This window comes from Pelobates fuscus, chromosome 9, assembly GCF_036172605.1.
Source record: "Pelobates fuscus isolate aPelFus1 chromosome 9, aPelFus1.pri, whole genome shotgun sequence".
NCBI classification, from domain to species: Eukaryota; Metazoa; Chordata; class Amphibia; order Anura; family Pelobatidae; genus Pelobates; species Pelobates fuscus.
The window spans coordinates 137,792,619-137,936,797 of record NC_086325.1 but is presented as its reverse complement, the minus strand read 5'-3'; the positions used below and the strand labels follow the sequence as shown (position 1 = coordinate 137,936,797).

Below are 144,179 nucleotides of genomic sequence, written 5' to 3'. Positions count from 1 at the left end.
AGGAATTGTGACTAGCCTAAGGCACACCTGTGCAATAATCATGCTATCTAATCAGCATCTTGATATGCCACACCTGTGAGGTGGATGGATTATCTCGGCTAAGGAGAAGTGCTCACTAACACAGATTTGTGAACAATATTTGAGGGAAATAGGCCTTTTGTGTATATAGAAAAAGTCTTAGATCTTTGAGTTTAACTCCTGAAAAATGGGGGAAAAAACAAAAGTGTTGTGTTTATAATTTTGTTCAGTGTATTTGTGTTCTGTGAAGACTCATGAGCACAACAGTACCCCCTATATACATGTTTTATGAGGTTTTGGAAAGTTACAGGATCAAATATATTATATCAAATACAAACACCTTGAGAAAGACCCGAACGGGTCGAAACGTCGGCTATTTTTTAATGCTATACCTATTGGAATAAACTACCCCTTTTTTCATCTACCAAGTCCTTGGAGTGCATCTCTTTATTTCTGTTTATATATATATATATATATATATATATATATATATATATATATATAATCTTATCCTTAGTGTGTATTTACATACATTTTTTGTTTTAAATTCTTTATTTTTCCGTGCATAGATGCGTAACAGGCATGTGAACGGTGCCCCAAAGGCATTCCATTCGCTTAAATCAGATACAATGATAACAGTGGGGTATTGTAATGACTTATGCACATTGTTTTTTATAAAGTGATAAGAAGTAGCGATATAACAATAGCATAAATAAAACATGCGTGTGTCAGGTGTAGTGGGCGAAACATTGCTGCGTCTGCGAGATTTGTTAGGAACCTTGGTATTCTTAACTTGTATTTGTGGGCATTTGCAGGACACGTATGTAAGGTTATCTTGCATATTAGCTTATGGGCGCAGCTAAATGTAGGACTATGCGGTATTACAAAGGACGTCCATGGGCGTATAATGTTTCAAGGCACATCCGTATGACATCTAGGCGTGTGCCTGTCTGTTGTGTATGGGTTTGTTGTACTTGTTCGCTGCCTCTTTGCTCGCTCCCCCGCGGCTACCCAAGGCTGGGGGGGGAGGGGGGGGAGAGGGAAGGAGCTCTGAGCGTGTTGAGCTGCGCATGATAGATGTAGTGGGATAGGGGAGTTACCGGTATGGTGCTTGCAATCTAGAGCTATTGTGTGCCTCAATAAAACAATACTAAAACAATAAGAAATTTAACTGGTGAGAAACAATCCTGATAAACATTGAGTCATGGTGCCACGAAGTTGCGGCTGAGTGTTATATAGTCCCGACCGGTGCTGTCTGCAACCTGAGGGTCTCCGGAGGCTTCTCAGCTGCCTGTCGCCTCGGAGGGGGGCTGCCTGGATCGTCGAAGATTTTGGCTCGTTCTGGGTCCCATCTGTGTTGCTGGCTTGTGTTCTCTTGAAGAACGTCTTGGGGTATTCCTAAAGTGTGTAGCAGGTCTCTTGCACCTTGTAGCGAGTGCACCATATGTTTGTCGTCTCCCTTCAGGACTATGAGTGTCCGATCGAGGCGCCATCTATATTTTATATCTTGTTGTCTGAGGAGGGCAGTGAAGGGCTTTAGCGACCCTCTCCATGCCAGTGTACCGCCTGTTAAATCCGCAAAGAATGTTAAGGAGTGTCCTTCGAACGTGACTTGAGCTCTGTTCCTAATTGCTGCCTGGATTGCGGCCTTGTCCTTGCGTTGGTGGAAGCGGACTATAAGGTCGCGGGTTGCAGTGGCTGGGGCTCCAGCCGGTTTCGGGACACTGAATAAGATTTCAATGTGGGTGGCTTTGGCCTGTTTCGGTGTAAGTAATTCCGTTAGGAGTCTGCGTACATAATGTGGCAGCTCTTCTGCTGGTATATCTTCTGGCAGCCCCCTTATCTTTATGTTGGCCGCTCTGCGCTCTTCTTCTGCGGCGGCGAACCGTCGGTCATATTCTGCGTTTTTGTGCTGTAAGTATTTGATCTCCGCCTGCATATCGGTGATGTGCGCTTCTCGCGCCGCTGAGGCGTCCTCCAGGGTTCCCAGCCTTCCCGTTATTCCCTGAAGCTCCGTGCGGAGGGCCATCTTGGGCCCTGTTGCTTCATGGGCCTGTCTCCACATGGCCCCGATATCTTGGTTCTGTCTCGGCTGGTCGGGCTTTACTTTTTTTGATTTTCGCCCCATATCGGTTCCGCTGCTTCTCACCGGCACCTGTGGTGATTTGGAGGGGGTGTATAGGTCTCTGGCAGTCTAAATTATGCTTATATCGCTGGAGCTTCAGCGCCATGCGACTTCTCCGCTTCGTGGTTAGGCTCCGCCTCCCTTACATACATTTTTTTTACTTTGTTTTATTTTAAACTAATTCTAACTTGGGCAATCTGCCTGACAACCCAGGCAGTCCTTCTGCAGGCAGTATTGTAAACTGCTGATCCGGTCATATGATCGTGACTGCATTGCAATCACGTGAGACGGATGGGTTTGATTTGCCGTATGGGGACTGCCTGGGTTGTCAGGCTGTCCCACCGATTGTGACGGATGGTAACTATCCGGGTCATGGTGAGGTGCTCATCGTTACGGTGTGCTGTGCCGTCCTAATGGCTTTAAAGCTCTGCTTTTGCATGACGGCATAGCATGCCCTAACGACGTTATTTGGTTAATGAGTTTACAGGTTAAGTAGGATTTAGAACATTTTGTTTCCAATTTCTGTATGTTTTTAGACTAAAGAAGACATGTTCTTTTGAGACTATGAAAAATCTATAGCACAGGGGTGTTACTAGGTTCCAGAACACTAGGAGCTTGAGCTGAAAGATAACATCCGTCACCCCCATGGCCTTACATTCACAGCAAAATCAAAAATAGCGAGGGTCATGGGAATTTATTAGATTTATCCAAATAATTTACAGTAATCCAGACACACTATGGAAAGTCTACAGATAGCAGGAAGGTGGTTAACATTTTCACTAAAGAAAATGTTATATAATCTTGCAGTATACACTTTATTTGCCACATCCTACCAAGCCTGTGCTTCTCTTTGCTCCTGGACCTCCTTCACATTATCACATGATCCGCAGCACGTTGTAGGCTAGCTATTGGCTATAATACAGAGCTAGGATGTTAATCTGGGTTTGATGTTCCCACAGATGTTCTACAGGCTTAGACTCTACATTTCAAGTGTTTTTGTTGTTTTTTTTCCCCCTTTTTCCATCGGATGTAAAAAGTTCAAATGAGCCACTTCTCAGCTGCACCCATCACAAAGTCTGAAGGGATCTGGGGCTAAGGAGTACTACATACTGGGCTCTAGCCCCTAAAGGCCACCACTAGTGACAATTATGCTATAACACATCATTTGCATCAGCAAGTAGTAGAGGTGTGCAAAAAAATGGCGGACATATATTATTGATGATCAAACAGAGCATCCATGTTCCACTCAGTGTAAGTTAAGTGTAAACTGATGCAACGGAGAGAAGATTGGGGGAAAAAAATTCAAAATAGGCCTTACATGCTTGTTAGTCCACCCACTGTAAAGCGCTACGGAATTTGTTGGTGCTATGTAAAAAATAATAATAATGTTGAGAGGTTGGTTATCTCGCAGGGGGCATGAGATTGTTGGTTGTTGTGGTGGAGATTGGTGTTGAAGTCAATAAGAGATAAAAAAAAATCGTGAGACATAAAATTGCTAAATAAGAGCAACACAGTGCATCTTGCGTGTCAACAGCCCTCTTCATTGTAGATCAAAAACAACATTTTACAAACCATACATAGAGCAGCATTTAAAGTCCCACCCTAGTATAACACACCAGCCATATTATTCAGTAGATCAACTTCCGAGAATGTAATTGCTTTACTTTCCATTTACGCTACTGTTAAAAGGATCCAAATAACCTGTTGTCTGCCCATATTTGACTTGGCTTTTTTAAAGATACCTAATGTACGTCATATATGTGGAAGGAAATATTGAAGTCAAGATGGTGAATAGAGTGTTCCTTTAAAGCCTTTTCGAAAACAAAGCAATCTGTTCATCTCCCTTAGGATTTTTCTTACACTTTCATTTAGCGCATCGTGCAATTAGATCTCAATGGGGATTTAAACAAGTGGTAACATTACAGATAAAGAATATAATGCAAGGGCCTGGGTTTAAAACATATTTAAAAACAAAACAAAAAACATTTTATGTCAAAAGGCTTTGCTTATTTATTACAATTAAAAGCTAAGTGAAGGTTTTTGTTTTTGTTTTTGCTTTGTTTTTTTTTATACAAGAATCTAAAAAAAGAATTTGACTGAGTATTAAATCATAAATATATGTATATATATATATATATATATATATATGTTTTTTTTTATTTTTTAACTGCTCCACCACAATGACAATAATTACCAGTCTCAATAGCTTTTAATTTTCATGATGTTATCCCAAGAGAACAAAGCAATTTTTATAACGCTAGAGTGTTCCTGTGGACATTTAGATTATCGAGTTTCCACTTTTTAAAAATGTTTTATATTTTTTTATTTTTTACAGTTTAACATAGCTTTAATTCAACACCATACTGGTTTTAGTGCTACAGCCCCTTTTCTTCTGAGACCCATGTTGGGCAATAGCTGCACTATGCCAACTGGCCACTACCCATAGAGAAGCACTGAATCTAGTGCTTCTCAGAGAAGCATTCACAACATATGCTGATGCCAATAACTGAAAATTCTCAACAGGAATTGCCTTTAGTGGCTTTCTGAGTGAAGGTCTGATTGACAACCACTAGAGCAATTATTAGTGTCATGTGTAAACACTGACGTTTCACCCAAATGGCAGCGCTTACATTTGTCAGACTGCAGTGACAGATTCCTTGCACTAAAACCACTACATTAAGTCATAGTTGTTTTGGTGCTTACAACGTCCCCTTGGAACCAACAGGTAGCTCTCTAGCTTTTGCTAATTTCGAGAACTCAAATATGAGTTAATATTGCACATACAAGCCTTCTATGGAACTCCCTATTTTTTATAGATTGTCTGCTCTATAAGATTTTTCTTAACTCTCACTTAAATTTCAAACAGGGGCCACTGAATGTAACGAGAGCAAGGAAAACTCTACCGTTAAAAAAATATATCTATTTGTTTTTTAAACACTACTGTTCCTTTAATCTTAGCCATCATAGCCTACACTGTGTGCAAAGCGTTAAATAGTATAGCCAAATATGGATATATATTATCTCTAAGCACGCTTACTCATCACAAGGCGTATCATCATCATTACACCAGATCAGACCTTTGGGACCCAGAAGAGTATTTTTGTGCCGTCCCATTTTTCCATACATTTTGTTCACTTATTTATGCTTTTGGCCTATACCTCTGGGTAATTTTGTTGTTTGTTGTCCCTTTAGGCCAATTTAATTTAAACCATGTTTAAACCATATTCATTTGTCTGCTTTTTCTCTCCTCTCTTTCTATTATCACCTAAGAATTGTGATAATTTTATTTACATACACGCTGGTAACTTAACTGGGCCTTGACCAGGGTCCCATGGTGGCTGCTCCCCTTACTAGGGTACAGACAGTACATCATGATTGTGGGCTTCATCAAAATAGTGTTATGCAAAAAAGTTACATAAGTACACTGAACTTGACTGATAGAAAAGGAGAAGGATTCAGATTCCACATTTCCCTAAGCAAGTTATTGTTTTGGGACCCCCTTCACTATTTACATAGGGAGGGCCTAACCAATTCATGGTTCCAAGAACCCTGGCCCCTAGGCAACTGCCTACGGTCACCTTATGTCTATCCTGTTTATGAGTACCCAATTAAGATTTACTTCAAGTATGAATTAAAAGATTAATTTAGAATAAAAAGTAAATCTTCTATTAATTATTTTTATAAACAAAATTACAAAAACATACAAAATGAAGTCCTGCGCTCAAACTCCTGGGATGCAGCAACAGTTATAGCACTGATTCCCAAACTATGTGCTGCGCAAAATGGTTCCCCAGTACTATGATTTTAGCATCAGAAACATTTCTGCTGAGTCAGGCGCCACAGCTCTTTAAGACCTCAACCGGGCCCCTGTAGTATCGGCAGGCTGGTAGGAAGTGACAGCTTGTCACTTCCTCCCAGCTTCGTGAAGGGAGATAGGGAGGGATTGGAGGCAGCCGCAGCATGAGGGGAGATGGACATGAAGAGCTGCTTCAGAACCCTCACTCCCACCAGCCAGCAGCAGGACCAGGCCTCTAATCAAGCCGCCCTCCTGGACACACAAGGTAAGCTTTGTCAGATTGTGTATGTGTGTATCAGGGTGTGCATCTGTGTGTGTGTGTGTGTGTATATATATATATATATATATATATATATATACATACATATGTCAGTGTGCTTCTGTGTGTACGTGTCAGTGGATGTGCATCTGTGTTTGTGCATCAGTGTGTGTGTGTTTTTGTGTCAGTGTGTGTATCTGAGTCATGGTGTGTGCATGTGCCCGTGTTTATGTGTGTGGTTTTTATGTCAGTGTGTGCGTCTGTGTCAATGTTTGTGTGTTAGGGTGTGTGCATCTGTATGTCAGAGTGTGTGTGTGTGTGTATATGTTGGTGAATGCATGTTTTAAGGTGTGTGTGTGTATGTGTCTGTGTGTATCTATGTGTGTGTGAATGTGTCGGTGTATATATGTATTTGTGTGTTAATTTGCCTGTATATCTGTTTAAGTATGTATGTGTAGGTGCATTCATTCAAGCAGTCACACACCAGCACGACATACAAACACCCTCCTGCAATCTAACACAAAAATTACATACAAACACACCCCTGCATTCAAACTCCTAAAGGATATACAAACACACCGCTTCACTCAAACACAAATATTTCACACAAAAGTACATCCGCATTTAAAAGTGAACATTGCATTCAAACACACCCCTGCAATCAAACGCAAACATTAAATATAAACAAAAAACTACACGGGTTAGGCGCACACTGAGATAACAAAATAGAAGGTAGCAGTAAACCAGCAAGTATTCCCAATCCTTGCTAATGATAACCAGAAAGTACAAAAGAAAAATATGGTAAACCGCACAAAAATATTAACAATTAACAAAAGATTAACAAAATTGTGTGCAATAAAATAGTAATATATACATACACTGGAGAAAGTCCAATATTATGGTGGTATATATGACCCTCAAAAAAATAAAAACAGGAAAAAATAATAGTGTAATAAGTCACATAAATATTAAAACATATCTGCAAATAAAAACCCAATAAAAGATTAACTCACACTTTTTAGAGCTACTAAGAGCTCTGCCATATATCGCATGGATGATATAATCGTCGTCTTAGGATATGTGGATAGTTTCTGTAGTTGGTGTCCAGTTCTCAGCAACCGTATATAGGAAAAAACTGAATTCTTAGTAGCTCTAAAAAGTGGGAGTTAGTCTTTTATTGGGTTTTATATACACATATGTTTTAATATTTATGTGACTTATTGCACTATTACTTTTTCCTGTTCTTATTTTTTTGAGGGTCATATATACCACCATAATATTGGACTTATATTGGACTTTCTCCAGTGTATGTATATATTACTATTTTTTTTTTTTATAAATTCTTTATTTTGAAAGATTTTTTTGTTTTGTTTAGGGGTAAGGGGTACAGAAAATAAGCGGGGGGTAAACATTTGGTAAACATGAAAAAGGAACATATATTGCTTGCACATAAAGTTATTTCAGTATTTCGAATATTTCGACAGTTGCAATATTCTTGTGATTATGGATCTCAGCGTTGTGATACATATCATTATTCTATTCTTGCGTGATACATCCTGGTCTAGTGGTTTGGGTAGGGTACAGAAGATTAAAGGGTTGGGGGTAGGATGCCCTGTCCTATCATAGGTGTGCAGTTGTGGGGTACCTTTTTTGCACATTGTGCTTTCGTGATCTTTCTGTTGTACCCTTTGTGTTTGCGTACTTCAGTGGTCAGGTCGTCCCGCTGGGTTTCGGGCTCCTCTGGGATGAGAGGGGTCGGGGTGGGAGATATCCTGAATTGTCAGCTTGTAGTGTCTGTCTCTGTTTCTTGTGCTCTTCCGTTCTAAGCGAGTTATTGTCCGTTATATGTCATCGGTATGGGTGTGGTTTGTGGGTCGTTTCGGCGTCATTTGTGGTGCGGTGTGGTGTGCGTTGTGGGTGCTGTATTGCTTTGTTAATCGTTAGTGTGAGTGTGTGTTTGCTGCGTATTGCTATTGTTTGGTCATGTGTGTCCTTTGTTTTTGTTCGCCATTGGTGCCGGCGTGTATCGTAGCTTGGTTGGTAGGAGAGTGTGGTTTGTGTAGGGGTGTTCTAGCGGTCTACTGACTCGGGGGGAGGGGGGCTGAGTGGGTTATGGGTGTGGGATATGTGTGGTTGACGCGTACTTGGGATGTGATCCCGTGTGGGTGCTCACTGGTGGTCTAGGCTGTTGGTGGGTATTCATAGAACCATGGGTCCCAAATTTTATTGAAATGTGTGGTCGTGTCGTGAACCAGTGCGGACAATTCGTCCATTTTGATTGTGTCCTTAATTTTCCTTTTTACTGTGTCTAGCGTGGGTGTGTCTGGGCTTCCCCATTTCTCAGCGATGGCTCTCCTGGTTGCTAGTGCAATTTTGGCAATCAATTTGTTTTGGGATCTTGGTGTATTGGCCATGGGTTTGGATAGTAGCCATATCCATGGGTCGTGTGGTATGTTAGTGTGGAGGATCTGTGATACCATGGTTTCTATTTGGTTCCATAGTTGTGTTGTGTGTGTGCATTCCCACCACATGTGTATGTAAGTGCCTCTGTGTCCACAGCCTTTCCAGCATAGGTCATTGTCCGACCTGCCCATCTGTTTGAGTTTTAGTGGGGTGACGTACCATCTCAGTAGTGTCTTGTATGCTTGTTCCTTGTGGTTCACACATATGGATATGGATGCCGTGGCTTCCCATATGTCGGTCCAGTCTGTTGGATCCTCGGCTGGACCTATGTCCCTCTCCCAAGCCGACACATATGTAAGTGCTCCGTGTTTAACGTTTTGAATTAAATGGGTGTATAGCTTTGAGATCTGTCCTTTGTGTGTAGGGGTTTGTATGCATTGTTTTTCGAAGGGCGTAAGAGTTTTTGTGCCGGCCTGTTTTATTGTCGGAGTTTCGAGGAAGCTCCTAAGCTGTAGGTGGCGGAACATGTCGAAGGTGCGGTATGGTGTAGTTTGTGGGAGGTCCGCGAATGGTATTGGTTGTTGGTTTCTATAGAAGTGGTGTAGTCGTGTGAGGTCGTTTTCTTCGAATCGGGCGAAGTCTTTTGGTGTCATGCCGGGTGGGAAGTGTGTGTTGCGGAGAATTGGTGTCAGGGGTGAGGGTTGTGTTGTCAAGCCACTTTTTTGGGTTACTTTGTCCCAGATGTTGATAGTGTTGATGATTGCGGGGGATGTTCGGGGTAGGGGAGGTCTTGCTGTTCTGGGGAGCCATATGTATAATGATGGGAAGTCCCTGCCAAAGATATCGTGCTCTAGGTCTACCCATCTTTTGGTTCCGCAAGGGGCGTGCCAGTTTTGTGCTTGTGTTAGCTGAGCTGCCTGGTAGTAGTGGGTGAGGTGTGGGAGGCCTAAACCCCCTGCTTTGTTGGGAACGTATAGGGTTTGTCTTTTGATCCTGGTGCGTCTGTTGGCCCATATGAATTTGTCGATTGTAGATTGTAGTTGCTTGATGTCAGTGTTTTTAATTGGGATTGGAAGAGTTTGGAATAAGTATAAGAGCCTGGGTAAGACATTCATCTTAACCGATGTCAGTCTTCCCAGCCATGATATTGGCATGTTTTGCCATTTCTCTACATCTTGTTTGATTTTTTGGATCGTGGGTGTGTAGTTTAGGTCATAGCTGCGAGAGAGGTCTGCTGGGATGGCTATACCTAAGTACTTGATATGTGTGGGTGCGAGGTCAAAGGGGTAGATTCGGTGTATAGCCGTTTTTGTGGGGGCGTCTATGTGTATGGCTAGGACTTCAGTCTTGTCGATGTTCAGTTTATATCCGGATATGTTGGCGTAGGTTTCCAGGGCTTGAAGGAGTGGTGGGAGGGAAGTTATTGGTTCTGTTATTGTGATGAGTAGATCATCTGCATATGCTGCAGTTTTGTATTCTTCTCCGCGGATTTTTAGGCCTTGTATGTTTTCGTTTGTTCTGAGTGTTTGCAGGAGCGGCTCCAAGGAGAGCGCAAAGAGGAGAGGGGACAGCGGGCATCCCTGGCGTGTGCCATTGTGTATCGTGAAGGAGGGGGGATTTGTTAGGGGTAATAGGAGGTGGGCTTGTGGGGTGGCGTATAGTACCTGTAGGGCGGTAATGAATGTTGGGGGGAATCCAAATTTGGTTAGAGTGGCGAATAAGAAGGGCCATAATAGTCTGTCAAAGGCCTTTTCTGCGTCTAGAGATAGGAAAAGGGTCGGTGTGTGTCTGGTTTGTGCCGTCCATATGAGGTCGTATGTCCGTCTTGTGTTGTCGCTGGCCTGTCGCGTCGGTATAAAGCCTACTTGGTCTGGGTGTATCAATTTGGGTATGAGGGGGTTTAGGCGGTCGGCAAGGATTTTGGTGAACAGTTTTAAGTCTACGTTGAGGAGGGAGATCGGTCGGTAGTGTCCTGGTTCTAAGTGTGATTTGTTGGGTTTTGGAAGGAGGCATACGTTGGCTTGTAGCATGTCTTTTGGTAGTGGGTCGCCTTGTAAGATGGTGTTGTATAGGTTGCAAAGGTGTGGGATCAGGGTGGGGGCGTATGTTTTGTAATAGAGCCCTGTGAACCCGTCCGGGCCTGGGCTTTTGTTGGGTTTCAGGGCTTTTATCGCCCCTGCGAGTTCTATTGTTGTTATGGGGTTGGCCAGTGTTTGTGCTGCTTCTCCATTGAGGGAGGGTAACGCTACTTGGTTGAGATATGTTTCTGTTAGTGTTTTAATAGGTGTTGGGTTATGGCGTGCTCCTGGTGTGTGATCGTACAAAGCCTCATAGTATTTTAGGAAGACGCTAGCAATTTCTTCTGGGGCTTCTGTGATTGCTCCATCAGGGGTGCGTATTTTGTGTATCTGTTTGTTTTCGGTTCTTTGTTTGAGTTTTCGTGCGAGTAATGTATCGGCTTTGTTGGCTTTGTCATAAAAGAGTTGCTTTGTCCATAGTAAGGCTTTTGTTGAGTCTTTTGCCATATATGTTTTTATGTCAGTTTGACATTTTTTAATCTGTTCGGTTAGCTCTTGTGTTGGGTCTGCTTTGTGCTTTGCTTCAAGGGTTCGGAGAGTTGTGAGTGTTTTTTCTAGGTGTGCTACCTTTTGTTTTTTATGTATTGTTGCTTGGTTTATTAGGACTCCCCTGATCACTGCCTTGTGGGCAGCCCATAGGGTCCCTTCTGAGGTGTCCGCGGATTTGTTCAGTTGGAAGTATTCTGTGAGGGCCCTGTCTACTTCTTGTCTGATTTGTGGGTTATGAAGCAAGTGGGGGTTCAGTCTCCAAGACCATGGTCGGACTGTGCAAGGTAGGTTAATTGTGAGTGTTATTTCTGCGTGGTCGGACCACGTAATTGGGCCTATGGATGTGGAGTGAACCATTGGTGCCAGTGCTGGGGAGATGAGAAAAAGGTCGATGCGGGAGTATGAGTGGTGTGGGTGCGAGAAGAAGGTGTAATCTAAAGATGTTGGGTGTTGAGATCTCCATGCGTCTAGGAGGTGGGTGCGCGAGATGAATGAGGAGAGCAGTTTGTCTGTTTTGGCCGTCGGCGGTCCATGTTGAGTGTGCGTGCGAGTGCGGAGTCTGTCGACTGAGGGTGAAGGGGATGCATTGAAATCTCCGCCAAGTATGGAGTGGTGGGAGGGAAACAGAGCTAGGTGTGCTTGTAGCGTGTGCCAGAAAGTGCTGGAGGGTGTGTTTGGGGCATACAAGGAAGTGAAGGCGTATGAGTGTGTGCCTATTTTGCCCGTGACTGTGAGGTATCGGCCTTGTGGGTCTGCTATTGTGCGCTGGATGACGAGTGGGCACGATTTTCGGATAATGATGGCTACTCCGTTGTGCTTGCCGTGAGAGGAGCTGGCGAAATGGTTGATTCGGTAGTGTCGGCTCAGGAGAGGGAATTGCTTAGCTTCAGTGTAGTGTGTCTCTTGAAGGAGGAGTACGTCCGCCTTAGATCTGTTTGCCCATCTCATTAGTTGGTGTCGTTTGGTCGGATTGTTTAGTCCTTTACAATTTATCGATAGGCAGGTCAGAGTGGCCGGCATGCTGGGTGTGGCTGTGTTGTGTCTTGTGTGTGGTGTTTCGTTTATGTAGTGCGTGTTAGGGGGGGAGAGCGGGGTGGTTGGTTAGCGGGGAGGGGTGGGGATTCGGGGTAATGGGTCGGGTGGCGGTGCAGGGGGGGGTTTGTGGGATGTCCCAGGTGGATCTGGGTATAGGGGAGTGGGTTGGGTCCTGGTCTTACTGGTTGGTTGCCAGGCGTCTTTTGGGCGGCTGGGTTTGCTTATTTGGTTGTTTATAGTTTGTAAGCAATGTGAGGTTTTGGTGTTCTTGTTTATGCTTTGTGGTCAGGTGAGCTAGGAGTTATACGTTTGGTTGGGGTTTTGAGGGTGGAGGTGGGTCGGTGCTTCGCCTCTCCCTCTCTGTCCCCGGGTTTTCTGTTCTAGTTCCGAGGGTGCATCTCGGGTAGGGTGGTTTGAGTAAGAGTTTCAATTGTGCTGGTTGGTTTGACTCGCGTCGTGCGAGTGAGAGTGTGTTAGAGGGTCTGTTTTCAGGTTATTGTGTTGGAGGGTGGTGATGTATGAGAGCCAGTTTCGTGATGTGAGGTCATGAGGGCGTTGTTAATCGCCATGGTCTGCGTGGTTCTTGTCTTGGTTATGTGTGTGAGTGGTTCCTAGGTCGTATGTGCTTGTCGTGATTTCTTTGGTGGGTGATGCAGGTGTCGGTGTCGGTCATGTGTCATTGTTGTGCCTGTGGTAAGTGTGTTTTTCTGCTAACCTGTTCGCGTATTGAAATCGGTGGGTTCAAGGTTGGTGTCTGGTTTCTCGTTGGTGGGCAGTCGCTTGTGTCTGTCCAGGTTAGGCGTTCTGTCTGTCCGTCATGTTCCAGGTATCGAGGATAGTTTTTGCTGAAAGACAAAGGCGCGTGCGAAGGCACTGCAGTCGGTGTTAGTTGTTTGTCTCTGGTCGTGTACTTGATTGGGTAAGGTGTAGTGTCAGGGGAGTTGTGTCTGGGGTCTGGTGGGCCTTTTAATAGGTTATGGTACCTTTTGGGCTGCAGGAGCTGCATGTATACCTCAGGGGGTGTCTGCTCTCTGTGAGGCTTGTAAGCTTGATGGGGCGGTCTCGTGTGCTCAGGGTCTCTCGAGGGAGTTAATTTTAGAGTGTCAGGTTGTGATTGGCTCACATAGCCCTAGGGGGTGGTGGTTGTCGCCCTTCCCTCTTCGCCTTATATTGCTCTAAGGTAAGTCGTATGGTTGTGGGGCATAGGGGGGGTCGTTGTCGTGATGTCGTCGTGCGGGGGTGTTTCTAGTGAGGTTAGGGAGCCTCTTCTGTCAGGCAATGGGATACATTCTGATAAATACATATACACATGCAGAGAGGCGCTATGTAACATTGGTGACTAAGTATAGTTTGGATATCAGTGAGGCGCTATAGTTTGTCACACAACTGCACTTAAAAGTAAATGACGGTTCAAAACACCCCTAACGATATAATACAAAGAAGAGGGGTAAGGTGTGCGGTTCTGGTAAAAAATAGAAATAAGCATATAAGTAGTACCTTGGGGTGGGACACATTCTGCATTAATCAAACCTCTTTTTGTGAAATAGTGTTCCTCCCCTGGGGTTTGTTACTAAAATGTTACCGCTAGTTTTTTCTTGCTTTCCCCCCCGGTTAAATCTGTGGGCGCTACGCCCTTTCCTTCTGTAAGGGTGTCACCGGTAAGGCCTTAGTTGTTGTTCTGCCTTACTTTTGGCCCAGTTTCGAAGTTGTACATATTAAATATGCCCCCTGCGTGTCTGCCTTTCAGTGTGGGTTCCAGGTATCGAACCTTGCCTTCCCCCCTGGGTGCTCTTTAGCTCATTCGGTCCGGCCTGGTCTGAGAACGAGGCACTGTGAGACCTCTGGGTCTTTGTGGCGTTTCCCAACCCTTCCCTCTCCCCATCTCTCCCCCCACCCCCCCCCCTGCCGAGTAGGGTCGGAGGATGAGGAGTGGGGACATCCACAAGTGGGGCATAAAAAGGGCAGCATCTCGCTGGTGATGTGGTGAGGGGAGAGAGACTGCGCGCTGGTGTGTCGCGTCTCTAGATACACTTAAGTGGGTTGGGCAGATATTGAGCTAGGGTGATGGGTCTTGGGGAGGCCAAGAAGGCCTTCTACTTTGCCTTGTGGCCTGTCGTGCCCCGGTGTGGTCGTTTTGTGTGGTTGGGAGGCAATTATGTAGCTCCCCGACCCGGTTGGGGTACGGGGTGTGTGGGGTATGTATGTTGTCCCTCGCACTCGTGCGACATTACACTGCGTGCAGAATTATTAGGCAAATTAGTATTTTGACCACATCATCCTCTTTATGCATGTTGTCTTACTCCAAGCTGTATAGGCTCGAAAGCCTACTACCAATTAAGCATATTAGGTGATGTGCATCTCTGTAATGAGAAGGGGTGTGGTCTAATGACATCAACACCCTATATCAGGTGTGCATAATTATTAGGCAACCTCCTTTCCTTTGGCAAAATGGGTCAAAAGAAGGACTTGACAGGCTCAGAAAAGTAAAAATAGTGAGATATCTTGCAGAGGGATGCAGCACTCTTAAAATTGCAAAGCTTATGAAGCGTGATCATCGAACAATCAAGCGTTTCATTCAAAATAGTCAACAGGGTCGCAAGAAGCGTGTGGAGAAACCAAGGCGCAAAATAACTGCCCATGAACTGAGAAAAGTCAAGCGTGCAGCTGCCAAGATGCCACTTGCCACCAGTTTGGCCATATTTCAGAGCTGCAACATCACTGGAGTGCCCAAAAGCACAAGGTGTGCAATACTCAGAGACATGGCCAAGGTAAGAAAGGCTGAAAGACGACCACCACTGAACAAGACACACAAGCTGAAACGTCAAGACTGGGCCAAGAAATATCTCAAGACTGATTTTTATAAGGTTTTATGGACTGATGAAATGAGAGTGAGTCTTGATGGGCCAGATGGATGGATTGGTAAAGGGCAGAGAGCTCCAGTCCGACTCAGACGCCAGCAAGGTGGAGGTGGAGTACTGGTTTGGGCTGGTATCATCAAAGATGAGCTTATGGGGCCTTTTCGGGTTGAGGATGGAGTCAAGCTCAACTCCCAGTTTCTGGAAGACACCTTCTTCAAGCAGTGGTACAGGAAGAAGTCTGCATCCTTCAAGAAAAACATGATTTTCATGCAGGACAATGCTCCATCACACGCATCCAAGTACTCCACAGCGTGGCTGGCAAGAAAGGGTATAAAAGAAGAAAATCTAATGACATGGCCTCCTTGTTCACCTGATCTGAACCCCATTGAGAACCTGTGGGCCATCATCAAATGTGAGATTTACAAGGAAGGAAAACAGTACACCTCTCTGAACAGTGTCTGCGAGGCTGTGGTTGCTGCTGCACGCAATGTTGATGGTGAACAGATCAAAACACTGACAGAATCCATGGATGGCAGGCTTTTGAGTGTCCTTGCAAAGAAAGGTGGCTATATTGGTCACTGATTTGTTTTTGTTATGTTTTTGAATGTCAGAAATGTATATTTGTGAATGTTGAGATGTTATATTGGTTTCACTGGTAAAAATAAATAATTGAAATGGGTATATATTTGTTTTTTGTTAAGTTGCCTAATAATTATGCACAGTAATAGTCACCTGCACACACAGATATCCCCCTAAAATAGCTATAACTAAAAACAAACTAAAAACTACTTCCAAAAATATTCAGCTTTGATATTAATTAGTTTTTTGGGTTCATTGAGAACATGGTTGTTGTTCAATAATAAAATTAATCCTCAAAAATACAACTTGCCTAATAATTCTGCACTCCCTGTATTATAGGCTTGGGACTGAGGCCTGCGAGGTCTAGACCTAATGAGGGGCAGTTATAGTGCTCTGGGGTGTCATGGCATGGCAAATAAATATAACATTGTAATAAACTTGCATATCAAACAGAAACGTTAATCTTAACTAGGGTGTAACAGTTCGTAGTGCATACTACCGGAGGAACAGTGTCCTTGGACCACGTTCACGGAGTGGAACTTTCCGCTCTTTGTGGGTCCGCCGATGTGGTTCTGGCAGCTGTTCATGGTACCGTTCAAGTGTCTGTCTGGGTTTGCTCCTGGGGGACCGATGGTGTTTTCCTCTTGGTCTGCATGCGGCTTGTGTTGGAGCGGGGTCCTTCTTTACGGCTGTTGTCTCCTGGAGTGGCACGGTTGGAGTCGGCCGGTGGATACCGCAAGGGGATTCCCAGATGCGCTGCAAAATCCTGCATGTCGGTGACTTGATGGAGGGTGAAGGTTTGGTCTCCCTTTTTAGCTGTCAGCTTGAAAGGGTGCCCCCACATATAGCGCCACCCGGATTCAATTAGCGCGGTGGTGAGGGGTTTTAGTTCTCGGCGTTTCCTCAGTGTCGTAGGCGCCAGATCTTGATAGAAATGAAGCTGTTGCCCTTGATATAGAGGCGGGCGGTTTCTGGCTGCGTTCATTAGCTTTTCTTTAATTGGGAAGTGAAGGAGTTTCACGATGATATCCCTGGGGATATTGGGGTTGAATGTCGGCGGCCTCAGCGCTCGGTGTGCTCTTTCTATGTATATGTCGTGTTCTGGGGTGTCAGGCAGGAGGGAGTGGAATACTGCTGTAATGGTTGGCAGTATGGCGTCCGGTAAGACGGTTTCCGGTAGGCCCCGTATGCGTATGTTTTGCCTGCGGGATCTATTATTTAAGTCCTCTAGGCCATCCTCCAGAAAACGTACCCTGTCCGACAGATTCTCCAGTTCTCTGCCGTGGGTGGTTGTTTGTATTTGGGTTTCTTTTATGAGGCGTTCAGTAGTGCCTGTGCGAGAGGTCAGCGCCTCTATGTCTTCTTTGAGGCCTGATATTTGTTTTTCGAGTGCTGCCGTTGTGTAGGCCTTGATGTCGGCCGATGTTTCTCTGAGCATTCTTCGGAGATCATCTTTAGTAAGAGGTGATGTGTCTGTAGATTCCCTGTCACTCTCTTCAGAGTCCGAGCCTGTGTCTGCCTGGCTCTGGGCCCAAGATGGCTGCTTGTCTTCTTTGGCGCGGAACATCGTGGCCACTGACGGTGTGGATTCTTTTCTTTTTTTCGTTCCCCCCATCTGAATGTGTGGTGATGGGGTTGCTGTAGGTCTGCGTTAAGTTTTGGGGGTGAGATGCACCTTTGTGGAGGCTGATGGATGCGGATTGTATGCCCGGGGTAAGAGAGCTAGGAGAGCACACGTCTTACTCCATGGAAGGTTAGGCTCCGCCCCTCTATATATTACTATTTTATTGCACGAACGTTTGGAATTGTTAATCTTTTGTCGCGGTTTACCGTGTTTTTCTTTATTACATAAAAACACACCCTTGTATTAAAACACATAAAACTATATACAAACACCCTTTCAAACACCAACACTATACATTACACTATAGCGCCTGTACGTTGTACAGGCAATTCATCTTGCTGCTTTCAGCCAAAAGGTAAAATCTCTAATGAGACAGAAATAGGTATTTTTCTAAAACCCTACATATTTATTAACCCTTATTAGAGTTAATACAATTTATTTTTTAATTCTCAAAGTGATTTTCACAGAGTGATTTACTCTATGTATAGAAATAAGGGAACACACCCGTGGCTTGTTGTGACATACATCTGGTGAAATGTTAACATAATTTAAACAAACATTTAGGTATTGTGACAGATCCATCTGTACAGACTAGTATTGCTGGTTCGTCTGTTTGCCCTTATTTCGTTGGATTTCCTGTCCGTATGCCCCTGTTCTGTGGTTCCGGAATACCTATTGAAACTACCGAACAGACGGCCACCCAGGATAAGAGTGTGCTGCTGGTTAACCTCTTGGCCCCAATTAGAACGTTGTGGTTAACCGCAGACACCTCTCCATTTCTTCCGTATGGGTGGTCGTCGTTCGTATGCCGACCACGAGGCGGCTGCCATTTTGGGACACGAGGAAGATCAGCGGTGTTTGGTGTCGATCCTATTGAACTAAAAGCGGACACTTTATCTACCGAACACCGCTAGAAGCTGCCGCCCGCCTTCTATTTCGTCGAGGCATACGAACACCGGTCAGTTCAGGAGTTTTGTAACGTACGTGTGGACTTCACCCAGATAGCCGTCCCATGGAGTCAATCGTATACCGAAGGACTTGTGAGAGACTTTGACTCCATGGCGATTGAACTGTGTACATTGGATCTGAGCGCTATTCGGTAGAAATATGCCCTCAGATCCAGGCTATCTGGGGTACGTTATACGAACCATATTTATTCGGTATTTCCTCATTTATGTATTTTTTTTTTTTATTCTTTATTTTGGTTGTGCACAGAATGAACAAAGCAGCCGGCGTGTGCCACAACAGCGACGTCCGGTAGAATAGGTGAACATTAGTATAGCATGTTATGGCATTTGATATACAGGCACATTTTTATAATAGTTAGAGGATCTCTAGAACAGTAGTTTAGGTTCACGTTTGGATTTTAGTACAGTAGCATATGTGGTTGGTGTGGAATACATAGACATGAATGAGTATGTGAGTGCTTGACATAAAACATGCTGGTGTAACTTGTGCGTGTACATTTAACAATTAACAAACAAGTAGGCTGTGCGACTATTTAGTAGCAATCTATCTAAATTGCTGCCTAGTGGGTGCTGTACATGCTAGTTACTAAGATACAAGAAGAAACAGGCTAGCACATTTTGCTTAGTAATAAAGAGAGTGAACCGGTACATCTAACCATAGGAAAAGATAATGCACATTTGTATGTTGTATGTAAGCTTGCACATGAGAGCAATGCAGAGGGGATACTTTTCTGTGTTCCTCTCACTAGTGCCAGGGAATCGGCAGTAGCCAGTGTAATCTGCAAAGAAAATGACTAGAAGAAGCACAGAGTCCTTTTAGTGAGAGTCTGCGTGAGGTAATGATCCCTGCGTCTCGGACAGGGTCGCAGGCCGTGGGCCTCTGTGTGGATCAGTCTGTTTATTTTCACCCGATGCCTTGTCTAGTGGCTTTGCTGGCGTAGTGGGGTATGTGCCCCATCGAGGTTCTCTTACCGGTGGGCCGCGGAAGGACGGTGCGCCGTTTTCGCCCACCTGCCAACAGCCTTGTTGCGTCTTGGTCAGCGTCGCAGGAGCCTTTGTGAGTATTGTGATTTCCCAAGTGTGGGTCAGCGCCATGTTGATCGAGGGTTGCAGGGACTGCCGGGTGGTAGGCCTGTCGGACCCGCTGGCGGGTCCTAGTCTGGTGCTGCTTCCCCGTTTGCCTTAGGGGTTGCCGTTGTTTCTGTGCTCTGGGAGCTCGTGGCTGGGCCCCATAGTGTCGGCGCCGGGTCACAGGGCAGATCCACTGGGCCACCGCTCTCACTGCTTGACCGTGGGTGAATCCCTGATGACATAGCAGAGTCCAAAAGCTCCCAAGAGCCTCCAGGGACCCTGATATTGGTTTGGTGTGTGTGGTGTAACGGATCACCTGGCACCCCGACTGAGTACCTCCGTTAATGGATGCTCCTAGTGCTTCCTGAGGGCTCCAAGCACTCTGGCAGACACCATAATCACCGAATCCAAGAAACCTTTAAATTCTCCCAAGCGTATGAATGCTGTAGACCATTGAATAGGAACCATACGAATAGGCTTGTACCCCTAGCAGTCAACTGGAACAGCATACAATAAATCCTTCCCCCAATAATGAGACGACACATCACTTTGAGGTTAAAACAGGAACTCTGGACTGGCTCATCCAGCCTGGCTTTTATTTCCAACTCACACATACAGGCCACACCCAGGGGGAGGCATAAAAGAACCAATGACATAGATGTTACCTCCCACACATCCCCTCCCCTTAGTGTGACACATAATCCCATTATGCATACAGTGTAAAATATACTTTTACACAACTTTCATAACTTTAAAACCATACATCACATTCACATAAAAATACATATCCACAATCAATCCATTCAGGGGAACAACATATTAAAAAATGGCATGAATCCGACCAGGGGTTCAAAAGTTACTAAAAGTATCTTTTGTTCCTTTCTAGCTGGCAGAAAAACATCCCCACAATGCACCCTGGTTTCCTCCCTTCTGCCCTGGAGTTAATTGGAGAAGTAATCCAATTACCCAGGACTAAAGGCAGACTCCATTAACCACATGGTTGCAAAACAACATAAAACACTTTAAAATACATAAAGTCACATTTACACATAACACACAGACATTTCACCTATCCCCAGATAGCTGGGATCTGCACGCACAAAACTACCGAATAGCGCGCAGATCCTACTCACACAGTACAATTGCCATGGAGCTAAAGTCTTTCCCATAGTCTTTCATTATATGAATAGGCTCCATGGTATGGCTATCTGGGGTATCACATTCCCATAAAGTCTGGTCCATAGTCCAAAGGCAAGAGGCGGGCAATCAGCCCCCTCCAAGGACACGTGGCGAGGTCGGTTTCGCCACACTTCTCCCCTTTACCCCCCAGACTAACAGGGTATCTGACCTCCTGCCGGTCAGTGCCCTGGTTAGTCCAGCAACCCACCCATGAAGCACAAACAGCAGTACCTCCCACCCACAATAACTGGTTACTACACCTGGGTAGAGGAGAACTTTGTCCAGGTCCAGGTGCCTCACCACGGCTGTGTGGGGGACTGGTAGTCTGCCTTGGTGGGTTGCTGAGTGGGCAGAGACCAGCGGTACTCTGCCCTGGTGCCAGCGCTACCACTGAAGTAGCCTGATTGGAGCCTGGTTGTGGGAGGGGGAGACCGACCGTCTCCCCTCTGGGTACACAGCTCTGCTGCTGGAGACAGACTGTCTCCCCTTTGGCTAAACAGCCCTGTCGTGGGGGGGCAGGACCGACCGTCCCTACCCCCTGTGCTGGAAGTGCAGAGACCACTGTCCCATCTGCACAGGTGTGGGGCTTACAGTCTCCCCCTGGTACATTAAGCTGCCGCTGGGGAGAGGTGGTAACCAGCTCCTCTCCCATTAGAACACTCTGCCGCTGGGGAATGGAGACTGGGCTCTCTATTCCCTGTACATTAATGATCCGCTGCTGGGGAGAGGTGGTAACAATATCCTCTCCCATACATACTTCCCGTCTCTGTGGAGGGAGACCGACTGTCTCTCCTCCCAGCACAGAGTCCTGCTGAGGGGGAAAGGGGGCTGGGCTCTCCATTCCCTGCTGGATACTCTGCCGCTGGGGAATGGAGACTGGGCTCCCAATTCCCAACAAATCACACTGCCGCTGGGGAGGGAGGACGGCCCCTTCAGCTCCCTGTAACTTGGGCGCAGAGACCACGGTCCCATCTGCGCTGGTGTGGGGCTTACTGTCTCCCCTTGGTGTGCTAAGCTGCCGCTGGGGAGAGGGGGTAACAAACTCCTCTCCCTTACACACTTTCAGCCGCTGGGGAGCAGGGCTGACCCTCTGTACTCCCTGTAGGCAGGGCGCAGAGACCACGGTCCCATCTGCGCTGGTGGGGGGCTTACTTTCTCCCCTTGGTGAGCTGTGCTGCCGCTGGGGAGAGGGAATAACAAACTCCTCTCCCTTACACACCTTCAACCGCTGGGGAGAGGGGATAACAGGGGGGATAACAGACTGCCGCTGAGGAGCAAGAACGGCACCTTCAGCTCCCTGTAACGCACACTGCCGCTGGGGATCTGGGCCGACTGCCCAGCATCCCTGTAGGGCCGGTAGAGAGACCGCAGTCCCATCTCCACCTGCCATCTGTGGGTCTTCCCAGGACCAATCCGTGAGGCCCCTCAACATTTGTGAGTAAGGGCCACCTGCTTCCCCACCTGGCAACTCTGGCTGCTGCTGGGGATCTGGGCCGGCTGCCCAGCATCCCGGTGGAGAGACCTTGGTCCCATCTCTACCTGCCTGTTGTGGTTCCTCACAGGACCAGTCTATGAGGACCCCCACTTCGGGTTCCTCCCGCCGCCTCAGGGAAAGACGGCTAACCTCCTCGGATGCAGCCTCTACTCGGCTGCTGTAACGCTCCTGCTGCTGAGCATACTTCCTCTCTTTCGCCAACCGGAATTCTCGGTCCAGCCTTGTGTTTCGCTTGGCCATGACCTGGTTCCAGATCACTCGGCGTGTCTCCATGGGTATATCATCCCCATACTCGGCCACTCGCTGCCTCACCTCGGCCAGCCAATCATCTCCAGAGCCAGAACCTTCCATACTAGTCTGCTCCCAGGGGCGCTGCACGAGTGCTAGCGTTGCCCTCAATTTGTAAATCCAAACAGTGTCTCTGAGCTGCTTTACCTCGCACTAGGACGCCATCCCACCGCTTGCCACCAATGTAACGGATCGCCTGGCACCCCGACTGAGTACCTCCGTTAATGGATGCTCCTAGTGCTTCCTGAGGGCTCCAAGCACTCTGGCAGACACCATAATCACCGAATCCAAGAAACCTTTAAATTCTCCCAAGCGTATGAATGCTGTAGACCATTGAATAGGAACCATACGAATAGGCTTGTACCCCTAGCAGTCAACTGGAACAGCATACAATAAATCCTTCCCCCAATAATGAGACGACACATCACTTTGAGGTTAAAACAGGAACTCTGGACTGGCTCATCCAGCCTGGCTTTTATTTCCAACTCACACATACAGGCCACACCCAGGGGGAGGCATAAAAGAACCAATGACATAGATGTTACCTCCCACACATCCCCTCCCCTTAGTGTGACACATAATCCCATTATGCATACAGTGTAAAATATACTTTTACACAACTTTCATAACTTTAAAACCATACATCACATTCACATAAAAATACATATCCACAATCAATCCATTCAGGGGAACAACATATTAAAAAATGGCATGAATCCGACCAGGGGTTCAAAAGTTACTAAAAGTATCTTTTGTTCCTTTCTAGCTGGCAGAAAAACATCCCCACAATGCACCCTGGTTTCCTCCCTTCTGCCCTGGAGTTAATTGGAGAAGTAATCCAATTACCCAGGACTAAAGGCAGACTCCATTAACCACATGGTTGCAAAACAACATAAAACACTTTAAAATACATAAAGTCACATTTACACATAACACACAGACATTTCACCTATCCCCAGATAGCTGGGATCTGCACGCACAAAACTACCGAATAGCGCGCAGATCCTACTCACACAGTACAATTGCCATGGAGCTAAAGTCTTTCCCATAGTCTTTCATTATATGAATAGGCTCCATGGTATGGCTATCTGGGGTATCACATTCCCATAAAGTCTGGTCCATAGTCCAAAGGCAAGAGGCGGGCAATCAGCCCCCTCCAAGGACACGTGGCGAGGTCGGTTTCGCCACATGTGGCTCTTGGATCGGGTTGCCGCTGAACCTCCATCGTGGTCGGGCCTCGGCGGTGCGGATTCCCCGCGGGCAGCGAGGCTGGTAAGCTTGTCCTCAGCTGCTGTGTGCTTTTCTCATTTCACGAGTTGGCTACTGTTGAGAGTTGTCGGGATAACCCCCACCGGGGGGGAGAGGTTGCTGATTGATCCTCCCGGGTAAGTGCTCGGTAGCAGGCTAAGGGATCGGCCGCCTCCCTCTTATGCACTGCAACTAGGCCTCTTGTAGGCCGCAGGCCTTCGTCCGGGTTTAACCACCGATCACGGTTGGAAGCCCCACTGGTATAGGATCTAGGGGTGTTTCCCGCTATTGCGGTGTCGAGGGCTGTAAGTGTCGGGTCTTTGGGTTGCTTTTGTCGCTTATTTAGAAGCCCTATTGTGCGGAGCTCTCAGTGTGTGCGACCTCTCCGTGCGGCTGTCAGGCTCTGCCCCCCCTCATTTATGTATTTTAATGTATTTTTCCTATTGTATTTAAAATGGCGATTTGCCTCTATCCTTGGAGATAATTAGGTTTCTTCCCAATTATCTCCTGGATAGAGAAGAAGGATTCATGGGTAAGATGGGGAGGGCTTACACTGAAGCCACTGCAATTGGCTACTGTCCAATATGTGTTACAGTCTTCCACAAGGTCCCCTAGGGGAGTGTCCACCTTGTGGGAGACCTGCATAAATACCAGGCAGGTAGCCCCCATTAAACACATTCCTGTTTGACCCTCAAGACGGAGCTTGGTCTCGTTTGTGGGGGGAATTATTACTGGGACAGCGCTTTCGTTATTTCTAGTTGTGAAAGGAGTTCGGCTGATTTCATGGTCGGGAGTTGCCGCGTTCACGTATCCTCTGTTTGGTAGTTTGACGGTCGGCTGTACAGAACCTGCATTTCTGGAAGAAGGGGGATTATCGACTAAATAGCGGCTTCATCTATCTGGCGGTGAGTGTCGTAACAGGTATGTGACCCTCAGACATCATCAGCTGGTGGGTATCCTCCAATGGTTATGGCCTATTTAAGAGTCATCTCTAATCCCTGCGTCAGCTTGAGGGGGAATTTTAACATCAGGTTTTTTAAGCTATAACCAGTGGAGTCCGGCCAGTGTTTATGTTTGGGGAAAATGTACTTGCAGTAGTTTAGAAACACTAAGATTCTTTGATTCTTCTTCTATCGATAAGGATTGTAAGCCAAGAAAATAATGGGAAAAAAGAGAGTCTCTTTATTCTGGCAATGGGCTTCATTTCTGCAGAGCCCCTCCCTCCTCATTGGTAGCCATTTGGAGAAGCTTTCTTGAGCGCATCTAGGCGTGTTAAAAAAAATGGGGCTGGGGGGCGGGGCCTGACCGCTAAGCCGAGAGGTCGCAGAAAAGAGGTGCTCCAGTTCCTACGGGCGGATCTCCGGTGCTACGAGCCCACCCGGTACCTCAATCACCTCAAACACACGCTTAACGAATCCGCGACACCAAGAGCTACCTGGGGATACCAGACATGTGGCACAATAAACGGGATCCACAAAAATGCTCCTCGAGGCCTACCAGCATGATCGGCGCGGGGGAGACGGCCGCTCCCCTGCCGCCTACAATGGCTTTAACCCTGACAGAGGGCCCTCGTTCCCCCCCCTATGGACCGGTGGGGGTCATCCCGGTCCCAGGTGGGCCCCCCTGGAGGCTGGGGCAGCAGCAGCACCAACAGAGACAAGCCGACTCCAATATGGCGGAGAACACAAGCTGGCTACTCGAGACCACACAGGAGACAGACGTCCTGGTGAGGCTAGAGGCCACATTTGCAGCATTCTGGGAGAAACTATATGACCGACTGGGTACTACACACGCTCTGGTCACGAAATCGCCTAAGACACCACCTCAACGCTCCTGTCCGACCGGCTCACCCACCAAGATTAAGCGCACCAAAACATGGCGCCGAAAACGTCGCCCTCTCCCGTCGGCAGGGACACACAAGCGGAGACAATCACCAGCGGCTACTACCCCGCACAAGACAAAACAACCCTCACCCGCTCATGCAATCAAAGTGCAGCGACTTATGGGAACCGGCAAGAACCTAATCCCCTACCCGAGGGATGCATACAAGCAAGTACAGGGTACAGAGGGGCAACTGGGGAGACTCCCACCGGAGCGGAGCTCGGACTTCGCTGCCATAATGACATCTTGCACCTCATGGAGAAGCTGGCTGCAACATATTGCCGAGTGGATCCACGCTACCCAGTGGCAGGCCGCAAGATCTGGCGTGGGTTAGGTACCTAGGGTGGACTGGCTGCATATGCCCTGCGTCAGTTTTACACTTTCCCAGGACGCCTGTTGCCTCTACCTGCATGGCTGTCATGCCCAACCCCTGATTGCCGAGGACTACTCTTACTTCAGATGAGCACAGTTTTCACTGATTTATTTTGTGCTGCACATATCGATATTTACATATGTCTGTCTCATTCATGCAGTGTTGCTCTAAGGGCAATGCCAGAAAGTAGGTTACTTACTGACTCCAATGCCCAGTATCTTATTTGCCAAGAGAGTTTATTGCTTTTATCCTACCAGTAGGTTAGGCAACTTAGCTCTGCTAAATGTGATCACCCTCATGACCTGCACCAGTCTAGCATGATTTATAATAATTAGCTTAGTTGAGCCTTACTGATTTCACACATACTGCATAATTGTCTAGTTGCATGCTTATTCTAAACCAATGCTGCCCCCTAAATATGCTAAATTAATAATATTCTGAGACAAGCGACACTTAGAAAAGATGTGGTAACCGTTATAACTGATCTCCCGTACAGGTATACGTAGCTAATCCCTGCGCTATGCTTTTTAGCCGCAGTTTTACACTCCCCTAATGTCCACAGGTGAATAAGCCTACAAAAGTCAGGGTCAGTTCATGCAACAGATTTTTGTTTTCGTTTTAATTTCAGTATAGCCTTAACGTTTAACTCATAGCGATGCAGTAACTGATTGCAGACATTCAGCATGTTACTAACACGTTTGTTTACTTAACTATGCATCATGTAGTCCTCTCAACATACCTGTCTAGGTCTATGCGCACAGCGAACTCCCTATTACTGTTGATGCTTTGCCTAGCTTAAAACTAAACCATTTAATTGTATATCCAGCGTAAAGTTTGAACGTGAATAACCTCAATATACTTATCTAAAAAAAAAGGTGCACGGATTTATGTTAACCCCAATGTTAAAATGTTGATACTCAGCGTGCGGAATGCTGTTGGGGCACCACACGCCTGCTGTTATGGTCTTTATATGCACTGCAAAAATAAAGAATTAAAAAAAAAAAAAAAATGGGGCTGGTTTGAAATCTGCCCTGTTTCAGCAGCTTTTGCTCATTCCTAGTATCCTTTAAAATGGAATTTACGCTAAGCTGTCCAAGAGGGGGGGCGTGCTATTTCTCTCTATTCATGGGCCATCATTGGCTGATATCACCATTGACTAACACGGGGGTGTTAGTCAATGAAGACCAGGAAAAGGCAGGAATTTTAAAAAACTATTTCTCCTCTGTATATATTAAGGAAGAACCCATGGCAATAGATGTGCAAATGATTGCTACTAAAAACTTGCAGAATAATTGTAATTGGTTAACTCAAGACCAGGTGCTGCAGCAACTAAAGAAAGTTAACATAAACAAAGCTCCAGGGCCTGACGGTATCCATCCACGTGTACTTAAGGAGAAATAAGGGAACCTCTGTTTTTAATCTTTCAAGATTCTTTTCTTTCAGGAAGTGTTCCGGAGGATTGGAGGAAGGCAGATGCGGTTCCTATATTCAAAAAGTGTTCAAAATCCTTGCCTGGAAATTATAGACCTGTGAGCTTAACTTCTGTGGCTGGTAAAATATTTGAAAGGTTATTAAGGGATAATATTCAAGAATTCCTTGAGAAGAACATGGTTATCAGCAAAAATCAGCACGGTTTTATGAAGCACAGGTCGTGTCAAACTAACTTGATTGCATTCTACGAAGAAGTAAGTAGAAGTATAGATTAGGGTGTTGCAGTGGATGTGATCTATTTTGATTTTGCCAAGGCATTTGATACAGTTCCACACAGAAGATTAGTGTTCAAACTCAAGGAAATCGGTCTAGATGAAAATGTTTGTTCTTGGGTAGAACATTGGCTTAAAAACAGAGTACAAAGAGTTGTCGTTAATGGTAAATTTTCAAGCTGGACAGAGGTGGCAAGTGGTGTCCCTCAGGGGTCTGTTCTGGGACCCCTTCTATTTAACATGTTTATAAATGATCTTGAAGACAGCATTGAAAGTCATGTTTCAGTGTTTGCAGATGACACAAAACTTTGTAAAATAATACAATGTGAGCAAGATATTATTTTGCTGCAGACTGATTTAGATAGACTGGAGGACTGGGCACTCAAATGCCAGATGAAATTTAATTTTGAAAAATGCAAAGTTATGCACTTCGGCGTAAAGAATACACAAGCAACGTATACCCTTAATGGAAGCGAATTAGGGATAACACCACACGAAAAGGACTTGGGAATTGTTATAGACAACAAACTATGCAACAATGTGCAATGTCAATCAGCAGTGGCCAAGGCCAGTAGAGTATTGTCATGCATGAAAAAGGGCATTCATTCTCGGGACGAGAATATCATTTTGCCTCTTTATAAATCACTGGTAAGACCACATATTGAATATGCTGTGCAATTTTGGGCACCTGTTCTAAAGAAGGATATTATGGCACTAGAAAAATTGCAGAGGCGGGCTACAAAATTAATAAAAGGAATGGAACATATCAGCTATGAAGAAAGGTTAACAAATTTAAACAAATTTAAACTTATTTAGTTTAGAAAAACGTCGCCTGAGAGGGGATATGATAACATTATACAAATATATTCGAGGCCAATACAAACCATTGTGTGGAAATCTATTCACAAACCGGATTTTACATAGGACACGAGGTAATGCGTTTAGACTAGAAGAAAGAAGATTTCGTCTAAGGCAAAGGAAAGTTTTGTTTTTTTTTTTACTGTAAGAACAATCAGGATGTATAATTCTCTGCCTGAAGAAGTGGTTTTATCAGAGTCCATACAGATGTTCAAACCGCTACTAAATGCATACTTGCAAAAACAGAATATTCAAGGATATAATCTTTCAATGTAGGGTAATAACTGCTTGATCCAAGGATAAATCTGACTACCATTCTGGGGTCAAGAAGGAATTTTTTTCCTAGCTTGTTGCAATATTGGAAGTGCTTCAAACTGGGTTTTTTTGCCTTCTTTTGGATCAACAGCAAAAAACATGTGAGGAAGGCTAAACTTGATGAACGCAAGTCTCTTTTCAGCTATGTAACTATGTAACCAGGGGGTAGGGTTACAGTACCCACAGGAGAGAGAAGCATGATGATTCTCTTTCTATTCATGAGCCCTCATTGGCTGATAACACCAGGGGGTGGGGTTACAGTACCCACAGGAGAAACAAAGCGGTTTTCCTGCACTATAGTGCCCTGAGGGCCCCCCACCCTCAGGGTCTCCCTCCCGTTAAAACCCCTGTGGCGAAACCGACCTCGCCACGTGTCCTTGGAGGGGGCTGCTTGCCCGCCTCTTGCCTTTGGACTTTATGTGAATGTGTTAACCCAGATAGCTATACCATGGAGCCTATTCATATAATGAAAGACTATGGGAAAGACTTTAGCTCCATGGCAATTGTACTGTGTGAATAGGATCTGCGCGCTATTCGGTAGTTTTGTGCGCTCAGATCCCAGCTATCGGGGGATATGTGAAATGTCTGTGTGTTATGGGTAAAAAGTAACTTTCTGTATTTTAAAGTGTTTTATGTCTTTCTGTAACCATGTGGTTAATGGAGTCTGCTTCTAGCCCTGGATAATTGGATTACTTCCCCCCATTGTCTCCAGGATAGAGGCCTCTGTAAAACCTGTGTGAGCCAGATTTAGCCATGCTGACAGGGGTTTTAAAAGATACTTTAGTAACTTTTGAACCCCTGGTCTGATCCATGCCATTTTTTAATATGTTGTTCCCCTGAATGGATTGATTATGTAATTGTGTGTGAATGTGGTGTATGGTTTTAAAGTTATGAAAGTTGTGTAAAAAGTATATTTTAAACTGTATGCATAATGGGATTATGTGTCACACTAAGGGGAGGGGATGTGTGGGTTGCACCCATGTTACTATTGGTTATTTTATGCCTCCCCCTGGGTGTGGCCTGTATGTGTGAGATGGAAATAAAAGCTAGGCTGGATGAGCCAGTCCAGAGTTCCTGTTTAACCCTCAAAGTGAAGTGTCGTCTCATTATTGGGGGAGGATTTATTGCATGCTGTTCCAGTTTGACTGCTAGGAGTGCAAACCTATTCGTATGGTTCCTATTCAACTGTCTACAGCATTCAGAGGCTTGAGAGGATTCATATGCTTCTCTGATTCGGTGATTGTGGTGTTGGCTAGAGTGCTTGGAGGCCTCAGGAAGCGCTAGGAGCATCCATTAACGGAGGTACCCAGTCGGGGTGCCAGGCGATCCGTTACAACCCCTTCAGCAGCTTACCTTATTCCAGCGCCGTGCTCTCACGGCACTGGTGACCTCTCCTCCCCATCCAACGTCCGCAAGTGCCGGGCGCGCATTCAAAGAGTCTATAGAAAAGCATTTCTCAATGCTTTACTATGGACGCTCTGCGCGATGGATGCGAAATTCGCATCCAGCGTCGCAGATGTGCCTCTAGTGGCTGTCCGGAAGACAGACACTAAAGGCTGGATTAACCCTGCAATGTAAACATAGCAGTTTATCTGAAACTGCTATGTTTGCATCTGAAGGGTTAAAACCTGAGGGACCTGGCACCCAGACCACTTCATTGAGCTGAAGTGGTCTGGGTGACTATAGTGTCCCTTTAATCCTAAGCTCCCACACTAAAGCCACACTTAACCATCACTCTGATATACTAATTGCATCCAATCTCCATTCAATGTCATTTTACTCCTCCAATTTCATCACACCCTCATATTATACAATCACACCCTCATATTACACAATCTTGTCTTTTGCCGTGTTATGTCATCTTGTCCGTTCACCACATTCCTGTGTTACATGCCATCTTATTCCCCCTTCACTATCTACCACCACCACTCTGTACCCTCATACCATCTTTTGTCCCCTCTTCTCTATGTGGTCACCATGTAAATTATAAATAAGTAGAAAATAGGATAAGCTCTAAAAGGTAATTAAATGTAGAATTGTAAGCAGGCAGCAAACACTGGTAGTAAAAGATACTCTTACTCCCTTACTGATTAATATAGAGCAATATAATACAAAATATATGTACAACTTGCGCCAAAATAAAAAGACCAATAGAATATCAGATGCTTGGAGTATTTTTTACTGGTTAAATCATCCAGGCAGGTATATGTAATAAAGAAGAAAGATAACTAGTAATGGTGCAGAGTATCTAGTACCAAGTGCAGAACAAACAACAAAGAGGTATATGATTGTCACAGTTCTCACTGCGACATCCAGACGGCCAGACGAGGTCGCCCCAGAAGTGCCCGATGAGGGAATTGAACCTGGGTACTTTGCAATCCTGGACCTGCTTTTTTGCCTTTGAGCCACTATACAGGTCTGGTAATTGCCTGAAGTATAATCTTGCCTTGTATCCAGCACTGGGGGCTGGACGTTATTCTGTGGCTGCTCCAACATTCTCAGCACACCTGTGGCTGATCACCAATTAGCCAGGTATAAGACACTGCCTCTCCCTGAGGGCAGTGTCAGTTCATTGACTCTGGTTCTGTATTGCTGTTTGTGTTCCAGTGTGCTCCTGTTGATTCCTGACCTTGGCTTGTTATTTCGTTGTACCCTGACTTCTGGCATCCTCTGACCTCGGCTCTCTACTCGTTTATCCTGATTTCTGGCACTCACTGACTTCTGGCTTACCCACGACTATTCTCCTGGTTTATCCATTTCTGTACTGTGACTTGGAGCATTAACCTGCACAGCCTCCGTGCACAGACTCACAGGCCAGGTGAGTTCTTACCTGACCACCTTGGCCTGTGTTTAATTGCAAGGGTGAGCATATATCTGCGCCACAGACTCCCAACCAAGGTAAGCTGCTACAATGATGTAGCATTCACATTTAGTAGAGCTATAAAACCAGCTCTGAGTATAACAGAGTGCAGCGGCACAATCCCCACTGATAGATTTGTTGTTCTAGGAGTCAGTCACTTGGGTGGTACAATCCCCACCAGGGGTATAATGTAGAGTAGCTCCTCCAAACGGTAGTTCTTCCAAGGATTCAGGTAGCAGGTAGGCACTGGTGGTATAGATGTGCCAGGAACAGTATAAGATATAAAAAATAAAAAAAAAATAAAGTGAAATGCATACAAATATAATAGTCAGACAAATAAATTAGGTAAATGCCAAATATCTTTAGTGCTTATAATAACTAGTATAAAATAACATAACTCGTTTAATCTACTAAGGACTTTCTCAAGTGTAAAAATCAGTATAAATCTGTTGTATTCATAGCTGGTTTTATAGCTCTATTAAATGTGAGTGCTTCATCATAGAACTCTTTGTTGTTTGTTCTGCACTTGGTACTAGATACTCTGCACCAGTGGCATACACACAAACCATGGGGCCCCGGTGCGAAAATAACTTGTGGGCCCCCCTACACACACACAGACAGACAGACAGACAGACAGATACAGACAGGCACACACTACAGACAGATACACAGACACACACAAGACACATACATAAAAAAACAGACAGGCACACATAGACACAGACATGCACACATACAGGCAGACACACACATACAAACAGACACGCACACACACACATACAAAGACATACGTACAAACAGGCAGACACACACACACACACAATGTTTAAGTCACCCTCCTGTTTCTTACCTTTTAGGTGCAGGAGGGTGACTGAGGTCCAGTGGTGGCTCGGGTGTGTCTATGTGTGCCTGAGAGGTCCGCGTAGAATGCTAGCTGTCTGCCTTCGAACACGAATGGGGACTGTGTCCTGGTCGCTTGGAGGACCGCTGCTCTGTCCCGTGGTTCAGGAAGCGCACCAGGAGGTCTCTCGGTGCTGGGGCTTTAGGTGGACGTGGGAGGCGGAACATCCCTCCCAGCATTGCCTGCTTGGCCTGTTTGGCAGGTAGCAGAGAAGCCAGCAGGCATCGCATGAAGTGCGGTACCTCTGCCTCCGGGATATCCTCTCCGAGACCCCTGATTTTAATGTTCAGGCTTCTCCTCTGATCTTCAAGGTCAGCAAATCGTTTGTCTGTTGTGTGGGACAGTTGTTGCAGGTCCTGCACGGCTTTAGTTAGCTGTGTTGTTTCTCGTGTGTTACGGCGGGTGTCTGCTTCCAATGTGGTTAGGCGACCTGTCAGACCTTGCAGATCTCCGCGTATCTGGGCCATGTCCGCCTGTATGGTGAGTTGCAGCCCTTCCAGCAATTCTTTCATCACCGCGGTGGTCACGGGTGAGTTGTCCACTCGCGGGCTTGCTTGGGCTGGAGCTGTTAAGGTGGGTGGGCAGTGTAGGTCGGGCCCGCTTGTGAGATCGTCGGACATTTCGGAGTAGTCATCGGCGTAGTCGGCCATGTTGGGGCCTGTGTTGCTGCCGCCATAAGTCGCCAATAGTTCCGCTTAGCCGGGGCTTGTCAGGCTTGGGCTTAGTTTTACGGCCCATCTTTTCGCCCCTATTTAGGGGTGTCGGTTGGTGCCCTTTATACAGGTTTTGTGCCGTGTTAGAGGGTCTACTGCTATGGCTTGGTCCGGAGCTCCGGTAACATGCTGCCATTCAGGTTCGTGGCTTGGCTCCGCCCCTCAAAAACATTTTTTAATGGTCTATCACTTACTTGAGTCCCATGTGCGTCTATGCGCCAGTCCTCCCTTCAGATATAGTGAAAGAAGTTAAATATATCAATTGCATCCCAATTTGGACAAAATGCATTAGTAAGAGCATCACTAAAAGACGAGCAGGACTGATGTCACTAATGTCAAAGAAGAACCTTCTTCATTAACGATGTATAAGAGAGGGCAGGTTCGAGGGCACCTTAGGGTTCCAGGTGAGTGCCATAATGATGAAAACCATTTGATTACTTACCATGTGGTGCCAGGGAGCTCTGGCACCATAACCACCACAGCTCAATGTAGTGATCAATAAAATCTTATAATACTAGGGTGGCAGCTTGCATGCTAGGTATGTGATGGCACACAGAAAAGCAGAGAATTTGGAGACAGACAGATCGTCACACAACCACATCTGAGCACAGAGGGATGAAGGCATTAAAAAAAAAATTACATTAAAAAAAAAACAAAAAAAAACGTAAAAATTGATAGAAATCGCAAGGATCTCCACATTAAATCAATCCTATAACCAACAAATCGAACATTCTGTCTCTGTCTAGTTTGTATGTCTGTGGGACCGCCTGTCAGTCTTTTTTTTTTTTTTTTTCTTCTTCTTATCTCTGTCTCTTTCTGGATCTGTATTTTTGGCCTTTTAAATTAGATATTATATAGATATGCACCTTGGACTCCACGCTCAAAGTTTCAATTTTAACAATGTAGTACTTGCTCTGGTGCTGTAATCCTCAGCCCGAAAACCGTGAAAGAAAATAAAAATTAGTGTGATGACATATCTCAAGCTCAGGTGAAGGACAGGTTAGAAACCATAGGTGCATAGCATTCTAGGTTTAAAAAAAGACTAAAGTCCATCAAGCTCAACCTTGAAACCCATTATTTTGTGCCATTGATCCAAAAGAAGGCAAAACCCCAATTGTAGCCATTTCCAATTATACCAGAAACGGGGGAAATATCATTGACTCCACAATGGCAACCATATTTCTCTTTGGATCAACAACCTGTTCACATACAGTTGTAATCATAACTATTTCAACCCCCATTGATAACCAGGTTTATTGTCCAAATATACAGACTTTCAGCTGTTTGCAATTAACAAATCAAACAAACGCAATTGAAATAGCTCAATGCTTTAAGTGGTTTCCCCAAATTCAACTAAAAATGCAACTTAAAATGACTTCTCCAGTTTCAAAATGATTCAACCCTTTCATGACAAACACATTTAGAACTTAGTTGAGCACCCTTTTGCTGTTATGACCTGTTGCAAACGAGATGCCTAGCCAGACACCAGCTGTGGCAGATTTTCTGAGGAATCTTCGACCATTGCTGATGAACAACGGCCTCCAGTTCAGTAATATTCTTTGGTTTGCATGCTGCAACCGCCTTCTTCACATCCCACCAGAGATTTTTTATGGGGTTCAAGCTAGGTGACTGTGGTGGCCACTGTAGAGTTTTCTAGGACTTCTTCTGCAACCAAGCCTTGGTGGAATTTGACGTATGCTTGGAATCATTGTCTTGTTGAAAGGTCCAGTGATGCCCAAGCTTTAGCTTCCTCAAAGACAGCATGACGTTTTCTTATAAGATTCTTGATGAGTGCCGAACTGTGAGGGAGCGATTACTAAGGACTGCATCCGCCAGTGGTGCCAGATGTTTAGACAGGGGCTGTGGAGGGCACAATTGCAGTGCTTGCTATAAGTGCTATTTCAGTAGATATACCTCTGGTTCCAGCACAGAGGCTTCTCAATGAGAAGCCCCTGATTGGAGTATTCCCCAGCACAGACTGAAAGGAAGGAGGGGGAGGGCTTACAAAGGTTGCAGGCAGGAGGACTGCAGCTTCTGCAAGCTGTGTCTTTTATATACCCCAAAACATACTGTAAAAAACATGCATGTTTTCTTTGGGGTATAATTACTAAATTGGTCAAAATAAATCTGTGTGAATAGAGCTGCTGCTTATGCTGATAGCTGATGTTCCCTTAAGATACATGTAATGTGGTTTTTAGCTATTTTAGGACCAAGCTTCTTAAACGTTTTTATTTTTAGAAAGGATATTTTTTCTTTGATTGGTTGAGAGGTCCAGTGCAGCTAAAATCACATTGATATCGACTACTACGGCATCTTTCAACCAGTGAGAGACAGCTATTCCAGTCTAGTCGAGTCCAATCTAGAGCAGGGGTAGGCAACCTTTGTAACTCCAGATGCTGTAGACTACATCTCCCTTGATGCTTTGCCAGCATTATGGCTCCAAGCATTATGGGAGATGTAGTCCACAACATCTAGAGAGCTGAAGGTGGCCTACCCCAGGTCTAGAGTTTTAGCGTTTGTTTCACTGTCCAGGGCTATTTTGCTTATGACCCATTTCTAGGCAAAGATCCCATGAAGCTTGTGTCACTAAACAAGTTTACACCGTGGTTGGGTTTTCCCAGTCTATCGCCATACATATTAAATACTACTGTTTATGGGCAGTCCTGGTTGACTGCTCTGAAGGGCTACCATATGGTCCACGCTGGTCCTAATCCCAGACCCCAGACTATCTTTTCTTGTCCCTCTCTGGTTTCCACACTTGCTAATTTTGGCAAGTTTATGTATGTGGTTTCAGAACACCTTATTACACTTTTTAGTCACAAAGTAAAAACATACTATGCAGAACTATTAGTATTCTGAGCAAAACTACAAACTTGTTCAAACTGGATTATAACATTACTCACGTCTTTCCAAATTCTAACATGAGCATATGGAAATATTCAAGAATTTTTTACAGCACTAAGAAGTGAGTCCTTCCTATTATTCCCTCAAAAAAAATGTCAAATTGCCAAGAAAAAAAGTGTTTTGGAAAACATTAGCACAAAACTGATGACTTGGTAAAATCACCTTTTGCTCACCTTGGTTTTTGGTTTTTATCTTGTCATGGCCACAGGCATAACCCCACCTAAATTTAATACGCTTGTTTAATGCTATTATACATGTGCAGCAAGGATCATAATGTGTTAACCTAAACCCATTAGACTGTTAAATCAAAATGACAATTTTTTTTGTCATAGTTTAGGGAAATATTCACTAATCTCCACATATTAGCGAATGGAAATCCTAATAGCACAATCTAGGCACACATAGTGGATTTCGAGAAAATTTGCAACTCAGATATAATCAAAGCTAGCCTGTTTTAGCCTAAGTTTTACCATTTGGATTTCAGTTTTTCAAAGTTTGGACATTAGTAAAATAATATATAAACCCTTTAATGTGAAAAAGCTTTGGTTACAAAATGCCAAACTTTTTTGTGAAAAATGTATGATTTTTTCATTCAGTCAGACAAGCTTTGAAAACACTGTCCAGTAGTTTGTGTCGAATTCACACATTCTCATTTGACTAATCATTTTAAGAAATCAAGGCAATCAATTCCACGAAATGGTGGAAAGCATTTTCAAACCCTATCAAATAGAATTCAGAATTCATAAGTGGTCTGGAAAAAACAGGTGATCTGACAGTCCTAGACAAAACAACACATTTTCCATTAAATCATAGAAGTAACAGTAGAGGGTGCCCAGGTCTGCCATATTTATCTGGACAACTAACACTTAAATATATTGAGTGGCAACATGAAGTATTCAAATACTGCAGGAGGAGAGACACTAAGTAATTACAGTCAAAGGAAAAAGAAAGTGCACACTCTTTAAATTCTATGATTTTACATATCAGGACATAATAACAATCATCTGCTTCTTAGCACGCCTTAAGATTAGGTAAATACAACCTCAGATGACCAACAACCAGCGCTGTATTTGCCGCTAGACAAACAAGGCATTTGCCTTGGGCGGTACTTTCAAGGGGGCGGCAAAAAAAGTTGCCCGCAAATGCCTTGTTAGCCTCTTCTGCTCAGCTCCATTGCGCGACCAGCAATGATGCCTGGAGCCTGAATATGATGTCACATTCCGGCATCACTCTGCGGTGCAAGGTGGAGCTGAGCAGGCAGTGGTGTATCCTGGTTTTGTGCTGCCCTAGGCAGGACAAAACTCAGGCGCCACCCCCACCCAACCTTTCCCCCTGCCCCGCATTCTAAATATACACACACACACACATTTACTGACAGATACGCATACACTAGCTAACAGAAACACAAACACACTAACAGACACACACACACACTAACAGACACTCACCCACCCACATTAACACATTTTTTTAAATTTATTTAAACACCCCCCCCCCCCAGCCTCCTTACCTTTGGGAATGCTGGGGGGGGTCTCTTCCTCCCTGGTGGTCCAGTGGCTGCTGGGCAAGCGGCACTGCCTGGCGGGCGGGCGGCTGGCGAGGGAGCACTTCCTCTGAGCTGTCTGCTCAGCTCCCTCGCGCGCCTCAGAGTGAGTCTGGGAGCCGGAATATGACGTCATATTCCGGCTCCCAGCCTCACTCTGCGGCGCGCGAGGGAGCTGAGCAGATAGCTCAAAGGAAGTGCTCCCTCGCCGGCTGCCCACCAGCGCCGCCTGACCGCCCAGCAGCCCGCCGGCAGCCCAGCATGTCTGTTAGCCGCAAGGCTAACAAGACATTTGCCTTGGGCATTTGGGGGCGGCTTTTTTTGCCGCCCCCTGGAAAATGCCGCCCAAGGCAAATGCCTTGTTTGCCTCGCGGCTAATACGCCCCTGTGAGCAGGGAGAGCTCACAAATCAGCACTCCCTCGCCGCCTGCCTGGAACTCAGCTAGCCACCTGCCTGCACACCTGCTTCCCTCCCTGCCCAAGCAGCAGCCCCACTGGTAAAAAAAAGCTACCCAGCTCTCCCAAAGGCAGGGAGGCTGGGTGCATTTAAATTAAAATTAAAAAATAAATCTGAGTGTTGGGGGGGAAATGTGAGTGTGTGTGTCTGTCAGTGCATGTCTGTGTGTGTGTCTGTATGTGAGTCTGTGTGTGTAAATCTGTGAATGTGTGTATGTATGTCAGGTATTGCAGCAATAAAATAAAACAATACCTTGGTTGTCAGGATATTTATATCGGCAGACATTTTGTGCTAAAATACAAATTAAAAGTGTATATTGTCAGAGTCACTCAGAACAGAGCAGACTCCATTTTGCTATCTTCAGGCTAACAAAGATACATGATTTCTATCCTTTCTGTAACTAACCACTGAGCCTGAGCTAAGGAATGCATTATATAAACAAGTCAAGTGATAAGCAATGAAGCAGGGGGATGGAATGCTCTGTTTAAAATTATTTTTATTCTATTAACATTTAAACAGACATTAGTGACAGAGAAGATTAAGTAATTAATTTTACTTTCTAAATTTTACAAGGTCCCATTGTAAGTAAGGGGTGAAATTGAGTTTACAACTGTCAATTTTAGAAATTACGATCAAAGTCATTGCCACAAAGACTGAGGCAAACGCTTTGAACTGACAGCAAATCTAAGTTATGGTAGTCATATTAGATAAGCCAAATGACGTAAAAATCGTCATCAGGAAAAGTTAACTCTTTCGTGGATAGGAAGGTTTAGTGAGGCGAGACTACCCTCTATGGACCAAATACCTAAATTACAATCTGCAGGTTACCATACCTTCAGTTTCCTATTGGCCTTATCAACTAATGACGTACAGAGAGTCTGGCCCTTTAAAAGTTATGACAAAGAGAAGAGAGAAGTTGTAGGAGTTTCGGGCTTTCAGATTCGGACATTCAGAGAGATTCAGGACAGATATTCACTCTGGGACTAACACTCAAGAAACACTCCTTGACACTTACTTTTTACTATTACTTACATACCTCCATACAACCAATCATACACGCATTCATGTTCCTGGAACTACCTACTCATCTGATGAGAACATCTACTTAACTGGTAATTATGCTGGTTTTATTTAATTAATCTAAATTAATTACAAATCTAATAGCATGATATGACTGGATAAATCACGGTCAGATTTCAATATTTAGAAATCTTAGTTAACTAACGAATATATAGTTATAAACATTCCATTCTGCAGGTGGAATTAATAATAATTTTATATCAGTGTGATATTATCACGTGTTAACATACCGATGTTTTTATCCAGGTGTATTGATTTGCTCTAAATAAGATATCTTTCTAGGCAAATTAAAATTCGGCTTATAGAATCTTGTAGATTATTCTTGTTGGATGGTTCTAGGAAATGATTAATGAGCTGGTTTGAATGTTATTTTAATTGAAAATTACATAAAAATAGGATATCATATGCCTAGGAGGATCTAGCCAGCATTGAAAGGGTTACTCAGTTGATCTGTTAGCCAAGGTTTTATGGCTTGTCGCTGGAAGTTTAGCTTTCTGTCTGTGAAGTACCCTCATAAATATTGTAAGTGACAGTTGATGCTGTTAGCCATCGGAACGTGTTTAACATTGGTATTGTATTGCATACTTATGTTATACTAAATATTCACTCATTATTATCATGCATGCTGCCTAATATTATTATTTTATTTGTCACAATAAATTATATCTATTATTATAACAAATTGTGATTTTATTTGTATGGAATACATTTCACTTACATGATAACGATCTCTAAGATCTAAGAGAATTGAAATAGTGGGCAATTCTCAACTGTTTAATATTATCATCCCATAAATATCCCCACAGTATAGGATCCTGACAGAGTGTGTGTATGTCTGTCAGTGATTGTGTGTCTGTCAGATCGTGTCAAATTAGTGAGTTTGTGCCAGTCAAAGTGTGTGTTAGTCTTTACTATGAAGAGGTGTGGCCTTGACAGGAAGGGGTGGGGCAAATTTTAATTAGGGGGTGCCCGGGTTCCGTCATGCCTAGGGCAGCACAGATCCAAAATACACCACTGCCAACAACACATGACATATTACACCGTGTCATGATTTAACAAAAATAAAACCAAAATAGAGAAGCCATGTGTGGAAAACTCAGTACACCCTTACTCTTTCCATAGGAATTAAGAGGCTAGGTAGGAGACAGTCGCTGCTAATCAAATGTCCTTGATTAACTGATCATCAGCAAGTGTGACTGTAACAGAGTTCCCTGTACCCCGGCTGGGTACCTCTGCCAAGGATCGCTTCCTAGCTGGAACAGGGGACAAACCTCAGCACGCTTGCCCTCAGTCGCCATGACTTGACCGGGGCCCTGGTACCGCTCACTCCTGGAGCCGAATGGGGAACTCGCTCTAGCAACCCCCAGGCACTGGACGACACTCAGTCCTGGGAGCTCTAGTCCTTACAAGGACTTTCCCTGCTGAATCCTCCAAGCTGGAACAGTGATTAGCCCTTCCCCTCCCAGTAACCAGACAACACATAGCTCTGGGAGTACAATCTGGAATGCTTTAATGGCAGCCACAATTGGCCTTATATGCATGTCCCCATGTAAGGGGCACTCCCCTTGGACCTGAGAGTAAACCACAGTAAAAAAGAAATACACAATTACATTGGCTCTCAGGTCCAGGACACTCCCATACAAAATAAGATAATCTCTCCTCTGTGCCTGGAAGATAATTGGATCAGGAACTGTACTAATCTAATCCAATTATCTCCAAGCACAGGAAAAAAAAACACTTTTCCCCAAACACCCCAAAGTACCCTAAAAATACACAAAACCCCACAAGCGTTACATCCCCTGATAGCCCTGATCTGGGTGACCACCATATATACAAAAATCCCCCAGATCAGTTCAGGAATTTCCTGTAAGTCATAATTTGAGAAACCGTGCACATGGTCCTATGCCCAAAATAGTTCCATGAAATCAGTGCTAACGGTGGGTCACGTTCGGTAGTCTTTTACAGGTGTACCTGCAGGGCCCGTAGTCTGTGGGCAGGAGGCTGGCAAGCAAGCTCCTCCAGGAGCTCGTGGCAAACTGACGTGGAAAGGAGAGTTTGTCAGAGTGACCACCACTACAAAAGTCAAAGTTCTAGCAGTTTGCTGGTCTGGAGTATTCAGGTGTGTGTTGGCACAATAACAAAGAGGAAATACGTCAGCAATGATCTTAGAGAAGCAATTGTTGCTGGCCATCAAACTGGGAAGGGTTATAAGGCCATTTCCAAACAATTTAAAGTCCATCATTCTACAGGGAGGAAGTTTATACTAAAGTGAACAACATTCAAAATAGTTGTCAATCTTCCCAGGAGTGGATGTCCCAGCAAATTCACCCCAAGTTCAGACAGTGCAATGTTCAGAAAAATTGCAAAAAAAACAAAAGCTTCATCTCAGATTCAACAGGCCTCAGTTAGCATGTTGCATGTTAAAGTCCATCACAGTTCAATTGGAAAAAGACTGAACAGTTATTGTTTGTTTGGAAGGGTTGCTAGGAGAATGCCTCTTCTTTCTAAAAAGTACATGGCACAACAACTTAGGTTTGCAAAGTTGCATCTGAACAAACCACAAGACTTCTGAAACAATGTCCTTTGGACCCATGAGACCAAAGCAGAGAAGTTTGGCTATAATGCACAGTGCCATGTTTGGCAAAAACCAAACACAGCACATCAGCACAAACACCTCATACCAATTGTCAAGCATGGTGGTAGTGGGTTGATGATTTGGGCTTATTTTGCAACCACAGGACATGGGAACCTTGTAGTCATTAAGTCGACTATGAACTCCTTTGTGTACCAAAGTATTCCAGAGTCAAATGTGGGGCCATCTGACGGACAACTAAAACTTGATCGAAATTGGGTCATGCAACAGGACAATGTTTGCAAGCACACCAGCCAATCTACAACAGAATAATACAAAATATATGTACAGGTTGCACCAAAATAAAAAGTCCAATAAAATATCAGATGTTTGGAGTATTCTTTACTTGTAAATCATCCATGCTTGTGATGGTGGCGGGTATATGTAATAAAGCAGAAAGATAACCCGTAATGGTGCAGAGTATTTTTCACTCAGACAGGGAGGTTTGCATCCCCCTTCCATTAGCTCCACTGAGCCAACGGAAGCTGTCAGGAGCACTCTGTTAGAGTGCACATTAACAGGGCTTTGAAATCTTACCTGTCGTCCTTCTTCCTTCTCCTCAGTCACAGTTACCTCCCTAGCTCCCCCTCTCCACCAAGAGCACTCACACACTTGTGGCGTCGAATTAGAGACTTCTCAATTAGAAGCATCTGATTGGTCATTTCCCTGGTACAAAGTGAAAATATGTGCTAGGGTTAACGAGGAGGATTGCAAAGGCCATAGGCATAAGAACCACAGCTGTGGCAAACTGTTTTTCGGTATACCCCCAAAAGCCAACATGCATAAATAAACACGTGCATGTTTTCATTGGGGGTATAGGTATTAAATAGTGATTTTAATTTTTTTTATTTATTTGTTTACAGGAGTGGAGTGGAGTGTTCCTTAAAAAATTCACGAACAGTTCACACTTTCAAAAATTAACAGGGAATAAAAATTATTTATTTATAAAATATTTTACCAGGTAAGATACATTGAAATTTCTCTCGCTTTCAACTATATCTGCTTAAAGCGGCTCTGCCCCTTTCGAGGGGGAGTGCATATTTTGTACCATTCGTAATGTGGTGCCCAGGATGTCCAGTAGAGAAACGTTGTACTTACCTGAAGCGGTTCGCTGTCAGTGTTTCTACCTTGGTTCTCCGGCTCTTAGTGCTTTCTCCTCCAGGATCCTGTGTCAGTGCAGTACTTTTGCGCATGCAGAGATGTTTATAGAGGATCTTGTGAGAATGCAGGAGCCTCCACTGAGCAAGTCTCTAGATCAGGGGTCCTCAAACTCCACCCCCCCAGATGTTGCTGAACTACAACTTCCATGATTCTCTGGCTATCTGTGTAATTCAAAGTATCATTGGGAGTTGTAGTTCAGCAACATCTGGAGGGCCACAGTTTGAGGTCCCCTGCTCTAGATGGACAAGACAATGCCTGATCCCACAGCCATCCTGACAGCTGTGGGAACTGAATATTAAATTATAGCAGATCATTTTCCTTTTCAGTCTTTACCTAAAGACAAATGTTTTCACTGCAATTAAAATGAGCTTTCCATAAAGATTTTATTTAAAAACAAAACAAAAAAACATTTATTTTGGTGACAGAGCTGCTTTACAAACATGTATTACTATCACAGAATGTCTCCACCCCAATGCAAGTCTGTGCTGACTGCTGACTGAATAATAAAATACACTGAATTGCATTGGGCTTTCCATCACTATGCAGAAACAGGTCTACATCGACACTGTGGTTTAGAACTACATTTCCCGGCATACTCTGCGCTACCGTAGGCTTCCTGTTGTACGTTCTGAATATGTCTGTGTCTGGACCTGACTTTTCCCAACAGGCTTTGCGTCCCTGGGAAAAATGGCGGCCGCCGGTTCATCCCAGGCTCCTATTTCTTTTGGGTTCAGTCGCAGCGTTAGGAAGAATCTACAGACGGTGTCAGACCCAGATACCCGGGACCAGGAGGAGGAGAAGGAGTACCTGGTTGGGGCTGAGGGAAAGGAGTTACTGGGGTGAGATATGGACAATAATCTCTCCTAATGTTGTGTATTGTATAGAGTAAGGTGGGCAAAAGGTAGGACCCCCCCCCACCCCCAGTTATTGTAGAACTACAACACCCATGATGCTGTGCTTGCCTGAAACTATAGTGGGCTTTCTAGTTCTGCAATAGCTGGGGGTAATCTACCTTATGCCCCCCACTTTGGTATAGTGAAAATGATCTTATTTATTTTTTATTTTCTAATTTTGCAACATGTCCAGGCTGAATCTGGTGGTAGTGCATTATGCAGGATGGTCCCATCTGGCTGGCTTAGCCTGATTGATATAATATAACCTTTTTTTGTCCACAGCAAAGTAGTAGCCTAGAATAAGCATGGCTATTTCTGATCATTCGACCTGAATTAAATGGGGACTCTTGCCATGGTTTATCCTAAACATGGTTTGGCCAATATGTAGGTACTAAGCTAAAAAAAAAAAAAATTAATCATATGATACTTTATCGCCCTTAAAGGAGTGATGCTGGGGAGGCTTTATCAAAGTGCGCTGAAAAAAATGATTTTTTTTGCATGCGATTCAAATATCTGTTTATTCGAGTGTGTTAACAGAAGTCTAAAAAGTATCTTTTCCTTTTTCTTTATAGTGACAGTTTGTGCCTCCATAAGTATGCAAAGTGATAAATAGTGAATGATGCCGCCATACTTCTAAAACTTCACGTAGAGGTTATTCTGTAGCTCTTTGATATTTTTTTTTTTTTTTAAATAATAAAGTTTGACATTTGTACTGGTGTCACACACACTTTTAGATAATGCATTAAAATGCAAATGAAACTAAGATACCTTTAAAATGTCATGCTGTTTCTGCTATGCATGCAGAAATATGCATATATGCTGCAAACAGATGCAGAAGGCTGACCCTTCATCTTTCGGTAAAAGGCTCAATCAGGGGTCTCACATTCTGGTCTGTTTTATTTATTTTTTTTCTTATACCATAAACCTTTGTCTAGCAGAGGTTTAAGGAATATGCAGTTGCACTCATCACACTATTTGCATACGCACTGTTTTGTGAACAAGTCTTGGTGTGGTCCTTTGTCCACATCTTTGTGTCAGGGGCTGAAAACGGGAGCGGAGAGATGTTTGGCCAATTGTCTGATGTGCATGCACAAGTTCGATAAGTAACCCCGTTTATGTCCCTGCTCTGTGAGGCAGAGTTATAGCTCCACTGATGGTTGCCTATTGCATCATGTAAAGCAAGCATGTCAAACTCAAAGTCTGGATCGGGCCACATAAACAATGTGGGCCGCAAAAAAAAAACCCGTACATTTTCATAGAAATTTAGGTTTATTTTAAAAATTACAGTATAAAAAAAATCCAGCATCCCCCTCTACTAAACCACAGCACCCTGTGCAAAATCTGAACCTCCCGATGACACACACATACTCACTGACAGAGACACACACACACATACTCACTGACAGAGACACACACACACATACTCACTGACAGAGACACACACACACACATACTCACTGACAGAGACACACACACACACATACTCACTGACAGAGACACACACACACACATACTCACTGACAGAGACACACACACACACATACTCACTGACAGAGACACACACACACACATACTCACTGACAGAGACACACACACACATACTCACTGACAGAGACACACACACACATACTCACTGACAGAGACACACACACACATACTCACTGACAGAGACACACACACACATACTCACTGACAGAGACACACACACACATACTCACTGACAGAGACACACACACACATACTCACTGACAGAGACACACACACATACTCACTGACAGAGACACACACACACATACTCACTGACAGAGACACACACACACATACTCACTGACAGAGACACACACACACATACTCACTGACAGAGACACACACACACATACTCACTGACAGAGACACACACACACATACTCACTGACAGAGACACACACACACATACTCACTGACAGAGACACACACACACATACTCACTGACAGAGACACACACACACATACTCACTGACAGAGACACACACACACATACTCACTGACAGAGACACACACACACATACTCACTGACAGAGACACACACACACATACTCACTGACAGAGACACACACACACATACTCACTGACAGAGACACACACACACATACTCACTGACAGAGACACACACACACATACTCACTGACAGAGACACACACACACATACTCACTGACAGAGACACACACACACATACTCACTGACAGAGACACACACACACATACTCACTGACAGAGACACACACACACATACTCACTGACAGAGACACACACACACATACTCACTGACAGAGACACACACACACATACTCACTGACAGAGACACACACACACATACTCACTGACAGAGACACACACACACACATACTCACTGACAGAGACACACACACACATACTCACTGACAGAGAGACACTCACTCACTCACTCACTGACAGAGAGACACTCACTCACTCACTCACTGACAGAGAGACACTCACTCACTCACTGACAGAGAGACACTCACTCACTCACTGACAGAGACACTCACTCACTCACTGACAGAGAGACACACACTCACTCACTGACAGAGAGACACTCACTCACTCACTGACAGAGAGACACTCACTCACTCACTGACAGAGAGACACTCACTCACTCACTGACAGAGAGACACTCACTCACTCACTGACAGAGAGACACTCACTCACTCACTGACAGAGAGACACTCACTCACTCACTGACAGAGAGACACTCACTCACTCACTGACAGAGAGACACTCACTCACTGACAGAGAGACACTCACTCACTGACAGAGAGACACTCACTCACTGACAGAGAGACACTCACTCACTGACAGAGAGACACTCACTCACTGACAGAGAGACACTCACTCACTGACAGAGAGACACTCACTCACTGACAGAGAGACACTCACTCACTGACAGAGAGACACTCACTCACTGACAGAGAGACACTCACTCACTGACAGAGAGACACTCACTCACTGACAGAGAGACACTCACTCACTGACAGAGAGACACTCACTCACTGACAGAGAGACACTCACTCACTGACAGAGAGACACTCACTCACTGACAGAGAGACACTCACTCACTGACAGAGAGACACTCACTCACTGACAGAGAGACACTCACTCACTGACAGAGAGACACTCACTCACTGACAGAGAGACACTCACTCACTGACAGAGAGACACTCACTCACTGACAGAGAGACACTCACTCACTGACAGAGAGACACTCACTCACTGACAGAGAGACACTCACTCACTGACAGAGAGACACTCACTCACTGACAGAGAGACACTCACTCACTGACAGAGAGACACTCACTCACTGACAGAGAGACACTCACTCACTGACAGAGAGACACTCACTCACTGACAGAGAGACACTCACTCACTGACAGAGAGACACTCACTCACTGACAGAGAGACACTCACTCACTCACTCAGAGAGACACTCACTCACTCACAGAGAGACACTCACTCACTCTCAGAGAGACACTCACTCACTCACTGACAGAGAGACACTCACTCACTCACTGACAGAGAGACACTCACTCACTCACTGACAGAGAGACACTCACTCACTCACTGACAGAGAGACACTCACTCACTGACAGAGAGACACTCACTCACTCACTGACAGAGAGACACTCACTCACTCACTGACAGAGAGACACTCACTCACTCACTGACAGAGAGACACTCACTCACTCACTGACAGAGAGACACTCACTCACTCACTGACAGAGAGACACTCACTCACTCACTGACAGAGAGACACTCACTCACTCACTGACAGAGAGACACTCACTCACTCACTGACAGAGAGACACTCACTCACTCACTGACAGAGAGACACTCACTCACTCACTGACAGAGAGACACTCACTCACTCACTGACAGAGAGACACTCACTCACTCACTGACAGAGAGACACTCACTCACTCACTGACAGAGAGACACTCACTCACTCACTGACAGAGAGACACTCACTCACTCACTGACAGAGAGACACTCACTCACTCACTGACAGAGAGACACTCACTCACTCACTGACAGACACTCACTCACTCACTCACTGACAGACACTCACTCACTCACTGACAGAGACACTCACTCACTCACTCACTGACAGAGAGACACACTCACTCACTCACTGACAGAGAGACACACTCACTCACTCACTGACAGAGAGACACACTCACTCACACACTGACAGAGAGACACACACACTGACAGAGAGACACACACACTGACAGAGAGACACACACACTGACAGAGACACACACACTGACAGAGACACACACACTGACAGAGACACACACACTGACAGAGAGACACACACACATACTGACAGAGAGACACACACACATACTGACAGAGAGACACACACACATACTGACAGAGAGACACACACACATACTGACAGAGAGACACACACACATACTGACAGAGAGACACACACACATACTGACAGAGAGACACACACACATACTGACAGAGAGACACACACACATACTGACAGAGAGACACACACACATACTGACAGAGAGACACACACACATACTGACAGAGAGACACACACACATACTGACAGAGAGACACACACACATACTGACAGAGAGACACACACACATACTGACAGAGAGACACACACACATACTGACAGAGAGACACACACACATACTGACAGAGAGACACACACACATACTGACAGAGAGACACACACACATACCGACAGACACACACACACATACCGACAGAGACACACACACATACCGACAGAGACACACACACATACCGACAGAGACACACACACATACCGACAGAGACACACACACATACTGACAGAGAGACACGCACACTCACTGACTGACAGAGAGACACGCACACTCACTGACTGACAGAGAGACACGCACACTCACTGACTGACAGAGAGACACGCACACACACATACTGACAGAGAGACACGCACACTCACTCACTGACTGACAGAGAGACACGCACACACACATACTGACAGAGAGACACGCACACTCACTGACTGACAGAGAGACACGCACACACACATACTGACTGACAGAGACACGCACACTCACTGACTGACAGAGAGACACGCACACTCACTGACTGACAGAGAGACACGCACACTCACTGACTGACAGAGAGACACGCACACTCACTGACTGACAGAGAGACACGCACACTCACTGACTGACAGAGAGACACGCACACTCACTGACTGACAGAGAGACACGCACACTCACTGACACGTGTGTGTAGAACTGCACTCACTCCCATAAATCTGAGCCAGGGTGCTTGATGAACCGGAATCAAACACCAGATTTCCAAAAATTAATAAAGTAACGGGTCCAGGCACTCCTTGGTTCAAGACAGGTACTTTATTGGGAATCGCAACAGCAACATTTCTTTTTTTTTTTTTTTTTTAAATTCTTTATTTTTGCACACGATGGTTAAGGCAAGAATCATATAACTTGAAGGCTTGCGCAGAAGCCGAAATACACACGAACAGTTTTGTAAATGTAACAATGTAACAACAGCATATAGTACAAGCCACCTTAGAAATTTATACAGCAACAGTAATAAAATTCCTCACTTTTGCCCGAAGGTGTCATAACTGGAGCGGTACTATCGTGTGTCCTGCTTAGAAGCCTCAGTGGAAGAGGTCGATCTGAGGAAAACAATCCTAATTGACAACCGTCCCCCAGACACGCTTGTCCCTAATTTCGGTAGCGCCTGATCCCCTTCAGGGATTTGGTAATATGCTATACGTTTTGGCTATTGTCTTCCGATTTCTATTCGATTAGAGGACCAGGAACACAAGGTAACGTGTCATGTTAGCAGTGACCAACAGTGGTGATAAAAGAGGTCGCCTAATAGCAATAGCTAAACCACCCCGAGCTTCCCTATACAGGTCGACACGGTCAACTAACTCTAGTTTGAGGTGGTGTATAAGACTCGGTCAATTACCCTCTATCCTATAAGGGTCCCGTCAGGAAAAAGGCATCCGGAGAATACAATATCTCCGCCTACCCTTATCGCACCGATCGTACCTGGAGAGATGCCGGTTAGACAGGCAAAGTGAGGAACCAAGGAGAATAATACCTTCGAGTAAAAGAAAAAGAGACCTACCCCCGAGACCCGTTGCCGAGAAACCAGGGAGTAGCTGTGGAAGAGAAAGGAGTAAAAGGTGCAGAGAAGAAGAAGAGGTGAGGCGCTGGAACCGGGCCGCAGCGAGAGCGGGGCGATCAGCCCGGGACATCGCGGGACCGGCAAAAGAAAAGCCCACGGGCCCTCTATACCCCATTTTCCTGGTGGACACGTTCCATTTACGCCAATCCTGCTACACTATTATCCCAGGGCTCCCAAAGTTTTAGGAACTTCTCTGTCGTACCCTTCACCCGTGCAGTCAGGTCGTCCATCAATCGGCAGTCTCGGATCCGAGATATCACGCCTGAGAACTCCGGGCCTTCCGGAGAGAGCCAAGCTGTAGCAATCTAGCCCCTCGTCTAGCCCCGAGGGTTAGTTCATGTACCAATGGCAACAGCAACATTTATACCCCAAAAGGTCTTTGTCAAGCTGATACATACATCAATTTTACTATATATATATATAAAAAAGACTTTAAAAAAATCACAATTATAAAAGACACATGTGAGTCAGTATCCTAAGCAAGTAGTTTAACAGCGGGAAGTAGTATACTGCTTATCAATAATACTTAATTGATTACATTAATTAGAAAGAGAGTCTAATATTTAATTGCCAATAACGAACAAGCTTTGAAAGACTTATTAATTTGTTGATACAGGAAAAATAAATGTATATATTTTTATATGGATACTGACATAACATCCAAGTGTATATAGGACATAAAATACACATATACAATACAAAGATAAGACCAGAGTATACGAGTACATACATTTCTATTATCGATTAGAAATCCTTGATAAAAATCAGAGTATTAATATTAAGTATCCTTAACACATAAAGCACATCAAGTTCAGAGTTTTGATATATAGAAGAAAATGTGTATAAAGAGATGCCCTTAAGTAGGTTATTTCCATTATCGATTAGAGATCCTTGATCAAGATCAGAGTATTAATATTAAGTATCCTTAACACACAAAACACATCAAATTCACATAATTGTTATATATAGAAGAAAGTGTATATAGAAAAATAACCTTAAATATGCTAGAACAACTCAATTGGAGTCGAAGTGTATATAATATCTGCGTAATTTAAAACTTTTAAAGAGACAAAAATTTAGACTATAATCACTGTAGGTGAGAAAAGTGCAAAGTGTATAGGATTTAAACCAGTGTTAAACTGTATTTGAATTAGATAAGTGATATATATATATATATATATATATATGTGTATGTGTGTGTGTGTGTGTGTGTATATATATATATATATATATGTGTGTGTGTGTGACTGAAGCCATTGGTTATGAAATTAAAATAAATACCATACAAAATAAGGAAGTATATGAAAGATTAAAAGTGTTAATAGTGCAAACAAAGTGTTAATAATAAAGTATAAAAAAAAAAAGGGGTGAAAAATCGTGCAAATAAATAATAATGAAGAGAGATGACAGTAGTATAATTTTTAATTAAAGAGATATCCACAACGGATATAGTAGAGGACTGTCATCTCAGTTCAACTACAAATATAATCTGGATACTTAATAGAAAAGTAAGAATATAGATGTAAATATCACATTGATCATATAATTATACTATTGTATTAAGGAATTACATGCTCACTATTATATTAAGGAATTTCATGTTCACAATGTAAGACTGGTCAGATTATAAGATATAATGTATCTAGAAGACTAACACCAGCAACAATCAGTTCCTCAATTGAGGAATGTCTGTAATGATAAAAAAGACAAAATAGTAAATTACATAAAACAAAAAAAATATTTCTAAGTAACCAAAATTTAAAATCAAATAACATTGACGAGATGAGGTCAAGTTCCTGATTTAAGCCCTTCGCTTACTTAAGAATACTTTGAGTCTCAAACTACGAAAGAATCTACATAGATTAATATCTTCTGGAGCATGGGTCCTCAAACTCCGGCCCCCCAGATGTTGCTGAACTATAACTCCCATGATTCTTTGAATTACATAGATAGCCAGAGAATCATGGGAGTTGTATTTCAGCAACATCTGGGAGGCCGGAGTTTGAGGACCCATGATCTAGAGCTTTGTGAGTATACATAGGAGACAAATTCAAACCTTTTTTCTAACACCACCAGTTCTTCACTAGATAGTTCCTTTAAAGAAAGATTAATCACATCGATGGTAAAGTTTTTGCTCTTTTGGCGACCCCTTTTGGGCCTTCTGAGACATCTTCGCTTGATGTTCCCCTGTATGGGGGGGTTTCACCTAAAAAATAGGTGGATTCATTGCGTGATATTTCCTTGAGATGAAGAAAAGGAGGTGCCAGCCATATTTCTCTACTTCTTTTTCAGTTTTTTTTATTTGTTTATTTCTAGATTGCCTCTGTGTAGAATAGCCATAGGGGTTATTAACTTAATGCCATCTATATACATAGTGGTTCTCATAGTCCCAGAGATCCCTCTGGAATTTTCCTCTTTTTCACTCTTCACTTTTCTCTTTAAAGAGAGTAGGTTGTGCATGCATTCACATTCCTCTTGGAATCCGTTAAGTTTTATAGTATTCATTCAGCTATAGTAGCACTACGTAGTTTGTAACTCACGTTTTTCTTGAGTGTTTTTTCAAACTTTGACTTAAAGATTCTGTGTTGGGAGTATTCAGGAAAAACAAGATTGCCATCAGCTGCCGAAAATATTCGTCTTGCTTACTCATCTGTATAATAAGTGCTGCTTGTGCTGGGTTAGTCATCAGGTTCCCTAATGTAAGGATTAGTACAGAAATACTTATACTTTTAGGGCAAGTTTTGCCAATAGTGAATAGATAACGATAGGGAAGGTGCAAACAAATTCCACGGTGTTTAAAATAAACCTTTAGTAGTGTGTGTAGAACTGCACTCACTCCCATAAATCTGAGCCAGGGTACTTGATGAACCGGAATCAAACACCAGATTTCCAAAAATTAATAAAGTAACAGAGGTCCAGGCACTCCTTGGTTCAAGACAGGTACTTTGATAGGAACCCCAACAGCAACGTTTCGACCCCAAAAGGTCTTTGTCAAGCTGATACATACATCAATTTTACTATATATATATAAAAAAGACTTTAAAAAAATCACAATTATAAAAGACACATGTGAATCAGTATCCTAAGCAAGTAGTTTAACAGCGGGAAGTAGTATACTGCTTATCAATAATACTTAATTGATTACATTAATTAGAAAATTAGTCTAATACTTAATTGCCAATAACGAACGAGCTTTGAAAGACGTATTAATTTGTTGATACAGGAATAAGAAATGTATATATTTTATATGGATACTGCATTCTGCAGAAGGGTCTTGTGTTTGCTAAACGGTAACCTAGGCAATTGTGATCTGTTCACATCACCTCTATTTGTTTGTTTCCACTGTAGTGTACAGGAAGTGTGCAATACTTTCCTGTCTCAGACTTGTTCACCACACCAATTTCCTCTGCATCTCAATCCCGTTCTCTTTTTTTTGTGGTCAGCACACATGAAATATATTCAGTCAGTAAATGCACTACCTACAAGCAATGTTCCTTAAGTTATGAAAAAGTGACTTTACCACTGAATTAATTATTTAAGAAAATGTCGACATTTTTTTGTTTTTTTCTAGTCTGTCTTTTTTTTTTGTTTTTTTTTATAAACATTCTGTGTTTATTGGGTTTTCAGGTTTTCACAATAAAAGAGAAAAAAGGCATACATTACATAGACATTTGATATGCTTGATTTGACAGACAGGGGCATGTGATACGGTTGGTTTTGCAGATCTTTTAGTCTGTGCCTGTCTGTTTGGCTGCGTCATGTTATGTCTCATTGTCTATGCGCTTAATGTACAAGGTAATATTTATTTATTTATAAAATATTTTACCAGGAAAGATACATTGAGATTTCTCTCGTTTTCAAGTATGTCCTGGGTCCACAAATCATTGCATTGTTACAGTTAGTGTACAATAAAATACAAAAACAATATTAATATACAATATATATAAAATTTAACATAGAACAGGTAGGAAATATATAATCAACCATGACTGGTGCATTCTGTTTTGAGGTATGGAGAGCGGGATCTCTTAAAGGACTTTAAAGGGAAACGCCAGTGCCAGGAAAACGATCCGTTTTCCTGGCACTGGAGGGTCCCTCTCCCTCCCACCCCCCAATCCCCAGTTGCTGAAGGGGTGAAAACCCCTTCAGTGACTTACCAGAGGCAGCGACAGGTCCCACGTCGCTGCTTCCTCCTCCCCTGCCGCTCCTCCTTCTGCTTACGTCGGCCGGTGGGCGAGACTGATCTCGCCCGCCGGCCGAGGAGACCTAATGCGCATGCGCGGCAATGCCGCGCATGCGCATTAGCGCACCCCATAGGAAAGCATTGAAAATTAATTTCAATGCTTCCCTATGGGGAATAGAGCGACGCTGGAGGTCCTCACACAGCGTGAGGACGTCCAGCGACACTCTAGCACAGAAAACCTGTGCTATGATGCAGGAAGTTCCCTCTAGTGGCTGTCTAATAGACAGCCACTAGGGGAGGACTTAACCCTGCAAGGTAATTATTGCAGTTTAAAAAAAAACTGCAATAATTACACTTGCAGGGTTAAGGGTAGTGGGAGTTGGCACCCAGACCACTCCAATGAGCAGAAGTGGTCTGGGTGCCTGGAGTGTCCCTTTAAGCTTAGGGAAGATTTTAATTTGTGCGGGAGGTTGTTCCACAAATGCGGGGCTCTGTAGGAGAAGGAGGATCGGGCTGCTTTCTTTTTGTATTGAGGTAGACTAAGTAAGGTGTTGGTACTAGATCGGAGGTTATAGGAAGTGGGAACAGCCGGGGAAAGCATTGCGTTCAGGTAGGGTGGGAGTTTCCCAGAAAAGCTCTTAAACACAAGGCTGGAAAGATGAAGGGTGCGTCTGGATTCCAGGGACAGCCAGTTTAGTTCTTTTAGCATGTAAAAAATAACACATATTTACAAAAGTATGGATACAAATACAAGTGGGACGAGTCCTTGGTCTCAGGGGTTAAGTTGTGGTTCTATTCTAGGCTGTCTTTTAAGGAAGTGTAGCACTTGTGGTGTGTACGTTACTTTGACCTGTTCTCCTCTCCTTAGAGAGCATCAGTGCTAAAATAAGTTGGAATTTTTAAGAAATGTACAGAAGTGAGCAGTCAGTTTGTAATTGCAGATCTTGTGCATGTTTTGTTGCTGTAATGTTTCTTAAAGAAACACTCCAAGCCCGGGAGTGCTACGTGACCCCTTCATGTAAGTAGTCAAATCATTTAGTAACGTTTTGACTTCTTACCTGATAACCGAAGGGTGCTACTTCCCATCTCCCCTCATTTAGAAGTGAGAGCCAGAAGCTCTCGCTATGAGCTTCCATTAACGCTCCTGATCTCAGCCATAGTCTGCAATTCCAGCTCTTTGCCGGACTTGGTTCAGAGCTAAATGGAGACTGTAATGGAGATGGGGACTGGTGCCCGACGAACCCCAAGTGGGAAGTCAGATCATTACTAAGAAAAATCCCTTCTGTCAATTACCTGAGTCCAGCACCGATGTCTGCCTTTACTTCTGCCATGCCGATGTCAGTCGGCGGGGGAGATCTAATGCGCAATGGCTGCACTCGCATTAGAACAGCCCCATAGGAAAGTATTATACAATGCTTTCCTATGGGGTTTTGGGTGATGCTGGATGTCCTCATGCATTGTGTGAGGGTGACCAAAAATCACTTGACGATCTGGAAGTCCCTCTACTGGCTGTCTGGTAGACAGCCACTTGAGATAGTTAACCCATAAAGGTAATTATTGCAGTTAATTAAAAACTGCAATAAGTACCTTTCCAGGGTTCAGGGACCTGTGAATATGCACTCAAACCACTTCAATGAGCTGAGGTGGTCTTGGTGTCTATAGTGTCCCTTTAAGGAAGGAGCGGGAAGCAATTTCAAATAGTCATAGCACTTTGGAAATGGTTTTTACACCTGTTTGAGTTGGGTTTTAAAGGGCACTTTAAACACCCTTATCTATAAGACAAGTAGTACTTACTTCATCTTCTAATTCCATTAAAATGACAGCTATTTCCACCCAGTCTGTTTGTTTTATTTTTATATGTATACATATTTCTTTTTGCGAAAAACTTAAATGGGAAACGCTGTAAGACAGCTCTGTAAGTTATTACAGTAAATCCATGAATCATTATGTTTCACAATGCTGTCTTGGTTTTCAGCCAAATGTACACAAGAAGTACTAAACAGCAGGAAGATTATTTGTGTTTCCTAAAGATGAGATTATACACCAAGAGGAAGTGTACAGAAGTTGAAAACACAGCTTCTCTTCTGTTAGTCTTAGAGATTGAAAGTCCCAGAAAACGTGTCATTTGAATTAAACAAGATGTTTTAGGAGCACAATAATGGGGAAGCGTTGGTCATACTTTACATGGCAAGTTCCCTTAACTAGTACTAAACAGTTATTAAGAAATGAAAGAGTGCTTTCTGTATGTGTATAACAGCAGCGATTATGTAATAAAAATTTGCTGCGCGATATTTGACTATTTTCTAATTTGCTATTTGCAGCCCTCCTCCCTGCCCTGAATTAAGTTTTAGGAAAGCATGGAAAAAGAGGCGAAGAAATATATACAGTATTTCTGTTTCTAAATGCATTGTGTGCCGTGGTTGCGTCCTTTCTCTCATACTACCAGGCTGTAGGATATTGGCGAGTAGAATTTACATTTCAAACTAAACTTATGTTGGGTGATGTCTTTTTTTTTTTTTTTTTCCATCAGTATTTTACTGGGTGAACACCGCTAAAATTATATAAACCAGGTATACTTCATATACAGAAATCAATACAATCAGTGGTGAATGAGCAATTAGCATTGTGGCAGATAAAAGAGCATTGAGCTGTGGCTCTCATTTTAGAGTATATAAAGGGGAGGGATGTCTTTTTAATGCCTCTTGCATATGCATGTTTTGAAACGAGGTCCCTCTGGCATTCGGTGCTTTAATTGGCCAACAGCTGGCAGACAAGAGTTGTGGATGGGAATGAGAGAGTTTGCTTTATTGGTCCTGCCTGTTCTTGTTTGTAACAGTATATATATTTTTTTGTGCCAAAGAGTGCCTGCCCACGTAATGCAGAACTTTTTCTCATGGCGTCTCTGCCTTATTAGGTAAATGGAAGACTGTTTACTTGATTTTATAGCAGTTGAATATTGTATGGGTGTAGAGCTCTACTGAACTGATATAAGGGTAGTTCCTAGCTGTTGGTGCTGTCTGATTTGTCCTTTGCCTTTTGCATTATGTGCTCAATGCTGCTGCGTGGTGTGAGATGGTTTAATTGGCGGGTATGACCTCTACACCAACACCGTTTCATAATGCTAAGCTGTTCTTGTGTTTACAGCTTCTCTTGTAGCTGCATACTTCTCATATCTGGGGGAAAATGGAACAAGATTACGCACTAAAACAGGGGTCAGCAACCTATGGCACCACACTCCAGGCTGTCAGAGCCAAACAGGCTTGTGCCTTTCAGGAGTCCCAGTGGGTCTTCAGATATCTCCTAGTGCAAACAGAGCGGTGATTGCAGGTGGTGAGGGGAAATACTTGATTTATGCATTACAGCACTTAGAAGAAGTAATCTCAGATCAATTCATTCCAATACATGTGAACGGGAATCTGAAATGGAGTAGAGCAGCTCCTGCCATCGACCATGGACCCCAGGGAAGCCACACTCACTGCCACACAGCTGCAGTAGAAGCCTCACTCTCATACAAATAATGCAAACAGCCGTGGACACGCACAATGTGACACATGCACACACTCCATTCCAGAAGCAGCCCCCATACACAGCCCACATTCACAGGTCTCTTACACAATGCCACAAACTACTCATGAACAAATACAATGTAACAGCCCACATACGCACACATACAACCCTACAAATCAACTGCAGCACCCATAAATCGCACAAGCAGAATACAGCAACATGCACTCCTCAATTTAAAATAACAGAATTGGCACGCCAAGAGACTTCAAGATCTTGTTGTGGCATGGTACTACTAAAAGGTTGCCTACTCCTGCACTAAAATGTCAGTTGTCAAGAATTCAAAGTGACTTATAAAATCTCAAAATTTACTTGACTTGGAGAATGCATCTACTTCTATCACTTTTGCCCTCTAATTTTAAATTCTCTTTAAATTCACAATTTAGTGAATAACCCTGTCTGTGTAATAAATTTTGCCTCTCTTGAAGATTTACTCAGCGGGGTGACAAAGCCTAGAAATGCCCACAATTTAAGTGAACACCCCAGCGCCTGGTGCAAATATAGAGGCAGCAAAACTTAAAAGACAAAAGAACCCTTATAGTTTTGTCGCGAAAACATTCTGTAACGATGTTGCTTGTAGATACGAGTCCAATGAAAGCCTAAAAGAAAACAGATACACTTGACATCTGATATAGATTATATATGTATCTGTACAAAAAGGCACTCTCACGTGTTAGAGCTATCTTTCTAGCTCAATATTAAAAGATGAAGCGCTATTATACCCACTTCAGGTCTGCAATGCGGTGCAGATCACTTGAACCTCAAAAAAGCAAACAGACACCCAAAAGTGCAACTCTGTCTTCTATAAGCTTTATCAGATATATATTGTGTAAATACTATTCTTCGAGCAGTATACGTTGCTTAGAGCATCAGGACTTAAGTGGAGAAATCCCCACCGTAAGAATGCTTCTAAAAAGCAGCTTGAAAATAGTCAAACATAGGATCGGTAATTCACCACTTAGTACAAACTGCAACTCTTTATTTTAAATAAAACAAAAGCAGAGTAATGCATTGAATTAAAAGAACACCCAACGCATTTCGCCCACAGACTTTAACAAAGTGCAAGTATTCAGACATCCATATCATATGTATAAATAGTCCGTCCCTTTCGTTGATTCATTCATTGCACGAGAAATTTTTGTGGTGAGTTTTACATTATTAAATATCTTCACATTGCCAAAGCAACATGAAAATATTAATATCATTGTTTTAAAAAAAAAAATTGACAATGAAAGTCTTTACACTCAAATATGCGGTTTATGAAAGCCTTTAGTATTAGCTTTAATAAAACTATAGAAATGTTAAATATTGCATATGTAGAAACCTTAAAAAAAAAAAAAATCTAAAAGGAGAAGAGCACTAGATATGATTTTAGCATTAATAGGTTGTAATACATGGGTTGCTGTTTTTACAACTATACAAATCCCCCAAAAATTCAATCATTGTTTAAATGCATTTGTTTAAATTTAGCCCTTCTTGCCTTAAAACTAGTTGTGAGTTGTTTATTCCCCCCCCCCCCCTCCATCGCAGACCTCTGGCCACACCAGTATTTTTAACTGAGAGCCATTGAGCTGCATGTTCAACAGTCACCGCAATCCACCAGAAGTGCTTCTGTTAATTCAAGAACTACTTAAATGCGCTCCTAATGTACATTCTTCTGTGCTTGATTCCATATGACATCCGTCAGGATTGTATCCAGAACTGCACAGATTATACAGATGTGGCCTCTGGATAGATATATATATATATATATATATATATATATATATATATATATATATATATATATATATATATATATATATATATATATATATATATATATATATATATATATATATATATATATATATATATATATATATACACACACACACACACACCTCCTGGAAATCAAGGACCAGGGGGAGTCATTCTCAATGCACCATAAGTCCATTAGCGCACCAAATCATGGAACATATTTTACGAGGGGGGAAATACTCCAAGCACCCTAAATCTTCACTCTCTTCCCCGACATTATAATGAGGAATTTAACTTCTTCATAATCTGTACAAATATTTGGACACTTTACAATCCTAGGCTGCGACCATTGGGTCATGGTCAATTCTCCTGTGCACATTGCGGCAGTGAAGGTGCCTGAACATCAACTTGGCCTGTATCTCCATTTCAGAAGGAGGTTGAGGTGTCCTTTTAAGAAGCAAGATCACATTGTAGAATTATTTTGTTTTTTTATTTTTTATTTATTTTTGCACTATTTAATTTTTTTATAATTCTTGAAATATAATACTTAATGCACACATTCAAGTTCATTACTATAAGTTATTTTTATTTTTTTGCAGTGTTAACGTCACTCCAGCTCCCAAAGAATTGGTTATCCCCCTTATCCATAAAAACAGATGGTCCCTCACGAAGACGCAGGAGAAATCACAGGATGGTGGACCTCAGACAGCAGAAGACAATGTTTTATCTCAAGCTGTGCAGGAGTTGATAGAAGGTGAATACCCTGTATTTATAACTGACTCGTAACATGCAAAAAACACTCTACATTTTATTCTCTAAATATTGAATTTTAATCAACTGAAAATCGATTTGCAAATGTTAAGCCAAAGCAGCATATTTGGGGAAATCCCTGTCTCCATTACAGTCTCACCTCGGCTGTTTTAGTCTAAGTTTTGCAATTTGGTTTTCTTTCGCCACATATTTTCTCATTAGTGAATAAACCCCAGTGTTTTTTCCTCCTTTTATCAATCAAAATGACTTTGCCAGTTTTGCATAAATTCAAAATGGTGTTCTGTGGCTGTTCCTGTTCTTCAAATGAAAATGAATATGAACACATGTGATTGACAGAGGAAACAAATGACTACTCGAACAAAGATTTAAAAGATTATCAACTGTCAAAGGAATCATTTTTTTTGTGCATTATACTGATTGGAATTAAAATGGGCATGCACAATTAAATCTGATAATAAAAATATGAATATGCAGTCATTTCAGGCTAGTGCAACTATTTGTGTAGGGATAGACTTATATTGACTGTGGATTTGCATAAGGAACCTTTGCAAGGAATCATGTTGGTGCCACGTAATGGCAATACTAGTAAATGTTCAAAGTAGGTGCAACATGTGTCTTCTTGCACTAGTTCGTGGAATATGGCCTGTGAAACAACATAAAAAAAGAAATGAATAAAGTAAAAGTTCAGTAAAAGGTGCATTCTAAAATGAAATAGTGGGCGGAGTCTGGCTTCCATGCGGTTCAGACGTGTGGGCCTCGAGCTTTTCTAACTTCTTGGGGTGACAACTCTGATCAATCGACTACTATTTGCCATTGGAGGGCATTATCTTGAAGTTGGGCTCCTGTGCTATACACAGACACCTGAATCTAGCCTGTAACCCTTTGGAGCCCTGAGCCACGCTGCTGCGGCCTACTGAGCGAAGGTTGGGTAGAGGCGGCCGATCTCCCCCCTTTTTAAAACCTCTGTTTGGCTCAGCGGCAATCCTTCCACCCCTCCCCCCCACTCTCTGGTCTGGCAGGGGATATCCCGGTCCCCTCTAGGCATTCTGGGGCTACAAGCACTGCTCCTACCTTCTGCCACAAATAAACACCCCGCGGAAAGTGTGGTGCACCAAGCCACAAGATGGCGACTGGCGGTTCTGGCGGAAAATCCTTGAGCATGAGCAGGTTTCCCTGGCTGAGTGGGAAATCGTTCCTGAGAGCAATGAGAAGCCGGAGTGGAACAGGCCTCCTTCAGACAAAGTGCACAAGCAAGGGTATATCCAATTATCTACGCGCCCATCCGGGCCAAGAGCCCCTAGAGGCACTGGCTCCTAGCATCACTCACTGAAGTGGAGGATCACCCCCCTGCCGAAAAAGGCGCACACCACTTAGACCCTCTGCTTACCCTGGGAGAAGGAATGACTTGGTTCCAGAGACTATCAGAGTCTGTGAAATAATGAAGCTTGCTCTCACTCAGGCCTGGGGCGGAAAGGGAGCCCTGAAGTTATACACTTCTGCTGCAACCTACCTGAACTCTAATGCACTGACTCCACTCCTGCCACTGGTGGGAATCAGATGATCCAGATACTGGAACTGCAACCTGAGCTCCACTCCCAGGATGGCGGTTGCTGTGATGTCTGATCTCCGACTGGTGTTCAATCTTTAAAATATGCCTCTCTGCTTGCCCTTGTGCCCTTTCTTCCTCTCCTGCCAATGACACAAGGGGGATGTTTATTACTCTAATATTGGGGTGCCCTGAAGTCCAGTGGTCCGATAACACTATCTGAAAATCTACAATTTATGCCAGATTTTATTTCTGCCTTGGTATCTCATGCCATTCCTCTTCCTGTGCCACTATTTGATACCATTCATGATTTCCTGTGCTTAGATTGAGCCTGTCTGAATTTCTTAGCTTGATAACTCGCTGTGTATTCTTTAACCTCTACAAATTGTCTGTATGCAGCACAGGCTAAGATCTGTCATCTAGCTTAGTGGTATATGCGGGAACAGAGTTCATCTTATTTTACCTGTTTTATTAACTTTACTTTTACAATTGTACGTTTCAAACCGGATCTCTTACCTTGACATAATCTCACAAGATCTAGCCTGATCATATAATATACAATTGTGCTGATTACCCACCTGCCATGTCAAATCTACTGTTCTTAATAAGCTTGCCAATGCTGTTGTGGCATTGCAGGATTAAATGCTATTTGTATTCACATGCACAAGAAAAATAAAGAATTAAAAAAAAAAAAATAGAAAAATAGTAAATGAATAAATCTCAGAATCTAAGGAAACCTGATCATAGAACAACAAATAATACCAGTAGTGGGTTCAAACTTCAGTACAATCTATATGGCAGTCAGCTGAATTGGGTTATCATCAGTGTCAAAGATCAACTGTTTGATTAGTCCTTGGTATCTATGGGCAAATCTCAAAGTACTGTCTGATACCTTTCATTTCACAAAGGCAAAACAAAAAAATATATATTTTAAAAAGGGGTTATTTTGACCTCTTTTTCATTAACATTCACTTGTGTATAACTGGAGAACGTATACATTTAGAGGTTGATATTTACATTGAAACAGTGTGTTGGTTTATGCTTGTTTTTCTTTTTCCATGATGGTTAAAGATGTACTCCTGTTGTTTAATCCATTTTCTTTGTTCTAGAATCTCGCCAAGCCCTGGAGAATGGCACTGATGTTGAACAAACGTCCAGTATCCCACTCCTCATGCAGAACAGAGTCCCTGATGGTTATGAAGACGGAGAGAAAGTGGATGTTCGTCTCCGGCCCGAATCTGTAAGTCCTCATGCTGAAAACCATTCAAAACCAGGTTGTTTTTGCAATCATTAATTTCAGGGCTATATAGATTAAGGCACATCTGCAGCAATTATGCTCTAAAGTGCTGTCACTATAGTAACCATGCAGTGTTTGCTCAAACCTTAGTCTGCTACAGTGACTCCACTTTGCAAGAGCAACCTGCGCTACATACTGTGTGATGGGCATTGTGCCACCGTACAGGCATTATCTTTACATTCTGGCAACATTTTTAGGAACCTGCATCTCCTGAAATGAAATAGTTGTTTTTTAAATACTTAGAAGTAGAACATTTGATCATTTGCTTTTAAATTCTGTATTAAATTATTTTTACCTCTTGCATGTAGTAAAATGGTACTACTGGTTCTACACCACCCTGTCTGACATATTGCAAGATAAAGAATACCATATAACTTTAAGAAATGTTTATTATGCTACATTTAATAGTCCTCTTTCTTTAGATCAGTGAATAGATCAAGCTTGCCCTTTTTGTGCGGTTACTGTTGTAATTTGGCTCTTGTTTATATTTTGTTTGGTTTCCTTTCATTTTTTATAATAACCAACTTTATTCAACTCTTCCAGGCCGAGGCGGCAGACTATGAGGTCGTGCCTGTGGAGCATTATGGGATGGCAATGCTACGAGGCATGGGGTGGAAAGAGGGAGAGGGAATTGGCAGAACCTTCAAACAGTGAGTGTAAGCTCTGTAGGCTGCAGTAAAGCATTGTGTTTGTAACTGGATGTGACATGTACTCTCAGCACACTGCATGGAGTTCCTGATACGGCTGCCATTCTTACACTGATTTATCTAAAAGAGTCACTCCAAACACCATAATCATTACTGCTTATTGTAGTGCTTGTGGTGAAATGTAGTGGCTTCTGTTTGTCTATTATTTTTGTGTTTCTTTTTTTAAAGACCTCTTCATTATTACATCAGTCGCAGAGGGGTTGGGGTTAGAGTGCTTGAAAATTTAAAAAAACAAAGCATGGGCTGGCACCCATTGCCACACCATAACCACTCCTATAAGTTCTACTGGTTATGTCCCTTTGTGTCCGCTTACATAGGAACTGTGTGGCCCCAGGAACAAGTACAAATTACCAATATTCCAAACCCGGAAGCCTGACTGTATTCACAATAACCAAATCCTCATCATGGGTGACATGACCTATAGGAAGCTGTGACATGACTATAAGTAATTTCAGCTAAAGTCTTCATGCGTTACCTTTATTAATGTCCTCAGTAATTTGTTAGTGCATGGTTTAACATATTTGTAGATTTGTTTCTACATGCTGCATTGATAAGTGTCGGTCACAAACAAAGCTAAACTATTGTCTTTTGTTTTCTTGTTGACGACTCCTCCCGTAATGCACGTCACTTGAGCCAGTTAATCAACCTTTATGCCCCTGACAGAACCCGGCAGTCTCCAAGATTGATTTGTGGATGAAAAAATTGCAGCTCTGAAAATAAATGTGCCAATATTCCTAAAAATGAAGCTTTCATTCTGGAAAGTGATGTATTCTTTTCCCAGCGAGAGATGGTTTTTCAGTGCATATGTGTTGGACCTACAATTATTACTTGTGCAGGAAGCAGTGTTCTCTTACAAAAGTTCAATACAAATGTACTAAAATAGTGAGTAGATATATTGAGTAGATTTTACAGATTGAATCTCACGGAATCTCAGTTTGCAAGATAAAAACCAGGAATAAATCTCTAACTATAGACTATAACATGTATCTGTCTCTGTAGAAATATTTAAACTAGTCAATGTATTGTGTACACATAAGGAAGTATAGCAGTAGCTTTGAATCAAACTCAGACCTGTTATAATTCATTGCCATTTGACCTACAAGAACAACTTAACAGGAGTATATCATGCCTTAACTATGTGTGGTATCTGAGGAATACTGTGTACAAAACACATTCAGGCTCCACATTCTGTGTTAGATTAGCCATGCTGTTTTCACTTTGTTTACTGATGCATACTGACTATGGGTGTATGGCATTCATAATTTAGTTTTTAACCATTTTCAGAAAATAACTCTTCAAAACTCTTTCAAAATGTATCTTCACTACTCCATAGAAAGAATTGTAACATTTTGGTGGCATACATATTTATTATTATTTAAATGTATTATAAATCATCTTTGGTACTAAAATCTTTTCTAGGGATGTTAAACCATTAGAACAGAAACTAAGACCCAAAGGCCTTGGATTAGGAGCCGACCGGTCTGCTCTTAATGCCCTTGAGCCACAGAAGCCACGCAGGACTCCGAAACCTGGGGAGGAACCAGAAGAGGAGGTAAAAGGCCTAGGGCCAGGAAGTGCAGTGGAGATCCAGAGCGGCGCACACAAAGATCTATATGGGAAGGTAGGATCCAGTTCCTTGTTAAATAATCTGAAAGCTCATATAAATTTTACTTTGGTCTTATACACTTCTGCAACACCTTACGATCACTGTGATTTGTCATAGGTGGAGGGAATCGACACAGACAATGCCAGAGCTATGGTGAAGCTTGCCATTGGTGGTAATGTGGTGACCGTGTCTCAGTTTGCATTACGATTGGTCGGCAGTGCGGAATACAAAACAAATGCAAAGGATTTAAGTGAGTGAGACTTTGACAATCTTGGAATAGGTTATCCTGATGGGCATGTGTGTGTTAGTAGCAATAAAAATTTCAAACGTCCTAACTTTCTGTGGTTGTTTGCACACACCCATAATGCAATTTCAAGTTCTATCAATAAACAAAGTTAGCATGGTTTAGTATTAATGATATCTGAAAACTTGCATAATAAAAGATCACAAGACAGGCCTTCATGAGCACACATGACCATTAACACATCACACTAAAATTCAAACCGAGTTAACTCTTTGGGTTCTTAAAACTTTAAATGTGTTGGTTCCAGTTGTCAGCCCCACACCCTAACTCTGATTTGTGATATGAGAGATTTTTTTGAACTATGAAAACAGTTGACTCCTAAATCCTTGCATTTTGCATGGTTTATGAAAGGCTAATTTGGTTACAAGATACATATTTACAAAAGGGTTACTGATTTACATGAGTACTGCACAATGGGTGTATCAAATCCTGCTCTGTGCCACATCGTTGAGAGATTTGCAGATTGAGGGAAATATGAGTGTAGGAGCCACGGGTTGGTACATGTCATAGGTATTTTTTTTTTTGTATTTTTTTTTTAAATGTATGTATTTTTTTTTTTTTGTTTTTTTTTTTTAGGAAAATAAAACTTTTAAATTTTTTCCATGAGAATAAGCCAAGCAGTTGGGACTTCATTTAACTCACCCAGCCCACAGCAATTCCAATAAGGCTGGTTCTGCCTGCCAGAACATACTCTGTGCAACAAACAGAAGGGAATGTTCCCCATCCAATATCCTTAAAATCAAAGCCTTTTTTTATTTCCATCTTTTTTTTTTTTTTTAAATGCAAAAACAGGAAATGGTGTATAGGCACACAACGCTCGTATTACTTTTTAAGTATAGTACTTTATCAAAATTCTGATATGGCTGCCATCTTTACACTGATTTGTCTTAAAGGGACTAAACATATTCATCACTGCTACTTATTGTAATGCTTGTGGTCATATGTAGTGGCTATGGCTGCTGTTCCTCTATTATTTTGTGTTTCTTTTTAAGATTTCATGGCTCTAGACAAAGTACTATATTACTGTTCACATTTTTAGCAAGATGGAAGTTAAGGTAATTGATTTTGTGGATATTGGATGCTGACCGTTCCCTTGAACGATAAATTAAAAATGATTTTTAAAAGGTACCCTGCAGCTCCTTTAAATCCCCAGGCTGCAGTATACGATGTTCAGAACATGTCTCTGGGCCGAGGGATTTCTGCAAGTTGTTGCAGGCTGTTGTGCAGGAGACCTTCTTGCACTATAACACATAGAAGCAGAAAGTTTTAATGTAGTATAGTGATCCTTAAAAAGTGGGAGAACTAAAAAAACAAACAAAACATAAATGTATTATTTTTTTTTTTTTTTATTGATATTTACTGTAGCGGTACATAAGTCAGATAAGGACACTTGCATATAGTACAGCTTGAGAATTACAATGATCACAAAAATAGCAAGTCGGACTTAATGTTATACAATACCAAATTTCCTCCATGACTCTAATGTTTTCCACTTTGTGAATCCAGTGCCTTATGGAGGGTTTGAGTCCTTGATCTTGCATCATGTATGGGTTTGCCTTTTTTATTCCCCCAAGAATTAGCAATGCCATCTACTAAAAATAAATATCATTGCAAAAGGGGGAAAACCGACAAACCTACTGAGCTTGATGATCCACAATAACAGAAGGATATTTCAATGAAACACAGAATTATATAAAAATATATATAAAGCAAAGCGATGGCAGATATATTTATAAATGAATAAGCTCAGATGATGTATTAGTGCAGACAATATTGTTAATGAGAAAAATTCCCATGTCTCTAAAGGTCGGTTAAGTAAAGCCAAGCAGCAGAAGGATCTCCAAGAAGCAGAGGAAGATGAACACAAGGGACGATCAACAGAGCGAGGGGGGAATGAACACAGGGAGAGAAATCAAAATGGAGACCACAGTAACAAAGATAGCAGTAACAAAGACAAGCGACAGAAAATGAGGAGTCCAGACCGTGAGAAAGAAAAGAAGAAAGCCAAGAAGGAACCGCAAAGGTGCAGTCAAATTCGAATAAGATATAGTTGGCCCATTCCGTTCACAGTTTACCATTAAAGCATTAAAAATGTATACTTTGCCCATCTGTTATTTATTAATGTTTCTATTGTTTGACTTTATTATCCATTCCCACTGTGCAGACTTAATGCACTTGATGTTTTATAGCAAATTGAAATGTATATAAATGTTACTTGAGTCTTCCAATTCATCTGGGTGATATGCATCTTCTTTTCCCAATAATGTTCTATTCTGCTTTTGGGTAAATGTCTCCCCCGCTCCCCCCAAACCCTTCTTATTGCCTCTGTTTCTGAAAGTCCTTTAAATCAGTGGGCGATGGGATTCATTGATGTTTTTTGTCTTTATCTTGTGCCTTTTATGTTGAGATTGAGGTCGTGGGAAATTTTCATTACATGCTCTGGTAAATCAAGCTGAAATTCTAGAATTATGAATATAGGTTAAGAAACAATGGCTGAATAAAATATGTATTTGCAGGGTTAAAATGCCTCCTAATTGAATAGATGACTTCTTGTGTTAATGACTTCTCTCTCTTTTTGTAATGCAATCTTTGAAGCAAATTGCATTGTATTGTACTCATTTAAAGGGACACTGGAGGCATCCAAACCACATCAGCCTATTGAAGTGGTCTGGATGCCAACTCCCATCACCCTTAACCCTACAAGTGTAATTACTGCAGTTTTTATAAACTCCTCCTCTGTCTACCAGACAGCTACAAGAGGGACTGCTGGGTTCTTAGACAACTTTCTAAACAACGCTGGACGTCCTCGCGCTGTGTTGATAGGGTTGCCACTTGACCGATATTTTACCGGCACAACCGGTATTTGAAGCTGTTTGGCTGGTGCCGGTATTGCAGAAATACCAGCAATACAATTGCCAGTATTTTTCTTTGAAGAGAATGTTCTGCAATATCGGCACTGGCCACCAGGGTGTGCAGTGCTCTAAGGCCGTGCTAGGAACACTCGTTGGTGCTTGGTTGTGTGGAGAGGGCTGAGATGGAATGTCGCAGCATGTACCTGCCCTCTCCACTGATGGAGTCCGCGTTGGAGGAGCTACAGAACAAGGAGATGGAAGCATGGCAGCAGGAGTGGAGTCTTGAGAGCAGGTACTTGTGTGCAGGCCCGGACTGGCCATTGGGCACACCGGCAAATGGGTGGGCCGCGGTGACCATGGGGGTGAGGCCGGCAGGGGAGATTATAGGATCCCCCCTGCCGGTCTATGCAAGGCCGGCACTATCCTAGCACCGGCCCCGCTGTGTTGCATGACGGGCCGGTGGGGAGATCAAATTTAGTACATTTTCTCCTTCCAAATGTTCTCATTCTTGTATGTACTTTGTGGGCTGTGATGTCACACATATCATTAATTATGCAAATTAGAATGGCTGGTATTTTTTTCTCCAAAAAAGGTGGCAACCCTAGCTGTGCATGAGGACCTCCAGCGTCGCTGCAATCCCAATAGGAAAGCATTGAATAATGCTTTCCTGTGGGGAAATCCTAATCAGAGTGTGGCCAATGCCATGCATGCGCATTAGGTCTCTGACATTGGCAGGGGAGGTGTGTGGACGGAGCCTGACCCAGCACCGAAGGACATAGTAAGTATCTTGAAGGGGTTTTAACCACTCCAGCGACATCTCATGCGGGGCGGGAGGGGGGCTTGTTTTCCTGGCACTAGAGAAGCTCTTTACGGCACCCTTTTGATTTTAAACACTTTATCCTCATCCTAAGCAGACTTCGGATGTTCCTACCAGTGCATGGTTTATAATGTTAACTGAATACGTGAATTAGAAAAACAAAATAATTGTATCTGTGGTTTGTCTTTCTGTTGCTGACTGTCCTTAATTATTTTTCAGCTGGTTACACCGGGACTTGAAAGTTCGGTTCATTGACAAGCATTATAAAGGAGGAAAATACTACAATTCTAAGGTGATGAGATGTGTTTTCAGCCTTGGCTTCCCAGTAGTTATTGTAATACGTTTCCATTTGCATAATACTCTGCTAGTGTCTGTAATAAAACCGCCATTTTTGGTAACATGTAATGGTGTCTTCAGTGGTCGATTACCAAAATTTGTTTTACCACATTTAAAGGGACGCTATAGTCACCAGAACAACTACAGCTTATTGTATTTGTTCTGGTGTCTAGTCCGTCCATGCAGTAAACACTGTCTTTTCAGAGAAAGGCAGTGTTACATTAAAGCCTGGGGACACCTCCAGTGGCCACTTCCCTGATGGTTACTAGAGGAGGTGCTTCTTGGGGCAGTGTGCAGCACTGACATTCAGCGTGTCCATACTCTGCATGGAGACAGGCACTGAACTTTCCTCATAGAAATGTATTGATTCATCTGTATGAGGAGATGCTGATCGGCCATCGCAGCATTTGTCCCCACCCCGCCTTCTTGACAACCATCAATTTTGATGTCAGCCAAGGAGGCGGATCAGGTGTGGGGTCAGCACCGGCAGATCCGTGGGGAGTTTGAAATAAGGTAATAGTATTTAAGAAGAACGTTGGAAGCAAATTATGTCCAAAGAGAATCGTAGGGCAGTGAAGGGGTTAACCCTAATTTAGAAATGTAAACCGAATTGAAAGTACACTGTCCTATGCTTAAGATGGATCATAAAACATAACTTTTATTAGTAATAAATAAAAAGTAATAATAAGTACACACAAACTAAAACATGTGAACAAAAAATGTGATCCCAAATGAGAGATCCCAGGCCAAGTTTTCTCTAAAGAGAGGATACTGTTGCGATTAGATGTATAAATAGTTATTGCACATAAAGAGCAAAATAGTCAGTATCCAAAGTGGAGACAAATGTAGCAACAACCAGAGAGTTATATCAATCTGAGGAGGGAAAAAGGAGATATTGCCTAAACAGCTGTTTGAGATATAAGGAAAAGAACATGTGTATATTGGGTCCTAATAACTGCTGCAGCAATTACACACAATCTTAAATCTAGAAAGATAAATCTAATCGTGCTACCTAAATAGAAGGTAATAGAAAGATTACTGAAGTAAAGGTAGAAACAAAATAACGTCAGTGGTAGGAACGACTGGTAAAAAATAATGATAAACATTCTTTTCCTTATATCTCACAGCTGTTTAGGCGATATTTCCCTTTTTCCTCAGATTGCTATAACTGTTTTTTGCTACATTTATTTCCACTTTGGATACTGACTCTGTTTTGCTCTTCATGTGCAATAGCTATTTAGACATCGAATCCCAACAGTATATACTCTTTTTAGAGACCACTTGGCCTGGGATCTCTCAAGAGTTTATAAGACGTTATTCATTACTTAGTGCATTATATATACATTTCACTTTGTGGGCCCTCTTTTTTTTTTTTTTTTTTTTTTTTTAAAGGCCTACTCGTACGTTGGTTTCGGTACACTTCAACCAACTTTGCTTCTCCTCTACATTCCATTTACGTATTCGAAATTCTGAGCACAAATATATATATATATATATATTGTTAACTTAAATGTTATTCAACATTCTGCTTATCTCTAAAGACTTTGTTATTTCTGCTCCCCCCCCCCCTTATTTTATTGATACCCACCCAAATGTCTTGCTTGACCAATCCTCACCTCCTCTGTGCATCTCCATTCCATAGCTTTTATTGCAGTCCTGTTTTGATCCTATCATCTCTGTCTTCCACAGTCTGAGTTTTAAAAGACCACTTCTAGCAAACCTGAACAATGCTCAGATGCTCCTGTTCTTGACCTATGCCTGGTCCCCACTGGAACCCGGGGAAGCCACCCACACTGCTAGATATACACAGACCTGCAGAATAAGCCTCCCCTCATACAAATAATACGAACAGCCTACACACAAACATACACACAATCCCCACATACGCAACACCAGTAACAATCCACATACATGCACACAATCCCACAGGCAGCCTCTCACATGCAATACCCCAAACACACAATGTGACATATCCATCCACACACAATTCCACAAGCAGCCCTCATACACAGCCCACATTCATAGGTATCATAAACGATACCACAAACTACTAATGAACATATACAATATAATAGCTCATAAAGGCACAAATACAAAGCAATTACAGTAAAAATAACAAGCAGCATACACACCTCAATTTAAAAAAATAGGATCGGCACGCTACGGGACCTCACAATCCTATATCGGCACAGTGCTGCTAAAAGTTTGCCTACCCCTGGTGTAGCATATAGGTTATTGATTGAAGGAAACCTTAGAAATGCACTTTGTAATTGGCTCCAATTTTTTACACCTGGGTGATATAATCTACACGTATAGATAAATACTTGCCAATGCAATGACTGGTGTTCTGTATTTTGTTGTGTTTTTACATACATTCATACTACAGATCGTCATACACGAAAAGGTAATAAAAACATGTTAATGCCTTAATAGCATTGTTAAAACTGCTCTGTTCTGATTTTTATTTCCACACAGATTTTGGTAGAAGATGTTTTGAGTCCTACAAGATGTGTGTGTCGGACAGACAACGGGAGGATTCTAGATGGTAAGTTAAAACGTGGGGTGGGGAGAATAATTGGAAAACTAGGCATGGATGCTTAATTCAATGGGAAAGATGGGTGAATACTGAAAATATCCACACTTTCAACTTTACCACTTTGACATGAAGGGAGCTGATGGTGAGCTGGCTGTAACAGGTTTAGGGTGTGCCTGGTCCACAATTTTAGATCCGAACCTGAACCGGCTACTGCATCCATCCCCTCTCCATGCCACCAGAGTCCGTCAAGAGTTACTACAGCAACCTGATACGTCAGTGCTACTTGTATTGCAGCCTCCGTTTCTTTAGTGGTGTCACATACATCAGACAGCCACTGGATGGAAGTGGTAGATGGCACTCACCAACCTCATAGACTAGACCAGTCTTGGGGAACGAACAAGACAATTGTTTTACTGTGGAAAATACAGGGTCTACTTAGAGCACAATATTTATATACGGGAGAGAACAATGACAAAGCACTGTACACGATAGGGGAGAATTAAAGAAGTGACATTTTTACATCCTGACTGCTGACTGTAGTAGCTGGAGCCAGAGGTACTGTTCAAGTCCACCATAAAGGGCCATTAGTCTCTAGGAAACTGTGTGGCCTCCAGATGCCTCCACAAACAATAGCTCTTTGGTTGATCTTACTAGGGACTGCGTTTTCAGGGGTGCCCATACTAAGGTTGGGGAAACCTCAGTTGCATACTCAAGGGTTAGTGTGGGAAGTATGAAAAGGTAGATGAGGCGTGCGAGCTTGAGTACATGTGGTCTACATAGCGAGAGGGTGCCTCTACACGGTAGAGGAAAAATAATGCACATATGGAGAGTAGGGAAGAAAGAGAGCTGAAAGTGAAGAAAACGGTGTACTAACGTATAGTACATGGCTCAAAATATCCACTAGCCATTGCGGTTGGAAATGTAGCTCTGGTGAGTAGACATTCACCCCTCGTGAGTGTGCCATGTACCTTTTAATCTTTATGTACCCGCAACGTTTAAGGCCTGACTAGTAAAGTAGGACTTGTAATTGTAAACTCTGCATAATACATGGATTATATAAACCATGAGGCTGGTTATCTGTTCATACCTTCTAGTCCTAACCTGCTACTCTGGACTAAATATTACTCACCCCTACAAATTACTTCTTGTGTGATGAGTGCTGGGAATAGAGCAGAAACACGCTCAGCCACCTTTTTCCGAAGTGACAGGAGTATATGTGAATTCTTTCCATGTGAGTGCATGTTAGGAGTTGCAGGATATCCACAGCACTCATTGTGTTGGGTAGCCCGTGGAACACTCCTTAGTGCAGTTTCCACTTGCTAATGTCTAGTAGGCATGTTGATATGTTAATAGTGTCTCTGTTGTAATGCTTTTAGCTGGTATCTATACATTGATGTTATATGTGCTCTACTTAGAGGCTGCTTACATATTTAATAATGGTAAGTACACAAGCTCGGGCTATTTCCCTCAGTTAGGCATAATAAAAGAAATGTGCCTTTTGTCAGCAAATTGCAAAGGATACTGTTTATTATTGTAACATTCGTACTCAAGACCACACACAATTCTTTTTGGCTGGTAAAAAAACCCATAAACCATATTAGAATGTCTTAATTTAATCAGTCTCATGGTGCAGTGATGTCATGATGTAGAAGTAAGACACTTTACACGTATGGTGTATTTTACATTAAATGAAATTTGTACTTAATTCTACATATGTGACCTATTTTCTAGACATTAAACAAGACATGCTGGAGACCTTAATTCCAAAGGACGAAGGAGATCACGTGATGGTGGTATTAGGACAATATCGGGGCCAGGTGAGCAGACATAAATATCATCTATCGGGTATTGTTTTGTTGTTGTTATGGTGACCAGTGTCCCTTTAAGAGAAATATGGTGGATATTGTTGGTCAGATTAAATCCGTTCTGCTAATATGCCTTTTATAATGAATCTGAAGGTATTGGTGATCCATCTAGGTGATGTTAGCAGCAGTCTACAACATGGAGTCTACTGCCAGCTTCTTGCCCTTTCCAAATGAAGCTGGAGTCTACAACATATTGAGGAGATTTATCAAGGGGAAGAACCTTGCTATTCTGGGGAAAAGAGCTAAATAGGGAGCAATCACCATGGAAACCAATAGAATATCTCAACATTTGGCAATTGATTCTTAAAATATTACCTATTTGGCTTTGATAAAGCTCAGCCATTGCATCTTGTTTTAATATTTAATGCCCATATAGAAACATAGAATGTAATGGCAGATAAGAACCATTCGGCCCATCTAGTCTGCCCAATTTTCTAAATACTTTCATTAGTCCCTGGCCTTATCTTATAGTTAGGATAGCTTTATGCCTATCCCGCGCATGCTTAAACTCCTTTACTGCGTTAACCTCTACCACTTCAGCTGGAAGGCTGTTCCATGCATCCACTACCCTCTCAGTAAAGTAATACTTCCTGATATTATTTTTAAACCTTTGCCCCTCTAATTTAAGACTATGTCCTCTTGTGGTAGTTTTTCTTCTTTTGTAGTTTTCCTTCACATTGTAGGCTTGCTGCAGCCTTCTGACTGGCACTTCTTCCTTAGCCAGTTAACTTTTGAAATGAACAGATCAGGCCAAAATTAGGAGTATACACCTTTAAAATGTTGGGTTTCCAGTCTAGTCTGATTCCTACGGTCCAGTAATACAAGTAGAATCTGCAGTCGTCTGCCCAGTGTTTCTGCCCGCTGTGCTTCTCATGTGAAACAGAAATTTGGCCTTGCAGGGCAAGAGCATGCATCCTTCACACACTGACCGTATCACAATCTGAAATTGTAATATTTTATTAATTGTTTACATATTTGACCTTCTCTCAGCGAAGATCTCCTACAAATAATTAATATAGGTAGATTCAGCTACCTAAATAGATTGAAAGAGGCAGGAAGTGAAGCCCAAGGAATGTTGTGCACAGCATTTTGACTTGTTTCAACCCATACAGGTCTTCAAGACAATGCTAATATGTTTGTTTAGTACAAATGTCCAATAACACCTGTGGTGAGCTGTGAGATATTAAAGTAGTCTATTACCACTAGGTAACCTTTTTTTTTTGTTTGTTTTTTTGTTTGTTTTTTAAATTCTTTATTTTTGTTGTGCATGTTATACATAGCAACGACATACGCCACAACAGTGTGTCTGAGAGTACACTTAGGTTGAACAGTGGCATGAGGTACCGCACAGTTTTATATAATTATAACGATTATCAGCTGGGTAGAGCAGCGAAGTCATGAGAGTAAAGTGAAAAGGTCAGCGCTTAACAGTGCTAGGCTGGTGGTGCTAAAACATTTGGAAATTGCACATTTTTAATTATGATGACTTGCTAGCCACAATTTTTAATTATATAGTGGAAAGAGAACCCGATTAACATATGTCTTAAAAAACAATGAGACAACAGGCTAAGCTTTAAGTACTCTGACTGATAGCATATAAATGAGAAGCCAAGGTGAGTATCCAATACGTAAGCAGGGTTGCAGTTAGTACCTGCCTATCATTCCGTGTTCTGCAATGAGCATCCTGATGTACACAAGATTTACAGGGTCACAGGTTTACATTAGACGCCGGAACAGCGCATTTCAAGATTCACCAACATTAAACAGTGGCATGATACTTAATTTTTATATTTTGTGAGTGTAGTTAAGCAGTTAGTTTGTCAGAGTGAGGTTTAGTTAAAATAAAATAAAATAAAGATGCTCGGTGCCTAACCCCGCTAAATCAACTTTGCTAGTATAGGTATACTGCCGACCACAAAGCTAAGCACCGATACTTTGTGTTGTGAGTGTTTAGGCTAGGGGGTGTTAGAAACACAGGTTGGTACCACATTAATGGTACCCAAACATTCTGCGTGCTGTGTGTCTGTCATAAGGCAATTACAGCGCAGGTTTAATTAAGGTCTGTTTTTTTGTTTTTTTTAGCCTTTTGGTGTAGTGTAGCATGCAACACGCTAGGCCACCTGCACATTTGTATTGTGGCGTGTACCATGCTAGACAATTTGCACATTTGCAGTGTAGTGGGCCGCATGCCAGACAACGTGCCCATTTTTAAGGTAGAGTGTATCTTGTTGGACTGCTCGCAGTTTTAGGTAGAATATAACCTGCTAGACGGCTTGTGCACTTTTAAAGTAGGAGATAACTTGCTAGATACCCTGCGCGTTTTAAAAGTAGAGGAGAATATGTTGGGCATAGGCAACCTCTTTTATTACAATATATTTGACGGCATCCTGCAACATAGCCACTGCAATGATCTGTAGTGGTTATGAAGATTAACGAGACTGCTGTATTTTAGAGGCTTGACATAACCGAGGGAGCCTATGGACCAGACCTCTCCCAAAGACTCAATAACCATTATAATGAGCTGCGGTGCTTATTCATTTAGCTCTAGAACTGCCTTTTTGTTTTTGTTTTTTATCAAACGTATGTAAATATTGTATTTAGTATCCAGTTTATTTTGTATTGATTATTTTTTAAAATTTATTTTAGGTGGGGAAGATCCTGCATAGAGACAAGCATAAAAGTCGTGCTTTGGTGCAGTTGCAAGGGGAGCTTGATGAAGCAGTCACTTTAAGCTATGATGTAATCTGCCACTATACTGGAGAACAGGATGAATGATGCATGGGAAATAATCTTGATTTTGTACAGTGTCAGAACATGAATTCTGATCACCTTTTTTATTTAACTGTAAATAAACATGACACTTTGTATAGAATATATTTGTTTAATGGCTATGCATTATAGAATTAATACATCCAACATACATAAACGGGTAAATACAGGATATTTCCATGTATGTCTATACCAGGACATAAAACTTCCAATTCGAAATTACTAGCAAAGCCTAAAACCTACCACCACAAACGTGTGTACACCACAATTATTTTTCTCATGTTTTATCAACAGCATGGAGTGTGTAAATGCTGAATGTATTTGTGTGGAGGGTTAGTATATCGGAACACAGGTTTATTGTCGTGAATGCATGGTTGTTTGTGTGTATAAGGCTAGTCTGTGTGTGTACATTTAAAGGGAGACTAGAGTCACCAGAACAACTACAGCTTATTGTATTCGTTTTGTCAGTAGACTCATTCCCTACAGGCTTTTTGCAGTAAACACTGTCTTTTCAGAGAAAATGTGTTTGCATTATAGCCTAGGGATAACTCCACTGGCCAGTCCTCAGCTGCTAGAGGTGCTAACCAGGGCTGTGTTTGAATTGTTCTGAGTCTGCCCCTGATCTGCCTCCTTGACTGTCTCAGCCAATTTAAGGTAAAGCATTGTGATTGGCTCAGAACACCACATCTGATGATGTCAGCCAAGCAGGCAGATCAGGGGCAAAGCCAGCAGCTGCAAACTTGAACAAATTACAATTTTACTATATTTAGGGGGAACAGCGGGGCTAGATTGTGGTTTTAACACTATAGAGTTAAGAAAACATGTTTGTTCCTGACTCTTTCCCAAGTAACATGGGGAAGGGCCTGTGACATGAGAAAAGGGAGATGAAGCAGAAATTAAACAGACATGTCACGGTGTCAATATGTCCTCCTTCCATTAAAGTCATATAACCCGCTATTTTCTTAACCTAATGTACTTTAATTTTTTTTTTTTTAAAAGCCACCCCCTGGATAAATAAAAGGGACGAACCCCAGTCACCTGACACTATTACAGGTTTTACAATGTACTAGTGATCAGAAGAAAAGCAATAAAATCCAGATAAAAAGTGGAAAAAGAACTGAGAGAGAGTAGATAGAGCTTACTGTTGGGCGCTTAGTGGATCTGTCTTCCAAGTCTTGGCTAAATACTTTCCCAGGGTTGAGCAAACTTTGCATATGAGGTTATGCACAACTCGAAAAAGGGAAAAATCCCTCTACACTCTATTTAGAACTGCCACCCATAGGGGTCTCGCCAAGAGAATTGGGATAATTTGGCAAACAAGGATTCCCACAGCGACTTTACTTTGGGACAGGACCACCATGCATGTAGATACAAGTCCTCACCCCCACAGTCCCTAAGCAAGTAGAGCCCATAGCAGGTTGGGCCTTAGCCAGTCTGATCAGGTGAATATACCATGGTGCCATCAGCTTGTAAAAATGTCAGCAGTCTCTCCTCTAGATCTTCCCTTAGGTCACGTACCCATTTGGCTGCGTAATGAGGGGGAATGGGGTAGGCAATTGGCTTCATTTGCTTTAGTGTTAACATTAAAAAGCTGAAGGATTCATCCCCGCAGGGTTATATTAGGAGAGCCACCATCCTATACCCTTCACAGTTGCAGGGAGTGCTACAATGCCAGACTAGGATGAGACTGATGAAGGCAGCATTAGAGTACCATAAAACAGAATGCAATGGGCCAATACGACCTATTCCAGGGAAACACCACCTTGTCAAATTTATCATATTTATGACCTAGTGCCGACATAGGCAACCTTCGGCACTCCAGGTGTTTTGGACTACACCTCCCATGATGCTTTGCCAGCATTATGGGAGTAAGAGCATTATGGGAGATGTAGTCCAAAACATTTGGACTGCTGAAGGTTGGTGACTAAGTGTGGTACTGATGACCCTTCTGTCCCCCTCAACTTATGTAACTGTGACTTAGAATCTACTCATCCTGCCCTCCCAAATGAAACTGTAAATATCTGATTGTCGGGATGCCAAATCTCTGTGTTTACTTCAACGCCATGGAGCGAAACAGACATAAGATTTTGGGAGTAGTGTCTTTTTTTTTTTACAGCATAAATATGCCCATTGTACCAAAAGCTACCAAATAAGAGGAACCATTTGCTTGTAGTTTGCTCCAACCATATCTGCACAACGCAGAGTGATGCAAATTCCCAGGGATACAATCTGAATAACCCAGAAAAGACTCCTTTAAGCGGCAAACCTGTGCTTCCCCCCCCGAAGGAAAGCAATGTTAAAAAGAAGCCCTTTATTATACAGGTCCCATTAACTTATCTTAAAATAGGTGGTAATAGTTACTTTATTGTATGTTTCAACATTTTGCCAGCAATACTGGAAACAAATACCTGTCCCTGCCATTCTAATTACAATATCTTGTCTAACCTTGGTATGTAAAGGCTGACTGATCATGGCATGTGTATCTCACAAACAAAACAGATGCCAAAGTTGCCAGTCATTAATGGAAACATGCCAGTTATGAAGCATTAACATGAGCTGACTCAATAGCTGAAACTAGTCAAGGAATATAAATGTGGCGTCTACAAGTATCATGAAAAGCTGGAATTATTTCCTGTATGTACAGAAAGAAATGGTTTGGTTTAGAATCGATCTACCGCTCCTTAGCTCAAAGAAATGCTGACAAATTATTTTTCTTTTTTTTTTACCAAAACTGAAGGGAAATGTCTGCATCTAATGGAGCGAATGCGTGCACACCGCGGTACAGGAACTTCTGTTTCCTGTACCTGGCTGGACTGAAAGGAAGTGCTCGCTGAGAGAGCACTTCCTTTTAGCCCGGTCGGACTAAGGAGACTGAATCTCCTGTACTGCGGCGCGCACTGCTCCGGTCAGCCACGCTACAATAAAGGTAGGAGACTTACCGGGTCCAGGGGGGGGAGGGAAGAGAGGGGCCCTATGGGGGCGAGGGGTGGGTGGAAGAACACTGTGACAGAGGGGGGGAGGGGGGTAAGAACACTATGGGACAAGGGAGGTGAGTGCGTGGTAAGGAACACTATGGGACAGTAGAGGGGTTGTAAGGAACTCTTTGGGACGGGAGGGGAGTGGGTGGTAAGGAACACTTTTTTTTTCTACTCTTAAAAACTAGGTGGGAGGAGTAAGCGTTCCTATAAAAACACACACCTCCATCTTACCTAGGCCGTGCCATCTAGAACAGACCGCCATCTGTGTCTCACCATCAATGAGATAAAGAAGTTAATGATCACTATATTCTACTGTTAAGGCATTCCAAATCCAACCAGACTGGCTATCCTCTCTAGAAGTCCCTTTTTACTCTACTGAAAATTATTGGTGCCTGTTAAAGTCCTGGACTCATACCATCAGGGACAAACTATCAAAATCACCTCTACTCACACAAGGTGGTCCTCTCACCACCTCCAAATTTATGTTTTATGTCAGAACTCTATGCATTAGTTTAGGTCTTATTCCAGCCTCATACTCCGGCCGCTCATTCAGAATCGGAGCCACTTCAGCTGTATCCAGTACTGACACACCTGTTCATATCATAAATTAGCCTGGATCGTTGGAAGTCATCTGCATATAATAGATGTATTCCTCAACCAGAGAAAGAGTTGAGGAAAGTAGTTAAGAATCTTGTATTCTAATCATATGCAGTAAAGTGTGTTTCTCTGCATCCTTTTTGCCATTTTTTAATTTACAGGCCTACCCTTACGTCGGTTTCGGCACACCACTACCTACCTGTTCCATCAATAATGTTATTATACGGCTTTTATGTTGCCGACCACAAATATATAATTTTTTCAAAATTATTCCATTTTACCTTTTTGTTATGATGGTAGAAGTATCTTGCTGTCATTCTCTGGTAATGGGGCAAACCATTTTACAATAATTTACTCTCTTACCTGGGTCCACTCTTCTGAAGGTTTACGCCATCTAGCTTGTGCAGACCTGCAGAAGCCAGATGCTGGTTCCACTGGCCATTAATTTGCTGAGAATGTCAGCTGATTGCTCTCAGCCAATGACTGACATTTGTAAAATGCACAGAATCGAGATTAGCCAGCTCAGAGGTGGAGTAACACCTTCAGCAGCAAAGTGGTTAAACTCTGTATGTGCATGTTTCATAGAGCTGCACATAGATTCCTGACACCATGACCACATCAAATTACTGAAGTGGTTTTGGTGCTTGGAGTACCCCATTTAAATCATACTTTCCTTTTTGTATGTTTTGCCTTGTAACAGGATAGAATTCACTGCATCCAGGCATTCAGTGCACCCAAACAGCTCATGGGTGCCCACATCACTAGCTTCCCAGGATTATTTACTAAACTGAAAATTAGTGAAATGATATCCAAATGATGAAATTTAGATAAAAATAACAGATTTAGAGAAACTCTCCAAATCCACTTCAGTCAAAGAATAGCTATATTATTAGTCTAAATATTGCCATTCTAAGTGTGGAGTTTCGTTTATAAAACCAAAGTGATTTTTTACATTTTTGCCACGAAAGCCCATGGGGAAACATTCAATTCATAACTCCCAAAATGTCAAATAAGTAGAGGGACACTTTAACTTTAGGGATGAGGGTGCCCCAGTAAATTTTCTGTGACTTATTTATTATGCAGCTAAATTAATTAATTTATAAAATATTTTACCAGGATGGATACATTAAAATGTAATTTAGAACAAAAAAAAAACATTGAATTTTAAACACATTTATTGTAGTTCAAAGACAGATTACTGGGAGTATTATTGCTGTGGAGCTCTGTTATTCACTCAGGCACACCAACTATATGAAGCTCATAGAAAAGAGGGACTATAGGATAGAACCCAATTCTGCAGCACTGCGGAATATGTTGGCGCTTTATAAATGCCAGTAATAATAAATAAATAGAAATGAGAGACAGAGGGATTAGGACCCAAAACAGGAACTGTCCATCCTAAATAGGGACACTTGGCACATATGTGACATTAAATATTTTAGGTTCAATAGCAAGTTCATTTCTTATAAATGAAATATATACCAGTTACAGCTGAATTGGGGGGAAAAAAACCCCAAAACTATTATGTGACTATGCTTGTTTTCGGTATTGTTTTCCAGCTACAAAAATGGCCGCCCAACTACCCTGCGGTCGCTTTAAACGTGACGTTGTTGTGATACAATTTCCTTCATGGAACGTTTACTGCCAAAGTTCCAAACAAAAGAGAGACCATGTAAAGTGTATCCCTACTATCGCAGCAGCCATTTTGTAGAGGCCGATAGCCTTTAGTGGTAGTCCTACTGGTCTCCAAGCAAATGGCAGTCTCGTTCTTAAGCATAGTACGACTCTTTGTGAGTTATTGTTTAGAACTCCAGCCGCATGGCTCATTTGCGGCCCCTAGTGGTTCGAAGTCAGTACTGCTGGCTAACATGTAAACACGGAAGCAGAGTGACAATAACAAAGGTAAGCCGGGGGACAGACACTACACAGGGATACGGGCAACCATGTGATATGTTATCATAACTAACTTATCTTGTTCTCTCCTTATAGCTGGGTCCTTCCAGTGGCAGCCATGGCACAACATCGAGGGGTGAATGGGCTGAGGTTTAACCAGGACCAGAGTGAGTGCCAGGGACTGGTCCCTAAATATTTACATTTAATACCAACCCCCACACACTGTGTCACTTAGCACAGGGGGAAAACCCCCAAAACATAGATACAGAATGTTAAATAGGTCAGATTGGCCTCTGAGTTACAGCTGTTATGATTAGCGAGTCACAGGTTGTTTGAGGGTAATGGGAGTTATGGTTCACAGCTTGTGGGCCCCATACAATATAACCCCTATCACCATGTTCCAGCATCACTAAACGAGTTAAGTGACCGTTTTACAGGAAGGCAGTATTTGGCATTATTAGTTACACCTCTGAGCTACAAGTCCCATCTTGTTTATTGGAGATAATTGTTCTATCCATAAATCTAAGAATTTATATACAGTATCATGTGTTACTGACTGGGCATGGGGAGCTGAAATGACAGATCACATTTCCTTGTTGGATGGAAAAAAAGCTCTCTCAGTGTATACAGTTCACATTGGATCACATTTACCTTTTGCCCAGGGCCGTCTTTAATATGATTAGGACCCTGGGCAATGCATTTTCTTGGGCCCCCTAGGCCCTGCCCCTCCTATCCCTCCCCCCAATTACGCCCAATGTGCAATCACACTGACAGACGTACTGGCACATACAGACACAGACAGACATTAAAACATTCACAGATACACACTGACACACACATATATACTGGCAGACATACTGACACACACACACCGACGTATTGACACACACACACACAGGCATACTGACACACACACAGGCATACTGACATACACATAGGCAGACGTACTGGCACATACACACAGACAGACATTAAAACATTCACAGATACATACTGACACACACATACACTGACACACAAATATATACTGGCAGACATACTGACACACAGACATACATACATACACACACAGGCACATACACTGACAGATTTATTGACACACACACACACACACACACACACACAGACTTACATACACACACAGACACATACACTGACAGACGTATTGACACACACACACAGACATACATACACACAGACACATACACTGACAGATATACTGACACACAGACACATACACTGACAGACGTATTGACACACACAGACATACATACACACACACACATACACTGACAGATATACTGACACACAGACAAACACATACACTGACAGATATACTGACACACAGACAAACACATACACTGACAGATATACTGACACACACAGACACATACACTGACACACACAGACACATACACTGACAGAAGTATTGACACACAGGCATACTGACATACACATAGACAGACATACTGACACACACAGGTCTACTGACATATACACACACACATACTTACATACACAGACAAACATACTGACACACACAAACATACTTACACACAAGCATACATTTAGCCACCCTCCAGGTTCTTACCTTTTCCTGGAGGGTGGTTTCCCTGGGGTCCAGTGGCAGGCTGAGGCAGATGGGAGTTTTCCTCTGGAACTCCCCTCCCTGCTATTCTCCTCCCGCGCGGCTGTGTTCTCCGTCGGGAGGAAGTGACGTCACTTCCTCCCAGCCGGTACAGGAAGGGGCCCGGTCGCACTGTTTAAGCGTCACAGTGCCAGACCGGGCCCCTGCTCCGGGTGGCCCTTAGTGCATGAGCCACCCGGGGAGCCTCCTCAGCGTGCGGGCCGGTGCGGCTCTGTTCAGCCGCACCGCCGGGTCCAAGGGGGGCTGCGCAAATCGCGGGGCCCACGGGGCAGCTGCTCTGGGCCCCCCAGGTGCAACTGGGCCCGGGGCAGCTGCCCCGTTTGCCCCGCGTTAAAGACGGCCCTGCTTTTGCCAATTAAATAACATTATACAGGTTACTATTTCAATTAAAGGTCGGTCTGTCTGTCTATCTATCCAGCCAGCCAGCCACAGGTCCCCAGGCCATCACTAGCTGGCATTGTGGGGGGAGGGGACCCTAGGAGACTCGCAGGTCCTCTCTCGTGAACCCTAATTATTTTTACTGGCTTACCGTTCGCTGTTAATGGATTAATATTTTATTAATTTGTGGTTGTAGGTTGTTTCTGTTGTGCTATGGAGACTGGAGTGCGCATCTTTAACATTGAGCCTCTAATGGAAAAGGGACATCTTGGTGAGAATCACAAGGGAAGAGGGGATGCTTGCATCATTTCTGCCCTGGCCTTTTGTTCCATTGACCTGGAACTAGGGGGGCAAAGGTGGTGTTCGTCACACTAGGCCACAGTTCTAACCTTGCCTTTTGTCCCTTAGATTTGGAGCAAGTGGGCAGTGTTGGACAAGTGGAGATGCTGCACAGGTGTAATTTGCTGGCACTGGTGGGTGGTGGCAGCAATCCCAAATTCTCAGACATTTCAGGTATAAAACCTGCACTTTAAGTGCTTTTTCCATAAGTCTCTTGGCTTTATTTTTCATGTTTTCTTTAGCATGCTTCCTGTTGTCAAATATTGTGTGATTCTTATGGCTGTATCTCTGTTCTCCAGTGCTGATTTGGGATGACTCTCGTGATGGAAAAGATAAGCTGGTCTTGGAGTTCACATTCACGAAACCTGTGCTGAGTGTCCGTTTGAGGTCTGACAAGTGAGTGGTTAGGATTACTGGATTCACAAATTATAATGTTTTTAATTCATCATCCAATAAATGGACAGTCTTCGGGAGAAATAAAACCTTTTTGAAGTTCTTACATGTGGTGCAAATTGTCGTAGCTTACACTAGGATGTAGCTGGTATCTCTTAGCCAAACCTTTAACCTGGCCTTCCCGTTGTATTAACCCCTTAAGGACACATGACATGTGTGACATGTCATGATTCCCTTTTATTCCAGAAGTTTGGTCCTTAAGGGGTTAAATAGGAGTTTAGCACTTCAGTGCTAAGATGACTAATGCTTTATATTTATTTTCACTCCATACATTCTATTGCCCCTTTTCTTTTTTTATTTGATTGTAATTTCTTTGGTACAGGATAATCGTAGTACAGTATCTCTCTGACATCTGATTTATTTTATTTATTCACTAAAATGTTTTTGTGGTTATTCACCTCTAACGTTAGGTGAAAGTAAGCTGGAAATACAGAGATGTGGCAACATATACTTCTAAAATGAAGTCCAAGATAGCTCAGTTGGGATAATATTAGAACTCCTAAATCTTGAATTTAATCGAGCAAATGTCTGTTCTCGGTTCGCTGTTTAGTGGTTGTGCCCCTTTGATTCCCCGTTAGAACTAACCGTGTGCTTTTACGCAGGATTGTCATTGTGGTGAAGAATCGGATATACGTTTACTCTTTCCCTGACAACCCAACAAAACTCTTTGAATTTGACACACGAGACAACCCCAAAGGTAAACACTTGTATTAGTGAAAACATCCACAAAGTGTTTGCATTCTTTGTAGAGTGCCTAATACCTTTTGTTATTGTTACTTTTTGGTTGACTTGTCTTCTGGTACCTCTTTAAAGTATCAGTCCCTATTGGTGTTCTTTTGGAATTTTGTTTAAGTGTTCTGGACATTAATCGTTATTACAGACTTTTGGTTTGGTATAAAATGGTTTTGGAGATACCATTTATTCATATTTTTGTGAGGGATACATTGCAGACTATCCTTATTGCGTCTCTGTATGCTATAATCCATTCACTTATCACCTGTAAGTTCTGGTACATCCTGAGAGGAAATTATCTTAGACATTCCTTCTGTATGGCAATTGTTGCCTCCGGTACAAGTCTTTGTGTATGTATGTGTGTGTACATATGATTTTCATTTCTTTCCCTCCTTAGGTCTGTGTGACCTTTGCCCCAGTATGGAGAAACAGCTACTGGTTTTCCCAGGACACAAATGTGGCAGCCTGCAGCTTGTGGTAAGTTTAAGAAACCGTAGACATTTGGAGTTGGTTTTGAAATCTGATTCTAATGGCTTGCGCTGTGTGTTTAGGACCTGTGCAATGCAAAACCAAGCAGCTCGTCCGCACCATTCACTATCAACGCTCATCAGAGCGAGCTTGGATGCCTGGCGGTAAATCAGCAGGGAACACTGGTAGCATCTGCCTCACGGAAAGGAACACTTATTCGACTTTTTGACACTCAGACACGAGAGCAACTTGTGGAATTACGTCGTGGTACGGACCCTGCTACTCTGTACTGGTGAGGCCAGAATCCAAATCCTTGCTGTATTGTAAATTAGAATACATGTTGTGGGGCTGTCAGTACTTCACTGCATTAGCTGGAGTAAAGATTAGAGGTGGTTCTTAAAATGCCAGGTTTTACATATGGCCTATATCAGTTTTTCATAAAACAGACAATGCAAAATTATGAACCATTCTGGCATTACATTTTTACATATGTTCCAGTAATCAATGAAATCTTGTTACTAGTCTATCATAACTGCTACAGCAGAATGTAGTGGTTATGGTTCTAGGAAACCCTTTGTGCCATCCCATGTAAAGAGTCAAACTGGCTTTCAATTGTTTTGACACTTACCTGGGTATATGCTGTCCAGCACCTAGACATTTTCCTTAACCGGTATTTCGTGTGTTCACATTAGCAATATCAGCTGTGTCCATCTTAGGATGGATTTTATAGGCTGAGAGTGTCGGCTGACATTGCTCAACCAATGAATCGAATCTCACCTAAAGCAGATAAAATTGTTACTGCTGGAGTGGAACTACCACTTTAGCAATATCTGTGAAGAATGGCCAGATTAGACGCACCCGAAATGCCTAGGTAAGTGTCAAACTGTTTAAATCTTAAAGGGACAGTGTAACTGCTTCATCTAATTACAGTGTCTGGAGTCCCCTGGTGCTGTCCTTCCATGTAGTATCAAACTGTTTTTTTCTAATAGTTTAATGCCAAACAAAAGTACTCTGCAGAACCACTGACACAGATTGCGGTCAGTATAATTAACCTTAATTATTTTTTTCTCAGTATTAATTTCAGTCATGACAACTGCTTCCTGTGCAGCTCCAGTGATAAAGGAACCGTTCATATCTTCGCTCTTAAAGACACTAAACTCAACCGTCGTTCAGCGTATGTATCTTTAGATAGCAGATTTCACTGTAATTACAAGAGGTTAACCACAACCTAAAATTACTAAAAATAAATATCCAATACATTCTGATATGTTGGATCACTATATAATACTGCAGTTAATGGGTCACTTCAAATGCTAAAAAGTAAGATTTATTTCAAAGTCTAGGGTGCAGAGAGTACCATGTCTTTCTTTCCAGGATAGCTTATTAAAATAGCAGCATTTTTCAAATGTTTACTTCCTCATTTGCGGTATCCGTTTCCCCCCGCTTGTGGTATGCACACATCAAACCCACAATGTGGACAGACATCTCACCTTAACCTTGCTATTTATAAACTGATAGAGCCGTGGAATGACTGCTTTATGATGAGTGGAATTGCAGGTGGTTGAGGAAGTTTATGCTACAGGACAGGGATTATATCAGACTTAACAGACCATAATACTGATTGGTGGAGTATCTTCCTGGTTAGGGAGGAGTTGCCTGCTGCTGACACTTGCTGCGCAAGAATAGCAGCTTTGGGATTTTTTAAAGGTAATTTTTACTTACCCGAACCTGTCCCTCACAGGCAACTCCTGCCTCCTTCCTCTTGCCTGCCTCCTACTGTTCCTGGTGCTTCAGCAGCCAGGAGCTGAAGTCACTGCTACACTCTTGCGCGTGCGCCCAGGATCCTCCGTAGATAGTTAACTTCTCTGCAGGACTGGGGGGGAATGACACAGCTTCACGGTGGTAGCTCTGCCCAGTGTCAGGAGTAGGAGAAGTACTGAGCTGAGACAAAGTAGCCCCTACTTCGTTTCAGTATAACTTTCACAGAGAGAATTGAATTAGCCAGCATTCACAAACACTGGTTGTGCTACTATATCTGTGTGTGTGTGTGTGTAATATATATATATAACACACACAAAGATTTATATGTGAGGATAAGTGTTCAAATATAGTTGTGTACTAGTGATACCGTACCTGTTAACTATTCAGTGTGAAAACTAATATAAGTACTTTTCTTACTGTGCTTTTAGCTTGGCACGAGTTGGGAAGGTTGGACCCATGATAGGTCAATATGTGGACTCACAGTGGAGTTTAGCCAGTTTCACCGTGCCTGCAGAGTCTGCTTGTATCTGTGCTTTTGGCAAGAACACATCAAAAAATGTGAATTCTGTCATAGGTGAGGCACATTTCTGATATTTTATTTTTTTAATCCTTTAAGTTGCTCTTGAATGCAAAAACTATGTAATATTTTAATTAATTATTTTCTTTATTCCTCAGCCGTCTGCGTAGATGGAACTTTTCATAAGTATGTCTTCACCCCAGAAGGAAACTGCAATCGAGAAGCTTTTGATGTTTATCTGGATATATGTGACGATGACATCTTCTAAAATGCTCCAACGCAGACTGTGCATGACATGATGGTGCCTCATCCTATGTAGAAAGCCATACGATAAACATCTTGAGAGCATTTTGTAGATATTAATGTTACAGTTGGACAGTCCTTCCTTGAGAAAATTGCTGCACTGTGTTTTATTACTGTATATAGACATATTGTTAAATTAGCATATACTTTGTGATCTTCATCTACTTTTCACGTTGGTAAATAAGCCCAAGGGACTCTTGGCTGTAGTTTCAGTATTACACAGAAACTGGTATTATTCCTAGAAGCACATATTTGCATTAGCCATTCAGCATTAGCCTGAGATGTCTTCTTAATCAATTCCACTACAGTCTGAATAGAAAGGGGAGGAAATGTCGATTACAAACATTGCATCCATTTTTCAAATCATGTTTGGTTTATTTAAAGTGGGATTGTCACTAGGTGGAAATGACAAATCACTGTAAAACCTCAAACAGCTGCTGAGACTATTATTGGAATACATAGCATAGGAGAGGTAAGTAAAATGCCGAATTACCAATAGTGCACTTCCATTTCAGGATGAGATGGTCCCCTGATGCTTCGGGCCTGTGCAAAGAAATGCTGTGGCGATATGTGTGTCTGTCTGTGGGGGGTGGAGGTGTTTAAATGAATGTAAATGGCATGCTCCGGCTGGGCCAGGACAGCCAGTTTTTATGAAGTAAAGACTACCATGATTTATAAAACAAAAAATAAGTAAAACAACTCAACCAAAAGTCTACTTTTTATTATCGAACTGTGACAGTTCCACTTTAAACATCTGCTGGTCATGATTAATTACTATTGCCAGAGTTATTCAATAAACTGTGAATTGCAAATTAAAACCAACTGACAAAATTCAGGATGTCACATCAGAAGACTTTTTTTTTTAGCAACTATTTTAGCCTACATTTTGCCATTTGGGTATTACATATTTACAAATTGGAGTTGAATATTGTTCATTTTCAGCTAGGTAAGATAAAAAGAATATAATTTGGCCATAGGTTCAAAGTGTTTCAGGTTTTGATGACCAGAACAGTAGAGGGCTTGTTATGAAAATCCCAAAGCTCTGTCCTAGTAGGTGTTGGAGTAGGGATGAAAATTAACTGAGAACCTATGAGTTCAAGAAGAACACGTTTTAAGGTTTGTCCTGGTATCAGCAGTGGCCAGGCTGAGAACTCAATGTGTCTTTTGGAAAGGTTGTCCTGCTTCTCATGTGAATAGATACGGTTTGTACAACATTATTAACAATGCTGAGAAATCTCTTTAAAAAGTGGAGTGGAAATAAAAAAAAAAATTCTGAATATGAATTATGGGCTCTTATCTATGTTTGACTAATACATGTGACTGTAAACCTTCATTGCTCCAGATGCTGTAGACTACATCTCCCCTAATGCTTTGCCTGCATTATGGCTTTATGAGTAGAGCATTATGGGAGATGTAATCTACAACATCTTGAGTGCTAACGTTTGCCTTCCCCTGGTGTAAATCAAGGTGATGTGTTTTACGAAGTACAGGTGAAGTCCCTCCACAAATTTCTACTGACTCGCAACAACAGACATAAGTAATGTGTATCACAACAAACATTACACTTAAAGGGAAAATTGTCTTATTTTATATTTATTGTATGAAGGAGTTTGGGTTGAGGAGTTTATTGGCCATGTGGTTCAGCCGTGGGAATTAGGAGCCTTCACCTACCGAGGGAGGCGTAGAAACAAGTGGCCGATTATGCGCTTTCGTGGCTGATATGCCCAAAAATAGAGGAATTTCTGTGGTAGCGCTTGAGAGAGAGGGAGGGTGTAGTCGGTCCCACTGTCCATTAAGGACTGGTTTTAAAGCAGCTGCAAATTATAGAAGTGATATAACTTGAACAAACAACTAAAAAAACTAAAATAATAGCTGAAGTAAAATGTAATTTCAAGTCCATTGGCACACTTCTCTGCAAGTGGGTCAGGTTGAGGACAAGTCCACTGGTGGTGTTTCAGCCTGTATCGGCCTCAGAGCACGATACAAAGGACTATATTGGGTAGTGTCCAGGGGTGTAAGTGTTGGTTTTGCGCCTGTCTAGCCCCAGGCTGTGGAGGTAAGGGTCAGGTTCTGCAGCCAATGAGAGTCGGCAGGTGGTCTCTCCCTGGGTGGCCACGAGTGTGCATGATGGGCCCCATCTGTACTGGATACCAGCCTCTCTGAGGGTCCTAGTGACCCAGCTGACTGAGTGTCTCCATTCCAGTGTGGCCCTGCAGAGATCATGCAGAAAGGGGAGTTGTGATTTTTCGAATGGGAACAGGCATTTGTTCTTGAGTGCATCCTTTACTGCATGTTTATCTCAGAGGGACTGGAATCGAAGGAGGACATTGTATGGTGTGCCTGACGGTGCCCTGTGAGACTTGAGGACCCTGTGTGATCTGCCCACTTGTATAGTCTTCGCCTGCTTGGGATGCAGAATCGCAGACAGAAGGTGCTGGATGACGTGGAGTAGCTCGGTGTCATTAACCGTTTCGGCGATACCTTTGATTTTTATGTTGGTGCGTCTCCTGGCATCTTCCATTGAATCCAGTTGTTGTATTTGTTCCATTGCGCCTGACTGGCGTTGTGCTATGGAGGAGTTATTGACAGGGCACGGCTGAATTTTGGTTTGTATTGTTATTTTCCCCAACTTCAGTCCAGAGCACTGCAGACATGCGACTGCTCTCAGTGATGGTCAGGTCACGCCCCCACCCATGGCAATCTTGTGTCTTTCAGTCAGACGTTTAGTTTATCCAACCAAAACAGTGAAGGTAATCAAAAGGTATTAAGCATTACTAAATGCTGACATCATCCATAAGCGCAGAGCATCTCAAAATGCATCCTGGGAAAGTGTAAGACCTTTAAATTGTGCACTGTTTTAGCAAAGACATGCTGCTTGTGACCTAACAGGTAAAGATGGCTGCCCCCATGGAGCAAATGTAAGTCAGGAGATGCATTAAAACTATTAATTTGTGTGTTAGTTACAAAATACTAGACATGAGGCTCGAATTAGGCTAGATTGCATTTAAACTTTAAGTATTGTAGTGCTACAACTTCCTTGAACACTAGGTGGAGTGTAAATACTATTTTATGGATATATGGACCAGTTTTATTATTAAGGCCAACTATGAGCGACTGAAATTTCTGGATCAGCAGCAAAGTGGGCTTGGATGGATCCTTATTGTGGGGATTACCAGCAGACTTTGAAGACAAGGCTCACTACCGAAAATATGAAGCATCTTGATGTTTGTTTTCTCTGTGGAACATGATTTATTTTTGCACTTGAAGGCTTACACCTCCAGCAAAAATCACTGAAGTGGTTATGATGCTTGGAGTAACCTTTTTACACACTTAGCACCAAAATAACTTTAGCATAAGTGGTTTTGGTGTATGTATAGATCATGCCCCTGCAGTCTTACTGCTCAAGTCTCTGTCATTTAGAAGTTAAATCACTTTGTTTATGCCGACCTAGCCATACATTTCCAGGTAGGACTAGGGCAGCACAGTGTGTTTATTTTTTAAATTTGTATCTCTGCTCTATTAATTGCCTGCTATAGCCTACAGCAGCCTCCTGTGGTGAGGAGATGAGAACAAAGAAATTAAACACAAATGTAACATTGATTGAAAACAGCGGCACTTGTAATATATAAACAATATATATTTAAACACTAGAAATATAACGGGGCACTGATTTTACCCCAATGCTGATTACCAACAATGGAGAAGTCCCACTTAAAGTTCTCTGTGAGAAAGTGGAGGATATCATTTCAAGTTTCAATCTCAAGATGGTGAATGGATCCAGATTAAAGTTTGTCTTTTTCTTTTTTTTCTAATTGCGATTTACACTCTTGAAAATCAGAATAAGAGACCAATCAGTAAGTGAATAGTCTATTAAGCAGGAATGGCCAAAAAGGTTGACAGCAGGAGTAATTCTATGACTCCTATCTATGAAGTTTTGCCAGCATAGAATTGATAACTTGCAAGGGTAAACATCGCTGATAACATTCAATGGTTCGCATGACCATAATTAGAAGAAAAACCTAGCTTGAATGCAAAAGATCCAGTGAATCTGCACAGAGGAAGATATAAGACAGTGATAGTTGTGGAAGTTGTCAGGAATCCTCTGCAGGAGGGCCAAATCTGTCCATTGTCTGTATCACAAGTGAAAGATGTTCAAGAAAGGAGCTGACGGACACACGTAGTATACGTGCTTCATCTGCTTGCCAGTGCCTGCGAAAGAGTCACAGCATTAATGGAACATCAGCTAATCAGAAATATGTTAACACTTTATGTACAGAATAAAATACAGGCATTCCTACTATGATAGGAGATTTATCATTGATTGAAGCTCTGCAAACACAATAATCATCCGAGCTCTCTAAATGGAACCCCTCCCAAATTGCACAGGGGAAATGCCTGTAGAATTTGTTGTGCTATATGTGGGCACCCACTACAAGTTTCCAAGGGTCAGTCTAGGTACCATAACCACTACAGCCTACTTGTGATTATAGTAACAGGAGTTTTAATGTAAGTAGTCAAACAGTTTATCATGTACCTGTGTACCACAGACACCTCTTTTCCAGCCTCCATTTCTGTTATATCTAGAAGGTAGGGGTGGACTGACCCCTCGGTACATGGACCAAAATGCATGAAGCAATCAGAAGCCTGGCTGTGCAGCCATGATCTGGTTGGATAGGTCAGAAGATTTCCACAAAAGCTGCTTAATATTGAATATTTAAAGGAACACTATAGTGTCAGGAATACAAACATGCATTCAGGACACTATAGGTCTCTAAATAGTTGTTTTAGGCTACCGGCCAACCATTACTTCAAGTTAAATATGTTGTTTACTCACCTTTTTCCAGCACTGTGCGGGTCTGGTCGCGGCTGGCCCCACCAACGCTCCACCCCCTTGGCTGAAAATTGTGGAGACCTTGAACGTCAGTGCTGCATGTTGTGGAGCACTGACACAGAAAGCAGCCCTAGTGGCAGTCTGAGTGTAAGGTAAACACTGCCTTTTCTCTTAAAACTACTCCACTGGACAAGTGACAACTTTTATTTACCCCTGAGAAAGTTCGGTCTAAACCGAACGAAATGCATAGGGGGTTTAGTTGGGCATTGTATAGTAATTAAAAAAAAAAAAATTATATATATATATATATATACACACACACACACACACTTTTTTTTTTTAAATTCAATACATTTGTATTTGGACAAAGTGGAAGGAAGTTTTATCCCAATTATAGAAGACAAGCCGCTATCTCCCTCAATTTGGGACTTCAAATGTGCATACCATCTTTATTGATATTGTAAGTGCAATTTTATTAAAGAGCAATATTTTATTCAGCAGTCTTGCACTATTATCGTTAATTCGTTTCCTACATTTCCTTTAAAATGTGCTGAAGACAAGGGTATATGATATGCCTGCAATCAAACATTGTTTGTGAGTGCAATAATTACCTATTGAATTTATGGTATACATACAATACTACCCTATGAGTTTTGTGTTTGTTTTACTTTTGTTTACTGTAGATACTTTGGTTTTACATTAAAATACCTGCAGGGACTGTCTATAATCACCAGAACATCTACATTAATCTGTAGCTTTGGTGACCATAGTGTCCCTTTAATTCTGGCACTGGCGTACATACCGCAGTCGCAGTCACTCCAGGGGGCCAGTCTGCCCTGGGGACACCTGCAACTGGGTACCCGCCATCATCTTTTGCGGCCCCGACCCATGCGGCAAACTGCCGGGGCCGGCGTCCAAGTGCTCCATCGAGTGGCCCATGCTGTCAGGGCCACCCGATGGATATGGATTGTCAGGGGGCCCGGTCAGCGATGGGCGCTTTAACAGCGCGACCGGGCCCGCTGTGATGAGATGACAGAGCTAGGAGGAAGTGACCGCACGTCACACCTCCCAGCATACACCGAGCCCGCGCGGGAGGAAGAACAGGGAGTCAGAGTTGGAACTCTGACTCCCATCCACCTGTGCCACCACTGGACCCCAGGAAAAGTCACCCTCCTCCACCTAAAAGGTAGGAAACAGGAGGGTGACAAACATTTTGTGTGTGTGTGTTTGTATGTATGTGTCTCTCTGTGTATGTCTGCCTGTATGTCTGTATGCCTGTGTGTGTTTGTGTGTTTGTATGTATGTATGTGTGTCTGTCTGTCTGTATATGTGTTTGTCTGTTTGTATGTATGTGCGTCTTGTATGTGTCGGTCTGTCTGTATGTGTCTGTGTGTGTGTGTCGGTCTGTCTGTATGTATATATGTGTGCCTGTCTGTTTGTATGTGTGTGTGTGTGTGTGTGTGTGTGTGTGTGTGTATATGTGTGTGTATGTGGGGGGGGTGGGGACGACCACGGATCAGTTTTGCACCAGGGCCACATGAATTGTGTGTACGCCACTGAATTCTGGTGATGGTTGCAAGGCCCTTGATGGCTTCAACCCATCCCAATTTCAATCACTTCCACAAAGCATGAGACTTGGCAGTGTTCCCCTTTTTCATTGCCACTGTGGGCAGGGACGTTTTAGCCGCGAGGCAAACAAGGCATTTGCCCTGGGCGGCATTTTCCAGGGGGCGGCAAAAAAAGCCACCCCCAAATGCCCAAGGCAAATGTCAGACAAATAACAGACATGCCGGCGGGCTGCTGGGCGGTCGGGCGGCGCTGGCGGGCGAGGGAGCAATTCCTCTGAGCTGTCTGCTCAGCTCCCTCGCGTGCCGCAGAGTGAGGCTGGGAGCCGGAATATGACGTCATATTCCGGCTCCCAGCCTCACTGTGGCGCGCGAGGGAGCTGAGCAGAGTGCTCAAAGGAAGTGCTCCCTCGCCAGCCGCCCGCTAGCGCCCCCCGACTGCCCAGCAGCCACTGGACCACCAGGGAGAAAGATGACCCCCCCCCCAGCATTCCCAAAGGTAAGGAGGCTGGGGGGGGGGGGGGGGGGTTTAAAGTAAAAAAGTGTTAATGTGAGTGTGTGTGTGTCTGTTCGTGTGTGTGTCTCTGTTCGTGTGTGTGTGTTTCTGTTAGTGTATGCGTATCTGTCAGTGAATGTGTGTGTGTGTGTATTTAGAAGGCAGGGCGGGGGGGAAGGGTTGGGTGGGGGGCGGCGCCTGAGTTTTGTCCTGCCTAGGGCAGCACAAAACCAGGATACACCACTGACTGCGGGCAGTGTGGGGCAGAAGAGCAGGGAATGCCGTGCACTCTCTCCACACGTACAAAGTGCAGTAGCAATTGTGAATCCTAGGAATGTGGGGGTCAGAGCTAGCAGATGTGTTATTGTAAGTTCCGTATTTAAAACACTTCATTCAGTCTAATTTCTGCAGTATTTAACCACTTCACTGACACCATACTACCCTTAACCATCAATGGGGAAAAGACCAGAGAAAAATAAGCCGGTAGCGGGGTCTGTATCCCGGTGATTTATTTATTTATTTTAATGGGGAGGCCTACCTCGTGCTGCATCTAGCATGGCGGCTCTGCTCAACCAGAAGGAGTGCTTGCTGGATACCCTAAATTACATCAGCAGCAAAGGAAGCCTGCATAATGACTTTCTCAGATGAGTTCTCCAACACACTGACACTGATGGTAAAGTTATATTTAACCTTTACTTAAAAGAACACTCCGGGGACCAACTTCATCAAACAACGTTGTGGCGAAACCAACTTCGCCACTGTGAACTGGAGAAGCCTGGTTGCTAGCCTCCTGCCCTGCGACTGTGGCCCCTGGACATATTTGGGGCATATTGTATTTTATTGTGCGACTGCTGGCCCTTTAAGTACAGTGAATGGTATTTTATTGTACTGCTGCTGGCCCTTTAAGAACTGTCTGGGGACCTATTGAGACTTTGGGTAACAATACCCTTTAAGACTATGGCCCCTGAAAACGTATGGACTTTTATTGGTGTGTATGGCCCTTTAAGAACCGTCTGGGGACATATTGTGACTTTGGTGAACAATGCCCCTTTAAGACTATGTCCCCAGACCTGTAAAATAACTTGTTCCTGGCTTTCCCCCACTTGGTTCAGTAAATAGGGCTTACTGAACCAAGTACCACACAGGCGGACCACCCAGAAGCTAAAGTGTGCAGGCAATTTACCTCCCAGGCTGTGAGGTTACTGCCGGTTAATTGCACGTGGCGGCGGCCATCTTTGTTCAGTCGAACGCGGTCAGCGGTGTATGCTAAAGATTCTGTGGAACTAAAATCGGCTACACATTCTGCCGAACACCGCTGACCCTTACCTTCTCCCATACGGAACTTGCAGCTCCAGAGACTAAGTCCCGTTCGAAATGGGACTTAGTCGTTTTTTCGGCATGAAATTGACCGACCGCACAGCCCAAATCTATGGAACTGTTTTGGGCAGGAAATTGTGCTTGCGGTCGGTCATAAAGGACTTCCAGCTAACTTTTGATCCACTGGAGGGATTTGGCTGATTTTTGGAAGGGTTTATGTTTGATGTATGCTGAGTCTGAATATGCAACTTTTATTGAAATTGAATGTATGGTTTTAAAGTTACAGTGTGTGTGTAAAAACTGTATTTTTATTGTATGTAATAATTGGTTTAACTGTTAATCTAAGGGGAGGAAATGTGTGGGAGGTACATCCCTGTGATTGGTTAATTTCATCCTCCCCCTGGGAGTGTCCTGTATGTACTTGTTTGTAATAAAAGCCAGACTGGGTGTCCCAGTCCTGAGTTCCTGCTTAACCCTCAAAATGAAGTGTCGTCTCGTTCTTGGGGGGAATTGGATTGTAAGCTGACTGCCAAGAGTGTAAGCGGATTGTATGCTTTTCTTGTTCAGCTGTTCCAGTTCAGAGTGTTATTTCGTATCCAGATCGGGAGTTTGGTGTTCTGCAGTAGCTGTGCCTGTCTCTAGAAAAGGGGATTATCGCCTAAACGGATTTTTCCCCTTTTATGCAGAAACGGTCCGTTACAAACGTCATCGTAATAAAGTTGATATGGTGCCAGGAGGTTCCTGGCATCGGTTTACCTTTTTGGCTTAAACCATTCACAAACAGTTTATCCACAAAGATTTATCTGCAGTGTAATTTAGCTCTGCGCCTGTTCTTCCACTTCACACAGGCCCCTGACGGCCGCAGACAGGGGTGCCGCTGATAGGCAGAGGGTGCCAGCTGACACACTAAGCAAAACAGTGGCTTCCCATTCACAAAAATAACTTGAGAAAAATTACATACAATCCATAAACCATTTTGTGAATGGTGAGTACTGATTGGCTTAGAACATCAGCAGCCAGAGGCTTCCTGTTTGAAGCAAAGCAATCATTAAAGTACTAAATAACTAAGTCAAGAAACTACAACTAAAGTAAACTAGAAAAGCTACAATTTCTGGGGAAATTGTGTGAAGTGTTCTTGCTTCTACCAGTAGTCTACAACTGGAGTGGGCGGAGTAACTGTTATTATTTATATAGCACATTTAATTGCAATGTTGTTGCCCAAAGTGCTTCACAGTTACATTAAAACATACATTTATAGGGGGGCGGGGCCGAACCGCCATGCTGACCGGTCGCATGCTGGAGAGGCTCCTGAGGGAATCAGCCCAATAAGCTGAAAAAATGCGGCTACTAAGCTTAAATGAATCGAAAATAACAACAACAACACTGCTTGGCTGTCGGTGATGCAGCAGACCTCGAGATCGGGAGTTTTTGGAGCCCGGGAGGGCCAAAAAAAAACGTTGGTGTCTGCGGCCTAATCGAGGAAGAGGGGGTTATCCAGGTCCCCACTGGAGGGCCCGCAGCAGCGGGGAAGGGAACGCTACAATTTAATCTCCCGCACTCTGAAGCTAAAATGGCCGCCACCTATGCCACCACGAGAAAGCTAGCTTTGAGCAGCCTGCAAGAGGAATCCCTAAAGAGGCTGTGGAAATCCACTACTACAGGTCTTGCACTCACGGGCTCCAAGGAGCAGAAAGACCAACAGTTGATTGGCAGCACCCACTCACACCCCAGCACAGACTCTCCAACGAGCACTCACCTAAACCGAGAGCCTCGAGGAGGGAAAAAACTCACATCGCTGCCAGACATCTGGGTGGACACGCCTGCGGACTCTGATGCCGACTCCAGATAGAGCTCAATCTGCTAGTTTGTGACTAAGTGGCTACTAAAAAAGACTAAACATACCCCACGTTCAATACCTTGGGTTGTCTACTTTTTCAAATGGTATGCCATGATGGGGGTAATTCTCATTCCTGGGCTACCACACCGTCTCAAAGGTAACATTACTAATCTGGCAAATGTCAATTTAAAAATGGAACGTTCTATATTTGACCCTGTAACTTTCCAAAACACCATAAAACCTGTTAATGGGGGGTACTGTTGTACTCGTGAGACATCGCTGATTACAAATATGTGCATTTTTTGGCAGTAAAACCTAACAGTATTATGACATTTACAGCTAAAATGTGAGGCGGAACTACAAATTTAAAAAAATAAAATACATTTCTCACAGTTTTTTCTAATTTTATTCATAATAAATTATGTTTCATATATAAATATTTGATATGAAATAAAAGCCCTGTTTCTCCAGAACAAAATGATATATAATAAGTGTGGGTGCATTTAATATGAAAGAGGTGAATTACGGTTGAACAGACATATAGCGCAAATTCCAGTTTTTGTTTACGTTTCGTTTTGATCAGAACGTGCACTATTGACTCCGTCCTGAAGGGGTTAAGTGGTCTTGCTATGCAAGAACACTTAATAAATAAATAGTGTGTACATATAATAGGAAGTATGGGGAAAAACTTACACTTGAAGGATGTTGTCTGCAACAGTCAGTGTCTTGCTTACACCTCCCTTCCTGGGCTCTGCATCTGGGCACAAAGTATCATGAGCAATCCGTGCCTCCCTGTGGCAAGGGAACGGCACTCTGAGCGAACTACATGCCAAATGTTATGGAATAACAAACACTTAAAGGGACATTTTACACACATAAAGCAGGTTAGCTTGTAATCACAGTTTATAGAAGTGCTGATTTCTATATGAAACTGGCAGTTTTATAACTAATTTCAGGAACACCTGGTTGCTAGACAGCTGGGAGTTTGTATTCCCAATTCTTTTAGCTTCCATCTGCTAGAAGGTGCCTGCATTCTCTTCCAGTACAAGTGCCTGTCAGCGTGCGCTTACACTGATCTGTCCAGCAGACTCCCTGGCTTTCAGCCTGAAAAACTTAAGGTGGAGCTGCATGCGCAGTAGTGGTTCAAAATCAGAGGGCATAGCAAGCCACTGATTGATCATTGGCCACAGAGGCGAGGGACTGCATAAGCTACACACACAGCTGCAGCTTTAAGCGGTTTCTAGATTTACACTCCCCCAAAAATAAACTGTTAGAGCACTATAGCATTTGGAATACACACCTACTACACCATAGTGTTCGCCTCTACTATAAGTTTAACCCCTTAAGGACACATGACATGTGTGACATGTCATGGTTCCCTTTTATTCCAGAAGTTTGGTCCTTAAGGGGTTAAGGTTCCCCCCCTCCCCCAACTCTAAATGGCGTGGGAGATTTTACTCACCATTTCTTTGAGCGCCAAGATCCAGTCCCTGCAAGCGCTTGATCAACCTTCTGCAAAGTAACACCGACTTTTCTGTTTCATTTAAACCATCGCTCCTCATAGAGGAAACCACAATGATTTACATTGCAGGGTTAAAACCATAAACACGTATAATGCCTGCAGCATTCCTTTAACCCCTTAAGGACCAAACTTCTGGAATAATAGGGAATCATGACGTGTCACACACGTCATGTGTCCTTAAGGGGTTAAAGGGACACTATAGTCACCTGAACAACTTCAGCTTAATGAGGTTGTTCAGGTGAGTGCTACAGCTACCCGGAGCCTTTTTCTTGTAAGCACTGTATTTTCTGAGAAAATGCAGTGTTTACATTGGAAGCTTGGAACACCTCTTGTTGCAGTCAATCAGACGGCCACCAGAGGGACTTCCGAGTTCAGAGGCCCTAAAAAGGCCTCACGTCTGATGCATTCTGGGTGAATACTTCAGACGGGCTATCAGCACACAAAGCACTGTGAACGCGCTTTGTGTGCTGAGGCTGTCAGCACTGCTGTGGGCGTGGCTTCAGCTGACAGCTGAAGCCCGAACCCACAGGGACGCTATCTGGCCACAATAGTGGTTGAAGAAGGGCCCTAAAAAAAAACCAGTAGGTTCCCTCCCCCTATTGTGAATTTTAGGGCCCCCACCCACCGCTCAGGGGTGGGGGCCGGGGGGGGGGACAGTAGGTCCCCCCCCTTATTGTTAGTTTTAGAAAGCGAGCTGAGCTGTCAGTCAGACAGCTCAGCTCGCGAATGCGCATTCCGCGCACATGCGCGGTAAAGCACTCAGGTTCTTCATAGGGCGGCTGTCAATGCCGCTCTATGAAGAATACGATTGGTGAAGCGCGAAGCTGCGCATGCGCACCACATCGCGATGACGCTTCTCTCTGAGAAGCGTCCTATTGGGCCCCGCGATTTCGTCATTTTGACGAAAAAGGGGGCGCGGCATGGCTGGGAGCTCGGCGCTGGAGCGGAGGTAAGTTTTTAATATAAAAAAAACACGAAAATAATTTTTAATCAATGAAAGTTCATATAAAAGCAAGAAGGAAGGCTGGGGGACCTGTTTATATGTTGACTATAGAGTCCCTTTAAGGGCCACTCCTCGCACATAAAGTTTTCACACCATTCATATTTTTTTTCCTGGATACATACATTTATTCTGATAGGAATGAAAATGGAACCCAAGAGCTGCCCTGCAACATACAATTTATATAATGCAGTTATGAAGTTAACTAAGGTGAAGTTGCAAAGTTACTGCCACAATTAGTTAAAACATTGTGGATCTAACAGTCTGACTTATAATGCCTTTTTGATGAAATCATGGGGTTTTTTTTTTTTTTGCAAACAGACACACACAAGCACCCAATCTGTTACTGTGTCAATCAGGCACTACTAGGTAGGGACCATGCAATAGCATAATATAACATCGATCATAACCCATGTCCTATTTTCAGTAATAGCTAAGTAACTACCTTCCCCCATGCTACTCTGCTAACCATGGCAGGCTAAGCATGATGAGAGGCAGCCTCCACAACTGCTGAAATACCATAAGGACGAGAACCTAAGCTATCCATGTTCTATGGTGTACATACCCCATTTTCACCCATTTACAAACCCCTTAATGCTAAATGCAAAGGATACAAGTGAAGAGCTGGCAGCGCCATGATGACTGTGGGCAACGGCGGCTTCACCAGAGAGCGCAGAGCAGCTCAGACTGACACCTCGTGGTAGCTTGTTCGCAAGCTTACTCTATCATACGAGGCTGATCTAGCTGCCTTGGAGGACCCAACTCTATGGTATTCTCAACATTAAAAAAATATATAAATCACAATGGAAGCCTAGAAAAAGTGTGACCTGTCCAGGGCACTTTGTATTAAAGAAAATACATGTGAATCTAGTTTATTAATAAATATATTGTTTTTCCTCATATTGTATTATTTATGTATTATGTTTTTTTTTTGCAGCAATCCTAAAATCATTAGTCCAATGTCTTTTTAAAATAATGCAGTTATTCAAAAGCATTTATGCATACCTGTCAAGTATCCCTATTTAGGAGGGACAGTCCCCATTTTGGGCTCAAATCCCTCTGTCCCTCTTTTCTATACTAATGTCCCTCTTTTCTAGGAGCTCCATACTGTTGGTGTGTCTGATTGTGTATAACAGAGCTTCAATGTGTGTTTAAAGGAACACTATGGTATTCCTGACACTCTAGGTCTAAATAGCTGATTTGCCCACTGCAAAACCCTTACCTTACCTTTGGTTAAAAAGGTAATTTTACTCCTTTATATAGATAATACTGAAGTGAAACCTTCACATTATATTATCTGCAACAGAGTAATGGGTTTTGTGTCATTATCATTGTCATCCAAACTCGAATGAAGTTACCTGATCTCTAGGGAAACCACATGCACACAACTAAAGAGGACTATTTGGCAAGGTCCCGCAAACTAAAGTTTAGGGCGTACTCCACGCAGCACGGCCATTTCAGTGATTTGAAGTGGTTATGGTGCCTGGAGTCTGTGTTTGCAGTGTTTCGTATTGAGTTTAACCTCTCTGCTGCCAGAGGTGTAACTCCACCTCCGGCAGAGTCACTGGTGCGTGATTAGCCAGCCCAGGACAAGAGTCCATACTGGCTAATGTCAATTCTATGCATATTTCTATGCGGTCAGTTGACGCTCTCAGCACAGGAACGGCGATTGGATAAGCATCCAGCTTCTACAGAATTGCTCGTCACCAGAGCGAGAAGGAACCTGAGCACCAAGCGGAGAACTATGTAAGAGAGCAGCCGTTTTTTTCACAAGTAACCAAAGTGAGCACAACACTGGAGATTTTGATGTAAAACCTCTTTAAAACATCTGACAAAAACAGGAGAGACTGCATAAAGGCTATTTACACTCCTGGAGATAAATAGACAAAGCAAGAGAATGGGGGATGGGTCTGCGCCACTGTGTACAACAGATAATGATATTAAGTCCAATGGGATCTATATCATTGTGTCCAAAGTTCTACTTTATACGATATCCAGAAGATGTCAATGACATGGAGGATAATCCAATTTTATAAAAATGGAAGAGTTCTTACTTACAGTTGACAGAGCTTAATCCAGCTCTGGTGTGAACGGCTTGCAGCGGTATTATCCCTGCTTGCAGGATATACGGCAAGTGTCCTCTTCTATGTAGTGGCAGGTAACCAAGTTGGAAATAAAAATAGAAACAATAATGGTGCAGTATGTTCCACACATGCGATAAAAGATATAAAATATAATAGATACACTCACATTCGGTAGAGCTTCAGCTAGCTCTAGTTTGTTAGGCGTGCAGCGGTATAATCCCTGCTTGTAGGATATGGGATGAGTGATCTTGACGCGAATATCAGTAGCTCGGAGAGAAGATAAAACAGCGATAGTGCTCTCAATAAAATCTTTGGTGATAAAATAAAATAATAAAATATACTCACAATATATAGGGCAGACTAACTGCTCTATGTAACAACGTAGGTGGTATAATCCCCACCTAGGATTCTTTTGAGTATTATATCCAGGAAATAAAAATAATAAAAGAAGTATACGGTATAAAATATATATAAAAGCCAGGTAGTAGTTAAAGATGATGGTTTCAACGTAAAAATGACCAAAATCTTTTTATTAACAGTATATAAAAGCATTAAAAGTATCCTTGTTTTGTTATTTACATTCCTTAACTACAACAAAAAGCTGTAGTGGCTATGGTGCTTAGAGGAACCCACAACAGCCATAAAGTCAAATTTCCCCCATCTAATAGGAGTAAACCCACGTGACTTTCTATGCTGCCCTTTACATGCAGACTACAAGGAAGCTACCATCTGGCTAAACAGGGGTGTGTGGCTTCACAGAATTAAACTAGATTTTACCATTTCCAATGTAAAGATTCAATGAAAACTGACACATATATAAGTGCTGGGGAAAAAAATATTTGTCTGGGAGAAAGCGTCAAACCAGCCTTAGGATACTCAAAAGAAAAAAATAAAGGTATCTGCTCCCCTCTCCACTGTGTATATCTATTGAAGGAAGTACTGAATGGTACAGTCCGTTGCCATAGACACGGGAGTGTTGCTAAGACTGGGATACTAACTAGCAGGTCAGTGCTGTCTATGTGCAGATTAATGTGTTCTAGATTCATATTGTAATTATTATACAGTGATACTAATACTTTGTGACATTATTTATGGGTTTAGGAGCAATTCATTATAGATGCAGTTGTTGGTGGACTACCATTCTCATCATGCCCCGGCAGCCATCACTGTCCCATTGTAAATTGTAATTGCCCATCTTTACAGTTGTGTGTCCTGTACTATTAGTGACTTGTGAGACATTTAGCATATTTGGAAAGCTTGGCCCAGAATTACTGTTGTATTAATATTAATTGTGTTAATAAATGTTAAATCACTATGTAACATTTATTATTATTATTATTATTATTATTATTATTGTATTATTATTATTATTATTTTTTTTTTTTTTTTGCAAAGCTGCAACAGGTGGCAAATCACATTTAGTAAATAAGCTCCCAGAGAAGGTGAGTCCTTCAGACTGGTTTATTCACTAAACAGTGAGTTCTGGTGGACTTTAAGTGGCCAAATAGTGAGGGTAAATTTTGCAGCTGTTTGTAAGTCAATACCTCAATACCACAAACCGGAGCTTATTCACTAAACCGCTATTTTTGGAGCTCAAGATTGAATCGGAAAATGTAAGCCAAAATGGGAAACGTTCTACAATTCACCTATAGACACAGCTTGGCTATTTTAGCATATTTTACATTTCCGTTTTAAGTTCACTACAATTTGATGAATAAATTCCACTGCTGTTTACCTCTCTCAGGGTTATTCAATAAAGGGCGAATATCAATGGAATTTTAAATTTGAGGTCAAACTAGCCAAACTGAAAAATTCTCTAAGTCAACGATACTTTCAGTTCACCCTACTCTGACCTAAAATGTAAAATTCCTTTGAATTGACCTTGAATTCTTATTTTAATAAATAACCCTGTCTACATTCTTTGCCTGTAGGTACCATATTTTTTTAAATATAGGACGTAGTAAAATTTGGGGTAAAAACTGCCTGTATCCACCTTTACGCTACGCTACAATCGCTGGGCAATGAATGCCCTCTAGGGTTCACGGACAAGTGGGAGAGGGAGACGGGGGTGCGCCTGACGGCCCAGGAGTGGGACAAAATCTTCCTCTTAACCCACAAGTGCTCCATTAGCTCTAAGTACCAGGAAATGAGCTATAAACTGCTCACACAGTGGTATAGAACCCCGGACATGCTTAAACGCATGTATGGCACTTCCTCTGGCGAATGCTGGAGATGTAGCTCAGCCCCTGGCACCAACCTTCACATATGGTGGACCTGTCCCCGCATTGTCCCGTTCTGGCAGTTGATACATACTAAGATTACCGAAATTGTAGATCCAGATCTCCCACTGCAGCCGCTACCAATGCTTCTGCACCACACAGCCATGTCGGCCCAAAGGTATAAGAAAATGCTTACGATACACCTGCTCTCTGCCGCGAAAAGTCTCATCCCACTGAACTGGAAAAGCCAGGCAGTGCCCACATACAAACAATGGGTGGATAAGGTAGAGGAAATACATAACATGGAAATGTTGACCGCGTCCCTGCAGGAACGCTCGGACAAATGTGCTCTCCTATGGTATCCCTGGACGTCCTATATCGCCCGAGGACAGGCCTGACCAGCCTACTTTGCCTCCGACAAACCCCGGGCGACTAAACTTACTATACCGTTCCGCACCCCCTGAGGATAACCTTGGTTCCAGACTTTCCCCACCTCACTTCCTCCCCTCCCGTTTCCCCCCCTGTGCCCGACCCAGGCCACGGTCATCAGTGACTAGAGCCCTGTCCTCATTACGAGTCAGGAACCCTCCCATGTAGGGTGACCTCCCCCTGCCGACCTAGACATAGGTACACACTCCTCTGCCAACCCCAGACCGGCCTACTCTATGTGTCAATTACCCCCACCACGGCCCAGCTCCCCAGCGGAACTCCGCTCATGCAGACAAGGTGCAGGCTGGCTAGGTATCAATCGTAAAGGTATTACAGTAATCGCTTTTGAATTTAGGTAGTCAATCAAACTGTTCATATGTGCACTGTATTCTGTAATGTGTAACTTGCTTCCCCCCCCTCCCTTTTCTTTTTTCTGTCTCCCTCCCTATTTTGAAAACTATTATAAATAAAGAATGTAAAAAAAAACAAAAAAACTGCCTGTATACTATATGCCAAATGCAGCCTATATTCATTATTTATATTATGCCACTCCTCCAAATACTACCAGAGAATTCTGTGTCTCCCTTCCTGGCCAGATGTAAGAGTCAGGAAGGGAGGACTAACATTAAATAAAGCTGGGGGAAAAAAATCATGATATAAAAAAGCTATTTTTTTTCAATGCCCATAGATCACAGCCACTACCCCACCCCACACAGCATCCACTATACACACACTGCATAATCTACATCTCCTATACACACACACACTATGCACTATACACACACACACTACATCCTCTACAAACATTACAACTCCTATACCACATGCAGTAAAAACACAGACACTAGATTATTTACACTCACTGCATCCACAATACATGTACACTGTGTCCCCTACACACACTGCATCCACTAAATACACAGACATGGTATCCACTATACACACACTACATCCCCTACACACACTGAATTGTGTACACACACACAGACACACACTACATCCCCTACACACATACGCTACATTCCCTAAATACACTCCCCATCACACACACACACATACACTACATTCCCTAAATACACTCCACATCACACACACACAAAGTTTACAGTAGGTTTGATAAAGGTTATTTTATATATTTTTCCTAATATATATTCCAAAAACAGTAAATGTTTAAGCTTTTGTGTTTAACCTGCATGCACTTTCTCTTTGTAGACATGTATAAGCTGGACTTGCCACTAGATCCGAAGGAAGTTTCGGCCATTGAACGGAGGAGAAACAAAGAGCAACAAAGGCAAAGTCGCATCTTCAATGCCAAAGTTAGGACCATTGGGGTATGTCTTCTTTATAACCCATTACTCCCTGCCCTGCCCAGCATGCCAGACTATGCAGTATGCTCTAAGTGTCTTCATGTGTTTTTGATTCAGGTTGACTTGCCTGCGCTAGAAAAACAAGTAGAAGAAAGAAAGACAAATGAAAGCACTGAAAAAGCACGGGATGAGGCATTTGGTAAGCCAATAATTATGCAATATATTGATAATTTATTTTAATATATTGCTTTTCTCGCCTGTGGGGACCAATAACTTTAGATGATGCTGGAGAGCAACCTTTGGATGTAAACCGAATGATTTAACCACTTTGTTAAAGCAGCAGGAACCTCTGGGCACCATAACAACTTTATTTATATGATGTTGTTATTGTGACCATACAGTTCCTTCAACTTAATCAAGAACTCTTGCAATAGCCAATGTAATGGAACTTCTTTGTAATGTGTGCCTTATTGGCAATTATTAGTTATAAGTATACAAAAAGAACTCAGAGAATCTGCACATTTTCAGTAATACATTAGACATAAAGAATAATTCACAAGGAGGCATTGTCAGAGAAGAAGGCTGTCTGAGGTCAATAAATTACAAGTAGGTAAAGTCTTACAGTAGATTTGGATTTCAATATAGAAGCGTTCTAAGTATTGTAAACACTACAGCTTTTTCAGTTGTTATGGTGCAGTGATTCAATTGATGCCACAATTATTTTGGAATCCAGGATTCTTGCCAATGCCCTATCCTGGCCCCTCTGCAGCTGCACTCATAATTGTGTTTCCAGGTCTCATCTTGTTTTTTATGTGAATGGAATAACACTCATGGTAGGGATATAAGTGACTACTGTACATCAGGGTCCAATTGTTGTCTTCACACTTCCTTTTGGTGAGGAACCAGAGGGTGGAGCTAATCTTTTTTTTATTTTTTCCAAACATGCATCCTTCATAAGCGAAAAGTCAGATCCATGGCTGTTGCGCTGTACCAACGTTGTCCTTTTCAGCTGCTTACATTGTAGACCTACCTCTGATATACAATAATTAATTTGATTATTTTATATCTGTAGATGCTGATAGGGTGCAGTATGATAAAATTGCTCAAATGCTGGAACAGAAGGAGCAGGAGGTAGCCCGGAACCTGGACCAAGCTGTACAGGAATTCAGGGAGAAATATCAGCAGCCTGAGACCCGCAGGGAGTTTGACATCTACGATCCTGAAGGCCTGAAGAAGGATCGTCCGGCACGTGTATGTGATGATGACCCCAGATGTGGGCCTGCCAGCCTGCAGAAATTTGCCGGAGAAGATCTGAGCGAGAAGGAACGAAAGAAATTGCAGGTGGAGATGACTAAAAAATATCTCTCTGAGCAGAAGGCGGAGAGACAGAGAGAACAAGCACAAAAGAAATATGCAGGTAAGTTCTATTCAGTATGTAGTTATATATTTGTTGCGATAATAGCAATCTACATCTGTGAAAGCTCATTCTTGTGGTTGTAAAGGATAAGCATAATCAAGCATTAAAGCCCACTTTTATATCACTGAAGTATTTTCATGTAGTAAAATACAAAAACTAACATTTACACCTTGGTTTCTTCTCAAACCACAGGTCAGTGATTAAACTGGATGATATAGGATAGGGGCTATGCAACCTTCGGCACTCCAGATATTGTGGAATACATCTCCCGTGATACTTTGCCAATATTATGGCTGAAAAAGCATTATGGGAGATGTAGTCCACAACATCTGGTGTTCCAAAGGTTGCCTACCCCAATACAGGATAATAACATCAGTGAGAATACTCTATGATTGAAAATACCTTCAACAGGGCAGATGCACAATATCTGCACAACTCACTTCGGCCTCTGCTGTCTAAAAAGGGTCAGTCTTATACTTGCATTATGTTTAGCAAAGAATGGCAGTTATAAGTCATTGTGCTCAGGGGTTGGGGACCCCTTGTACCAACAGCTATGTAATAAGTACATATTGTTATGGTGCTATTAGTAGTCCTTTAATAAATAAACCATTCAATGATTGTTTTATAATGGAAATATTGTAAGTCTAGAATTGGTCACTTCTGTGCATTTAAGAAAAACTATAGTGTTAGGAATACAAAGTGTTATACACTCCCTCGCTCCCCTCATTCAACACATAAAAGGTTAAAAACCTTTCATCCGCTTACCCGATTTCAACGCTGATGTCCCTCGGTGCTGGGTCACACTCCACCTCCTCGGACGTCATCTGCTGGGTGGACCTAATGCGTATGCACAGCAAGCAGGGCTGGTGCAAGGATTTTTGGGTACATAGGCGAAGATGTATTTTCCCGCCCCCCCAAAATAACATCTTCACCTATGTGCCTCTTAACCAGCCCCTCTCCCCATCCATTATTGGTCCCCTCCCTTCCCTGTCCCTTAGTATTCTTCTAACCTCTCCCCTCTTTTCCCTGTCCCTTGGTGTTTCTCTCCCCTCCCTGTCCCTTGGTGCACCCCCCACCCCCTTAGTGGTCGCACTCCCCTTCCTGGTGTGCCTCCTACCTCTCTTGTAGCGTTGCCGAGTGGAGGATATCCTCTACAGGAGCTTCAATTTTCTGTACCTGGCCGGACTGACATGGAGTGCTCTCTCAGTGAGCACCTCCGGTCAGTCTGGCTGGGTACAGGAAACAGAAGCTCCTGTACTGCGCTCCGCCACTCTACACTCAGTGGTGTATACACACTGACAGTCACACACACTCAATGACAAACACACAGACTCACTGATCTGACACACACTCATTCATTGACACACACACACACACACACACACTGATTGACACTCATTGACAGACACACTGATAGTCACACACAGACTCAATGACAAAGATACTCTCACTGATTTGACAGACACTCACAAACACACACTGACAGACACACTCACATGCAACACTCATACAATCACTCGCACACACACACACACATACACTCACTCACACACTCCTTTACAGACAGTCACTCACAGACACACATACAGTCACTCACGCACACACTCACAGTCACACACAGACACTCACAGACACACAGACAGTCACTCACAGACACACATATACTCACACACAGACACTCACACACAGACACACATACACACAGTCACTCACAGACACACAGGCACTCACTCATTCACAGACACACATACACACTCACTCACACACAGACACACATACACTCACACACAGTCACTCACAGACACTCACACACACACTCACACATACACAGACACACATACACATACACATCACATACACTCACTAATTATTTTATAAATAAAAATTTTCCACCCAGCCTCCCTACCTGGAGAGCTGGTGTGGATGAGGAATCATTCCCTGGGGTCCAGTGGGCCTGCTGGGCGGCGTGCGGCAGTGCTGTGATCAGACGCGGCAAGGGAGCTCTAACCTCACCGCTCTGCTCCCTTGCGCGCTGTCTGCTGATGCCGCGGGAGCTGGAATAGGACGTCATGTTCCGGCTCACGCGGCATCAGCAGGCAGCGCGCGAGGGAGCAGAGCGGTGAGATTAGAGCTCCCTCGCCGCGTCTGATCACAGAACTGCCGCACGCCGTGCCGGGGGTCCAAAAGGTGACCTGGCAGGAGGGAGAGCTTCCCTCCTGCCGGTCACTGAAATCTTGCGCCCCCGGAGCCGGTGCGCCCTAAGGCCGCCTTATGGACGCGCCGGCCCTGACAGCAAGTGCTGCACACGCATTACACCTTCCACATAGGAAAGTATTGTTTCAATGCTTTCCTATTGGATTTTCTCTGGCGCTGGACGTCCTCATGAGTTTGAGGATGTCCAGCGTCTTTTCAAGGAGTCAAACTCCATCAGACACCAGTAAGCGCCTCTAGTGGCTGTCTAGTAGACTGTCACTAGAGGCAGTCTTAGTACTGCAATGTAAACATTGCAATTTCTCTAAAACAAGGACTATTAAGCAGATGAAGTGGTCTGGTGGTTATTGTGTCCCTTTAATAGCTCTTGTTTGAATATGAAAGACACAGACAAGATATTTGAGCTTGAAAACATTAGGTGATTAAACCTTATCCCCTTAAGGACCAAACTTCTGGAATAAAAGGGAATCATAACATGTCACACATGTCATGTGTCCTTAAGAGGTTAATAGCTCCAGAGTTTTATAATAATCCTTGTACAAAAGGTAAAAAGTAACACTTCCGATCCATACAGATAATTTAGATGATAAGAAGAGGGTGGAACTGGACGAGAGAGCCCAGTACCTGAGCTTGATGGAAGAAGAATGCAGAAAAGCTATTGACATGGCCACTACAAATTTCAACCAAGCCCTGGTATGTCAAAATGTTATACACTGTGAGAAGATTAGCAATTTACTATCACTCTCTGGAATTTTGCACAAGGTATAACTTTGTACAATTTTTAGTTCTTGCTTCTGTTTCCCTAATCAAACAGGCATTGGAAGCAGAAGAACGCAAGAAATTGCAGAAGCAGCAGGAGCAGAACAATAATTTTGCCGAGATTTACAATAACCTGACTGGAGACATTTTGACAGAAGACTCAGCTGTAGCTATCAGTTGCCTTAGTCCACAGCGTGTACTACCTGATCGTTGGAAGGGGATGACCCCTGAGCAGCTCAGAGTTATCTGGGATACACAGGAGAAGCAACGTCAAGAAAAGCAGGTAATGACTCTAATGGCTGTTCCAGTACTTAAAGGGACACTGTAGTCATCAGAACAACTACAGCTTATTGTATTTGTTCTGGTAATTATAATCATTCCCTTCAGGCTTTTTGCAGTAAGCACTGTCTTTTCCGAGAAAAAGGAAGTGTTTACATTACAGCCTTGGGATACCTCCACTGGCCACTCCTCAGATGGTTGTTAGAGGTGCCTGCTAGGGCAGTGCTGCACCGTGTGCAGCACTTACATGTAGTGCCTCCACCCTCTGCATGGAGACACTGAACTTTCCTCATAGAGATGCATTGATTCAATGCATCTCTATGAGGAGATGCTGATTGACCAGGGCTGTGTTTTGCTTGTGCTGGCTCTGCACCTGATCTGGCTCCTTGGCAATCTCAGCCAATTCAATGCTTTCCTATATGAAAGCATTGTGATTGGCTTAAAACAACACTTTTGATGAAGTCAGTCAAGGTCTAATGAAGTCAGATCAAGGGCAGAGGCAGCAGCATCAGGCTGGAGTACAGGTAAGATTTTACTATATTTAGGGAGGGCAAGGGGGTCAGGGGGACTTTTCATGACATGTAGACTGAAAGCTGTCAAACATTCTTTCATAATAAATGAAAAGACTTACCCTGGAATGTGGCAATTCAATACAACATACTCATTTGTGCAAGGTATTTTGAATACAAGCTTGCAGGTTTTTAATGATATTCTGATGCATACATGGTACATAGGCTATATAAAAACACCCACAACTACCAGTAAATAGGTACTTGGATAAATTACTGGGCTAGGCAGGCAAATGGTCAGATTAGATTCAATACAGATAAATGCAAAGTTATGCATTTTAGAATAAGGAACCCACAAGCCACTCATACATTAAATGTGGTTGAGTTAGGGATAACATTAAATAAAAAGGACTTGGGAACAATTATACTAGGCAACTGTAGGCAATGCCGGTCTGCCATTGCAAACACTTGTGAGTGCTTTCACATATAAAAAATCAATTTTGATTTACATGATACAAATATAACTTTGGAGAAAAGAGAACAGATAAGGTAAGGTCCTTATATAAGTGTCTTCCAATGAAAAGGGCCCGACCATGTCTGCTAAACAATGGTGAATGTTCCCAAAGGGAACCAAAATATTGGAATGACACTCCTGTATAGAGTTATAAATAAATTAGATCAAGTATCACAATAGATAAAATGTGCAGAATTAAAGTGTGATAATGAAAGTTAGCTTTCTTTATCACACTTTAATTCTGCACATTTTATCTATTGTGAGACAACTTTCTTTGTATCTATTGTGAGATAACTTTCTTTATCACACTTTAATTCTGCACATTTTATTTATTGTGAGATTTGATCTAATTTATTTATAACTCTATACAGGAGTGTCATTCCAATATTTTTGTTCCCTTTGGGAACATTCACCATTACAAATATAACTTTGCCTCTTTACAAATCAATGGTAAGACGCCCCCTTGAATATGTGGTGCATTGTGGGCACCAGTTTTAAAGAAAAATATTGCAGAACTAGAAAACAAGTAAGGGAGATGGAAAACATTAGTTATGAGAAAAGGCTAGAAAAACTGCAATTATTTTCTTTAGAACAAGGGCCCTTAGAGGGGATACAGGGTCAGCTGAAAAGGCTATGTGCTACCCTGTTCATTAGCAGGAATCTATAACAGACAAGAGACTGAAAAAAATAATTTTTACTTACAGCAGAGGAAATGGTTCTTTACAATAAGAAAAATAAAGATGTGGAATTCTCTGCCTAAAAAGGTTGTGTTATCAGAATCTATAGCTAATTTAAAAAAAGGCCTGGATGCTGTTTTGTAAAAACATAATATGCAAGGATATAATTGATATGTATGCAAAAAGGTTGCTGATCCAAAGATAAATCTGATTGTCATTATGGAGTCAAGAAAGCCTTCCCCCCCTTTTTTTTGTGGCATAATTAGATATGGCTACAATTGATTTCTTTGCCTTCTTTTGGATCAACAGCATAAAAGCTTTGTGGTTGAACTTGATGGACTTTAGTCATTTTTCAATATAGATTACTATGTAACTATGTACTGGGAATTTTTTTTTGGCTTTTTGCTTACCTTATGCCAGAGGCTGATTGAGGAAGAAAAGCAACGGGATTCAGAGTGGGACAAGCAGAGGATGCTGGCCGCACGAGCTGCTATGACAATGGAGCAACAGGAAGAAGAACTCAACAAAAATATGAGAAAGAGACTGGACTCGTACAACCAGCAGCTTAGCAGAGAGCAACAAGCACAGTGAGTACTAAAGAAACCTTATAGCCCCGAGAGCAGGGTATTGGGTCGACACATTGATTCATGAACATGATGGTAGACTATAACCGTCTAATCTAAATAGCTTAAATTGTCTCTGTCCCGCGCCCCCTCTCCCATCCAAAACGTGTATCTCAGAAAGAGCAGGGTATTGGGTCGACACATTGATTCATGAACATGATGGTAGACTATAACCGTCTAATCTAAATAGCTTAAATTGTCTCTGTCCCGCGCCCCCTCTCCCATCCAAAACGTGTATCTCAGAAAGATAAAATACGTCTGAAATACTCACATTGGCCATGTGGGAATTTCACTGAAATTATACTAAGACAATACTGATATACTAAGACAAACTAATATTATTCCAAGCTTAACAAAAAGCAGAACTACCTTTTTTAAGTCTAGTCAAGCACTTGTTGGTGACGACTGATAGAAATGGGACACTTTTTATATTGAGGATCCTGTTGTCTTGCGGGTAACGGTTCCTCCGTAGACCTCAGTGTTTTACTCTTGTGCATGTAGAGGACCATCAGGAAGAAGATGGCGGCGGCCTCGATGCACAGGTTCAGGTAAGTAGGCAATTCTCCTTTCCCTCCACTGCTTGTCCACTGCACTGTCAGGAGAGCAGTCGCCATCGGGGGTGTCTTTGCAATAAAGTAATGCTTTCTTATGTGGTGACCTCTCCTCTCTTGCCGACGTCAGCTCCAAATGTGCATGCGCGGCCAGAGCTGCGCGCGCATTTAAACCACCCATAGGAAAGCATTACTTGCTTTTCTATGGACGTCCAGCGTGAGTTCAATGCGATTTTCGCATTGAGGATCATGGAAGCGGCCTCTAGTGGCTGTCAGGGAAACAGCCACTAGAGGCTGAATTAACCCTTAATGTAAACATAGCAGTTTTTCTATGTTTTCAACTGCAGGGTAAAAACTAGGGGGACCTGGCAATCAGACCACTTCATTGAGCTGAAGTGGTCTGGGTGCCTATAGTGGTCCTTTAATGAACAGAATGACTAGCCCAACTTTAATTTACAGCAATTTAATGCTCAATGGCCTTCTTGCAATCCCATTGTTATTGCTAAATTAGCAACTTAAGGCTCATAATACTTTATACAAATCAATAGAATAATAAAACATATGCTGGGCATTGATTGAATAGCATTTCTGAAAACATATTTAGCCTGTGTGTGCAGTAGATAGACAGACAGACAGATAGATGTACAGAAAAATAGCGCAAGTGTCCTAGGTTGGCAGATAAGCACAATTAATCCTGGAATGGCCGTGTGAGTCTACCTATTGAGTGCCGGTTGGTGGGGGAGGTGGGCAGATCTAAAGCCACTATTCTAGAAGCACCACTTGGTAATTTAATACAGAGTGCAGCTCACAATACAGAATAGCATATAGATTGTTTGTCCGCTGGTACAATTTGAATGATTAATTAACCCGCTTTGTTCCTTTGGAATGCATGCCATGACTTGAAATACCTTCCATAGACAGAGTTAGCTTTCAAATATTTCTGCCTGGAACGTCTTGTATTCTACTCTCATGTTGTAATATTCATAACAGTCTTAACCTCTCATGGGCTTAGTAACTAAACTCATTTGTGGTCGGAAACATAATAGCCGTATGTATGAACTGGTGGTGACAAGTCGGTTGAAGTGTGCGGTAAGCGACGCACAGGAGGGTAAAAGAGGGCCCACCAAGGTGAAGAGTGAATAAATATATAAGTGATTACGGTAATAAAATAAATGTAACTTATTTAACTACCAAGTGAGTTACTAAATGGGGCAGGGCTTAGTGAGATATATATGTGTGTTCCTGTGTACACTCATTTTTTCATCAGATCATGTTGCAATATGATGTATCTACTTTCATAAAAGATAAATTCATATAATTTTCTCCACGTCCTGCATTACTTTGATTTATTCCCTGTATATTCTGTCTCTCCAGCTTGCGGTATCTTGAGAAAGATGTGTATACCAACAACCCGACTGCCCATTATCACACTCAGTTCAACACAACCAGCCGCTGAAAGGATTACCTTGCTTCTTCCTGGGTCCCTTTATCATCTTAATATCCATAACGAGATCTATGACACACAAATCTTGTCACATGACAAAGTTAGCTCTATTGGTGCTATTAACAAATAAAAAATAATATTCAAATTGATTTGTTTTATTTACTTTGTGAAATCGAGAATGGTTAAGGAGTAAATACATTTTAACGGCAGTTCTCCTTGCTGTCTGCCCGGCAGGAGAGCGCCCGTGGCCCCTGGTCTGCACCTCCGCAGTGTGCAGAGCTGCAGACACATAGTCTGCAGCTCTGCACACTGCGGAGCTGCAGACCAGACCAGGGAATAAAGGATGTCAGGGTATTTATATCGGCAGACATTTTGTGCTATGATAGAAATTAAAAGTGTATATTGCCTGAATCACTCTGAACAGAGCAGACTCCATTTTGTTATTTTCAGCTAACAAAAGACACAAGATTTTTAGCCCTTCTGTAAAACTAACCACTTTGCCAGAGCTAAAGGAATGCATAGTATATACAAACCTGTTGATAAGAAGTGATAACCGGGGATGGACAGACTGTCTAGATGCTAATGGAATATAATCAATTCTAAACCCAGACATTTATGACAGAGAAGATTAAATAATTTAATTTTACTTTCGATATTGTATAAGATTCCCATTGTAAGAGAAAGGTGAAACTTAGTTTACGAACTGTCATATTAGAAATTATAGCAGAATTTGCCAGACACATAGTCTGAAGAAAGCCCAAAGAAACTCTTGAACTGATAGAAAACGTAAGTTATAGACAACTATAAAGATAAGGTAAATGACGTCAAAATAGCCACCAGGAAAAGTTAACTCTTTCCTGGATAGGAATGTTTAGTGGGACGATACCGCCCTCTATAAACCAAATACTTAAATTGCTATATGGAAGGTAACCACACCTCCAGTTTTCTATTGGTCTATCACCTAGTGACGAACAGAGAATTTTTCCCTTTAAAAGTTAAGACAAAGGGAAGAGAGAGGTATGCAGAGGAAGCAAAGGAGTGAGCAGTCGGGGGAAAGTCAAAAGAGTCGGAAACAGGCTAAGAAAGAAAAGCGGAGTCAGTGCGAGAAAGAAACATTCCTTGACACTTAGCTACCTGAGAATATCTGATGAGAATGTCTACTCAACTGGTAATTATACTGGTTTAATTTAATTAATCTTAATTAATTAAAATGTTTCTAATAGCATGATATATGACTGGATAAATCACGATCAGATTTCGATATTTAGAAATCTTATTTAACTAAGAAGTATATAGTTCTAATATTCTATTCTGCAGATAGAAAGGAATAATTATATATATTAATGTGACATATCACATGTTAGCATATCGTGATATTTATCCAGGTGTATTGATTTGCTCTAAAATAAAATAAAATATCTATTTAGGCAAGTTAAAATTCTGCTTATAGAACATGGTAGATTACTCTTATTGGATGGTTCCAGGAAATGACTAATGAGCTGGTTTAAATGTTATTTTATTTAAAATTACATGAGAATAGGTCTTAATTACCTAGGAGGTCTAGCCAGCATTAAAAGGGTTATTCTAACTGTCAGCTAAAGTTTTATGGCCTTAAGCTGCAAGCTCTGTGTCTGTGTGTAAGTTCCACTTTCGTTTCTCTGTGAAGTACTATCATAAATCATTGTCTTGACAATTAAGACTATGTTAGCCATTGGGAGATGTTTTTACATTACCATATTGTATTGCATATTATGTTATACTGAATATTCATTGATTATTATCACTCATGTTACATATTATTATTATTTAAATTGTCACAATAAATAAATAAAATAAATCTATTTTTATAACAAATTGTGATTTCTATTTATATGGAATACATTTCACTTACACGATAACGATCTTTGGGATCTGAGAATTGAAATAGTGGGCAATTCTCAACTGTTTACTATTATTATCCCATAAATATCCCCACAAATTGGAGGCACGCTGCTGAGATCGTTTAAGTTGAAATTATATTCCACATACAATAATATTGGTGTAATTCATGCAATATTAATCTTGACATAGAAAAGAGTTTTGTATTGAGATTAAATCAGTGTATTAAAAAATGGGCAGCGATACATCTGTAACAGATAATACTGAAATAATTGAAGACCTAAGAAAAAATGCTTTAGTCCACATTCATAAACATATGAAAAATGATTCAAGCTATGAGGTTTGGTTGAAAAGCATAGAATGGGAAGCTAAACACACCATTCTAAGTGATGAACACATAATAACATATCTTAAAGAAATTGCTGGACAAAAGAACATAGAAAGGAAAATGGCGTTCATAATACACTCTTGGCCTTTCTTTATGACAGCACTTCTTAAGGCGTTAGATGAAAACAAGGTATTGAATACTAAATTGGACACGTACAGTGAACAATTGGGCATTCAAGATGGGAAATACCAAGATTTACTTGCTGAGCATAAAACTCGTCAGGCTGATCATGAAAAAGAAATAAAAGCTTGGACGGATAAATATGCACAGGAAATAAGTCAGCTTAAAATGCAATTGGATGAGTATGAAGAGGAGAGTCAGAAATCAGACAGTGAAGTTAGCAGCCATCATTCTGTGCCAAAAAGTTGCACAAAAAGGCAAGAAAAGACTATCTGTAAATCCCCTCCTTGTTATGATTTTCCCACACCACACCAGGTTTTCATAAAACAGTCTCTAAGAAAAGATGTGAGTAATTCTGAGAAAACACCTGTAGATTCTTGGCAATCTTGGGCAGAACAGTTTGAAAAGACTGTCTTGGCCAAACTTGAGAAAGAGAGTCCAGTTCAAAGTGATAGGAATGAAAACAGACATGGTTCTGTACACTGGCAGGATTCTGATGCTGATCAGAATTGTGACAGTGAACGAGAAGCTCAGAGTGATGGGAAGGAAAGTGATTGCACTGTCCACTCTGAAGGCCATGTGACTGATATGCCATCTGCACTGTTGTACGGGTCTAATTCCTCTTCAGCAGACAGATCGCATAGACGTTTACCCAGACACAGGGAAAACAGAAACAGAGATCGTAAATTAACGATGCCTGTTTATGAAACGCCAAAGGTTATTACATTCCTTGATATGGCGGCATTGAAGTTGAGCAAGTTGACACATGTGCCGTGCATGGCACATGTGTGTAATCTGATCATGCAACGCTTTGTGCATAAGTACACATACTTACAGGACGTCCTGAAGCAGGCCAGGAAGGTGTGTGGCCATTTCAGGTGTTCCTACACGGCCATGGCGCACTTTGCAGATATCCAGCGGTGAAACAACATGCCAGTGAGGCGCTTGATTTGCGACAGCCCGACACGTTGGAATTCAACACTCCTAATGTTCGACCGCCTGCTCAAACAAGAAAAAGCCGTTAATGAATATTTGTATGACCGGGGTGCTAGGACAGCCTCTGGGGAGCTGGGATTTTTTTTGCCACGTTACTGGACGCTCATGCGCAATGCCTGTAGGCTCATGCGTCCTTTTGAGGAGGTGACAAACCTAGTCAGTCGCACCGAAGGCACCATCAGCGACATCATACCATTTGTTTTCTTCCTGGAGCGTGCCCTGCGAAGAGTGCTGGATCAGGCCGTAGATGAGCGTGAAGAGGAAGAGTTGTGGTCACCATCACCACCAGAAACAGCCTTATCAGCATCGCTTGCTGGACCTGCGGCAACGCTGGAAGAGGATTGTGAGGAAGAGGAGTCAGAGGAGGAATGTGGCTTTGAGGAGGAAGACCAACCACAACAGGCATCCCAGGGTGCTCGTTGTCACCTATCTGGTACCCGTAGTGTTGTACGTGGCTGGGGGGAAGAACATACCTTCATTGACATCACTGAGGAGGAGGAATGGGAAATGAGTAGCTCGGCATCCAACCTTGTGCAAATGGGGTCTTTCATGCTGTCGTGCCTGTTGAGGGACCCTCGTATAAAAAGGCTGAAGGAGAACGACCTGTACTGGGTGTCCACGCTACTAGACCCCCGGTATAAGCAGAAAGTGGCGGAAATGTTACCGAATTACAACAAGTCGGAAAGGATGCAGCATTTGCAAAATAAATTAAAAAGTATGCTTTACACAGCGTATAAGGGTGATGTCACAGCACAACGGCAATCTAACAGGGGAAGAGGTGAAAGTCATCCTCCTCCTCCCACGACCACGCCGGCAAGGACAGGACGCTTTAAAGACGTGTTGTTGATGGAGGACATGCAGAGCTTTTTAAGTCCTACGCATCGCCACAGCCCTTCGGGATCCACCCTCAGAGGACGACTCGACCGACAGGTAGCAGACTACCTCGCCTTAACTGCAGATATTGACACTCTGAGGAGCGATGAACCCCTTGACTACTGGGTGTGCAGGCTTGACCTGTGGCCTGAGCTATCCCAATTTGCGATAGAACTTCTGGCCTGCCCCGCTTCAAGTGTCCTGTCAGAAAGGACCTTCAGTGCAGCAGGAGGTATTGTCACTGAGAAGAGAAGTCACCTAGGTCAAAAAAGTCTAGATTACCTCACCTTTATTAAGATGAATGAGGGATGGATCCCGAAGGGACTGACAGTGGGCGATACATTTGACTAAAAAAGGTCTGATGAGATGAGCTGCCTTGGGCTAAAAATGGTCCACACGCTGCTGTATTTTAGCTCTGAATGCCGGTTGACTTGCGTGACTTATCCACCACCAACTAGGGTTCAAGCCGCAATGTTTTAGGGCACTTTCTGCCTGGGAAACAAACATAATTTTTTATGGCCGCTGCTACAGCAGCGGCTGCAACAATACCTAATTGTTTAGGCATGTGTACATGCCTAATTTTTCGGCCCTCTGGTGCTGCACTGTGGCTTCAAAAACCAAACCAAAAAAAAGGCACATAACAGGGATTAAACTGATAGGAATAGTACTACTTAACACACCACTCCTATCTGGTGGCACATTAGATTGCACGCGCAGTGCCCCAAATTTGAAGTAGGAGGACCGACCAAGCATCTTTTTCCATCTCCCGGTTCCTAAAATCGATGCCATATACACGTCCCCTGATAGGGCGCCAGCTCGTTATTCTCTTTTTCACTTCACTAGGGACACTTTACTGCACTATGGGCACTTAGACCCACTCTTTGTCTTGCACACTGTTATTCCTAGCCAGCATCTGTGATGGGAAATCAGGCAGTCATCTAAACGTTTAGATTGAGCTTTAGCTTAGAACACCCTTGAAGGTGTTTAAGGAGATTAGGGCTAGTTTAGAGGATTCTTCTTAGACCTCTCTGGGTCTTTATAGCCCTTCTACCTATCCAGCATTTCTGGAAACCAGCTAAGAGAAATGGTGTCTGTGATACATTTAACTTTATATCACCTTATTGACACTTTATCACTCCGGTCTCCATACTCTCTGCCTATACCCATCTATTTAGAGGGAATTTCCTTGCCCCTGCCAATATTATATAATAGGTAATTACCATTATTACACAATTAGGTCTCTGAGGACAGGTGTCAATCCATATCTGCCAAGTGACCCTATGTAAGGGGAACAGTCTCTATTCTGCTCTGTGTCAGTGTGTATCATGGTCTCTGAGGACAGGTGTCAATCCATACCTGCCAAGTGACCCTATGTAGGGCAAACAGTCCCTATTCTGCTCTGTGTCAGTGTGTATCAGGGTCTCTGAGGACAGGTGTCAATCCATATGTCAAGGTGTCAATATGTCATATGTCAGGTGTCAATCCATATCCATTGTGATTTAGGAATGTTAGGTGATTTATGCCCTTTATGGATTAAAACCAGACTCTGCATCAACTGTGTAATTTTCCATGGGAGTTTTGCCATGGATCCCCCTCCGGCATGCCACAGTCCAGGTGTTAGTCCCCATGAAACAACTTTTCCATCACTTTTGTGGCCAGAAAGAGTCCCTGTGGGTTTTAAAATTCGCCTGCCCATTGAAGTCAATGGCGGTTCGCCGGTTCGCGAACATTTGCGGAAGTTCCCGTTCAAAATTTTGTGTTCGCGACATCACTATTTGTCATGCCCCAAACAACTTATGTTCATTAGATTGAGTATAAGATTTAATCTATACATTGTGCTTGTGGTTTTGCTAGCAAATGTATAAATTGGGGGAGGGGGGTGGATTTACAAATAGTTTATTATCACAGCTGTCGGTCAATGTCTCGGTGTGCCAAGCTATTTACTGACAAGGGAGAACCGAAAAGACCTCCCGACAGGAGTATAGGTTAAATAAAAGAATTTTATGAAATAAAATAAATAAGGGTATTCTAATCATGAGATACAAGAAAAAACAAAAAGCAATGTTTAATAGACTGTCCCCCCATTCTTAATGGAGCATGAAAAAGTACATGGAGAGGGGGGCGGAGCAAACCAGTGATCAGACTAGACTCATGTCGCCGCAGCTCCTGCTAAACATCGCTTTAAAGCCTAATTTCCACACACCCTTTCCCTTGCAAACAGCATACAGGGCACCAGTACTCCATGGGAAAGCACTCCCAAAAGACATGAGGGCATATCGAGAGCCAAACTCGAGATATTGGCATGCTTCTATCACAGCCATGTAGGCCCAAGATGGCAGAGTTACGGCCCGACTCGCCACAAGACTCCCCCACGGCATCAGATGACGAGGACGTTGAACTGTCGGAAGCACCATCTCCTCGCCACAGGAGCAGGGCACAACCAAGACCCAAACTTCCACTGGCTTGCAAATTTTATTTTACCTCCATGGTGATAGACCTCAAAGCCTTCTTCGCGTCGGAGATGGCGGTGCTGAGGAAAGGCTTGGGCACGCTGACAGGATGTATTAAAATCCCAGAGGAAGATATCCATGATATATGGATCAAACATGCTTCTACAGCAGCAAAACTACTGGAGTTTACCAACACGTGTGCCAAAATCAGGCAGCTAGAGGACAGTGCGCAACAACGTAACCTGAAGGTGCGGGTAATACCTGGCACCGTTGACTTGGCGGAACAACCGCAATTCATACGGAGGCTTGTTACAAATCGCTATTTGTAACTGGCCCTTTAAATGAAAAATTGCCCTGCTTCCCTGGATTGTGGAGAAGCCTATTTGCCAGCCTCCTTCCTTATGACTATGGCCCTGTGTGAGCGGTGATACCCCAGATAGCTATGCCATGGAGCCTATTCATATAATGAAAGACTATGGGAAAGACTTTAGCTCCATGGCAATTGAACTGTGTGAATAGGATCTGCGCGCTATTCGGTAGTTTTGTGCGCTCAGATCCCAGCTATCTGGGGATATGTGAAATGTCTGTGTGTTATGTGTAAAATGTGACTTTATGTATTTTAAAGTGTTTTATGTCGTTTTGCAACCATGTGGTTAATGGAGTCTTGTCTCCAGGATAGAGGGCCCTGTAAAACCATGCTTCCAGAAGGTCAAATGCACATTTGTACTAACTTCTGAACCCCTGGTCCAATTCGTATGATTTTTGAGTATGTTGTTCCCCTGAATGGATTGATTGTGAATATGTATTTTTATGCGAATGTGATGTATATTTTGGGAGTTATGAATGTTGTGTAAAAACTGTATTTTTACTGTCTGTGATAATTATGTTAATCCCTTGTGTAGCATAATTATATCACAGACATAGGGGAGGATTTTGTGTGTAATTACTGGGAGTGGTTTTAATGATGTACGTGTATGATTGGTTGTTTTGTCCCGCCCTGTGGGTGGTCCTGTATTTACAAAATGGTAATAAAAACCAGGCTGGGTGTTCCAGCACCTCAGACCTCTTCTGACCCTCTAACTTGTAGCCTCGACTCATGTTTGTAGGGGACAGCTATAATCACTACAGGGATTGCTATGCTCTTCATACTCCCTTAGCTGCTGAGCTCTTGTAAGAGCTCTTGTTCCTGATCCTGCTTCGCTCTACAGAAGGAAGAGGTTCACCTATTGGAACCTGGAGCCTGGTCGTAGGTCCAGGGCGCAGAGCAGACGGCGAGATACCAGCCCAGCAGCGGTGGTTCGTGGAGTTTGCAGTGCTTATGGTGGCTACGGTGCTGATGGTCCTTTGGAAAGCGCTAGGAGCATCCTTTCTACGGTCCAACTTCCAGCCAGCCTGGAGGCAACCGTAACAAGGCTGTTCTCAGCTACCTTACCAACTAAACAGGCGTAGGGACTATCTTTAGATGGACTCTACAGAACTCTAAGGCCCAATACCAACAGCCTGACACCCAAAGATGTCATCTTATGCTTCAAATCAAGGTCTGATAAAGACATAATACTGAAGGCAATCGTAATAGAGTGTGTAGGGAACTGCACTCACTCCCATCAGTCTGAGCCAGGATGCTAAGTAACTGAAGGCAGTCAGGGGCTCAACGCCATATATCTTTGAGGAACACTCTAAGTTTTTTTCCAAGACCCGACCTGCCCAACGCTGCAGTGGTGCGCATCATTGAAGGAGGTGACCTCACAGCTACGGTCAGCCGCCATCACCTACAACTGGGGATACCCGAGAGCCCTTATAGCTGAAAAAGATGGTTGATGCTATCTGCACTTGAAGCAGACATGTTCCTGCACTCACTGGGACTCTCTGCTCCTGCCACATCAAACAGCTCATCCAGAACGGCACATCAGTGGGACGTGGCGGTCTTCCATCCAGCAGGCTCTGCGGCCCCGGGTTGTAGCTACCTAGAAGGGCGCTTAATTCACCATCACTACTTTAATACATTTTTGTTGTTTCTCATTTAATATGTTTGCATTGTTTACTGTTATGAAAATTAAGATTTAGAAATTTTAGTATGTGGTTTACCGCCATCGCATACAATACCCTACTGTCCCGTTTCAGTATATGGGTAGCACCTAATTAACCCTTGAAGTGCTCTTTGATCCCCTCTACCCCCTCCCCCTTTAAGCTCCAGGGATATGGAGCTTCTTAATCCTAGTATAAGCCATCCATACGTCATACAAATATTGCAACCTACACATGGGTGCTTGCGAACCCATTACCCACTCCCTTAGGTTGTCATATCTTAATCACAGGCCTTATTAAAGTAGTATAACCTATGGCGGCCTACTTACTGGGCAAGCAAAGTTTTGGCTTTAGACCCGTCTGCAACCTGACGCATATAGCAATATAAATATTTTTAAAGCCCATGAATCAGATACATGACGAAATCTGCCTGGGAGTAACTAACCAAAACCAGATCTACCCATGTGTGGGTTCTCGCAACTATATGTTACAGCCTTTTTATTTAAAAAAAAAAGTGCCTCTACTTCAATGCCTGTCAGGATTCCGGGAACCAGAACACACAGACAAAATCACAAACCAGAATATTGTAATACCATCCTTAGAATGGTCGGGTTATACAATAAAGAATAGTCAGAGTACGAGCCAAGGTCGGGGAAAATAGAGATCAGGAATAACGCTAAGCAAGCTGAATTCAGAGGATACGAGAGCGCAGAATACACGAGAGACCTAAGCCAGTCAAGATACCAAACAACTAATACGAAGGAAAACGCTATTGGGCTAACAAGAAATCACAACAGGGCAAGGAGTAATAGGAGATCAGAGAATATATACCCCAAGATTACTTGTGATTGGTTGTGATTGGTTGTGATTACTTGTGATTGGTTGTGATTGTGATTGGTGACTCCAACTACGATTGGAGTTTACCACTATACGAGGGTGGTATCTAATCCAATTATGCTTGACCCTGACGTCATTGATATGTGCAGAATCCCGCGGGTATTTCGGTTGCATATTTAAAGAGTCAATCTGCAAGTGTGTAGCATCTGACGGAATGCTGGAAGAATATGTGGTACTAGGAGGTGAACCATTGGGTAAGCAGGCAGGAGGCCTGACAATGACATACACATGTTTGATTTTATGTGACACTATTATGTTTGTTGCGCTGTTGTGGCATCGCAAGCCTATTTGTTATTCTGTGCACGTCCAAAATAAAGAATAAAAAAAAAAAAAGAAGTACATGCAGTAACCAGAAACAAAGTGCAAGAAAAGGCTGTTCTAGTCTATAGTATTACATGTAAACCTGCTTTTAGTTTGTTACCTGGTAAAAAGGAAAAAATATACGATGGCATATATACATAGGCTCATAAAAAGGCCGTGTCCAGAAACTCAAAAAGAGAGGGAATTCCAAGTGTTGTGCAGCCGATGATGTATGCTCCTGTTAGGTGGAGAAGATACCAGACTCGTATAAAGCTCCTGGGAAAACTGTTTTTTGACAAGGTCTACGGGTAAAACTTAATTAATGTGATGGCGTCAACGCATTTCATTCTCGCAGGAACTTTCTCAAGACTAGATGTGTTAACATATTGCACAGTTGATTATATCAAGAGCAATCAACAAAGCAAACCATCAATCTCACATTAAAAAAAAATGAACAGCCTCACACTTAGAGGTTATAAAAAAGAAATGTACTGTATTTTATCCCAAAAGAACCAAAGAGCAATGCTAAACACCCAAAAGTGTACCTCACATACACCAAATATATAGTAACAAAGGAGAAAATCTGTACTACACCAACAAGTGACAGTACAGTTTAAAGGGGTAGCAGAGCAAATATCATGAAAATACAACCTGTGTATAGAATAACACAACAATCTCCAGGATATCTAGAATGTATAAAAAAATCACACAATGGTGAAGTATGTACAAAAGTGAGTGGTTCAGACCCGGAGGTAGAGAACTTACAAGATTATACTGGAGATCTGCGCCTGTCTCCCTTCCAAAGGGTATATATACAAAACGGCGTCTCCTTCAGGATGGATATGCGATGTGGTATAGCAGCATATATAAAGACCTCCAATACTCAAAGGAAAAGAGATATATAGAGCAGTATTGTAGTAAAAAGAGAATTTATTAGTACAAAATGCACTTACATCAATAAAGGGTAAAAGCAGCTTGTCTCCACTAAACAAGTGGTACCCAGGAGAAACGAAATCCCTCTGTAGTAAAATAAACCATAAAAAGAAAAGCCAAAAACATAAAAAGTCTCTAGCTGGTATCCAACGCGTTTCGTCTTCTAGACTTCTTCAGGGATATGTTGTAACGTTCACATAGTCCTTTCTTTATATAGGGCTCCAAGATCTTTCATTTTGCCACGAACCGGAGAACATACTTCCGGGTTTCGTTTTTGCCGGTTGTTGATTGGCCGGACGTGATGACGTGTTCCGGCCGTCTGTGTAAGGGAGGGTTATTCCCGCGTTCCACTGTGGAACGCTTGCCGTCCTATCACTTGAGACTAAAAACGCTTACGCGTTCCACCGTGGAACGCATGGCAATTCCGGCAACCAGAAGGTTGCAGCGAAAAGACGAGCTCCCAGGGCGGAACCACGGGAAACTAATGGAACATATAAAGGCTGTATGGGCTCAAGCCCAAAAAACAGGGGGGAACAAAAATAAATAAAATCAAAAAGGATAAAAAAATAAATAATAATAAAATAAATAAAAATAAGAAGAACAAGAAAAAAACAATCAGTAAACCATACATAATAAATAAACATACAGATGTATAAGTGCCACAAATACACCAAAAAACTGACATAATAAAATACAAAGAAAATACAAAATAATAATCATACTAGATGAATAAAACCAATATACCCTAAAAAACTAAAGATGTCTCAAAAGAATCACTGCATTATATAGACTACAGAAGCCCCCCTAAATCAATATCCTGATTGAGGCCCATATTTAAAGTGTTTAAAGTGTAGATCCAAAAAGCTTCTTTCTTAGCTAGGTCATTAATTTTACTTCCTCCTCTCCAATTTGTTGTGACCTGATCTATTCCAATGGCGACAAACGTCGACCATTGAAACATGCTACAGGAGTTGCAGTGATTAGGGACACTATGCTCCACCTTATGTGTCCTAATATTGTTAAAGTGTTCTCGAAGGCGAGTATGCAAGGTTCTGATGGTCCGACCCACATACTGGGCACCACATCCACATTGTAAAAGATAAATTACATATGTGGATGTGCAGTGTACGAATTTCTTTATATTATATGTGTGGTTAGTGTAAGATCCTGTAAAGGATATAGTCCTTCTTTTTTGGTGGGTGCATGTGGAGCTAGAGACTTTTTATGTTTTTGGCTTTTCTTTTTATTGTTTATTTTACTACAGAGGGATTTTGTTTCTCCTGGGTACCACTTGTTTAGTGGAGACAAGCTGCTTTTACCTTTTATTGATGAAAGTGCATTTTGTACTAATAAATTCTCTTTTTACTACAATACTGCTCTATATATCTCTTTTCCTTTGAGGATTGGAGGTCTTTATATATGCTGCTATACCACATCGCATATCCATCCTGAAGGAGACGCCGTTTTGTATATATACCCTTTGGAAGGGAGACAGGCGCAGATCTCCAGTATAATCTTGTAAGTTCTCTACCTCCGGGTCTGAACCACTCACTTTTGTACATACTTCACCATTGTGTGATTTTTTTTATACATTCTAGATATCCTGGAGATTGTTGTGTTATTCTATACACAGGTTGTATTTTTATGATATTTGCTCTGCTACCCCTTTAAACTGTACTGTCACTTGTTGGTGTAGTACAGATTTCTCCTTTGTTACTATATATTTGGTGTATGTGAGGTACACTTTTGGGTGTTTAGCATTGCTCTTTGGTTCTTTTGGGATAAAATACAGTACATTTCTTTTTTATAACTTGGTTTATTGTTCCTCACTTGTTACTGTATTCCCATATGGCATCTAATAATGTCTATCATGAAATGCGACAAGAACGTAACAAAAGAATCAATTTATTATTTCATCAACAAATTGTTCAAACTGATAACTCCCTTTCAAAAAAATTTGAAAAGTTAGAATCCCTATTAGAAAAAGAAACTAAAAAATGGTGGGAGATCACATCCTTAGAACAATATTTAGCATCTAATATCATCCCTAGAGGCCTTAGAATTTTAAAAACTCCTGCGTATGGCATGGAAGACAAGATATTAACAGATGAATGGTTTAAGGCCAGTGATGATTGTTCAAGAAGATATATCCAAAGTCTGATTGAATTCCAAAAGAGGTCATTAAAAAACATAGAAAATGAAATTCAACTTTTAGAAAAAGAGATAGTTTTACATAAAGATGTTAGAGTTGTGGATGACAATTACAAAATTTTAAAAGATAAAATAAAAACAGTGGATGACAGAATTTCTAATATTAAAGCAAGCAAATTTAGGAGAGATCAAATTGATTATAAAGAAGGAAAAATTAGAAATTGGTCCAAAAATAGGAGAGAAAAAGGAGAACAAAGGGTTTATGTACAAAAAACTGCTCCACAGTTAACCTCTGAACCCTATAAACATCAAAGTACAGATACTAAGGGGAATATCTTTAGAGAAGATAATAAAAATAAAAATAAACACAAAATGAGCAACTCAGATAAAAATTGTGAAGCTCATAGTCTTCCAAAAAACCTCTCCCCAGTTTTTTTAGACAGGGGGCAAAACCAAAAGAAAGAAAGTATTCTAAGTACAAAAAACTGATTCCAATTACTAAGCTCCCCAAAAAAGAAACGCCCTCATATGGAACTAGAGGTTCTAGACGACTCACTTCTCTCAGTAACCATACACTCACAATAAATAAAAATCCATCGGGAATCTTTAACATATCAGGTGTAGATTTAACCACACAGGAATTAACATTATTAGAAAAAGGTTTAAAATTCGCTCCGACTGCTGGGATAAAACCTTTTGACCTCTTTTTGGATAACCACAAATTTCTAAAGAAGCTAACAATAAAACGTTTTTTTGAAAAACGTAATTTGACTAAAACAAATGAGACTTTTCCACTTACGGATATAGACACTACAGATATATCCGAATGTCCCTTAGAGGACTGTCCCAATGTTTTTTCATCCTTGAAAAGAAGGTCTAATTTCTATCCATCGCATGAAAAAGGAAAGTATTTGGAGGTATTTAATGATCTAGTCCAGAATGACCTCGATAGAATCCATTGGAAACATAGCGACTCTAAACATAATTTAACCAATAGAGAAAGACAGGCTCTCAATCAACTTAAAAAGAATCATAATTTAGTCATAAAAGAGGCCGATAAAGGGGGGGGAACGGTCATTATGAGTAGAACATACTATATGCAGGAAGCCTATAGAATTCTAGAGGATGAGTCCACCTATAAAAAACTTGAACGAAACCCCACCAAGTCCTTTTTGGAGGATCTTAGAGCTTTACTCCAAATAGGCCTCGACCAAGGAATTATTTCTTCCAAAGAATTTCAGTATATCTTTAACCCAACATGCAAAATAGCGATTTTCTATTTCCTTCCCAAGATCCACAAGTGTTTGACGACCCCTCCAGGTCGGCCAATCATTAGTGGGATCAATTCATTATCTTGCAACCTTTCCGAATATGTGGATTTTTTCCTTAAACCTTTTGTTTCTTTATGTCCTTCCTTTATAAAAGACACCACTCATATTCTTCAAACTTTACAATCTTTTACTTGGAAATCTTCCTATATACTAGCCACGGTGGATGTTACCTCCCTGTACTCCAATATCCCCCATACAAAGGGTTTGGAGGTTATCAGGGACGTTCTAATCCAACAACATACTTTAAGCTCGAAACAAGTTGATTTTTTGGTGTCTTGTATTCATTTTGTTTTAACCAAGAACTTTTTTTGGTTTGACTCGAATTTTTATTTGCAGCAGTGTGGCGTCGCCATGGGGACGAGGTTTGCCCCCAGTTTTGCGAACTTATATGTATCCCATTGGGAGGATTCATGCATCCAATTGGGACCACATCCGGGGGGTAGCCTCGTCCTATGGCGACGCTACATTGATGACGTACTCATTATCTGGGAAGGAGAGGTCCAAGGTCTGGAGAATTTTATTGATACCATCAACTTAAATCAATACAACCTAAACTTTACTTTCAATATTAGTACTACCACCATAGATTTTTTGGACCTAACTCTATACATAGAAAATGAGATTCTCCATACCAAAACTTTCTTTAAGAAGACCGATTGCAATACCGCTATAAAAAAGACTAGTTTACACCATCCAATATGGCTCAATAATGTCCCAAAGGGCCAAATAACTAGAATGAGGAGGAATTGTTCTAATGTGCAGATGTTCGAAGAACAATCAAAAATAATACAAAACAGATATGTTGAAAAAGGTTATAATGCAGATCAAATAGAAAAAGATATTATAAAAATAAAAAATAGAGAACGTGCAGAATTTTTAATGGATAAAGATAGAAATAAGAATAAAACCATAGGATGTAAAAATCAAACTATTGACGGCCATAGGGAATTTGCCTTCATTACGAAGTACAGTTCTCAGGCCAAGAAAATAGAAAAAATCCTTAAAAGGCATTGGGCCATCTTGAAAAAAGATGACATCTTAGGAGATAAGATACCAGAAAAACCTATAGTCATATACAGAAAAGCAGACAATCTAAAAAATAAATTAGCACCTAGTCTTTTACCAAATTTGTTAAAAAGTCCAAAATTGAATTTTCTCCAGTCACAAAAGACGCCAGGCTTCCATAAATGTGGGGCATGTTCCACATGCACTTACCAAAAAAGAAGGACTATATCCTTTACAGGATCTTACACTAACCACACATATAATATAAAGAAATTCATACACTGCACATCCACATATGTAATTTATCTTTTACAATGTGGATGTGGTGCCCAGTATGTGGGTCGGACCATCAGAACCTTGCATACTCGCCTTCGAGAACACTTTAACAATATTAGGACACATAAGGTGGAGCATAGTGTCCCTAATCACTGCAACTCCTGTAGCATGTTTCAATGGTCGACGTTTGTCGCCATTGGAATAGATCAGGTCACAACAAATTGGAGAGGAGGAAGTAAAATTAATGACCTAGCTAAGAAAAAAGCTTTTTGGATCTACACTTTAAACACTTTAAATATGGGCCTCAATCAGGATATTGATTTAGGGGGGCTTCTGTAGTCTATATAATGCAGTGATTCTTTTGAGACATCTTTAGTTTTTTAGGGTATATTGGTTTTATTCATCTAGTATGATTATTATTTTGTATTTTCTTTGTATTTTATTATGTCAGTTTTTTGGTGTATTTGTGGCACTTATACATCTGTATGTTTATTTATTATGTATGGTTTACTGATTGTTTTTTTCTTGTTCTTCTTATTTTTATTTATTTTATTATTATTTTTTTTTTTTTCCTTTTGTATTTTATTTATTTTTGTTCCCCCCTGTTTTTTGGGCTTGAGCCCATACAGCCTTTATATGTTCCATTAGTTTCCCGTGGTTCCGCCCTGGGCGCTCGTCTTTTCGCTGCAACCTTCTGGTTGCCGGAATTGCCGTGCGTTCCACAGTGGAACGCGGAAGCGTATATAGTCTCAAGTGATAGGACGGCAAGCGTTCCACAGTGGAACGCGGAAATAGCCCTCCCTTACACAGACGGCCGGAACACGTCATCACGTCCGGCCAATCAACAACCGGCAAAAACGAAACCCGGAAGTATGTTCTCCGGTTCGCGGCAAAATGAAAGATCTTGGAGCCCTATATAAAGAAAGGACTATGTGAACGTTACATAGTTACATAGTTACATAGTTACATAGTTAGATAGCTGAAAAGAGACTTGCGTCCATCAAGTTTAGCCTTCCTCACACCTGTTTTTTGCTGTTGATCCAAAAGGAAAAAAAAACAAAAAAAAAAAACCCAGTTTGAAGCACAATTTTGCAACAAGCTAGGACAAAAAATTCCTTCTTGACCCCAGAATGGCAGTCAGATTTATCCTTGAATCAAGCAGTTATTACCCTACATTGAAAGATTATATCCTTGAATATTCTGTCTTTGCAAGTATGCATCTAGTAGCTGTTTGAACATCTGTATGGACTCTGATAAAACCACTTCTTCAGGCAGAGAATTCCACATCCTGATTGTTCTTACAGTAAAAAAACCTTTCCTTTGCCTTAGACGAAATCTTCTTTCTTCCAGTCTAAACGCATGGCCTCGTGTCCTATGTAAAGTCCGGTTTGTGAATAGATTTCCACACAATGGTTTGTATTGGCCCCGAATATATTTGTATAATGTTATCATATCCCCTCTCAGGCGACGTTTTTCTAAACTAAATAGGTTTAAATTTGTTAACCTTTCTTCATAGCTGATATGTTCCATTCCTTTTATTAATTTTGTAGCCCGCCTCTGCACTTTTTCTAGTGCCATGATATCCTTCTTTAGAACAGGTGCCCAAAATTGCACAGCATATTCAATATGTGGTCTTACCAGTGATTTATAGAGAGGCAAAATGATATTCTCGTCCCGAGAATGAATGCCCTTTTTCATGCATGACAATACCTTACTGGCCTTGGCCACTGCTGATTGACATTGCACATTGTTGCATAGTTTGTTGTCTATAACAATTCCCAAGTCCTTTTCGTGTGTTGTTATCCCTAATTCGCTTCCATTAAGGGTATACGTTGCTTGTGTATTCTTTACGCCGAAGTGCATAGCTTTGCATTTTTCAACATTAAATTTCATCTGCCATTTGAGTGCCCAGTCCTCCAGTCTATCTAAATCCTTCTGCAGCAAAGTAATATCTTGCTCACATTGTATTATTTTACAAAGTTTTGTGTCATCTGCAAACACTGAAACATGACTTTCAATGCTGTCTTCAAGATCATTTATAAAAATGTTAAATAGAAGGGGTCCCAGAACAGACCCCTGAGGGACACCACTTGCTACCTCTGTCCAGCTTGAAAATTTACCATTAACGACAACTCTTTGTATTCTGTTTTTAAGCCAATGTTCTACCCAAGAACAAGCATTTTCATCGAGACCGATTTCCTTGAGTTTGAACACTAATCTTTTGTGTGGAACTGTATCAAATGCCTTGGCAAAATCCAAATAGATCACATCCACTGCAACACCCTGATCTATACTTCTACTTACTTCTTCGTAGAACGCAATCAAGTTAGTTTGACATGACCTGTGCTTCATAAAACCGTGCTGATTTTTGCTGATAACCATATTCTTCTCAAGGAATTCTTGAATATTATCCCTTAATAACCTTTCAAATATTTTACCAGCCACAGAAGTTAAGTTTACAGGTCTATAACTTCCAGGCAAGGATTTTGAACCCTTTTTGAATATAGGAACCACATCTGCCTTCCTCCAATCCTCCGGAACACTTCCTGAAAGAAAAGAATCTTGAAAGATTAAAAACAGAGGTTCACTTATTTCTACACTTAGTTCCTTAAGTACACGTGGATGGATACCGTCAGGCCCTGGAGCTTTGTTTATATTAACTTTCTTTAGTTGCTGCAGCACATTGTCTTGAGTTAACCAATTACAATTATTCTGCAAGTTTTTAGTAGCAATCATTTGCACATCTATTGCCATGGGTTCTTCTTTAATATATACGGAGGAGAAATAGTTATTTAGAATTCCTGCCTTTTCTTGGTCTTCATTAACTAACACCCCCGTTTCAGTTTTAAGTGTACCTATACTTTCATTTTTGTTTTTTTTTGGAATTTATGTACTTAAAAAATGCTTTGGGGTTGGTTTTGCTCTCTTTAGCTATCATTTTTTCATTTTGAAGTTTAGCAACATATCCCTGAAGAAGTCTAGAAGACGAAACGCGTTGGATACCAGCTAGAGACTTTTTATGTTTTTGGCTTTTCTTTTTATTGTTTATTTTACTACAGAGGGATTTCGTTTCTCCTGGGTACCACTTGTTTAGTGGAGACAAGCTGCTTTTACCTTTTATTGATGTAAGTGCATTTTGTACTAATAAATTCTCTTTTTACTACAATACTGCTCTATATATCTCTTTTCCTTTGAGGATTGGAGGTCTTTATATATGCTGCTATACCACATCGCATATCCATCCTGAAGGAGACGCCGTTTTGTATATATACCCTTTGGAAGGGAGACAGGCGCAGATCTCCAGTATATCCCCTTCTATTTAACATTTTTATAAATGATCTTGAAGACAGCATTGAAAGTCATGTTTCAGTGTTTGCAGATGACACAAAACTTTGTAAAATAAGACAATGTGAGCAAGATATTACTTTGCTGCAGAAGGATTTAGATAGACTGGAGGACTGGGCACTCAAATGGCAGATTAAATTTAATGTTGAAAAATGCAAAGTTATGCACTTCGGCGTAAAGAATACACAAGCAACGTATACCCTTAATGGAAGTGAATTAGGGATAACAACACACGAAAAGGACTTGGGAATTGTTATAGACAACAAACTATGCAACAATGTGCAATGTCAATCAGCAGTGGCCAAGGCCAGTAAGGTATTGTCATGCATGAAAAAGGGCATTCATTCTCGGGACGAGAATATCATTTTGCCTCTCTATAAATCACTGGTAAGACCACATATTGAATATGCTGTGCAATTTTGGGCACCTGTTCTAAAGAAGGATATCATGGCACTAGAAAAAGTGCAGAGGCGGGCTACAAAATTAATAAAAGGAATGGAACATATCAGCTATGAAGAAAGGTTAACAAATTTAAACCTATTTAGTTTAGAAAAACGTCGCCTGAGAGGGGATATGATAACATTATACAAATATATTCGGGGCCAATACAAACCATTGTGTGGAAATCTATTCACAAACCGGACTTTACATAGGACACGAGGCCATGCGTTTAGACTGGAAGAAAGAAGATTTCGTCTAAGGCAAAGGAAAGGTTTTTTTACTGTAAGAACAATCAGGATGTGGAATTCTCTGCCTGAAGAAGTGGTTTTATCAGAGTCCATACAGATGTTCAAACAGCTACTAGATGCATACTTGCAAAGACAGAATATTCAAGGATATAATCTTTCAATGTAGGGTAATAACTGCTTGATTCAAGGATAAATCTGACTGCCATTCTGGGGTCAAGAAGGAATTTTTTGTCCTAGCTTGTTGCAAAATTGTGCTTCAAACTGGTTTTTTTTTTTTTTTTGCCTTTTGGATCAACAGCAAAAAACAGGTGTGAGGAAGGCTGAACTTGATGGACGCAAGTCTCTTTTCAGCTATCTAACTATGTAACTATGTAACTATGTAATCTTGTAAGTTCTTTACCTCCGGGTCTGAACCACTCACTTTTGTACATACTTCACCATTGTGTGATTTTTTTATACATTCTAGATATCCTGGAGATTGTTGTGTTATTCTATACACAGGTTGTATTTTCATGATATTTGCTCTGCTACCCCTTTAAACTGTACTGTCACTTGTTGGTGTAGTACAGATTTTCTCCTTTGTCACACTTAGAGGTGCAAGTTATTTGTGAAAATCAATTAAATAATAAGTTAAATAATGATACAGAAAACAAACAATTAACCTCTAGTGGGTCAGTGTGAAAACTTTCCCACTATTTGGTAAGAGTGTAGCGCTTACAGGTGTATTTCCAAAGTGCTCAAATATATAAATATACACTTACCACTCAGGGTAATAGCGAAAGGTGTACATGAAAAAGAAAGAAAAAACAAAAGGGTACATAGATTAATATTGTATGACCTATATTGGGTTGAATTTAAATGTGTACAAATAAACTCACATTTATTAGAGCCTTTTGTATGGATATAGGCTCTAAACACTTGAGTATCCGTGCCTTTAAGGTAGGCAACGAGACCGTACTGGTGCAGCTTGCTCTTTTCTCTTCCTTTCAGCCAAAAGTCAATCTCCAAATGAGATGAAACAAAGAAAAGAAACTTCTGGGTGCAGACTGTTATACCCTTAGTGCACAGTGCAATATAAATACAGAGAAAAAGGTGCTCACATTTTAAAGAGCCTTTTAATAACTGGCTCTAAGTATTATTGATATGTGTGTCAATTATTGGGGGCGACACTACCCTTAACCGGATCCAGGAATTCAAGGTAGAGGTAAGTATATTCAAACACAATATTTATTACAGAAAATAAAGTAAAAATTATTAAAATTACCAAAGTAATAATAAAAAGTGTAAATAAATACAATATATGTCGAAGTTCTTCCTCTCCTGCTGTACCAATGATACAGAAACTATAAATCACAGATAAGAATATATAAACAAAGGAAACAGCGCTAAAATTAACCAATACTATAAATTGGGATAGTGTGAGGCAGCAAACCTCCCTCCAAACCATATAACCAAGGATAGCACAAAAAACAAAATAAATGAAGGTTGCGCCAAAGCCGTAGTGCAGCTAATTATAAACAAAGTCCAGCATATAGTAACAAATCTTTGAGAAGAAAAAACCTTTACACAAAGGAGATACTGAAACAAAGTCTTAAGAAAGCCTGATGGGACACCAACGGCCTATGTAGAGGAATATTCTCTATGAGGATCGTATGGAGGTAGTTTCACAGGATCGGTATGAAAAGAGAGGAGAAGATAATAGTGCAGTATGTCTGGTAAAAAAAAGTGGATTGTAGGAAGAAAAGGGTCTATGGTAATCCTACTCATTTGTAGTAGAGATAAACTAGCTCCAGTGTGGATGGCATACACAGTGGTGTATTTTGGATTTGTGCTGCCCTAGGCACGACTAAATTCGGGCACCCCCAAAATCTAAATTTGCCCCCCCAATTTGTGTCAAGCACATTTTTCTGACTGACAGACACATGCCCTCATTGATACATACAATGATATGCACTCACTGACAGATACACAGTCATTGGCACACACATACAGTCATTGGCACACACTGTTTAACCAACACACACTTTCACTGACACACCCACTCACTGACAGGCACACACTCTCAGATACACATAAAATGACATACACACACTGACACACACTCACAGGCACACCCATTCTCACTCACAGACACAGTGACAGCTACACTCACTCACTCACTCACTCACTCACTGTAAGGTGGGCAGCCCCAGAACATGAAGCAAACATGGCATTTGTCTGGGAGCTTGGGGTGTCATTTTTTGGCACCCCTCCCCCCCCCCCCCGAAAGTGCCGCCCTAGGCAAATGCCTTGTTTGCCTTGTGGTAAATACATCCCTGGGCATACAGCGGTACAATCCCCGCTTATAGGATACGTAGGGAATTGTTGGTCTTTTGTTTTGTATGTGGAAGAAAAAAGACAGATGATACGTCTAGATAGTGCAATACGTCTAATATAGATGGATCATTAGTATAACAGCAGGGTCTAAAGTAGTCCTACTCACGTGTAGTAGAGCTTGAACCAGTTCTAGTGTGGATGGCGTACAGCGGTATAATCCCCGCTTATAGGATATGTGTAGAGAGGTAAGTACCGTACCGGTATGTAGTCCGTACGAAAGAAGAGAGACAATTAATAGTGCTCGCTGTCTTAAAATAATATCAAAGGAGTATAAGTAATACATTGTGTACTCACATTTGATTGACTTAGGCGTAAGTGGTATAATTCCCACCTAGGATTTCTTTGGAGTAATACTCAGCAGGCAGAAATAAAATCAGGATACCAAGCAGCAATAGTAAAAAATAAAATAGAAAAAAAAACTAAAATAGCACAATCAAAGGGAGTTTAAAAGTAGCCAAAATAGCTTTATTAGGAATGCAGAATAAAATATTAAAATATCCACAACGCACATCACCTATGATGGCTTTTTCAAGTGGAGACAAAAAGCATGCTTGGTAGGGTAGGGTTTATATAGGGGGACTAATTTTAAACAGTAAGGAAATTTGGTGCCTAAATGACATCATCAGAAAAATGTCCATTTTCAAATTTCAAATAAAGTTATGTCTACATATAGAGTGACATACAGGGCATCTTCCCTTAAATCGTGCTGTAAAAACAAGCATTGTAAATAGGTTAAAAACATTTTTAAAGTGGGTCACGTGATCGGCATCCATTTTGGAAATCCGGCCAACCGTGTGACATGCCGCTAGGGGTATTGGGCAGTGTAGTATGTAGCATATAAATGCTGAATCCGAAGTGACAATCCTGTAATCCTATAATGCTACCTCAGTATCAAAAGTAGAAACAAAAACAAACATTTGCCCCTGAGTACGGCGTGGTTTCACGCTGAAACGCGCGTTGGGCTTTTCATTATTATCTCCCTTTTGGAGCACTTCAGCACTATGCACTGACACACGATGGTTACTTTTTTATTTTTACATCTATTTTTGGTACTGAGGTAGCATTATAGGATTACAGGATTGTCACTTCAGATTCAGCATTTATATAGAACACCCTTGAAGGTGTTTCCAGGAGTTATAGGGTTTATCAATAGTGATGCCCCGTTTGTGTGTCTTCAGTATTTAGAGAGGATCTTACTTGATTTACTTTTCTGACAAAGACTCTACTTATATTATTGATTTTGTCAATATAGTAGTTACTTATTTACTGCTATCCTTGTCATTCCCTTTTCTCCTTTTACAACTCTGAAGCTCTTTCTGTTCCCTGTGTTTAGGGATTGTTTGCTGCCTTTTCTACCTACTATTGGACTTTTGTCTTTCTCCACTAGGCTATTTTTAGCCAGGGTTGGGTTTTACTGCTTTTAGCTGGTAACAGAAATTAGGTAGGATCAGGCTGTTATTCATTATTGCTTATTTATCCCATTTTGATAATACCATATACCTTTCTGACCTGATATAGTACGTATTATCTAGGCATCTAGCACCTCTCCTAACTGTTGCCTTTGGTCTAGCAGGTTATACTTTATGGTGTTGGAGATGTCAAACCAAAACAGGCTCGCTATACCACATTTGGTGGACATGCACACTCATTCACTCCTACTGGGCCATGGTGGGCAACATCCTGTCCCATCTGTTACCCATGCCACTAGAATTAACTCCAGAAATGTGTCTTCTGTACATCTGGCCTGATAACCCGACGAAGGTCCATGCAGAATTTCCAGTATTATTAATAAAGTTTTTGTTATTTTCTTTTAAGACCTTTTTCTAGGTTGGACTGGGATTTTAATCTAGGGGTTACTCTCTATGAGAGTGGTCTCTTAGGTTTTTCCTCTATATTTATATATCACTTTGGGTTACCCCTGTTTTCCCAGTCTAGGTGACAACATTGGTTAAGGCACAGGGTGTGGGAGTTCTGTTAAGCCCCTATCCTAGACCTTTACCTCTCCTTCTCATTATTACTTGTGAGCAGTGATCCAAAACATTTTGGAAAATAATTACTGAAAGCATTATTTGCACAAACAGTGGTTGAAATTGTAGATGGCAAAAAATTGATCAGCGAGACTGCAGGAGCATGATCATAACACCAAAGCTGTTTTTTGAAGCTAAAGTTGTTTTGGTGCCTTTAGTGTCCCTTTAACCATTTGTGCCAGGAATTTTGGTTGTTGGATTCTGGGGAAAATATGGCTTAGTTTCTGTACAATGGCACTTGTGGTGTTCTGTGCAGCGCTGTATTATGGAGTGTTTTTGATTTATTATAATTTTTTCAGTGTTTTCATGGAACTTTTTGTTGCATAATAACATTTAACATTTATAAATTAAATTAAACTCGTTTTCCTGGCACTATAGTGCCCTGAGGGTGCCCCCACCCTCAGGGTCCCACTCCCGCCGGGCTGGATGGAGAGGAAGGGGTTAATCACTTACCTTTCTCCAGCGCCGGGCTCCCTCGGTGCTGGAGACTCTCCTCCTCCTTTCCCTGTCATCGGCTGAATGCGCATGCGCGGCAAGAGCCGCGTGCGCATTCAGCCAGTCTCATAGGAAAGCATTCTTAATGCTTTCCTATGGACGCCAGCATCTACTCACTGTGAAAATCACAGTGAGAAGTGTGGAAGCGCCTCTAGCGGCTGTCAATGAGACAGCCACTAGAGGCTGGATTAACCTATATGTAAACATAGCAGTTTCTCTGAAACTGCTATGTTTACAGCAGAAAGGTTTAATCCTAGGTGGATCTGGCACCCAGACCACTTCATTAAGCTGAAGTGGTCTGGGTGCCTATAGTGGTCCTTCAACCTTTGTTTGATTCTTAGACTATGAAGATGATACACAAATAATTAACATTATAGAGTGCACCCCTGGACAATATTTTATCCATCCTGGAGATGAAAAGGGTGAGAAGAAAGACTGCCAGTTCAGACGCTCACAGTTAAAGAACTGCTCTGGGATTGAGGACCCTTCCTATGGTTTTGCAGAAGGGAAGCCTTGCTTCATACTAAAGATGAATCGGGTAATGTTAAACAATGATGCTGATGTAAAGTTTTTAAAGAATCTTTTTTTTTTTTAACTTAACAATTAATAGCAGTTTACCCACAACCAAATATAATGCAATGAAACCAATTTTATCTGTATTAATAGTAGAGAAATAACTAGTTTAATAGGGTAGGCACATGGACATGGAAACATGAACACAAAAATACAATTTGGTCAAAGGCCTTAATTTTTATTTTTGTGTTCCAGTTTCCAACAATCCTTCATTGATGTGCCTACTCTGTAGATTCTCTACCATTGCTGTGTGTATAATTCCTGACCTTAATGTATTGTTAATGGGAAATTAAAATACAAATTGACTTACTCCCCATGACACAGTGGTTTGGCTGAATCATTGGGGACGTACAGTGCAGCTTGGGATTTGATGGAATGTGGGAGTACTATAAAACAAAGGTTATTTCTTAAACTTCTATTTTCAAGATCCTCCACCTTCATTTGTTGTTGTGTAATGAGTTCACATTGACATTGAAGTTGAGCATGTAGTGTAGCAAGGAGTGTTTTGAGGTTATCAAGTCTGAAGGAGTTAGCAGCTACTTTACTGACAAGATCAACAAGGGTGTGTTGTATGATGTCAACTTTCGCCTCTAATTTAGATGGTGATTTCGTCAGCCAGAGATGCAGTTTTGTTATTAGGGAGGTCTGGGGTGAATAAAGCGTCAGATGTGGCAGAACTTGGCGTTGCTGAAGAAATTTCCTCTGAGCAGGTCTGGTGTTTTTGATAGAGATTTGAAAAGTTTTGTATGTGTTTTGGCCTTGTTTTTCTACGATTGGACAAACTTCTCCATTCTTAAGAAAATAGTAAAGTGTAGAGATAGGCAATTCCTTTCAGAGTCCTGAGTATCAGATGCAGACCTAGCAGCTTCTAAATCATAGTACTACTAATTTCTAGAATAGAAGACATTTCGTCACAGAAATCGGCACTCACTTACCTGCCCGGGGCACCCATGGCATCCACGAGGTCGGTAGTCAGCGTATCTGGGTTCCTCTGTGTAACGGATCGCCTGGCACCCCGACTGGGTACCTCCATTGACGGATGCTCCTAGTGCTTCCTGAGGGTTCCAAGCACTCCACTACACACCATAAGCACCGCACACCCCACAAACCGCCGCAGCTTGTTTGTGGTCTTGTCGTCTCCTACCCACCTTGGACCTACGACAAGGCTCCAGGTTCCAGGGGGTGAACCTCTCTTTCCCCAGAGAGCACAGGAACAGGAACAAGCTCTTACAAGATCTTAGTGATTATTCAAGATAGTATGAAGAGCATAGCAATCCCTTGTAGCAGATTCCCCCCAATAAGAGACAGGACCCTAGATTGAGGGTGAAGTAGAACTGAAGGTTTAATGGTTCAGCTGCTTCTTTTATACAGTATTTCACTTTTTACACTCCCAGTTACTGTACACAAACCCTTCCCTCTGCCTGTGATACAATTAACAAAGACAATGGACTAACTCAATAACCCACAGGCAGAAAACACAAATTTTTAACCAAATTACAGAAACACCCCAAAACTCCAACATATCCCCATAAATGGCAAATCCCTGGATAGCTCTGATCTGGGTGAACAACATATCCAAAAATCACCCAGATCAGAGCAGGGGTTCGGGAAATTCCTGGAAGTCTCTTTTGACCGACCGCATGCACATTTTCATGCCCAAAACAGTTCCAGAGAGTTAGGCTTTGCGGGCGGTCTATTTTCCAATACTAAGTTCAGTTCAAATGCACGACGGGGGCCGTTCGTGCAAATAGCCATTGTTAAAGTGGCGTTCGAATTGTCGAACGCTGTTCGACTCCCAAAGTTCCGGATAAGGTAAAGTTCAGCAGTGTTCGTGCCATCGCGTGTCCGAATTGAGTTCCATGAACTCAACGACAAAACACAGCTGAACACGTTTAACTAAACAAGATGGCCGCCGCCACGTGTTCGACTATACGAACGGTGACCACCCAGCCGTTCGTCAATTTGGCTGCGGTTAACTCCCAACCTGGGAGGTAAATTGGCTGCACACACCACTTGTGTGTGGTCCGGCTGTTCGGTAATTCGAAGTTCCACTTCGACCACTTCCAAAGTTTAAAGAACAATTGTTTAAAATAACAAACAGGCATAAATAGTATCTTTAACCACAATAACTTAAAGGGGCCAAAGTCACAGGGTATAAAGCTGGCAAGTAGTACCCTCCAAAAACCCGTAGTACTCTGCTCTGTCCCAGCCTCCTGTAACCTCTGCTGTCCTGTTTGCCAATGGGGGAGCTATGGTGGCTGCTTTGTCTCCCTAAGATTGTGGCTGCCATGCGGGAATCTGGGTGGGTGGAGACTGCAATGCAAAATGGCGCTGAGTTCCAGGTATAGATTTATAGTGCTCTGTAACTCTGCCTGAAGGGGGGAGAGGCTGGCCATGTAACTTATCTTCACTTTATATTCTGCTCACTTCCTCCAGTGATTCCAAGAAGTGAGATGTACAACTAAGATAAGGA

At 42.2% G+C, this 144,179-nt stretch overlaps 4 protein-coding genes across 5 annotated transcripts; 3 read left to right on the top strand and 1 right to left on the bottom strand.

Moving 5' to 3' along the window:
* Nucleotides 1-43,574: 43,574 nt before the first annotated feature.
* On the top strand, nt 43,575-77,004 carry GPKOW (G-patch domain and KOW motifs). Its single transcript, XM_063431348.1, has 11 exons — nt 43,575-43,733; nt 60,114-60,268; nt 62,941-63,071; nt 63,672-63,778; nt 65,255-65,456; nt 65,559-65,691; nt 67,552-67,768; nt 69,634-69,706; nt 72,226-72,295; nt 74,018-74,103; nt 76,798-77,004. Exons 1-11 carry the CDS (start codon nt 43,582-43,584, stop codon nt 76,924-76,926), a joined length of 1,455 nt encoding a protein of 484 aa, XP_063287418.1. The 5' UTR covers nt 43,575-43,581; the 3' UTR covers nt 76,927-77,004.
* Nucleotides 77,005-82,316: 5,312 nt separating this feature from the next.
* On the top strand, nt 82,317-90,270 carry WDR45 (WD repeat domain 45). Of its 2 annotated transcripts, XM_063432509.1 has the most exons (11): nt 82,317-82,397; nt 82,485-82,555; nt 84,611-84,685; nt 84,823-84,927; nt 85,053-85,149; nt 85,809-85,903; nt 86,336-86,415; nt 86,490-86,698; nt 87,479-87,580; nt 88,596-88,741; nt 88,843-90,270. In XM_063432509.1, exons 2-11 carry the CDS (start codon nt 82,507-82,509, stop codon nt 88,950-88,952), a joined length of 1,068 nt encoding a protein of 355 aa, XP_063288579.1. In that variant the 5' UTR covers nt 82,317-82,397; nt 82,485-82,506; the 3' UTR covers nt 88,953-90,270. The 2 variants fall into 2 exon arrangements, with proteins under 2 accessions (XP_063288579.1, XP_063288578.1); XM_063432508.1 differs by lacking the exon at nt 82,317-82,397 and having other exon boundaries at nt 82,409-82,555.
* Nucleotides 90,271-92,583: 2,313 nt separating this feature from the next.
* On the bottom strand, nt 92,584-102,274 carry LAGE3 (L antigen family member 3). Its single transcript, XM_063432510.1, has 3 exons — nt 102,170-102,274; nt 99,727-99,855; nt 92,584-93,196 (listed from the first exon to the last, which is right to left on the bottom strand). Exons 1-3 carry the CDS (start codon nt 102,190-102,192, stop codon nt 93,079-93,081), a joined length of 270 nt encoding a protein of 89 aa, XP_063288580.1. The 5' UTR covers nt 102,193-102,274; the 3' UTR covers nt 92,584-93,078.
* Nucleotides 102,275-104,602: 2,328 nt separating this feature from the next.
* On the top strand, nt 104,603-116,651 carry LOC134572409 (RIB43A-like with coiled-coils protein 2). The gene is made up of 8 exons (XM_063431347.1): nt 104,603-104,643; nt 107,500-107,618; nt 107,712-107,793; nt 108,667-109,011; nt 111,797-111,915; nt 112,037-112,264; nt 114,381-114,547; nt 116,509-116,651. Exons 2-8 carry the CDS (start codon nt 107,502-107,504, stop codon nt 116,588-116,590), a joined length of 1,140 nt encoding a protein of 379 aa, XP_063287417.1. The 5' UTR covers nt 104,603-104,643; nt 107,500-107,501; the 3' UTR covers nt 116,591-116,651.
* The last annotated feature ends 27,528 nt before the right edge of the window (nt 116,652-144,179 follow it).

Bases quoted from the DNA above. Each gene is read 5' to 3' on its own strand.
- LOC134572409 (XM_063431347.1), top strand. From the start codon at position 107,502: ATGTATAAGCTGGACTTGCCACTAGATCCGAAGGAAGTTTCGGCCATT. The intron at 112,265-114,380 runs GTAATGACTCTA...ACCTTATGCCAG, and splicing joins AGCAACGTCAAGAAAAGCAG to AGGCTGATTGAGGAAGAAAA. The intron at 114,548-116,508 runs GTGAGTACTAAA...CTGTCTCTCCAG, and splicing joins AGCAGAGAGCAACAAGCACA to CTTGCGGTATCTTGAGAAAG.
- GPKOW (XM_063431348.1), top strand. From the start codon at position 43,582: ATGGCGGCCGCCGGTTCATCCCAGGCTCCTATTTCTTTTGGGTTCAGT. The intron at 65,692-67,551 runs GTGAGTGAGACT...ATGTCTCTAAAG, and splicing joins AACAAATGCAAAGGATTTAA to GTCGGTTAAGTAAAGCCAAG. The intron at 69,707-72,225 runs GTGATGAGATGT...ATTTCCACACAG, and splicing joins GAAAATACTACAATTCTAAG to ATTTTGGTAGAAGATGTTTT.
- WDR45 (XM_063432509.1), top strand. From the start codon at position 82,507: ATGGCACAACATCGAGGGGTGAATGGGCTGAGGTTTAACCAGGACCAG. The intron at 82,556-84,610 runs GTGAGTGCCAGG...TTGTGGTTGTAG, and splicing joins GAGGTTTAACCAGGACCAGA to GTTGTTTCTGTTGTGCTATG. The intron at 85,150-85,808 runs GTGAGTGGTTAG...GCTTTTACGCAG, and splicing joins GTCCGTTTGAGGTCTGACAA to GATTGTCATTGTGGTGAAGA.
- LAGE3 (XM_063432510.1), bottom strand. From the start codon at position 102,192: ATGGCGCTGCCAGCTCTTCACTT. The intron at 99,856-102,169 runs GTATCCTTTGCA...TTTGGCATGTAG, and splicing joins GCGCTGCCAGCTCTTCACTT to TTCGCTCAGAGTGCCGTTCC. The intron at 93,197-99,726 runs GTAAGTTTTTCC...ACTCTTTCGCAG, and splicing joins GCAGACAACATCCTTCAAGT to GCACTGGCAAGCAGATGAAG.